This window comes from Hevea brasiliensis, chromosome 5 (assembly GCF_030052815.1).
Source record: "Hevea brasiliensis isolate MT/VB/25A 57/8 chromosome 5, ASM3005281v1, whole genome shotgun sequence".
Lineage (NCBI taxonomy): Eukaryota > Viridiplantae > Streptophyta > Magnoliopsida > Malpighiales > Euphorbiaceae > Hevea > Hevea brasiliensis.
The window spans coordinates 76,274,817-76,418,995 of NC_079497.1; positions in this window are offsets into that span (position 1 = coordinate 76,274,817).

The window sequence follows — 144,179 nt, forward strand, 5'->3', positions numbered from 1 at the left end:
TTGGACTTTGCTTATGTAATGGTAAATGAACATTTTAATGGTCAATTAGTGACCATTTGAGGGAAGTTGACCACAACTTGAAGTGAATTATGGCATTGCAAACTGATTTGGTATGCTTCCTAGTGTAACCAGCAGGGTGGCTGTGAGTCCAGCCTGCTTGGACAGCCATAACTTTGGCTGTGTAGGTTCAATTGGTATTTGGCCAATTGGACATGAAAATAGACACATAATGGCACAATTTTGGTGAAGAAACCATGCCCAAAAGACCAAAGCAAGTGGACCAAAAACTGGCCCCAATCCGGATGTCCTGTAACCAGATTCTGCAGAATGACCAAATGAACAGTAATTGTTCATTTGGCCATAACTCATTGTAGAATGGCCCAATTGACCTGAAATTTTTACAGAAACAAGTTAAGATATAGACCAACTACTTGCATGAAGAAACCTACCCCAAATTATGACCAGAACCTATCCAACAAGGCAGTTGCAGTCACTGTTCACTGCACTGTAGATATGGTCAGTTCTGCAATTTTTCAATCCGGCCAGCTGTGGTTTTTGGACCATAACTGGAGCTACAAAACTCCAAATGAAGTGATTCAAAAAACGAAATTCAACTAGACAAAATAAGGAACAACTTTCATGTTTATCACTTTCTCAAATTCCCATTGCAACAGTAACTAATGGAACAGTAAAGTTAGGGTACAAAAACTAAAAATTTTGCTCCCTTAGTTTTAAGCTTAGAAATGGTATTGGTGATTAATTCCAACAAGTTTTGAATGCAAAATGTGGTACATTGGGAGTGTTAAAACTAATGTACCTATTTTCTATGCAAAAGTCAACATTTTTGTTGACTAGTGAAGTGAATAGTGACACCAAAACTTGAAATTCAAAAATTGAAGAATTCAAAAGTATCGAATGCCCTAGTATACCTAACAAGATTGGTTTGGATAGTTTGGCATGCCAATAGGGTTCAGTTAGCAGTACTGCACATGGCATTATGCCATTCTGTGATTTCATGGCTTTTAGCCATTCTGTCATTGTGTTGATATTTGGCCTTGTGCCTATTGTCAGTACAGTTTATTAGCTGTTCTGTTCCACACCGGGAGATGCATATGTGACCGATGGTGTGACGGCCCGAGGAACTAGATACCCAGTGCCAGTTTACCCGTTTATCCAGTCCAGTCGTCTAGTATAGGTTACTTGGGCAATCAAAAAAAAAATGAAAGTGGATAAATTTAATGAAATAATGAATATAACAAGTACAAAACAAGTAAGACATCGATACATTCAATACATATTTATTTTCTGTTATTTCCTTTTATTTTATTATTACACCACTAAGCATTATTGCTTAGCGCGTAGCTTTTGCCACGCGTAGGTTCTGGAGATACTGACCGAGAGCCCAGTAGACCACAGGCTAGGTGAGACCTCCTGCAGTTCTGCATAGTGTCCGTGTCACCTCATCATCCACAGTGCATTGGTAGGACACTAGGTTTCATTTTGGTATTTTGTAATTAACTTTTATTTCCTTTTGTATAATTGAAACTTATGTAATGTATTTTGATGTTCATGTAAATAATGAAAATTGTAGTTATGAATGGAAAATTTGAGTATTTATTTATTGTTTGTATATGAGTACCATGAGAAATGAATGTTTGAGTAATGGAAATGTTGTTGAAAATCATATTGAGCCTTTATTGATGAAATGGAGTTGGGATTGTTTGGAAATGATTTTGGAAGTGTTTTTCACAGGTTCCGAAGAACTGTTTTCTCCATTTTTAGCCGGTACTCTGCCAGATTTTTTATAAAATTTTCGGAACCTCAAATAAATTATAATTTCAATAAATGACTTAAATGAATTATATTTCACAAGTTATATTCAAAACTATGATAAAAATTAATTAAGAAAAAATAGAGTGTTCCGGTACATCGTGTGACATAACTTACTCGGATATACTGTAAATGGGTAAAGGGTGTCACATTTAGTGGTATCAGAGCACGATTTAGGCGTTTCTGGGCCTAGATTGAGTCCATACCATGCATTGCATTTGTAAGAGTCGAGGTGACACTAATGCAGATCTGTTTGTCTTTCTTATTTTGAATAGGATATGGACCCTACATCTCAGAGGGCAGTTGAGGAGGAAGTAGAGAGTCATGCCCCACCTGCAGCAGCTAAGACTGGGGGTATGGGAGAACCTGCTCCGCCAGCTCAAGCAGAGCCTACTCAGCCTCCACAAGCCATGTTCCAGCAAATGGCCGAGTTCTTCAAACAAATGGCCGGGGTAATGCCAACACCACCACCACCACCACCACAACCAAAATCACATCTAGAAAAATTGAGAAAGTTTAGAGCAGTGGACTTCTTTGGCAAGAGAGAAGATGATTCTTTTTGCAGCTGAGAATTGGTTGAACAGAATAGGCAGAGTTTTAAAACAACTCCACTGCACCCCAGAGCAAAATTTAGAGGCTGCTGTATTTCTATTGCAAGATGATGCATATGAATGGTGGGACATGGTATCCAGTGAAGTGCAGCCAAAAGTTATAACTTGGGACTTCTTCCTCTCCAAATTTAAGAAGAAATATGTGGGTAGTGTATACCTAGAAGAGAGAAGAAGAGAGTTCATTAATCTGAGGCAGAGACAGCTGTCAGTGGCCGAGTATGAGAAGAAATTCGTCAGATTGAGCCGCTATGGAAAGGAGATAGTCCCTAATGAGGCCGAAAGGTGTAAGAGATTTGAAGAAGGATTAAATGACAATATAAAGATCATGATCACTGCCTTGGGAATCACATACTTCACCAAGTTAGTGGAAGCTGCAATAAAGGTTAAAAAGGTTAGAATAAGTGAGCAGACCAGAAGAGAGAGACAGCAGAAGAGGGGCCCAGGTCAGTCTAGTTCATCTCCTGCATTTGGGAAGAAGTTCAAGGGTCCACCTGCACAGAGTTTAGGTCAACCACAAGGTCAGGGTCAGTCTCAGGGGCCCAGGCCATAGTTTACCCCTAGGAGACGTCAGTCCACACCATCAGTGGGCAGCTCTCCAGGGATGGGGTTCAGGGGACCAGCCCTAGCATCTTCTGCATGTCCACATTGTTTGAAATGGCATAAGGGAGAGTGTTAGAGAGTGACTGGTGCCTGCTTAAGGTGTGGGTCAACAGAGCATCAGTTGAAGAACTGTCCACGCAGAACTACTACAGCTGCTCCAACACAAGCAGACAGACCTGCTCCTGCACCACAAAGGGGTAGGAAATCTGGCAAATCTGACGCAGTGGGACCATCACAGAGGCCTGCATCTGAGCCAGCAGAGAGGCCTGATAACAGACCACCTGCCAGAGCTTATGCCATGAGAGCTCAGGAGGAGCAAGATGCCCCGGACGTCATAAGGGGTACGTTCTCCCTCTACAATACATCTGTGCATGCATTAGTGGATCCAGGATCCACTCATTCATACATCTGCATGAACCTACCCGTAGAAAGGGGGATACTAGTAGGGGAGAGTGACCAAGACATTCTGGTCACTAATCCATTGGGCCACAGTGTAGTGGTGAACAAAGTATACAAGGGTTGCCCGTTAAGGATTCAGGGGTATGAATTTTTGGCAGACCTGATTGAGTTGCCCTTCCACGAGTTTGACGTGATTTTGGGAATGGACTGGTTGTCATGTCATCTGGCAATAGTTGATTGCAAATTGAAGAGAATTTCTCTGAAAACTTCTGAGGGTAATGAGATCACTGTTGTGGGTGAAAGGACAGATTTCCTGTCCAATGTTATCTCAGCTACAGTTGTAAGAAGAATGATGAGAAAAGGCTGTGAAGCCTACCTAGCACATGTGGTGGATACTAGGCAGGCTAAGCCAAACCTGAGTGATATACCCACAGTAAGAGACTTCCTAGAGGTATTTCCTGAAGAGTTGCCCGGTTTGCCACCAGAAAGGGAAGTTGAATTTGCTGTTGAGACACTGCCGGGTACAGCATCCATTTTCATTACTCCTTATAGGATGGCACCCACGGAATTGAGGGATTTGAAAACTCAGTTGCAAGAGTTACTTGATAAGGGGTTTATACGCCCCAGTGTGTCACCATGGGGAGCTCCAGTGCTGTTTGTAACGAAAAAGGATGGGACTTTGAGGCTATGTATCAATTACCGGCAGTTGAATAAAGTGACTGTGAAGAACAAATATCCGTTGCCTAGAATTGATGATCTGTTTGATCAGTTGAAGGGAGCAGGAGTATTTTCTAAGATTGATCTCAGATCAGGGTATCATCAGTTGAGGGTGAAGGATGTAGATGTGCCAAAGACTGCATTCAGGACCCGGTATGGGCATTATGAGTTTCTGGTGATGCCCTTTGGCCTAACAAATGCACCAGCGGCATTTATGGACCTTATGAACCGTATCTTTCATCCATACCTAGATCGGTTCGTAGTGGTCTTTATTGATGATATTCTGGTGTATTCCAAGACCAGGGAAGAACATGATGAGCATTTGAGGATTATTTTGTAAACCCTGAGAGAAAAGAAGCTGTATGCTAAGTTGTCCAAGTGTGACTTCTGGTTGAATGAGATTGCATTCCTTGGACACATAGTGTCAGCTGATGGGATTAGGGTGGATCCCAAGAAAATAGAAGCAGTGATGGAATGGAAGCCTCCCAGAAATACAACTGAGGTCAGAAGCTTCTTGGGGCTAGCTAGGTATTACAGGAGATTTGTGAAGGGGTTTTCCTTAATAGCTGCTCTAATGACCAAGTTGTTACACAAGAATGTCAGATTTAACTGGAATGACAAGTGTCAGGCTAGTTTTGAGAAGTTGAAGGCTATGTTGACAGAGGCACCAGTGTTAACACAGCCAATGTCAGGAAAGGACTTTGTGGTCTACAGTGATGCCTCTCATAATGGGTTAGGGTGTGTATTGATGCAAGAGGGGAAGGTGGTCGCTTATGCTTCCAGACAGCTAAGGCCACATGAACAGAATTACCCTACCCATGATCTAGAGCTTGCAGCAATTATCTTCACACTGAAGATATGGAGGCATTACTTATATGGTGAAAAGTGCTACATTTACACGGACCACAAAAGCCTAAAATACTTGCCAACCCAGAAGGAGCTCAACCTTAGACAGAGACGATGGATTGAGTTCCTGAAGGACTATGATTGTGTAATTGACTACCATCCTGGGAAGGCAAATGTAGTTGCTGATGCTTTGAGCAGAAAGTCCATCACAGCTTTGAGATCATTGAATGCCCGTCTATCTTTAGTTCGAGATGGATCTATTTTGGCTGAGTTGCAAGTAAGGCCAAACTTGCTACAGCAGATTTTAGGTGGGCAAAAGGTAGATGAAAAGTTAATGGCTATTATGAGCAAAATCTCAGAGGGAAAAGCAACTGACTATGAGGTGAAAGCAGATGGGTGTCTGTACTACAAAGGAAGACTGTGTGTACCAGATGATGGGGAATTGAAGTCCAGTATTCTAAAAGAGGCACACACTAGTGTATATGCTATGCACCCAGGAAGTACAAAGATGTATCATGATCTGAAGCTTCAGTATTGGTGGCCTGGTATGAAGAAGGACATAGCTGACTATGTGACTAAATGCTTGACATGTCAGCAAGTCAAGGCAGAACATCAAGTTCCATCGGGTTTGCTACAGCCTATACGCATACCTGAATGGAAATGGGATCGGGTCACCATGGATTTTGTAAGTGGTCTACCTCTCACCCAGAAGAAACATGATGCAGTATGGGTGATAGTGGATAGATTGACAAAGTCAGCACACTTTCTGCTAGTTAGGACTGACTACTCACTGGAGAAGTTAGCAGAATTGTATATCAGTGAGATAGTGAGACTGCATGGAATTCCACTTTCCATCATATCTGATCGAGACCCAAGGTTTATATCGAGATTTTGGAAGAAGTTGCATGAATCCTTGGGTACACAACTCCACTTCAGCACAGCTTTCCATCCTCAGACGGATGGGCAATCAGAAAGAGTAATCCAGGTAAACAATCGAAACCAATGGAATTAATACAATTATTGAACTAAAATGATAATAATAACACGAAATATATGTCAGGTCCTTGAGGATATGCTGAGGAGTTGCGTCATTGAGTTGGAGGGAAGTTGGGATAGATACCTCCCACTGGCAGAATTTGCATACAATAATAGCTACCAAGCTAGCATTCAAATGGCACCGTATGAAGCACTGTATGGGAGAAAATGTTGAACTCCAGTGTGCTGGACTGAATTGAGCGAAGATAAACTAGTAGGGCCAGACCTGGTGAAACAGACTGAGGAGAAAGTAAAACTAATCAAAGCCAATCTGAAGGTTGCCTCGCATGCATGTAAATCTTATGCCGACCTGAAGAGAAAAGAAATAGAATATGCGGTTGGCGACAAAGTGTTCCTCAAGGTGTCACCGTGGAAGAAGGTACTGAGGTTTGGAAGAAAAGGAAAGTTAAGCCCTAGGTTCATTGGCCCATATGAAGTCATTGAACGTGTGGGTCCAGTGGCCTATAGGCTAGCTTTACCACCAGAGCTGGACAAGATCCACATGTGTTCCAAGTGTCTATGCTAAGAAGATACCGCTCAGATCCTTCACATGTCATCTCCATGGAAGAAATTGAAGTACAACCGGATTTGACATATGAAGAAGAACCCATACGGATTCTGGCTCGGGAAGTGAAAGAATTGAGGAATAAGCAGATTCCACTGGTGAAAGTGCTTTGGAGGCAGCACAACACCGAGGAGGCAACTTGGGAAAGTGAAGAGACGATGAGGCAACAGTTCCCTCAACTGTTTGCATCAGGTAAATTTCGAGGACGAAATTTAAATTAGAGGGGAAGAGTTGTAACACCCTCCCGGTAGCAACTCCGTACATTCTACTGTTCCGGTGGCCGGTGTCGGTCCGGACAGCTAGAACGTTCGGAAAAATATTTAAACAAAAGTGGGAAACCATAATTAACTCAAATATTAATAAGAAAAATTTAGTAAAAATTTTAGAAATAAAATACAACCAAGTTAAATGAGCCGGTGCCCAAGCGATGGGTGACCCAGAAGGAAGTTGCGGTTCTCGCAACTAGGAGCCCTAAACCCGGGGAAAAATTCATAAAATAATTTTTGGGACTCCAGAGAAGGGTCATTGAGGTTCCTATGGTATTGGAATGCCAGGAAAATATTTAGAAAAATTTTTCAATTGGTACAGACAATTTTGACCCGTTAAGCCAAACGGAGGGCATTTTGGTCATTTCGCCTTCAGAGACGATTTTTGGCCGACTTGTCCAGTTAAGTAAATAATTATCATGATCTAAAATATGAATAAATATTATTGAAAATTGAATTGGAAATGAGTAGAAAAGAAAAGAAAAGAAAAATGAAAGAAATTAAGAATAATGACATCACATGATGTCATTAACATACCCCCAACCAATCAAAATTTAAGAAGCCTTCTTAAATCACTTAAAAGAGTCAAAATGGATCAAAAAAATTCTGGTCTTCTTCTTCTTCTTCAGCCAGCCGAAAATCCCCTCCCTTTTCCTCCATAGCTTTTATTCTCTTATACCTTAAAACCTTTGATTTCTTACCCCAAAACCCTTAGGTCCCTTCACTAAAATTGGTCACCCAACCTTGCTAAAGTGTTTGGCAGCCTAGAAAAGGAAAGAAAGTGAAGTTTAAGCTTCAGAAAATTCTGCCCCATTCAAGGTTAGTGCTTATTTATGTATATATCTCTCTTATTCCATGTTAGGGACTTAAAATGAGTATGAAAGTGTAACTTAAATGAAGTAAAACTTAGGTATATGTACCCCATGGAATTTGGCAGCCTAGTGAGGGTCATGATTTTGATTATTTTGATGGGCTTAGAGTGGACTAGAGAGGGTGTTTAAAGTGTATATATATATATATATATATATATATATATGTAATGAATGAAAGTGTTTAACTAAGGTGTGTGGTGTGAAATGAAATGGGAAATTAGGGTTTTGGGAGAGAAACTTGGACTTTACTTATGTAATGGTAAATGAATATTTTAGTGGTGAATTAGTGACCATTTGAGGGAAGTTGACCACAACTTGAAGTGAATTATGGCATTGCAAACTGATTTGGTATGCTGCCTAGTGTAACCAGCAGGGTGGCTGTGAGTCCAGCCTGCTTGGACAGCCATAACTTTGGCTGTGTAGGTTCAATTAGTGTTTGGCCAACTGGACATGAAACTAGACACATAATGGCACAATTTTGGTGAAGAAACCATGCCTAAAAGACCAAAGCAAGTGGACCAAAAACTGGCCCCAATCCGGATGTCCTGCAACCAGATTTTGCAGAATGACCAAATGAATAGTAATAGTTCATTTGGCCATAACTCATTTTAGAATAGCCCAATTGACCTGAAATTTTTACAGCAACAAGTTAAGATATATACCAACAACTTTCATGAACAAACCTACCCCAAATTATGACCAGAACCTATCCAACAAGGCAGTTGCAGTCACTGTTCACTGCACTGTAGATATGGTCAGTTCTGCAATTTTTCAATCTGTCCAGCTGTGGTTTTTGGACCATAACTGGAGCTAAAAAACTCCAAATGAAGTGATTCAAAAAAGAAATTCAACTAGACAAAATAAGGAACAACTTTCATGTTTATCACTTTCTCAAATTCCCATTGCAACAGTATCTAATGGAACAGTAAATTTATGGTACAAAAATTAAAAATTCTGCTCCCTTAGTTTTAAGCTTAGAAATGGTATTGGTGATTAATTCCAACAAGTTTTGAATGCAAAATGTGGTACATTGGGAGTGTTAAAACCAATGTACCTATTTTCTATGCAAAAGTCAACATTTTTGTTGACTAGTGAAGTGAATAGTGACACCAAAACTTGAAATTCAAAAATTGAAGAATTCAAAAGTATCAAATGCCCTAGTATACCTAAAAAGATTGGTTTGGATAGTTTGGCATGCCAATAGGGTTCAGTTAGCGATCGCACATGGCATTATGCCATTCTGTGATTTCATGGCTTTTAGCCATTCTGACATTGTGTTGATATTTGGCCTTGTGCCTATTGTCATTACAGTTTATTAGCTGTTCTGTTGCACACCGGGAGATGCATATGTGACCGATGGTGTGACGGCCCGAGGTACTAGATGCCCAGTGCCAGTTTACCCATTTATCCAATCCAGTATAGGTTACTTGGGCAACCAAAAAAAAAAATGAAAGTGGATAAATTTAATGAAATAATGAATATAACAAGTACAAAACAAGTAAGACATCGATACATTCAATACATATTTATTTTCTGTTATTTCCTTTTATTTTATTATTGCACCACTAAGCATTATTGCTTAGCGCGTTGCTTTTGCCACGCGTAGGTTCTGGAGATACTGACCGAGAGCCCAGTAGACCACAGGCTGGGTGAGACCTCCTACAGTTCTGTATAGTGTCCGTGTCACCTCACCATCCACAGTGCATTGGTAGGACACTAGGTTTCATTTTGGTATTTTGTAATTTACTTTTATTTCCTTTTGTATAATTGAAACTTATGTAATGTATTTTGATGTTCATGTAAATAATGAAAATTGTGGTTATGAATGGAAAATTTGAGTATTTATTTATTGTTTGTATATGAGTACCATGAGAAATGAATGTTTGAGTAATGGAAAAGTTGTTGAAAATCATATTGAGCCTTTGTTGATGAAATGGAGTTGGGATTGTTTGGAAATGATTTTGGAAGTGCTTTTCACAGGTTCCGAAGAACTGTTTTCTCCATTTTTAGCCGGTACTTTGCCAGATTTTCTATAAAATTTTTGGAACCTCAAAGAAATTATAATTTCAATAAATGACTTAAATGAATTATATTTCACAAGTTATATTCAAAACTATGATAAAAATTAATTAAGAAAAAATAGTGTTCCGGTACACCGTGTGACATAACTTACTTGGATATACTGTAGACGGGTAAGGGGTGTCACATAGCAGTTCTGTGCGGACAATCTCGGATTAGGTGGTCTATAGACCTACACTGTAAACAAGCACCTATCATCCTCCAACATTTTCCCTTATGCCAATTTTGGCAATTTGGGCAAGCAACAGATACTGTTGGGGCTAGTCCCTTGAACCCTATCCCTGGAAAGCTAGCCACTAAAGGGTGGACTGGCCTCTCCTCAGTGCAAACTGAGATTTGGGCCTCTGTGACTAACCCTGACTTGGTGCTCTACTGAAACTCTGAGTAGGTGAACCTCTGAATTTCTTACTAGGGGCAGAAGATGTACTAGTCTGACCTTGACCTCTTTTATGCTGTCTGTCCCTTCTGTTATACTCATTTATTCTAACTTTTTCAACCTTCAGTGTGGCTTCCACTAACTTGTCAAACTCTGTAATACCCAAGGCTGTAATCATTACTTTAATGTTATCATTGAGACCTTCCTCAAATCTCTTGCATATCTCGGCCTCATTAGGGACTATTTCCTGCCCATAGCAGCTTAGTCTGATAAATTCTCTTTTATATTCAGCCATTGTCAGCTGTCTCTGGTGTAGGGTAATGAATTCCCTTCTATTCTCTTCTAGGTATATATTGCCCACATACTTCTTTCTGAACTTAGTGAAAAAGAAATCCCAGGTTATTTGTTATGGTGGCACCTCACTAGTTACTGTATCCCACCATTGGTATGCATAATCTTGTACTAGTGATACAGCATCTTCCAAATTCTGCTCTGGAGTACAGTGAAGTTGTTTCAAGACTCTTCCAGTTCTATCCAACCAGTTTTCAGCTGTGACTGAATCATCTTCCCTTTTGCCCATAAAATCCACTACTCCGAACTTCCTGAGTTTCTCCATATGAGATTTTTGATGTGCAGGTGGTGGTGGTGGCATAACTCCTGCCATCTGTCTAAAGAATTCAGCCATTTGTTAACATGTGGCTGTTGCATCTAGTTTGGGTGGAGTAGGTTCCCTCCTGTCTCCTAGTTCCATCATAGATGGAGCATGACTCTCCACTTCCTCATCGACTGCTCTATGCAATGTGGAGTCCATATTCTGATCAAAATAACAAATCAAAAGATCTGCATTAGAGTCATCTAAACACTTACAATTTAATGCATGATATGCAATCTATCTAGGTCCAGAAACACCTAAACCTGGCTCTGATACCACTAAATGTAACACCCCTCACCCGTCTATAGTGTAGCCGAGCAAGGCGTGCTACACGGCGTGCCAGAACACCTAGTCTGTGATTATCTCATTTTCTAAACTCAATTTTGATTTACAAAAGTCTTTTATGAAAAGTTCATATCATACTGGTTTTATTTTCATACTTTAATAAAATCAGTGTTTTAAAATTAGTAATAAAAATCCAGCAAGGTGTTGTCTGTATTTCGAACAAACTGTCCTTCGAAACCTGTTAAAAATAATTCAATATGATAATCTCAACCTTCCAAATCATTTTTCAGTTTCAAAATTTCATAGTTTCAAAATACAATCCATCATAATTTACATTCATCTAAACACTCTCCATAGGAGTTTAATATGTACAAGTTATTACAAACCTTAAAGTTTTAGAATATACAAAATTACATAACAAAATGTCAAAATACAACTGATTGTCATTACACAAGATCCTAAATCCTACCATGTATGCAGTGTAGTGCAGATGACTCTGGACTCCTATGCAAATCTGATGTCTCACCTGATCGTAGGTCTGCTGGGCTCTCCAGCTGTGTCTCCAATACCTACGCATAGCAAAAGCAATGCGCTAAGCAATTCTGCTTAGTGGTGCCAAATATAAAGAAATATACACTAAAATAAAATAAATGAATTATTTATGAATTTATGACATTAATATTCTTTGCAGTTGCTGTTTATATTTTTATTTGCTAACATTTCCATTTTTGCTAATTTTGGGGGTGCTATATGTCAGTAGACTGGATTTAGCTATTTGAATTTAATAGTGCTTAAATTATTTACTTGTGTAGCCTATACACTGACCAGACTGGATAAATGGATATACTGGCACTGGGTACCTAGTACCTCGGGCATTCACACCATCGGTTACAAAGTGTCTCCCAGTGTGCAAACAGTGTGGCTAAAAAGCCATATAATCAATCCGGTGATAAACCAAGTATAATAACACAATACATATAGCCGTAGGCTATTAAAGTCACAGTGCGGCATAATAAGCCGTAAAAACATAGTATGGCATAAAGCAATTTACAAAATAGCTGTCAGAATCCTATTGGCATGCCAACCTATCCAAACTAGTCAACTAGGCAAACTAGGGCACATTACAAATCAATTGTTTAATTCTTCATTTTTTTGAGTTTGCTAGTTATCATGTAATTCACAAGTCAATGTAAATGTTGACCTATTAGGTAATATGGATAAGTTAATTCTAACATCAACATGTTACATTTTGTAATTCAATATGCTGCCAATATAATGCAATTTACCCTTTTCACAAGTTGGCATTCATTGCCAATTTACTTCAAGCTTCATTGTAGGTAAATGTCAAATTTTCAGTTTTAGTATGCTATATTAGTCTAGCTTAATGTCCTGTTTCTCTTGGTTTTTAGCTTCTGATCAAAAAAGCAAAATTGTAGCTCTATCTCTTATTGAACTTTTGGCACAAATTTCAGGTCATTCTGAGTTGTATAGACCAAGATATGGTCAATTTACTAAAGATGGATAGATTGCATCTTTAGTGCAAAATTTGGTCAATTTTAGGTCACATTCAGTTCTGGCAGTTTTGGTACCCAAATTTGGGCAAGTAATTTTACTTTGTTCTGGTCATTTCTAGGCTTTGGTGTCTTCATAATAATTGTAGCTCTATGTCTGATCTTTCCATGATAAAAATTTCAGGTCATTTGGACCTGTTTTGAGTGAGTTATGGTTATCTTAGTGACTACTGTTCATATGGTCAAAAATCTTGTTTTGCAAGGTTGCAATTCCAGATTTGGTCATTTTTAAGATCACTTTCTAAGCAGAATTTTGGCAACATTTCTACATGAAAGTTGGCCTATTTTGTGTCTAGTTTCACTTATCATTGGCCTCATACCAATTGGGTTCACAATTTTGCACTTATAACCTAATTTAGGTACTGCCAATAACACACAACGTGCACATGAAAATAACACTTCCAATTTGACAATCCTCCTCCTTCCAATACTTCAATATTCATTCATGGAACTTCTATACATATTCAACACAATTCCAATAAAGCATTTTGGGCAGAACACTCAAGTGTCCAATGCACACAATGCACCATTAACGTTCAACATTTACTTTAACCCAAATTCAATATACATCAACACCTATATTACACATACACTTCCATGGCAATTACACAAACTGCCCACAATTCAACACCATCATATTTCATCAATAAATTTCATTAGCTCACACACAATTTCATGAGATTAAAGGCTACCAAACATGGCAGTTTACTAAAGTATCAAAGTCCCATTTTTAAACCCTTAATTCAAGCACTAACATACACATACTTGGGCATTAACCTACTATAACTTTCATTTGAGTTAATCAACCTTAATTCCCATCCATTAGAGGTAAGAAAAACTCAAACACATCAAGCTTTCATGGCTTTCAAAACTTGCACACATCAATAACCCATTAAAACCTTCCAATTTCTTCACCATTCAACTCATCTCAACCTTAGCATAAAGTTTAATCAAGTGAGGTAAGGAAAACTAGCACTAACCTTATTTTGGAGCTTGCTAAACCTTGATATATTCTCTCCTTTTTGCTACCTATGTATTTCCCATGAAGTGTAGACCAAGTTTAATGAAGAAACTTGCAAGAAATCATGGCTTGATCATGCACCAATGGAGCTTTTGCATGGGCGGCAATGGTGGAAATGGGAGGATCAATTTCGGCAAGTGAGAGTGAGGTTGAAGGTGAAGTTGTTAGTGGGAAAGAAAATCTGTCCTTAAGTTGTTATATGGTCCCATTAATCCTCCACTAAGTTCCACTAAGTATAGTTTAATAATTTAATAAATAAACTTAGTAATATTTCAATTAATCCCCCCAAACTTCCTTTAATTACATGGTGTGTATAATTTCTTATTTTCATGGCATTTCCAAAGTATAATACCATTTTTTTTTAATGGACATTGAGGTCAAAAGGCAACTCTAGTTCTCAAATGACCAAAATGCCCCGCTTCGGGTTGTATTCCCGATTTGGCCATAACTTGGTCTAGACAGGTCAAAATGACCTGATTTTTGTGGAATTGGAAAGGTATGACATAGCACTGCAACTTTCATGAAGAAAACCAACCCAAATTCTGCCCGTGACCAAGTCATTATGCCACCCGTAATTATTTGTCCAAAACTGCTAGAACCTAAACATGCCCAGAATTCTGGGTTAAAAACCAATCCGTCCAGTCTTAGTCAAATGGCCATATCTTGGGCTAAAAAACTCCAAATGGAGTTATCAAAAAGGAAAATAAAGATAAGACAATAAGGAACAACTTTGATGAATGACACTTAGCCAAATTATCACAGTAACCAGACCAATGGAACAGTGCAAAATATGGCGCAAAAACAGAAAATTTGAAATTGTCATTAAGAGACCTAAAAAATTGAAGGGGCAACCAAAACCAACAAATTAGGCACCCAAAATGTAGTATGTGGGTGTAATTGGAATTCACATACTTATTAAGCATGAGAAAGTCAACATTTTGACTTGAATAGTACCATGAATAGTAACTCGAAATGCAAATTTTTAAGAACATGATTTTAAGCATATTAAGATTAGAATTAAGTAGACATGAATTTATTTATTGGATTTATTATAAGTTGTGATACTGAAACACTGCAAATTGTGTGTTTTAGTTGAGAAGAATATGGAGAAAGGAAAGGAAACATCGAGTCAAAGCCTCGAGGCGACTTGCACAAGGTTTATGCACAACATAAAAATTTCTATAAATTTTCTTCTGTAAATTGTTTTGAATGAATTGTGATATTAAATTGTGACTTATTTGTATTAAAATTATTATTGAAAAGAACAATATGCTTTTGATCTAATCTATTGGAAAAAAAATAAATTGTGTGTGTTTGGATTACAAAGTAATGTTGAGAAAATTTTTAAGATAGTTTTGATTAGATTAAATTTTTAAGATAGGGTATATTAGGGTTTCATTGATTAGATTGAATTATAGTTGTACATGGCTACCATTGAACATGAATTTGATGTCTTAATTCATTGATTACATGTACATGGAGAATTGAAGTTGTTGGAGTTAGGGTTTGGGACACCAAATTTGGGATTTTGCTCATGTATTGGTGAAAGGAAGTTCTAATGGTCAATTAGTGACCATTTCGTTATGTTTGATTAGGAAATGAAGTGATTTGTGCCATGGGAATTGAGGTTAGATGTGCTGCCTTGAGTGACCTATAGGGCTGGATGTGAGTCTAGTAAGTTTGGGCTGCTATAACTAGAGTTGTGTAGGTTCAATTGGTGCAAGGCCAATTAAAAATGAAATTAGATACATAATGGCACAACTTTGATGAAGGAACCCTACCCAGAAAACCACAATAGACTGACCTAAAAATTTACCAAATCTGGGTAATACACAATCTGCTTAGGCAAAAGACAAAATAAACAGTGTTCATTCATTTGGTCATAACTCAGTGTAGAAAGGTCCAATTGACCTGAAATTTTTATAAATGAAAAGCTTAGACAATTTGGAACAACTTTTATGTAGAACACAAACTCTAATTCTAGACTTAACTGAATGAAATTGTTGGCCAAAATTGAGCTACCAAATCTAGCAGAATGGGATTCTGCCCAGAAATTCTGGGCAGATACTAATCCGGCCAGCCTTTTTCAAATCGACATATCTTGAGCTAGAAAACTACAAATGGAGTGATTCAAAAAGGGAATTAAAGAAGACACAATAAAGAACAACTTTGATTAAGAACATTTGGCCAAATTCTCACTGTAGAATTGCCTAATGGAATATTAAACTCTAGTACCTAAAACTAAAATTTTTTATTTATTTCCTATTGGTTTGAAGCATTGATTGGCAACTAATGACAACACTTTTGGGAACCAAAATGTGGTAATTTCATGTGATTAGAACTCATGTAACTATTATATATGAGAAAGTCAATATTTTGACTTAAATGGTAAAATGAATAGTAATCTTACATTTAAACAAAAAAAATTAATCAAGAATTTTGTAATATGCCCTAGTAAACCCAGTAAGATTGGGTTGGATAGGTTGGCATGCCAATAGGGTTTAGATAGCAGTATTGCATATGAAATCACGTCATTCTGTGATTTATGGCTTAAGTGGCCTTCGGTGATTTTATGGCTTTTAGCCATTTTGATATTGTTTTGATATTGGCATTGTGCCTAATATTTATTACAGCTCATTAGTTGTTCTGTTGCACACCGGGAGACACCTTGTGACCAATGGTGTGATGGCCCGAGGTACTTGCTACCCAGTGTCAGTTTACCCATTTATCAAGTCCAGTCATCCAGTATAGATTACGTGGGCAACCAAAAATGGAAGTTGATAAATTTATTTTAATAATTGATATGAACAGTAAAAAATTAATAATACTACAATTAAGTACCAGAAATTGTCCGTATATAAAAACCTGCATACACTCTACATGCTTGTTCTATTTTAGTTCTTTTTATTTTATTATTGGCACCACTAAGTAGTATTGCTTAGCACATTGCTTTTGCCACGCGTAGGTTCTGGAGAGACTGATAGAGAGCCCAGTAGACCACAGACTTGGTGAGGCCACAGATCTGCATAGAGTCAGAGTCACCTCTCAGGCTACAGCATTGGTAGGACACTAGGTCCCATTTTGTATTTTGTAATTTTCGTTAAACTTTGTAATTAAACTTTTATTTTATTATGTATATTTAAAACTTATGTAATGTAATTTTGTATTAATGTGATTATCTGTAAATTTGTGTTTATAGATAAAATTTGAGCATTTATTCAAAATCTGAGTATGATTTTGATATGAAATGAATGAATGACAAATTGAGGAATTATTGAGAATTTGATGAGAAATTTATTGAGAAATGATGATTAATTGGAGTTGTGGGTTGAGAAAATTATTGGAAGTGTTTTCTATAGGTTCAGGGGTGTCACACATAGATTGAGTTAGCTAGCTTTGGTATTCCTCATAAGCCTCTGGCTATTGAGATGAACAATATATTAATGGCATGATATGACTGTGTGTTTTTATATAAAATTTATTTTATGACTTTTGAAGTGAAAAATTATTTAACTAAAATTTTAAATTGTGTTTTGCATCTGTATACATTTTTAGTACCCTATTTGGATAAGTGTGATTTAATTTATGGATAAATTTGTATTTCTAGTATGTTGTGCACCACTGAGTCATTGTACTCAGCGATGGCTTTTTATTGCTATCGCAGGTAGAGAGACTAGTAGAGCAGCCGAGTGAGCTACTGAGGACTACAGCATTGCCTTTGAGATTTATCGGGTATAACATTATATCCTTATTATACATATTTATTTTAATGTTTATGACTGTATGTACATGTTGTAAATTAGTCTTGAGCAGTTGTACAGAACTTGTAATAATATTATTTTAGATTTTTTTATGTAAATTTAGACTGATGAATATAAATCAAATTTTCTTTAATGGAATGTAAATGAAATTATTCAATATTATTTTTGAAAATATTTGAGTTGAGAATTATGAATTGTGGAAATTTGCATTGAACTGTGGAGATGGAGTAAATTTGTGCTGAATTGAGTTGTATTGGTGGTTGTTTTTGATGAAGTCAAATATTTTGAAGTGTTTTCTACAGGTAAAAATTTTTGGTTTTATTAAATGCAGTCTGCACTCTGTTGAAATTTGGACAAAAATTTAACTTAATTTTTGAACTTCAATTAAATATTTTTAATACTTGTTAGAAATGCTCACCACTTTTAAAAAGCAAGAAAATTGTTTTAAAATCCCTTATAGTGTATTTAATGGATTATCGGTAGACGGAGTCGATAATTCATTAGGTATATTACGGGATCATGTTATGCCTTACAGAGGGGTAAGGTGTGACATTTTACTCCAAAGTTCTCCTCTCCACTGAAAATACACAATTTCAAAAGTTTCAATAGTCATTATAACTTCCACTAATAGCTAATCAATTAAATTGCTATTGAATTTCTAAGATAGCTACACATTCTAACTATTCTCAACTGCAGGCCAGCAATTGAACATGTCTCTAGAACTCAATTTCAACCTAGTTTCAATCATAATTTGTTAAAGTGATCTTCATGAAAGTTATTTATCTATGTCTTAGCTTTAATTATCATTTTGAATCACTTAATTTGGAAGTTTAGATCATCAGTTATGGTTAAAATACTAGGTACTGCTCCTGGGTGTCTTACCTTGCAATTCACAAGTTTTTCAGATTTTCACCAGAATTTGCACTCACAATTTAAGTACTTTACTCATAGAATTTATACCAGGTCTCTAAAACAAAGTTTTAGACCTTTGTCTTAAGTTTCCATATCATTTTTTAGTACCTCAATTGGAGATTTACAAAGAAAGTTATGCTCTATTTACTACCCGGAGGTCACAGGGTAGAATTACTGAGTTGCAGGAAATTCCAATTTTGATGTTCTAAATTTCTCTAACATTTCAACCAATTTACCCTCACATTTGGGTCTAGGTCAAAATAAGAAAGTTATAGTTCTATGTCTTATGGTAATTTTAGCTTTGGAATCATACAATTTGCATTTGTTTAACTTACATTAAGGTCATTTTGCCAAAACTGTTCATGTGATAATTTCTCAAGTTTCTAGGGCTATTCCAGAATCCAGATAGATTTCTAGACTTACTTTGTCTAGCAAATTTGGGTAGGTTCTAGTCATAATTTGGCTTCATGGTCTTTATATGAATTATTCCCCTACGTCTCAGGATTATACAGGTTCAAGAATTACTCAATTTGGAGTTTGTAGAGTGAGTTATGCTCAATTAAGTACATACTATTTACTTCGTCAATTTTCCAAATTCTAGGTTTGCATTGCCGGATTCTAGCCCTAATTAAGTTATCTTCTGGCCATTTTCAAGGTAAGTGTTCTACATAAAAGTTTTAGCATTTTGTCTTAGGTTTTCTTTCCCATTAATTTCACCTCAATTGGAGTTATGTAGCTCAAGTTATGAGCATTTAATCCCACTGGACTCAAGCTGTCCAAATTCAGTACTTAGGGTATCACATCAATTCACTTACTTTCTTTTCTAATTCATTATTGTTTCTCACCAAGTGCACATCCAATAGTTATAATATAACCATATTAATATTAATTAAGCTCCATACCACAAAAACCCTAATTGCATAAAAGAAACCCTAACTTCCATCTTCCAATTCAGTCAATTTAAATTAATAATCATATTTACTACTTCATATCAACCCTAAGAATCAACTTGATTACATTAAAATACAAAACTCTTAACTCCATAACCCTTGGCCAACATTCCTTTCTTCAAATCATACATATTTTCCATCAGTTTCCATGATAATTTCTACAATAAAACTTAAATTTCACAAATTTATTACTAATTAAACTTAAATCTTCACTTACATCAATTGGTCAACTTTCTATCTTCACAAATCTCCCAAATCACTTTGATTTCTTGTTAGCTTTCTTCAATTTAACGCTTGATTTTGGGTTTTCTCGATTTCTTATGGTAATTGTGGGAAAAATGAAGGGTTTGGAAGCTTGACTTGAAGCAAAAATGGTAGTCTTAGAGAGAGAGTGAGGGGCGGCACATAAGGAGGAAGAAGAAGATGAGAGTGATGTAATAAAATGAATTTTTATCTTTTATAAGTAAATTTTTGTCATATTATAAAATATCTCAATATTATAATTATAATTTTAATTGTTATTATCACAATTTTAAATATGTCATTTATGTCCCTCATTAATTTTTATACTTCTTTCACTTAATTAAATTCCATTCTAATGCATTAATCTCACTTACTTTAATTGATATTTAGATTAAAAGTCAACTCTTCAAGTGAATTGACCAAAATGCCATTCATCAGGTTATAATCCATCTTTTTCAATAATACCGATTTTTATTCTGCTTATACCTTCGAAGCATGGACACATGAAATACATTATGGATCTTATCCAACTATGGAGGCAAGGCAAGTCTATATGTCAATGGACCCACTCTTTCTAGAATCTCATATGGTCCTATGAAGCAAGGACTGAATTTCCCTTTTCTCCCAAACTTGATGATCTTTTTACATGGAAAAACCTTCAAAAACACCTTATCACCAACATTATATTCAATGTCTCGTGTCTTTAAATCCACATACAACTTCTGTCGGTCATATGCAGCTTTTAGTCTGTCCCGAATGATTCTGATTTTCTCCTCAATCAACTTTTTTTTCATCCACTTCATCCCAATGCTTGATTGGTAGCTATTATTATAAACAAATTCAATCAAAGGCAAGTGTATATCCCAACTTCCTTCAAATTCAATAACACAAGGCCAAACCAGTGACACTTTTGATAAGCACGTGGAGTTTACTCTTGTTAATGCATTGTCATATATCATATTAGTGCATATAATCTTTAAAACTGAGATAACACAGTTATCTTGTATATAAGCGGTTTGAGTTTGATACTGCTTTCATACTAATACTGTGTGTGGGTATATGGGCATGTGTTGGCTCCTACTAGTTATATATAGAGATAGGTGTTGATCAAAATGGGATCTGTTACCCTAAGTAAATAGGGATAAGATCGTATGTTCATTTAATTGTTCTTGATGATTCAAGTTCCTAGACAGGACATATAGACTTAGTCGGAAAATAGTTTCTGCTAAGAAAGTCTGATTAATCAAGAATTAGAATTAAAAGAGAACATAATATTCATAGCATATGGAGTTTGACATTAACCATAACTCCAGCTAGAATTGGGATTTTGTTGTTAATAGTATGCCCTAGAGCATATCATTTAGTATATATCTTGTACATGTTTTTATTAATAAAAGGCATTTCCACTTTTCCTTTTTCATAAGATATTTATGTGTAATAGAAAAGGTCCATTGATATTTTATTAGAAATTCTATTCTTAAGTTGTTAAGAATATGAGTGATAGTATTTCTAGTACAAAGTATCATAAACAGGTTCACAATCGAGGATGCTTCATAATAAGGACATGACTTATCCAGAAAGACTATATTCATGTTTGTTCCCAAGTTATTTATATGAGATATAAATAAGATAGAATGGTGAGTCTCATGCCATATGACAAACATGATAGGCACTTATAAATGATAAGTAAGCCGAACCAGTGACACTTATGACAAGCACATGGAGTTTACTCTTGTCAATGTTTTATCATAAATCATATCAGTGCATATAATCTTTAGACCTGAGATAGCACAGTTATCTTGTATATAGGTAGTTTGAGTTTGATAATGCTTTTCATACTTGTACTGTGTATGGGTATATGGGCATGTGTTGGCTCCTACTAGTTATATATGGAGGTAGGTGTTGATCAAGATGGAATCTGTTCCTCTAAGTAAATAGAGATAAAATCCTATGTTCATTTAATTATTCTTGATGTTTCAAGTTCCTAGCCAGGATAGATAGATTTAATCAGAAAAGAGTTTCTGATGAAAAAAATTTTTTAATCAAGAACTGGAATTAAAAGAGAACATAATATTCATAGCAAATAGAGTTTGACATAAACCATGACTCCAGCTTGAGTTGGGATTTTATAACAGAGAGATTCTAGTGCATGGTAACATATGATTATAGGTTCATTTAAGGTAAACCTTATTACTAATTGGGTGGCCATGGCATGCTATGCTAGGTGTTAACCATGGTCTATGAGGTGCATAAAATGATTTAGAGAAATCATTTATGGTAAGAAAGAGTTCTGATGATATTAAGAGTTGATATCATATCTCATTGCTAATTAGTGATGAGCCTAGTAAGTCACACACATACACAAGTTATCATCTAATTAAATATGATTTAATTAATTAATTAAAGAGTTTAATTGATTAATTAAATAGGTTTAGTTTGCAATTAGATTGCAAAGTCCCTAGCATGACTTGAAACCAAATATAGATTATTGGATGTATAGTATAAGTTAAATTTATATTTAAACTATTTAAATATGAATTTAATTAATGAGAAATTAATTAATAGAGATTAATTAATTAATTTATGTTTGAAATAAATTGATTAGAAGAAGAGAAATAATTATTTTGGGTTAAGAACTCAAAATTAAGACACAGGGGCATTTTGGTCATTTCACAGGGTGACATGTGGCACCATGAGATGGTGACACATGACATTACACATATGCTTGCCAAATGTCTTTTAATCATGTAAGATGATTAAAATTAATATTAAATATAAGTTTGAAGCTTGGCACAATGTGATTGGGTCAATTAAATCTAGAACCAATCAGAGGGTGACATGTGGCAAGGGTTTAATGTGTTAACCTAACTATATAAGTGTTGTTATGAAAAGAAAATAACATAACCAGCAGCCTCTTTGTTTGGTGCCATTACCCAAGAAGATTTCTCTCTTCTTCATCTTCTTCTCTCGTCTTTCCAAGAGATTAACAAATAATCTCTTGAATTAAAAATATTAGAAATTGTTTTTAGTGTCCTGTTTAAATCTTTAATCTCTTAAAAGGCAGAACTTGATTTTCTAAATAATATAAAAAAGCTTTAGAAGCTGTTCAAGGGCTGCCATAGGTGTTCTTGGAGTGGACAAGCTATAGGGACAACATCTGGTGTCCTGAAGACGCATCTCAAAGGCGCAATTACACTGTAGTGCATCAAGAGGTTAGTGTGTTTGTTCTTGATTTAATCTAGGCTTATAAAATTAATCTGATTAATTTTAAAATTTTAAATGGCATATATAGATCCAAAAACATATTAAAAGAGTTTTAATATGTTATTTATCATTGAAATCAAATAGATAAAAATAAATCTTACATGATGCATGTGACCCTAGGTGAAAATTTTTAAATTCAATGGTATAAACTTGTGTTTTTTATGCTTCCGTTCCTCCAATTGGTATCAGAGCCTGGTTATTTGCAATTTAGATTGTTGATTATATGATTTAAATGTGTGTTTTGATCATGAGATGATTTATCCATTGCTGGTTGTAATGGATGTGTGGCGGCATGCAAGAGAACACCTTCATGGTGCGCAAGGTTTGTGGCTTCATGGGTGGCTCAAGGTTTGCCTTTTTTAATTTGCAATTGTTATATGATCTAAAAGCTCATCCTATGTCTAATTAAATTTTTTAATTAGAATTTCAATCACACAATTAAATTTTGATTCAAATCAAAATTTTAAAAAATTGTTTGAATGTGATTCAAATCTGAATTTTAAAAGTTGTTTGAATGTGATTCAAATCTGAATTTTTAAAGTTGTTTGAATCATATTTAAATCTTATTTTTTAAAGTTGTTTGAATAATATTCAGATTTAAATTTTTAAAAATTGTTTGAATGTGATTCAAATCTGATTTTTTAAAAATTATTTGAATGTGATTCAAATATGAATTTTTAAGGTTGTTTGAATGTGATTCAAATCTGAATTTTTAAATTTGTTTCAATGATATTCAAATCTTAACTCAACTCAACTAAGCCTTTATCCCAAAAATTTGGGGTCGGCTATATAGATTCGCTTTTTTCACTCTGAACGATTTTGGGTTAAATCCTCAGAAATGTGTAAATCTGGATATTCAAATCTGAATTTTTAAATTTATTTGAATCATATTCAAATATGGATTTTTAAGTTGAATATGAGGTATTCAATTTAATTTAAGTATGTATGTTTATTTAATTGTTAAATAGTGATATGCATGATGGATGATCATGGACTATAAAAGACCAATGTGATTGGATTTATTTCTTTTTTGTTTCTTTGGGATTATAAATTAATTAATTTATTTTAATTTATTTTGGGCATGTATTATTAAGTTTATAATGATTTTTGGGTTGTAATTTCATTTATTTAAGTTCTTGTAAATTCGCCTTGGTATGCCAAGGATTACTGTGTAATATTGGATTGCAAGAAGTTCAAGGAGGTCAAAAGCATTAGTGGGACCAGTGAGAGGAATTTAAGATCAAGCGTTGATTATGTACTCCTTCAGCAACTCTTATAAAATGAATGAATGAAATGCACCTAGGAATGCCATGATTCAATTCTTGGTGGCCCAGAATTGAATCCCTTAGAAAGTCCATGATCATACCATATTTACTGCTTATCCATGAATGCATGAGATGTAAAGGAATGTATGTAATTATATGATATATGCATGCTAAATGGATAATATGCAAAGTGAGACCTTAATAGTAATTAGGATGACCATAAAATCTTCCAAACAAATGATTAAGTTGGAAATGCTATAATTAAAGTAATTATAACATGGGCCCTCCATTGGGGCAATTATTTTAAAAAATTTTAAGTAGTTGCATAAGATGCAATTAATTTAAGAGATTTTCTTAAGAATAATTGTTAAGCATGAGATGTTGTAAATATGTAAATGGTTTGGTGACCAATATTGGATGTACCTGAGGACATTAAAATTATATGCATAATTACTAGCTCAATGAGATAAACTTAACTAATGCAAGATAAGTCAATAATGGATGTACCTGAGATTTTGAGCATTAGGGGCTAGGTAAAGGATTGAACCTTACATGAGATGTGATGGGCAAGGAGTTGCTCACTTATAGTTTATTGTAATTCCAATAACGGATGTACTTGAGGATGATCAATAGAATTATAAGAATTCAATCACGCACTAGAAATCCATCCAACTAGGATTTTCGTTTTCTAATTTGGAAGTGTAGGATTCGCTAAGTTAGTGGGAGGACCAATTTGATTAAAAGACCATAATCATTTTGGTTAATTACTTAATACATTTACTAATTAATCTAGTTATTTTCTGCAGTTAATTTTCTGATAATAATGAGCACAGAACAACCACCACCATCCAATATCCTTGCAGGCATACTTATCGCAATAGGTTGACATGACCTAATCTCTCTAATTGGCTAAGCATTTTGAAACTTGTCTTGAACCTTGAACATATAGGATATATTCTAGATTCAAATGTTCTTAGTCCCTTACCTCCAGAGGCCACTCCAGAGGAACATGAAACTTTGGACAAGTGGAAGGAGCATGATATGAGAGCTAAGCGTTACATGCTTGCTTTCATGAGTAATGAGTTATAGAAGCAGCATGAGAACATGCAGAGTGCGAATGAGATCCTCCTTCACCTACAAGATTTGTATGGTGAGCATAGTAGGAATGCTAGGTATGAGATATCTAGGCAACTGATCCGCATGAGGATGTCTGAGGGACAGAATGTTGGGGATCATGTCCACAAGATGATTCGACTGATTGAGCAGTTGGAACATCTTGACTTCAACATGGATTTCCAACTACAGATGGATTTGATCCTTTAGTCCCTTCCTGAGTCTTTTGGAATTTTGTGACAAATTTCCATATGACTAAACAGGAATGCACCTTAGCTGGTTTACTCAACATGCTGGTTATTGCCCAAAAGAATATGCCGGGCAATAAAGGAAAAGAGGTAGCTTTGATTGCATCTTCTTCTACTGGAAAGTCTAACAAGAAGAAGGGCAATAAGAAAAAGAAGCCTTAGATTCCTAATCCTTCTAAGAAAATAGCTAAACAGAAAGGGAAGACTAAAGCTGATGGAGGCAAAGGAAAGTGTTTCCACTGCCAGAAGGATGGGCACTAGAAAAGGAACTGCCCATAGTATCTTGCTTCTCTGAAGGTCAAGAAGGATACACCTTAAGAAGGTATGTCCATATCTTGTTTTTTAGATTTTGATGATACTCATAGTTCATCTATAGCTTGGGTTTTAGATATTGGTGCCAGTTCTCACATTTCTAATGATATGCAGGAACTAGCAAATAGTAGCAGCTTGCGTTCTCAAGATGTTAGAGTCCGGATTGGCCATGGTTCAACTGTTGAAGCTTTAGCCATAGGATCGAAATCTTTTTACATGTTTAGACATGTTTTGTGTTTGGATAATATTTTATCTGTACCTGATGCTTTTAAGAACATCATTTCTATATCTAGTTTGACTAGAAATGGCTATGAATTTTAATTCACAGATCATGTTTGCAATATTTATTTTAGAAATAAATATGTTTGTTTGGGTTATATGAATGAAGGTCTTTATTATTTAGATAATAATAACAAACACAAAATGAATGCAAGTGATCTAAATGAATGCAATGCCATGGTGAAAACTAACTCAAGTTCAAAACATATTTGGCACCTAAGGTTATGTCATACTGCAGAAGATAGGATTGCAAAACTGGAGAAAATGGGGATTCTATCCTCATTGAGCTCTAAGCCTAGTCCAACTTGTGAATCTTGCCTTTAGGGCAAAATGACTAGATCACCCTTTGTTGGACAAGGGCTAAGGGCTGAAAATATTTTGGAGCTAATACATAGTGATGTATGTGGTCCATTTAAGGAAATGGCTAGAGGCGGTTTTCATTACTTTATTACCTTTACTAATGATAAAACAAGGTTTGGGTATTTGTATTTGATGAAATACAAACATGAATTCTTTGAAAAGTTTAAAGAATTTAGATCTGAAGTAGAAAATCAAACAGGAAAGAGTATTAAAGCTCTTCGATTAGATCGTGGAGGTGAATATTTGAGTACTGAATTTGATGAATACTTGAGAAAGCATGGCATTGTTTCCTAGCTGACTCCTCCAGGAACGACACAGCTGAATGGTGTATCTGAAAGGAGAAATCGTACCCTATTGGATATGGTACGTAGTATGATGGGCTATACTAATATGCCAATCTCCTTTTGGGGATTTGCATTATAATCAGCTTTGTATATTCTGAATAGGATTCTATCAAAATCAGTTTCTTCCACACCTTATGAGATATGGCATGGAAGAAAACCAAGTCTTAAGCATGTTAAGATTTAGGGTTGTCCAGCTTATATCAAAAAGCTAAACACTGATTGGAAACCAGATCAGAAAAGGGTCGATTTGTTGGATATCCAAAAGATAGTTTTGGATATTATTTTTGTTTGCCTACATCACAAAAGGTTGTGGTGAGTAGAGATGACACATTTTTGAACAATAGTTTGTTCAAGAAGAGGCAAAGGAAGGCAAATAGAGTTGGAATTGGAGAATTCTGGCCAACCAACAGATCAGATGGATATAGATCCATCTAGTCAACCTACACCCGTTGATGAAACATCTACAGCTGTTCCTCGTAGAACAACCAGGGTATCTCACCCACTAGTGAGATATGGTTTCCTTCAAGAAGAAGAACAAGAGTTGTCTACTCATGAAGAAGTAGATCATGGAGATGATCTACTTACCTATAAAGAAGCTATATCAGATATAGACTCTTCAAAATGGATTGATGCTTTGAAATCTAAAATTGATTCCATGTATAAGAATCAAGTTTGGGATCTTGTTGACCCACCTGAAGGTATTGTACCTATAGGGAACAAATGGGTTTTCAAGAAGAAAATTGGTTCTGATGGAAAGGTAGAGACCTATAAGGCAAGGCTAGTAGCGAAAGAGTTTCGCCAAAGGCAAGGAATCGACTATGAGGAGACTTTCTCGCTTAATTGCCATGCTTAAATCAATTAGGATTCTATTAGCAATAACTGCATACTATGATTATGAGATTTGGCATATGGATGTCAAGACAGCTTTTCTCAATGGATACATTGAAGAAAACATTTTCATGGAACAACCTAGGGGTTTTGAATCCCAAGATGGTTCCAAGGTGTGCAAGCTAAAGCGATCCATTTATGGGTTGAAGCAAGCTTCGAGGAGTTGGAACATCCGTTTTGATGAAGCCATTAAATCCTTTGGTTTTATAAAAAATGAGGATGAGCCATGTATATATAAGAAGGTCAGTGACAGTGCTATCACTTTCCTTATCTTATATGTGGATGACATACTATTAATGGGTAATGACACAGGTATGTTAACAACTGTAAAGGTATGGTTGTCAAATACATTCTCCATGAAAGACTTAGGGGAGGTAAACTATATTCTTAGGATTCGCATCTATACATTCTCCAATCCCATCTATGTTAACAATTCTTAACATTCTCCAATCGCATCTATGTTAACAATTCTTAGGAGAGGATTGTTACCAGTGAGACATGGTATCCACCTTTCTAAAGAGATGCCTCCAATGACACTTGAAGAAAGAGATAAGATGGCCAGGATTCCATATGCTTCAGCTATTGGAAGTTTAATATATGCAGTGTTGTGTACTAGGCCGGATATCGCATATGCTGTTAGTTTGACTAGCAGGTATCAATCCAATCCGGGTTTGGAACACTGGATAGCTATCAAGAATATCCTTAAGTACTTAAGAAGAACTAAGGATTTATTCTGTGACACCCCTTACCCGACTACAGTGCAGCCGAGCAAGTTATGCCACTCAGTGTGCCGGAGCACTCTATTTTATCTTAATTCATTTTTATCGTAGTTTTGAATATAACTTGTGAAATATAATTCATTTATTGAAATTATAATTTATTTGAGGTTCCGAAAATTTTAAAGAAAATCCGGCGGAGTACCGGCTAAAAATGGAGAAAACCGTTCTTCGGAACCTGTGAAAAACACATCCTATATTCATATTCAATCATCTCAACTCCATTTATCAAAATCTCAACAATTATCAATTTCAGTTCTCAATCATCATCTCATTTATTAATCATGTACAAGTCATAAATAGACATCCACTCTTCCATTCACAAATACAATTTTCATTATTTACATGAATATCGAAATTTATTACATAAGTTCAAATACATATGAGAAAATAGAAATTAGTTACAAAATATCAAAATGAAATCTAGTGTCCTACCAATGCACTGTGGAAAGTGAGGTGACACGGACACTATGCAGAACTGTGAATGGTCTTACCCAATCTGTGGTCTACCGGGCCCTCTGTCCAACTCTTCAGTACCTATGCGTTGCAAAAGCGACGCCCTAAGCATAAAGCTTACTGGTGCCAATAATATAAGAAAATATAATATGCAAATAAAAATAATAATTTCCTTGCTACTGTGTTCATAAGAATTGACTAATTACTAACTTATTGTTTAGTCGAAGGCTAATCATGTTTTATGATATTAACTTCTTCATGCATTTCGTTAATTATTTTCTTCATGATCTTGAGCTTCTTTGTATTTTTTTAATCATTCCTGATACTTAATTTTCGTATTTTCTTTAATAATCAGTGCAACCACAGTTATACTTTTCCATGCCCAAGTAACCTATACTGGATGACTGGACTGGATAACGGGTCGTTGGCACTGGACACCATGGTGCCTCGGGCCGTCATACCATGGGACGCAGAACGTCTACCACGTATGCAGTCAGTATCGCTAAAAAGCCTTGATATCACATAATCGGGCATAAAAGCCATGAATACGGGCATAAAAGAATACGAGCATAAAGCCATGAATACAGGCATAAAGTCTTTCGCAGTACTGCTAAAACAATACCCTATTGGCATGCTAAACTATCCAAACCAATCTTGTTAGGTATACTTGGGCATTTGATACTTTAAAATTCTTCAATCTTTGAATTTCAACTTTTGGTGTCACTATTCATTTCATTGGTCAACAAAAAAGTTGACTTTTGCATAGAAAGTAGGTACATCGACTTTGGCACTTCAAACATACCACATTTTACATTTAAAACTTGTTGGAATAAGTCACCAAATCCATTTCCAAGCTTAGCACTAAGGGGCAGAAATTTCAGAATTTGTACCATAACTTTACTATTCTATTAGGGACTGTTACAGTGGAAATTTGAAGAAATGGTAAACATGAAAGTTGTTCCTTATTTTGTCTCGTTGAAATTCTTTTTTTGAATCACTCCATTTGGAGTTTTTTAGCTCAAGTTATGGCCAAAATAAGTTTACTGTTCACGTGCACTGTTCATGTTGAGATTTTGGGTTCTGGCAGATTTTGATCCAACTTTGGTCAGTAATTTGATCAAGTTAAGTTCATAATTTGGTCTAACTTTCTTCATATGAAATGTTCTACCATGCCTTAGGTTTCCATCGGTTCAAGAATTGTCTAAATCCGAGTTTTCTAGAGAGAGTTATAGCCATCCAAACATTACTGCTCAAGTGAAAGTCTGCAGAGTTGCAGGTTTGATAACTTAACTTTGCTCAATAATTTGAATGGGTTAATGGCATAATTTGGGGTGATGTTCTTCATGAAAGTTGTTTGTCTATATCTTATCTTGTTGCTGTAAAAATTTCAGGTCAATTTGACCATTCTAAAGTGAGTTATGGTCAAATGAACAGTTACTGTTCATTTGGTCATTTCTGCAGGTGCTGGTTGCAGGGTATCCGGAATGGGGCCAACTTTTGGTCCACTTGCTTTGGTCTTTTGGGCATGGTTTCTTCAGAAAAAATGTGCCATTATAAGTCTAATTTCATTTCCAATTGGCCAAAAACCAATTGGACTTACACAGCCAAAGTTATGGCTGTTCAAGTGGGCTGGAATCACAGCCTCCCTCTTAGTTACCTAGGCGACCTACCAATTCAGTTTGCATCACTCTAAATCTCTTCAAATTATGGTGAACTTACCTCAAATGGTCACTAATTGACCTTTATAATGTTCACTTACCACTTCATAAGCCAAAACCAAATTTCACTCTCCAAAACCCTAGTTCAAATTCATGATTTTCACAATTTCTTTAGTTAACTCTTTCATTCTTTGTATATATATATGTATACACTTTAAACATAATCTCCAATTCACTCTAAGTCCATTAATACAATCAAACTCATTCCTTCCTAGGGCTGCCGAAAATTCAAGGGATGCATACACTTAACTTTTATTCATTTAATTTACAATTTCTCACTTATTTCAAGCTTCTAACATGGAATCAAAGAAGTATATATATAAGTAGGCACTAACCTCACTTTAACCTCTTGTAGGGCAGATTTCTCCAAGCTAAAACTTCACTTTCCTTCCTTTTCTAGGCTGCCAAACACTTCCCAAGAGGTAGAGACAAGTTTTTAGTGAAGGGACTTAGGAGAGTTTGTGGTGAAATAAGGATGAAAATGGAGCTTTGGTTGAGATACAATGGAGGAAGAGGGGAGGGGGTGTAAAACGTTTTTCTAAGGAGAAGAAGAGCTGCTGTTTGCTTTTTAATTCTTTGGTCTCTTTTGACTCTTTTTATTAGTTAATTTGATGGTTACTTAATTGTGATTGGTGGACAATTTTAAATGACCTCATAATATGTCATAATTGGCATTTTATTGTATTTTCTTTTCTTTTCTCTTCTACTAACTTCAAAATAATTTTTCATCAACATTAATTCATATTTTAGTTCATAATAATTATTTACTCGACTGGACAAGTCGGCCAAAAATCGTCTCTGAAGGCGAAATGACCAAAATGCCCTCCGTTTGGCTTAACGGGTCAAAATTGCCTGTACCGATTGAAAAATTTTTCTAGGTATTTTCATGGCATTCTAATGCCATAGGAACCTCAATGACCCTTCTCTGGAGTCCCAAAAATTATTTTATAATTTTTCCTGTCTAGGCTCCTCGTTATGAACCGCAACTTCCCTCTGGGTTACCCATCGCTTGGGCACCGGCTCATTTGACTTAACTGTATTTTATTTCTAAAATTTTTACTAAATTTTTCTCATTAATATTTGAGTTAATTATGGTTCCTCACTTTAGTTTAAATATTTTTCCGGACGTTCTAGCTGTCCGGACCGACACCGGTCACCGTAACAGTAGGATGTATGGAGTGGTTACCGGGATGGTGTTACATATTCTTTATCTATGGAGGTGGAGACTTGCAATTGGATGGTTATACTGATTCTGATTTCCAATCAGATATCGATGATAGAAAGTCTACCTCTGGATATGTGTTCATTTATAATGGAGGTGTAGTCAGTTGGAAGAGTTCCGAACAGAGCACGACTGCAGATTCCACTATCGAGGCTGAGTATATTACTGCATCAGATGCTACAAAGGAAGCTATTTGGATAAAGAAGTTCATGACAGAACTTACAGTAGTTCCTTCCATTGAGTCAACAGTTCCACTGCACTGTGATAACAATGGAGCAGTCATATAGGCTAAGGAACCAAGGTGTCTCCAGAAATCCAAACACATAGAAAGGCACTACCACATTATCAGAGAAATAGTTGGACGAGGTGATGTAGCCATGCAGAAAATAGCATCAGCTGAAAATCCAGCTAATCCATTCATTAAGCCTATGTCATAGACTCAGCTAGACCAACAACTTGAGAAGATGGGTTTAAGATATTGTAATGAATGGCTCTAGTGCTAGTGGGAGATTTTTAGTAGTATGGCCTAGAGTATATCATTTAGTATGTATCTTGTACATATTTTTATTAATAAAAGGCATTTCCACTTTTCCATTTACATTAGATATTTATGTGTAATAGAAAAGGTCGATTGATATTTCGTTAGAAATTCTATTCTTAAGTTGTTAAGAATATGAGTGACAGTATTTCTAGTACAAAGTATCATAAATAGGTTCACAATCGAGGATACTTCATAATAAGGACATGACTTATCCAGAAAGATTGTATTCATGTTCGTTCCCAAGTTATTTATATGAGATAAAAATAAGATGGAATGGTGAGTCTCATGCCATATGACAAACATGATAGGCACTTATAAATGATAAGTAGGCCGAACCAGTGATACTTATGAAAAGCACATTGAGTTTACTATTGTCAATGTTTTGTCATAAATCATATCAGTGCATATAATCTTTAGACCTGAGATAGCACAGTTATCTTGTATATAGGTAGTTTGAGTTTGATAATGCTTTTACACTTGTACTGTGTATGGGTATATGGGCATGTGTTGAATCCTACTAGTTATATATGGAGGTAGGTGTTGATCAAGATGGAATCTGTTCCTTTAAGTAAATAGAGATAAAATCCTATGTTCATTTAATTGTTCTTGATGTTTTAAGTTCCTGGCCAGGACCGATAGATTTAATCAGAAAAGAGTTTCTGATGAGAAAATCTTTTTTAATCAAGAGCTAGAATTAAAAGAGAACATAATATTCATAGCAAATGGAGTTTGACATAAACCATAACTCTAGCTTGAGTTGGGATTTTGTAATAGAGAGATTCTAGTGCATGGTAACATATGATTATAGGCTCATTTAAGGTAAACCTTATTACTAATTTAGTGGCCAGGCATGCTATGCTAGGTGTTAACCATGGTCTATGAGGTGCACAAAATGATTTAGAAAAATCATTTATGGTAAGAAAGAGTTCTGATGATATTAAGAGTTGATATCATATCTCATTGCCAATTAGTGATGAGCCTAGTAAGTCACACATAAACAGAAGTTATCACCTAATTAAATATGATTTAATTGATTAATTAAAAAGTTTAATTAATTAATTAATTAGGTTTGGTTTGCAATTAGATTGCAAAGTCCCTAAACATTACTTGAAACCAAATATAGATTATTGGATGTATAGTATAAACTAAATTTATATTTAAACTGTTTAAATATGAATTTTATTAATGAGAAATTAATTAATAAAGATTAATTAATTAATTGATATTTGATATAAATTGATTAGAAGAAGATAAATAATTATTTTGGGTTAAGAACTCAAAATTAAGACACAAGAACATTTTGGTCATTTCACAGGGTGACATGTGGCATCATGAGATGGTGACACATGGCATTACACATAAGCTTGCCAAATGTCTTTTAATCATGTAAGATGATTAAAATTAAGATTAAATATAGGTTTGACACTTGGCATAATGTGATTTGGTCAATTAAACCTAGAACCAATCAGAGGGTGACATGTGGCAAGGGTTTAATATGTTTACCTAACTATATAAGTGTTGTTATGAAAAGAAAATAACATAACCAGCAGCCTCTTTGTTTGGTGCCGTCGCCCAAGAAGGTTTCTCTCTTCTTCATCTTCTTCTTTCATCTTTCCAAGAGATTAACAAACAATCTCTAGAATTAAAAATACTAGAAATTGTTTCTAGTGTCCTGTTTACATCTTTAATCTCTTAAAAGGCAGAACTTGCTTTTCTAAATAATAGAAAAAAGCTTTAGAAGCTGTTCAAGGGCTGCCATAGGTGTTCTTAGTGTGGACAAGCTAGAGGGACAACATCTGGTATCCTAAAGATGCATCTCAAAGGCGCAATACACTGCAGTGCATCAAGAGGTTAGTGTGTTTATTCTTGATTTAATCTAGGGTTATAAAATTAATCTGATTAATTTTAAAATCTTAAATGGCAAATACAGATCCAAAACATATTAAAAGAGTTTTATCATTGAAATCAAATAGATAAAAATAAATCTTCCATGATGTATGTGACCCTAGGTGAAAATTTTTGAATTCAATGGTATAAACTTGTGTTTTTACGCTTCTGTTCCTTCATTTGTAGTAGAAAGATTTTTGTGCATGGTGACATATGATTAAAGGTTCATTTAAGGAATTCCTTATTACTGATTGAGTGGCCATGACATGCTATGCTAGGTGTCAACCATGGTCTATGAGATACCTAAAATAATTTAAAGAAATTATTTATGGTAAGAAATAGTTCTAATGATATTAAGAGTTAATATCATTTCTCATTGTCAATTAGTAATGAGCCTAGTAAGTCACACATATACACAAACAATTCACCAAGTGTATTATAATTGAATTAATTAATTAAAGAGATTAATTAATTAATTAAATAAATTTGGTTTGCAATAAGATTGTAAAGTCTCTAGCATGACTTGAAACCAAATCTAGGTTGTTGGATGTATAATATAAATTATATTTATATTTAAAGAGTTTAAATATAAATAAAATAGAAAATTAATTAATGGAGATTAATTAATTAATTAATTAATTGATTAATATTTGATATAAATTAATTTAAAGGATAAATTACAATTTTGGGTTGAGAACTCAAAATTACAAACAAGGGCAAAATAGTCCTTTCACATGGTGACACGTCGCACCTTTGTGAGTGTGCCATTTGTCTTTCCATAATGGAAGACTACCTTTTAGTGATATAATTAAAGCTTGACACTTGGCTTGATAAGATTAAGTCAAAGAAAAGCAAGATTAAATCTTATGGTGACACATGGCACTTCATTAAGTCTTTTTGTCTTATGTATATAAATGAGAAAGAAGAAGAAAAATCTAATCTTCTTCTTCTTGGTATGTTGGATGGCAAGGATGGCTTTCTCCCTCTTCTCATTTTCTTTTCATTAATTCAAAAGGAAAGTCTTGATTACCTTTGAATTAATTTTACTAGAAAGAGTTTCTAGTGCACCCACATCCATATACCTTCACCAAAGTATAAACCCTAAGCATTAGTGGTTGGTAATCTTCAAAAGAGAGGATTTGGGCAATCTTTGGTGAGTCTTGGTGAAGCTCTTAGTGGACAAGCTAGAGGGACAACATTTGGAGTCCTAGGAGCACCCTAAGGGAGTAAGATTGATTGATTATTTGCCTTGGAGGTTAGAAATTAATAATCCCTATGTTAGATAGGGTTTAATGAATTCAATTTCTAATATTCAATTCTTGATGGCAAATAAACCTCTAATGCATGATAAAATGTGTTTTGGTATGCTTTTGGGCATTACAAATTGGCTAGGCACATAACTTGTCACACCCTACCCCTCCGTAAGGCATAACATGATCCCGTAGTATAACTAATGAATTACCAACTTCGTCTACTGATAACCCATTAAATACACTACAAGGGATTTTAAAACTTTTCTGACTTCATTTTATAGTGGTGAGCACTATTGACAGGTGTTAAAAATTTTCTTTTACTGAAGTGAAATCAAATAACAAATTTAAAGTATTAATAATTTATGTGAAAATTTTGGCTGAGTGCCATCTATATTTTGAATAAAACAGTTCTTCAAAAACCTGTAAAAAGCACTTCAAATATACAATTCCTCAATCCCAAACTCCAATAATTTGTTTAACACAAATTTTTCAACATTATCAACTCAGTTCAACAATCAATTTTCTAGTGTTTTCAAAAAACCTGAGATAAGATAAATTTATCACAATACTTTTACAGGCCAAAATAGTTTACAATTTTAGTTTACAACTGCTCAAAACCAAGTACAATATATACATGCAGTGCACATACATTATAACAAAAACTACATAATATTGTATATCCGATATACCTGGCGAAATCTCAAAATGTAGCACAAGCAGCCTACTCTGCTACTTTGTCCGTCTGTCTACCTGCGACAGCAATGAAAAAGCTATCGCTGAGTAAAATTTACTCAGTGGTACACAATAACAATTTAAAATGCTGTATATAAAACTTTTATTGACAATTTACAATCCAAACAATTCATAATTTTTCAAAGCTCATATAGCACAAATTTGATCAAACAATTGAATAACACAGTGTTGCCAATCAATAACACAACTTAGGTCATGACATAAATTTTTTCGAACATGCCGTGTTGTACACCACGACAAGGCACACTCACCTCACTAATCAAAATCAATGAGGGAGGAAGCTAGCTAGATAATGAATACTAATCCACACTCACCTCAGACTGGCAAGTCAAAGAGGGAGGAATATAATCACACTCACCCCATAAATGGAGGAGGAACATAGTAATATTGTCATGCCAAGTGTGAATCAAAACAATTCCAAATCACAATATTTAAATATTTCATATAAACCACAAATCATATTTTATCTCAAAATCTCTATTTGCAAAGTAGGCAACACAATAATTTCCAAATAAAATTCCCAAAGCCAAAACAATAAAAAATTATTCATAACTCATTTCTCCAAATAAATTTTCTAGTAAAAGCAGTGAATATAAAAAGTATTGTGCACAAACACAATTTAAAACTATAATGTTCAATTAAATTTTTAAGTAGAAAATGAGAAATCAAAATTATTGTGAACAAACCTCTGATATATGCCTCTTGGCCCTGACTCAGTGTTCCTTATGCTTCTCAATATCCTTTTCAACTGAAACACACAATTTAAAGTGTTTTAGTACTCAATAAATTATTTCTAACAATAAAATCCTATATTTAAATTTTCTTGGTACTATTCCCTTAAACTCATTTCATTAGTGAATCTATAATGTTGACCCTTGATGCACTCTAAGTGAGTCAATTCTAATGTTACCAATATGTCACATTTTATAGCCCTTTAGTGTTGGTATATGTTACCAATTTCATTTCCAAGTGTATTGCATTTTATTGCAATTTATCAGATTTCAGTGTACTATTTTGACCTAGCCGGATGACCTAGTTCCCTCGGTTTTTGGGTTTTGGTGCAAACTACAAACTTGTAGGTCTATGTCTTATTACATGTGGGGCAATTTTAGGTCATTCTGAGTTGTGTAGATCAAGATATGGTCAATTTACAAATGCTGGACAGAATGCACTAAAATGGTATGCTTAGGTCATTTTTAGGTCACTTTTGGTTCGGCCAGTTTTGTTACCTGAACTTGTGAAAGCTATTTGGCTTGGTTCTAGCCATTTCTGGGCTTTGGTGTCTCCATAAGAATTGTATATCTATGTCTAAACTATTCATGGTAAAAATTTCAGGTCATTTGGACCTGTTTTGAGTAAGTTATGGTCAAAACACTAACTGCTGCCCAAATGGTCAATTTTCAGGCTTTCAAGTCACTAATCCGGATTTGGTCATTTTTCAAGTTACTTTCTGGATAGAATTTAGGTAGGATTTCTTCATGAAAGTTGGCACATTTTGTGCCTAATTTCACCTCCAATTTGCCTCATGCCAATTGGAGTCACACACTTAGGGTTATAGGTCCATTTGTACACTGCATTCTACATGCTTTCCAAACACCAAACCAACACACATTCACACATTCACCAACTACCTCCTCACTTCTCCATACCATTCTGCATTTGGCACTAACCAAAACCATTCAATTCTCTACATTATAGGCCAACTTGGGCAGAATATAACCACTTCTAAAATACACCAAATGCAGTCACAATTCACAAGTTCAATCCCAACAATATATACACATAAATACTTCTAATTATCACACAAACTTCCATCATCAAATTACATACCTATCACTACTATTCCACACACATATATGCTGCCATTCTTTTGTACAATATTTCAACAACATTTCATGAATTGGAACCTTACCAATTTCCATTTTGAGGCTGGCCAAAAATTACACATACACATCAATTTCCATTTTTTACTTTTCAAGCTTACAAATCAAACTTTATACATGAAAACCAACTCCAATACATTTAAACACTTAATTTAACATCTCAACAACAATTTACATGTAAAGACAAGCTGTACATGATGAAGTTCCATGGCTGCCAAAATGCTCCATCACCAACAATTCATCAAACCTCAAAAATTCTTCCATAATTCAATTACCCACAACCTTAGTTACACTTTTAATGAAACAAGAATTGAAAATAACCACTTACCTCTTTTGGATTTCTTCAAAACTCCACCAAAACTTATCTTTCTTGCTCCCTTATTGCTGCCCAAGGTGTGTAGGCAAAGATTAATGAAGGAAGTTCAAGAATTTAGCTTGAAATGAAGGTGATCTCAAGCTTGCATGGGTGGTTTCCATGGAGGAAAGTTGGGACACCATTTTCGGCCATGGGAGAGCTTGGTGAGGATGATGAAGTGAGTGGAAGATTCTGCCCTCATTTTGACTATTAATATATCCACTTAGTGCTCCACTAAACCTAGATTAATGATATTATAATCTAAGGTTTCAAAAGTTACAATTTTAACCTTAATTTCTCTTAATTTACATTTTATCTTTAATTCCATTTTTCATTTGCTTTTCCCAAATGTAATACCATTTATTTTTCATTGACATTTAGGTCAAAGGCCAACTCTAGGTGTCAAATAACCACAATGCCCCTACTCGGGTTGCATTCCCGATTTTTCGGTAATACCGAGTTTTCTCATTTTCTCGATTTCTCTTTTTTCTTTGTACTAATTAATTAATTTTTCTTTGATATTTCTAATGACATTTATACTTCAATAAGTCTTTAATTATGTCTTGAAACTAAATTCTGAGGGTTCCCTACAATCCTGGGGTCAGCTATTGCCTGTGCCGTAACTTCCCCGTGCGGTCACCCATCACTACAGTGCTGGCTTGTTTAACTTAGTTTCATTTCATTGCCATTATTTTTCCTTTGTTTTTCTTGTATTTTCCTTTCTTCTATTTCATTATTCTATGTCTCCTCACTAACATTTAAATGTAGTTCTAGGCATCCTAGCTGTCCGGACAAACACTAGTAACCAAAACAGTAGAACGCACTACTGAACATAGGGGTGTTACATAACTCATTTGGTATGGTGCATGTAACCCTAGAATAAATTTTAAAATTCAATACTCTAATGCCCTTAAATCCATGCTTCCATGCCTTCACAATCGTGCTAGCACTTAGTATTCTGTCTTCACTTGCTGATAAGTTAAGCATTTAGCTACAAATTTTGCAATGTCTTTCTCCATACCTCTCCACTAGTAATGTTATTTTTTAGTTTTATACATTTTAGTCCTACTAGGATGCATAGCAAATGGTGAATCATGTGATTCTTGTAAAATGATCTGCTTCAATCTCACATCATTAGGAATGCACATCCTACCCTGATATAGCAACATGCCTTCACCATTTAATGAAAATTCTGGTTTCTTGCCTTTTCAAGCCTCTTCCATTAACTTTAGATAGCTATCATCATTCTGAGCTACTACTCTAATCTGTTCAATTAACATTGGCTTCACTTGCAAAGTAGCAAAAATTTACCCATCAGTACCTATCACCAATTCTGCATGTAATGTTCTTTAGTCATGCATCATAGATAGGGGTGAAACTTTCAAGCTAGCTATGGTCTTCTGACTTAAGGCATCTACCACCACATTAGCTTTCCCTAGCTGATAATCAATCAAATAGTCATAATTTTTTATCAACTCTAGCCATCTCCTTTGCCTCAAATTTAGTTCCTTTTGAGCCCAAGTACTTCAAACTCTTATGATCTATGTAAATGTAACATCTCTCCCCATACAAGTAATGTCTCCAGATCTTAAGGGCAAAGACAACTGCTGTAAGCTCCAAATTATGGGTGGGATAATTCCTCTCATGTGGCTTAAGCTGGCGTGAAGCATAGGCAATGACATTTCTATCTTGTATCAATACACAGCCTAATCCATTATGAGATGCATTACTATAGATGGTATACTCTTTACCCAATGTAGGTAAAGTCAGGATTGGAGCTTCAGTCAATCACCTTTTCAGCTTATCAAAGCTCTCTAGCACTAGTCAGTCCACTAAAATTTCACATCTTTTCGCAGTAACTTCATCAATGGAGATGCCAGCATAGAAAATCCTTTCATAAATCTGTGATAATATCCAGCTAAACCAAGGAAACTGCAAACTTCTATAACATTCTTCGACAGTTTCCAATTAAGAATGGCTACCACCTTACTAGGATCCACTTTAATTCCCTCTGCTAACATAATATGCCCTAAAAAGGCAATCTCTTTCGATCAAAACTCACACTTGGACAATTTGGCATATAACTACTTCTCCCTCAAAATCTACAATACAATTCTCAAGTGTTTATCATGCTCCTCTACGTTCTTCGAATATGTTAGTAGTATGCCCTATAGCATATCATTTTGTATGTATCTTATAGATATTTTTTAATAAAAAGGCAATTTCACTTTTTCATTTACATAATTTATTTATGTGCAATTGAAAAGCTCCATTGATATTTTGTTAGAAATTCTATTCTTAAGTTATTAAGAATATGAGTGACAGTATTTCTAGAACAAAGTATCATAAATTGGTTCACAATCGAGGATACTTCACAAAGGACATTACTTATCCAGAAAGATTATAATCTTGTTTATTCCCAAGGTATTTATATGAGATATAAATAAGATAGAGTGGTGAGTCTCATGCCATATAATAAACATGATAGGCACTTATACATGATAAGTATGTAACACCCCTACATTAAGTACTGCGTTCTACTGTTCCGATGACCGGTGCTTATCTAGATAGTTAGAATGTCGCGAATTATACTTAAATGATACTGAGAAGACATAAAATGATCAAATATAAGGTAAGAAAATACAAGAAAAATTAAGAGAAAATAAAAGAGATGAAGTGCAATTAGGTTAAACAAGCCAGAAACCGTAGCAATGGGTGACTGCACCGGGAAGTTACAGTGGGGACCGTTAACTAGCCCTGGACCACGGCGAACAGTGGAAAATATTTTTGGACCTAATTAAACATCTGTTGAGGTGTAATTGACATTTAAAATATCAAAAAAAAAATAGTAAATCAGTATAAATGAAAATGAAAATTTAAGAAATTGGGGGGACAAGGATTAAATCGGTGTTACCAAAAAATTCGAAATGCAACCTAAAAAGGGGCATTTTGGTCATTTTACACCTAGAGTGGACTTTTGACATAAATTTCCATTAAAAATAATTGGTATTAAATTTTGAAAATGCCATGAAAATAATAAATTGGGTATATATTATAAAAACTCCGCCTGAGTAGTTTGCGCTTAGTCGGTCCCAAGCCCAGATAAAGGAGGAGGGTTGCGGTAGGTGACAACCAGCGTAAAAATTCCATCACACCTTTATGATATGGATTCAAATGATATAAATGTTGGGGCATCCTCTACTAATGACGCACTACATCGAAGCCCGGGTGTAGTGAGAAATATGCAAGGGTGTAAGGCGTTCACCGAAAGTGACGTGCCATGCCGGCACCCGGGTGTGGTGTTAAGTGAGCAAGGGTTCCCACATCATGGGCGGGTGTGGGTAAAAAAGTTAGTCCATAGGACAGATAGTAGAACAGATAGTGGAACAGAACATAAGATAGACATAGAAAACAATAGAATATATCATAGAAGGAGACCAATTAAGAAGGAGCAGGATAAGAGGAGGATCAGGGTTGGTACTTGGAATGTTGGATCACTTACAGGAAAATTAATGGAGCTTGTGGATACCTTGGAAAGGAGAAGGGTGAATATTGCTTGCATTCAGGAGACTAAATGGGTAGGAGAGAAAAGTAAGGAAGTAGGTAATTCAGGGTACAAATTGTGGTTTACCGGAAAGGAGAGAAACAAGAACGGAGTGGGCATAATCATAGACAGGACATTGAAAGACGCAGTAATAGCTGTGAAAAGAGTAGGAGATAGAATTATACTAGTAAAGCTAGTACTAGAACGAGAAACAATAAATATAATTAGTGCTTACGCTCCACAAATAGGATTAGACAGTGAGAGTAAATAAAGGTTTTGGGAAGATATGGATGATTTAATGCAAAGCATACTGAACGAAGAGAATGTTTTCATTAGTGGAGATTTGAATGAACATGTAGGAAGGGATAGACAAGGGTATGAGAATGTTCATGGCTGTTTTGGTTTTGGCAGTCGAAATGAGGAGGGAAAAAGCATCCTGGATTTTGCTATGGCATACTACCTAATACTAACAAATACCTACTTTATCAAAAGAGAGTCACATTTAGTGACTTTCAAAAGTGGGCAACATAGAAGCCAAATCGACTTTCTCTTAACGAGGAAGACAAATAGAGCTCTATGCAAGGATTGCAAGGTCATTCCAAGAGAGGCTTTTGTTAGTAGTATGCCCTAGAGCATATCATTTAGTATGTATCTTATACATATTTTTATTAATAAAAGGCATTTCCACTTTTTCATTTATATAATATATTTATGTGTAATAGAAAAGGTCCATTGATATTTTGTTAGAAATATTATTCTTAAGTTGTTAAGAATATGAGTGACAATATTTCTAGCACAAAGTATCATAAATAGGTTCACAATCGAGGATACTTCATAATAAGGACATGACTTATCCAGAAAGATTGTATTCATATTTGTTCCCAAGTTATTTATATGAGATATAAAAAAGATGGAATGGTGAGTCTCATGCCATATAACAAATATGATAGGCACTTATAAATGATAAGTAGGCCGAACCAGTGACACTTATGACATGTACATGGACTTTACTCTTGTCAATGTTTTGTCATAAATCATATCAGTGCATATAATCTTTAGACCTGAGATAGTACAGTTATCTTGTATATAGGTAGTTTGAGTTTGATACTGCTTTCATACTTGTACTATGTATGGGTATATGGGCATGCGTTGGCTCCTACTAGTTATATATGGAGGTAGGTGTTGATCAAGATGGAATCTGTTCCTCTAAGTAAATAGAGATAAAATCCTATGTTCATTTAATTGTTCTTGATGTTTCAAGTTCCTGGCCAGGACAGATAGATTTATTCAGAAAAGAGCTTCTGATGAGAAAATCTTTTAACCAAGAACTGGAATTAAAAGAGAACATAATATTCATAGCAAATGGAGTTTGACATAAACCATGACTCCAGCTTGAGTTGGGATTTTGTAACAGAGAGATTCTAGTGCATGGTAACATATGATTATAGGTTCATTTAAGGTAAACCTTATTACAAATTGGGTGGCCATGGCATGCTATGCTAGGTGTTAACCATGGTCTATGAGGTTCATAAAATGATTTAGAGAAATCATTTCTGGTAAGGAAGAGTTCTGATGATATTAAGAGTTGATATCATGTCTCATTGCCAATTAGTGATGAGCCTAGTAAGTCACACACATACACAAGTTATCACCTATTTAAATATGATTTAATTAATTAATTAAAGAGTTTAATTGATTAATTATATAGGTTTGGTTTGCAATTAAATTGCAAAGTCCCTAGCATGACTTAAAACCAAATATAGATTATTGGATGTATAATATAAGTTAAATTTATATTTAAAGTATTTAAATATGAATTTAATTAATGAGAAATTAATTAATAGAGATTAATTAATTAATTTATATTTGATATAAATTAATTAGAAGAAGAAAAATAATTATTTTGGGTTAAGAACTCAAAATTAAGACACAGGGGCATTTTGGTCAATTCACAGTGTGACACGTGGCACCATGAGATGGTGACACGTGGGATTACACATAAGCTTGCCAAATTTTTTTTTAATCACGTAAGATGATTAAAATCAAGATTAAATATAGGTTTGACACTTGGCACAATATGATTGGGTCACTTAAACCTAGAGCTAATCAAAGGGTGACATGTGGCAAGGGTTTAGTGTGTTAACCTAGCTATTTAAGTGTGGTTATGAAAAGGAAAAATAACCAGTAGCCACTCCTCTCCTTTGTCACGCCACTTTGAGGCTTTTCATCTATTCTTCTTCATCTCTCATCAATTCAAAGAGATTAGCCATCAATCTCTTAAATTAAGAACACTAGAAATTGTTTCTAGTGTCCTGTTATATCTCTAATCTCTTAAAAGGTAGAACTTGAATTTCTAATTAATAGAAAAAGCTTTAGGAGCTGTTCAAGGGCTGCCATAGGTGTTCTTGGTGTGTACAAGCTAGAGGGACAACATCTAGTGTCCTGAAGACGAATCTCAAAGGCGCAGACACGCTGTAGTGCATCAAGAGGTTAGTGTAATCGTTCTTGATTTAATCTAGGGTTCTAAAATTAATTTGATTAATTTTAAAATCTTAAATGGCAAATACAGATCCAAAAACATATTAAAAGAGTTTTAATATGTTGTTTATCATTGAAATCAAATAGATAAAAATAAATCTTACATGATGCATGTGACCCTAGGTGAAAATTTTTGAATTCAATGGTATAAACTTGTGTTTTTCATGCTTCCGTTCCTTCAGCTTTAACAAGTCAACATCGGTTAGTGGTCTTGGATGTCAAGTTTAGGAACAATTCAAGTAAGGTTAGAAGAAATAGTGTAGCTCGAACAAAGTGGTGGGAGTTTAAAGGAGTAAAGCAAGTGTAGTTCAAAAATGAGCTTCTCGAGTCTGAATTATGGAAGCTGGATATGGAGGCCAATGATATGTGGATACAGATGGCATCAAAGATTGGAGAAGTAGCTAGAAAAGTACTTGGAGAGTCTAAAGGACAGGGACCACCCTCAAAAGAGAGATGGTGGTGGAATGAGGAAGTACAAAAGGCAGTGAAGAGAAAAAGGGAATGGTATAAGAAATTACCTAAATGTGATAATAATGAGACATATGAACAGTATAAAATAGCAAAGAAAGAGGCAAAAAAGGCAATTAGTCAAGCAAGAGCACAGGCCTTTGAAAAGTTATATGAGAAACTTAGAACTAAAAAAGGGGAGAAAGATATTTATATATTAGCAAGGATGAGAGAAAGGAAATGTCAAGATCTCAATCAAGTTAGGTGCATTAAGGATAAAGAAGGAAAAGTGTTGGTGAAAGATGAGGATATTAAAGAAAGATGGAGAAATTTTTTTAATGATCTCTTTAATAATAGTCAAAATGGTAATAGCGTGAATATAGATTATAGAACAATAGAAAAGAATGTGAATTATACTATAAGGATTAGATCTTTAGAAGTAAAAGAAGCACTTAAGAGAATGAAAGTGGGTAAAGCTTGTGGACCCGATGAAATAGCAATTGAAGTGTGAAAGTGTTTGGGAGATATGGGAGTGGCATGGTTAACTAAATTATTTAATAAGATTCTAAACTCAAAGAAAATGCCTCATGAATGGACAAAGAGCATTTTAGTACCTATTTTTCAAAATAAGGGAGACATATAGAGTTGCTCAAACTATAGAGGAATTAAACTCATAAGCCATACTATGAAGTTGTGGAAGAGAGTTGTGGAGCATCGACTACGTCATGATACTTCTACCTCTCTCAATCAATTTGGTTTCATGCCCAGTCGTTCAACTATGGAAGCAATTTTTCTCAGTAGAACCTTGATGGAGAAATATAGAGATGTTAAGAAAGATTTACACATGGTTTTTATTGATTTGGAGAAGGCTTATGATAGTGTTCCAATAGATGTCTTATGGAATGTGTTAGAACAAAAGAGGGTATTTATTAGGTACATACAAGTATTGAAAGATATGTATGAAGGAGCAACTACTATTGTGCGCACAGTGGGAGGGGACACTAGAGATTTTCCGATCTCAATTGGATTACAAAAAGGATCAGCCATAAGCCCTTACCTTTTTACATTAGTTTTAGATGAATTGATGAAACATATACAAGAGAGTATTCCTTGGTGCATGATGTTTGTGGATGATATTGTTCTGATAGATGAGACACGAGAAGGAGTCAATAAAAAGCTAGAACTTTGGAGAAGTACTCTAGAGTCAAAGGGTTTTAAGTTAAGTAGAACAAAGACAGAATACATGCATTGTAAGTTCAGTGAAGGCCAAACTGGTGATAGGGAAGGAGTTAGTTTAAATGGAGTGGTACTATCCCAAAGTAATCACTTTAAATATCTAGACTCAGTCCTTCAAGTAGATGGGGGATGTGAGGAGGATGTTAGTCATAGGATTAAATCCATATGGTTGAAGTGGAGACGTGCCACGGGAGTTTTATGTGATCGTAAGATTCCCAATAAGTTGAAAGGAAAATTTTACCATACAGCCATACGACCGGCTATGTTATATGGTAGTGAGTGTTGGGCACTAAAAGAGTCATATGCGTCTAAGATAAGAGTTGCAGAGATTAGAATGTTATGGTGGATGAGTGGCCATACTAGACTAGATAAAGTCCATAATGAGAGTATTAGAGAAAAGGTAGGAGTGGTGCCAATTGAAGATAAGTTGAGAGAAGAGAGATTGAGGTGGTTTGGACATGTGAAGCGTAGACATACGGAGGCTCCAGTTAGATAAGTAGAGCACGTTAGATTAGAGGATAGAAAGAAAAAAAGGGGTAGACCTAAATTGACTTGGACGAGAGTAGTACAACATGACCTAGAAACATTATACATTTCTGCGGATTTAACCCAAAATCATTTAGAGTGGAGAAAGCGAATCCATATAGCTGACCCCAAATTTTTGGGATAAAGGCTTAGGTGAGTTGAGTTGAGTTGAGTTGGGTATATATTATAAATAGTGAAAGATGAGGGTATAATTACAATTAAAGGGACTTGGATTAATTTAATCCTTTAATTAAGATTAGTGCTCCACTAAGTGAGGTTAGTGGACATATAAATACAGCATTTTGGGATAGAATGCACTTCATCTTCAACCTTCCATAACCAACTGAAATCAATTCCACCATTTTCCTTCATTGCTGTCCCATAACCCAAGCTCCATGCCTCCATGATCAAGCCATGACTCTTCAAACTCCCTTTACTAAAGTTGTTCTCCACACCATGGGAAGCATGTAGGAAGCAAGAAAAAGGAGTTTTGGTGAAGATTTGCACAAACTTCAAAAGAGGTAAGTGCAATTTTTTCTTACTTGCTTCATTAAAGTTGTAATTTAAGTTATGGTGAGTTGATTTATGGAAGAAATTGAAGGAATTGTTGAGTGTTGACAAGGTCTCAAATTCAGCAGCCATGGATATTGAAGAAGGTTGAGTTGTTTTTACATGAATTTGATGGGTAATGAAGTTGATTAGAGTACTCAAATGTATGAGAGTTAATTAGCATATGTGTGTTTGAATTTGGTATGTGAAGTGAGATTATGAATTGAAAATGGTAAGTTTGAAGTATATGTGTAAATTTGGCAGCCTTGATGTGCTTAGGAAAACCTTAATTTTATGTATATTTAATGTTGATTTAAGAACAATGGGATGTATGTTATTGATCTTGGTTAGTTGGATTAGGTTTGAGCAATTGAATTGTTATTAGACATGGATTTGATCAATTGAGTGTGATGGAGAATTACTTGAGTTGAATTTGTATTTGGACATTGATTAAATTTCTGGATATTTGAACCCATATATTGTGGCTGGATATTTGTTGTATTAGATTGATATTGGACAGTTGACCTAAGTATAAAGTGCATAATGTCCATTAGAATTGCTAAAATTTGCAATGCAAAGTGTGTTAGTAAAAACAGTGTATATTTTAGGTTCTAAAAGGAAATTTGTGATCCCAATTAGTATGACGCCAATTGGAGGTGAAATATGACTTATAGTAGACCAATTTTCATGTGTAGGTCATGCCTAAATTTTGCCTGGAAGTGACATAAAAAATGACCAAATCCAGAATTGCCTAACATGTGAACCCAGATTTTTGACCATATGAACAGTAGTCTCTAAAATGACCATAACTCACTCAAAACAGGTCTAAATGACCTGTAATTTATATCAATGGAAAGCATGGACATAGGGCTACAACTTTGGTTAAGACCACTAAGCCCAAAAATGCCATTAAGCAAGTCAAAATGATTGCCCAAGTTGGGTTATAAAAACTAGCCGAATTGACTTTGAACTAAAAATGACCTAATTGTGCAATGTAAGTGCAACTTGATGAGCCATAGTAAAATGATCATAATTTGGTCCATAGAACTCCAAATGACATGAGATCAGTGGCAAAATTTCAATAAGACATAGAGCTACTGTAATACCCCTATATGCATAGTCTTGTGGAAATTGCTGTTCCGGTGACCAGTGTCAGTCCGGACAATTAAGAGGATTAGAATCATATTTAAGTCACCTACAAAAGCCCTAAATAGAAATTAGTAGTGATTGTCAGAAGGTTAAATACATATTAGAAAAATAGAACATAAAAGGATAAATGAGCAGGGGTCACAGCGATGGGTGACCGCACCAGGAAGTGACTGGGAGATCAATCAAAACCCTAAATTCGTATGGGGCATTGTGACACTGCAGGCCTAAGAAAAATTGCGAAGCTAAGGCAATTGTGAAAATCACATGAAAAGGTAGAGAACCAGATCAAATAATTAGATCAGGGTTCCGGAAGAAACACAGTATTATTAGCAAATCGGATTAGACCGGTGAGGGGCAAATTGGTCAATTCACCCCTAGGGGTGACCCATGACCTAACTGTCTAATAAAATCTAAGAAATGAAAATTTTGAAATATAGAATTAAATTTAAGAAGTATGGAGAGAAAGAAAGGAAAAGAAAAAGAAAAGAAAATAGGATTATTACATCATGGTGTCATCACCTACATGACCTCAAAATTAATTTCCCATCTCATTAAAAATTTGACCAAGTCAATTTTAAGGATAAATACTCATGAAAAGGAAAAAAAAAACGAAAAGTTGTCTTCAACCTCCCTAGTCGTCCCTCTCTCCTCTCCTAATTCTCTCTCTAACTTTCTCCATGGAAGCTTATTACCAAGCTTTCTAAACCCAAATTAAGCCATAAATTCTTGGTGAAAAATAATAGAAACTTCAAATGGAACCTCAAGAGGGAGATTAGAAGGTTAAGAATTGAAAGAAATTGAAGAAAAGAGGGGATAAAATTCTGCTCAGAAGTAAGTTTTTCTTTCTACCTTGATTTATTAAATTATCTTTGAATTAAGGTAGTTAGTGAGGTTTAAAATAGTTAAATGGTGTAATTTAGAATGCATTTGAATGGTGAGAAATTAAGTCAAATTTGGATTGGTGAGGGGTCACTACTGGACAGCTTGACCTAGTTCCCTTTCAGGGATCAAAACTATAATTATGCCACTCAAATTGGTGTGAGGCTAATTAGAGATGAAAATAGACACATAATGACACATTTTTCATATAGAAACCATGCCTAGATAGTGAAACTAAGTTAGTGAACAATTAGGTCAAACCCGGAATTGGTACATCGGCACTGTACGAAAATGACCAAATGAACAGGCCATAACATGGTCTAGGAAGGTCCAAATGACCTGATTTTTATGGCATTGGAAAGATATGACATAACACTACAACTTTTATGAAGAACACCAGCCCAAATTCTGCCCATCACCAAGTTGAATTGTCCCAAAATTGGGTCACCAAAATTGCCAGAACCAAAAATTGCTCATAATTTTTGGGTTTGAACCAATCCGACCAGCCTTAGAAAAGTAGGCATAACTTGAGCTACAAAACTTCAAATGGAGTGATTCAAAAAGGGAATTAAAGCTAAGATAATAAGGAAAAACTTTATGGAGGACATTTAGCGAAATTTCCACAGTAACTAGACTAATGGAATAGTAGAAAAGATGACCCAAAGCTAAAAATTTACAATTTCTCTTAGGAGACTTAAAAATTGAATTGGCAATCAATGCCAATAAAATTAACACCTAAAATGTGATATATGAGTGCAATTAGAATTAATAAACCTATTAAGTATGGAAAAGTCAACATTTTGACTTGAATAGTGCCATGAATAGTATCACTATACACAAAAATGTGAAAAGACCCGAAATTATAAACCATAATAGGTAGGATAAGTGTGCAAAGAAATTTTTGGAGTTTAAGTATTAGAAATGGATACTGAAGCACTTTAAATTTATGTGTTTCGGTTAAAAAGGGAATCTTCGAAGGAGAAATAAAAGGTGGAGTAAATTGGTCAACAGAGAGGTTTGTGAACAATTAGTTTTACATTGTTAAAGTTTTGCATATTTTATTTGGTTAAAGGATTTTAGTTTCTTTATGTATTATATTTACCAATTATTGAATTTATTTCAATAATTATTGAAATGTGTTATGGTATAAATGAGTTTAGTTATGAGAAAATGATTAACTTATGATTTTATTTTTGATATGGATTGAATGAATCCAGTTTCAGAAATTTGTGATTGAAATGGGATTTACATGGAAAAAAAAATACAAGTTGATGTTTTGAATTGTTGTCACACCCTACCCCTCCGTAAGGCATAACATGATCCCGTAGTATACCTAATGAATTACCAACTTCGTCTATTGATAACCCATTAAATACACTACAAGAGATTTTAAACCTTTTCTTACTTCTTTTTACAGTGGTGAGCACTATTTACAGGTGTTAAAATTTTTTTAACTGAAGTGAAACCAGATAATACATTTGAAGAATTAATAATTTCTGTAAAAATTTTGGCAGAGTGCCATCTTTATTTTGAATAAAATAGTTCTTCAAAAACCTGTAAAAAGCACTTCAAATATATTTCTCAATCTCAAACTCCAACATCCAATCAACTCAATAAGTTTCTCAACATTTGTCTACTCAATCCACAATAATTTTTCAGTGTTTTCAAAAGCTAAGATAAAAGAAATATATCACAATATTTACAAGCCAAAATAATTTACAAATTTAGTTTACAACTTTAAGGTACAATTTTAATTACAACTGCTCCAAATGACCTGATTTTTGTGGCATTGAAAAGATATGACATAACACTACAACTTTTATGAAGAACACCAGCCCAAATTCTGCCCATAACCAAGTTGAATTGTCCCAAATTTGGGTCACCAAAATTGCCAGAACCAAAAATTGCTCATAATTTTTGGGTTTGAACCAATCCGACCAGCCTTAGAAAAGTAAGCATAACTTGAGCTACAAAACTTCAAATGGAGTGATTCAAAAAGGGAATTAAAGCTAAGATAATAAGGAAAAACTTTATGGAGGACATTTAGCGAAATTTCCACAGTAACTAGACTAATGGAATAGTAGAAAAGATGACCCAAAGCTAAAAATTTACAATTTCTCTTAAGAGACTTAAAAATTGAATTGGAAATCAATGCCAATAAAATTAACACCTAAAATGTGATATATGAGTGCAATTAGAATTAATAAACCTATTAAGTATGGAAAAGTCAACATTTTGACTTGAATAGTGCCATGAATAGTATCACTATACACAAAAATGTGAAAAGACCCGAAATTATAAACCATAATAGGTAGGATAAGTGTGCAAAGAAATTTTTGGAGTTTAAGTATTAGAAATGGATACTGAAGCACTTTAAATTTATGTGTTTCAGTTAAAAAGGGAATCTTCGAAGGAGAAATAAAAGGTGGAGTAAATTGGTCAACAGAGAGGTTTGTGCACAATTAGTTTTACATTGTTAAAGTTTTGCATATTTTATTTGGTTAAAGGATTTTAGTTTCTTTATGTATTATATTTACCAATTATTGAATTTATTTCAATAATTATTGAAATGTGTTATGGTATAAATGAGTTTAGTTATGAGAAAATGATTAACTTATGATTTTATTTTTGATATGGATTGAATGAATCCAGTTTCAGAAATTTGTGATTGAAATGGGATTTACATGGAAAAAAAAAAATACAAGTTGATGTTTTGAATTGTTGTCACACCCTACCCCTCCGTAAGGCATAACATGATCCCGTAGTATACCTAATGAATTACCAACTTCGTCTATTGATAACCCATTAAATACACTACAAGAGATTTTAAACCTTTTCTTACTTCTTTTTACAGTGGTGAGCACTATTTACAGGTGTTAAAAATTTTTTAACTGAAGTGAAACCAGATAATACATTTGAAGAATTAATAATTTCTGTAAAAATTTTGGCAGAGTGCCATCTTTATTTTGAATAAAATAGTTCTTCAAAAACCTGTAAAAAGCACTTCAAATATATTTCTCAATCTTAAACTCCAACATCCAATCAACTCAATAAGTTTCTCAACATTTGTCTACTCAATCCACAATAATTTTTCAGTGTTTTCAAAAGCTAAGATAAAAGAAATATATCACAATATTTACAAGCCAAAATAATTTACAAATTTAGTTTACAACTTTAAGGTACAATTTTAATTACAACTGCTCAAAACTAAGAACAATATATATATACAGTGAACATACAATACAATACAAAATGCAAAGTATGGTATACTCAATATACCCGATGAACTCTCAATGAAGCACTAGCAGCCTAGTCTGCTGCCCTGTCAGTCTGTCTACCTGCGACAACAATGAAAAGCTATCGCTAAGCCAATGTCTCAGTGGTGCACAACATTAACAAAATGCAACTTTAAATCATAAATCGTAAGTCGTATAAATAGTGAACACTTAAAACTACAGTTAAATTCAAAGACAGTGAATGTCATAAAGAATTTAAACTCCATTTCACAGTATCACAATAAATATCAATAAATAACACACACAGCTTAATCATGTTCCAAGGTCCAATTCATCCCAAGAGCCGATGGCTAATGAGGAATAACATAGCTAGCTAGCAATAATGAGTACTCATTCTATTCGTCCTCAACAGGCACACACCTCAACACTTCAGCCAGAGAGGGAATTCAAAGTCAATTCATCCCACTAGACAAGCTAGCAAGGAATTCAATCAATATACATGATAGTTATGGTTTCAAACCATTTACAATGTTTTTCAAGCAATAAGTATCCATCAAATATCATTCAAACCAATTTTCACAATTTAAGACAATAACATACAAAATTCTGATAATTTATTTCAATTGAAAAGTCAAAGAAATAACTATTATACACAAACCTCTGATAAATGTCTCTTGGCTCTGACTCAGTGTTTCCTTCCCCTTCCCTGAGTCTTTGCTAATTGAAACACACAATTTGAAGTGTTTCAGTACTCATTTAAACTGTCTCTAACAATAAGGCTTAATAATTAATTTATTGAATCCTATTATTTTCCTTAGTCACTCTAAAATGTTGACCCTCAATGCACTCTAGGTGAATTAGGTTTAATGTTACCAATATGTCATATTTTATAGCCTTTTAGTATTGGTACATGTTACCAAATTTATTTTCAAGTATATTGCATTTTATTGCAATTTGTTGGATTTCGTTATACTAATTTGACCTAGTCGGATGACCTAGTTCCCTCGGTTTTCGGGTTTCAACCAAAATTACAAACTTGTAGGCCTATGTCTTATTGCATGCAGGGCAAAATTTCAGGTCATTCTTAGTAGTGTAGATCAAGTTATGGTCAATTTACCAATGCTGGACAGAATGTACCAAAATGGTAACTTTAGGTCATTTTTAGGTCACTTTTGGTTCGGCCAGTTTTTGTACCTGAACTTATGAAAGCTATTTGGCTTGGTTCTAGCCATTTCTGGGCTTTGGTTTCTTCATAAGAATTGTAGATATATGTCTCAACTATTCATGGTAAAAATTTCAGGTCAATTGGACCTGTTTTGAGTAAGTTATGGTCAAAACACTAACTACAGCCCAAATGGTCAATTTTCAGGCTTTCAAGTCACTAATCCAGATTTGGTCATTTTTCAAGTCACCTTCTAGGCAGAATTTTGGTAAGCTTCCTTCATGAAAGTTGGCACATTTTGTGCCTAGTTTCACCTCCAATTGGTCTCATACCAATTGGAGTCACACACTTAAGGTTCTAAGCAAAAACATACACTGCCCTATTGCACATTGTTCATCCTTTACTAATTACCCATTCAACACTTACCAAGTTAACTCTTCCATGCCAATTCTGGTTGTACCATACCATTAACACATTTTACTTCACATTTTTTGTCATTTTGGCAGCTTTTAACCACTCTCAACATACAAACTATAATACAGAATTTTCCAAAGTCCCATTTACAACAATTCAACCACAGAACATACCTCATTTCCATGTCCAAATTCAAACAATTATTTATATACACATGCTGCCATCAATGACAACATAATTCAACAATATTTTATGAACTCAAACACTTCAATCTTTTTCATGAGGCTGCCACAAATTTACACATACCCATCAATTTCCATTTTCACTTTTCAAGCTTCCAAATCAAACCTTACACATGGAATTCAACTACAATACAATCAAACATTTAAATCATCATTCAAACCACTATTTACATGCAAGAACAAACTGTTCATAGTGAAGTTCCATGGCTGCCAAAATATACATCTCCATTAATATTAGTAGCATGCCCTAGAGCATACCATTTAGTATGTATCTTGTACATATTTTTATTAATAAAAGGCATTTCCACTTTTCCGTTTACATAATATATTTATGTGTAATAGAAAAGGTCCATTGATATTTTGTTAGAAATATTATTCTTAAGTTGTTAAGAATATGAGTGACAATATTTCTAGCACAAAGTATCATAAATAGGTTCACAATCGAGCATACTTCATAATAAGGACATGACTTATCTAGAAAGATTGTATTCATGTTTGTTCCCAAGTTATTTATATGATATATAAATAAGATGGAATGGTGAGTCTCATGCCATATAACAAACATGATAGGCACTTATAAATGATAAGTAGTCCGAACCAGTGACACTTATGACAAGTACATGGAGTTTACTCTTGTCAATGTTTTGTCATAAATCATATCAGTGCATAGATAGCACAATTATCTTGTATAGAGGTAGTTTGAGTTTGATACTGCTTTCATACTTGTATTGTGTATGGGTATATGGGCATGTGTTGGCTCCTACTAATTATATATGGAGGTAGGTGTTGATCAAGATGGAATCTATTCCTCTAAGTAAATAGAGATAAAATCCTATGTTCATTTAATTGTTCTTGATGTTTCAAGTTCCTGGCCAGGACAGATAGATTTATTCAGAAAAGAGTTTCTGATGAGAAAATCTTTTAATCAAGAACTAGAATTAAAAAAGAAAATAATATTCATAGCAAATGGAGTTTGACATAAACCATGACTCCAGCTTGAGCTGGGATTTTGTAACAGAGAGATTCTAGTGCATGGTAACATATGATTATAGGTTCATTTAAGGTAAACCTTATTACTAATTGGGTGGCCATGGCATGCTATGCTAGGTGTTAACCATGGTCTATGAGGTTCATAAAATGATTTAGAGAAATCATTTATGGTAAGAAAGAGTTCTGATGATATTAAGAGTTGATATCATGTCTCATTGCCAAATAGTGATGAGCCTAGTAAGTCACACACATACACAAGTTATCACCTATTTAAATATGATTTAATTAATTAATTAAAGAGTTTAATTAATTAATTAAATAGGTTTGGTTTGCAATTAAATTGCAAAGTCCCTAGCATAACTTGAAACCAAATCTAGATTATTGGACGTGCAGTATAAATTAAATTTATATTTAAAGTGTTTAAATATGAATTTAATTAATGAGAAATTAATTAATAGAGATTAATTAATTAATTTATATTTGATATAAATTAATTAGAAGAAGAAAAATAATTATTTTGGGTTAAGAACTCAAAATTAAGACACAGGGGCATTTTGGTCAATTCATAGTGTGACACGTGGCACCATAAGATGGTGACACATGGGATTACACATAAGCTTGCCAAATGTTTTTAATCATGTAAGATGACTAAAATCAAGATTAAATATAGGTTTGACACTTGGCACAATGTGATTGGGTCACTTAAACCTAGAGCTAATCCAAGGGTGACATGTGGCAAGGATTTAATGTGTTAACCTAGCTATTTAAGTGTGGTTATGAAAAGAAAAATAACCAGCAGCCACTCCTCTCCTTTTTCGTGCCACTTTGAGGCTTTTCATCTATTCTTCTTCATCTCTCATCAATTCAAAGAGATTAGCCATCAATCTCTTGAATTAAGAACACTAGAAATTGTTTCTAGTGTCCTGTTTACATCTCTAATCTCTTAAAAGGCAGAACTTGAATTTCTAATTAATAGAAAAAGCTTTAGAAGCTGTTAAAGGGCTGACATAGGTGCTCTTGGTGTGGAAAAGCTAGAGGAACAACATCTGGTGTCCTGAAGACGAATCTCAAAGGCGCAGACACGCTATAGTGCATCAAGAGGTTAGTGTAATCGTTCTTGATTTAATCTAGGGTTCTAAAATTAATCTGATTAATTTTAAAATCTTAAATGGCAAATACAGATCCAAAAACACATTAAAAGAGTTTTAATATGTCGTTTATTATTGAAATCAAATAGATAAAAATAAATCTTGCATGATGCATGTGACCCTAGGTGAAAATTTTTGAATTCAATGGTATAAACTTGTGTTTTTCACGCTTTCGTTCCTTCAATTGGTATCAGAGCCACTATATTTGCCATTTAGATTGTTGATTATATGATTTAATTGTTTGATTTTGATCATGAGATGATTGATCCATTGCTGGTTGCAATGGATGTGTGGCGGCACACATGGTGAAGCCACCATTGGTGGCGGCAACAAAGGGTCTTCAAGGTGGCGCAAGCTTTGCTTTTTAATTTACAATTGTTGTAAGATCTAAAAGCTCATCCTATGTCTAATTAAATTATTTAATTAGAATTTTAATCACACAATTAAATTATGATTCAAATCAGAATTTTTAAAGTTGTTGGAATGTGATTCAAATCTGAATTTTTAAAGTTGTTTTAATCATATTTAAATCTGATTTTTTTAAATTGATTGAATAAAATTCAGATCTGATTTTTTAAAAAATGTTTGAATGTGATTCAAATCTGATTTTTTAAAAAATGTTTGAATGTGATTCAAATCTGAATTTTTAAAGTTGTTTGAATGTGATTCAAATCTGAATTTTTAAATTTGTTTGAATAAGATTCAAATCTGAATTTTTAAATTTATTTGAATCATATTCAAATCTGGATTTTTAAGTTGAATATGAGATATTCAATTTAATTTAAGTATGTATGTTTTATTTAATTGTTAAATAGTGATATGCATGATGGATGATCATGGACTATAAAAGACCAATGTGATTGGATTTATTTCTTTTATGTTTTTTGGGATTGTAAATTTATTTTAATTTATTTTGGGCATGTATTATTAAGTTTGTAATAATTTTTGGGTTGTAATTTCATTTATTTAAGTTCTTGTAAATTCGCCTTGGTATGCCAAGGATTACCATGTAATATTGGATTGCAAGAAGTTCAAGGAGGTCAAGAGCATTGGTGGGACCAGTGGGAGGAATTCAAGATCAAGTGTTGATTATGTACTCCTTCAGCAACTCTTGTAAAATGAATGAATGAATGAAATGCACCTAGGAATGCCCTGATTCAATTTTTGGTGGCTCAGAATTGAATCCCTTAGAAAGTCCATGATCATACCATATTTATTGCTTCTCCATGAATGCATGAGATGTATGGGAATGTATGCTATTATATGATATATGCATGCTAATTGGATAATGTGCAAAGTGAGACCTTAATAGTAATTAGAATGACCATAAAATCTTCCAAACAAATGATTAAGTTGGAAATGCTATAATTAAAGTAATTATAACATAGGCTCTCCATTGAGGCAATTATTTTAAGAAATTTTAAATAGTTACATAAGATGCAATTAATTTAAGAGATTTTCTTAAGAATAATTGTTAAGCATGAGATGTTGTAAATATGTAAATGGTTTAGTGGCCAATATTGGATGTACCTGAGGACATTAAAATTATTTGCATAATTACTGGCTCAATGGGATCAAATGCAAGATAAGTCAATAATGGATGTACCTGAGATTTTGAGCATTAGGGGCTAGGTAAAGGATTGAACCTCACATGAGATGTGATGGGCAAGGAGTTGCTCACTTATAGTTTATTGTAATTCCAATAATGGATGTACCTAAGGATGCAAGGAGTTGCTCACTTATAGTTTATTGTAATTCCAATAATGGATGTACCTGAGGATGATCAATAGAATTATAAGAATTCAATCACCCACTAGAAATCCATCCAACTAGGATTTTCGTTTTCTACTTTGGAAGTGTAGGATTCGCTAAGTTAGTGGGAGTACCAATTTGATTAAAAGACCATAATCATTTTGGTTAATTACATGAAACATTTACTAATTAATCTGATTATTTTCTGCAGTTAATTTTCTGATAAAAATGAGCACAAAACAACCACCACCATCCAATATCCTTGCAAGCATACTTGATCACAATAGGTTGACAGGACCTAATCATGCGATTGGCTAAGAAATTTGAAACTTGTCCTGAACCTTGAACATATAGGATATGTTCTAGATTTAAATGTTCCTGGTCCCTTACCTCCAAAGGCCACACAAGAGGAACATGAAACTTTGGACAAGTGGAAGAAGCATGATATGAGAGCTAAGTGTTACATGCTTGCTTCCATGAGTAATGAGTTACAAAAGCAACATGAGAATATGCAAAGTGCGAGCGAGATCCTCCTTCACTTATAAGAGTTGTATGGTGAGCACAGCAGGAATGCTAGGTATGAGATATCTAGACAGCTATTTGTTAGTAGTATGCCCTAGAGCATATCATCTAGTATGTATCTTGTACATATTTTTATTAATTAAAAAGGCATTTCCACTTTTCCGTTTACATAATATATTTATGTGTAATAGAAAAGGTCCATTGATATTTTGTTAGAAATATTATTCTTAAGTTGTTAAGAATATGAGTGACAATATTTCTAGCATAAAGTATCATAAATAGGTTCACAATCGAGGATACTTCATAATAAGGACATGACTTTTCCAGAAAGATTGTATTCATGTTTGTTCCCAAGTTATTTATATGAGATATAAATAAGATGGAATGGTGAGTCTCATGCCATATAACAAACATGATAGGCACTTATAAATGATAAGTAGGCCGAACTAGTGACACTTATGACAAGCACATGGAGTTTACTCTTGTCAATGTTTTGTCATAAATCATATCAGTGCATATAATCTTTAGACCTAAGGTAGCACAGTTATCTTGTATATAGGTAGTTTGAGTTTGATACTGCTTTCATACTTGTACTATGTATGGGTATATGGGCATGTGTTGGCTCCTACTAGTTATATATGGAGGTAGGTGTTGATCAAGATGGAATCTGTTCCTCTAAGTAGGTAGAGATAAAATCCTATGTTCATTTAATTGTTCTTGATGTTTCAAGTTCCTGGCCAGGACAGATAGATTTATTCAGAAAAGAGTTTCTGATGAGAAAATCTTTTTAATCAAGAACTGGAATTAAAAGAGAACACAATATTCATAGCAAATGGAGTTTGACATAAACCATGACTCCAGCTTGAGTTGGGATTTTGTAACAGAGAGATTCTAGTGCATGGTAACATATGATTATAGGTTCATTTAAGGTAAACCTTATTACTAATTGGGTAGCCATGGCATGCTATGCTAGGTGTTAACCATGGTCTATGAGGTTCATAAAATGATTTAGAGAAATCATTTATGGTAAGAAAGAGTTCTGATGATATTAAGAGTTGATATCATGTCTCATTGCTAATTAGTGATGAGCCTAGTAAGTCAAACACATACACAAGTTATCACCTAATTAAATATGATTTAATTAATTAATTAAAGAGTTTAATTGATTAATTAAATAGGTTTGGTTTGCAATTAGTTTGCAAAGTCCCTAGCATGACTTGAAACCAAATCTAGATTATTGGATGTATAATATAATTTAAATTTATATTTAAAGTGTTTAAATATGAATTTAATTAATGAGAAATTAATTAATAGAGATTAATTAATTAATTTATATTTGATATAAATTAATTAGAAGAAGAAAAATAATTATTTTGGGTTGAGAACTCAAAATTAAGACACAGGGGCATTTTGGTCATTTTGCAGTGTGACACGTGGCACCATGAGATGGTGACACGTGGCACCCATGAGATGGTGACACATGGCATAACACATAAGCTTGCCAAATGTTTTTTTTAATGATGTAAGATGACTAAAATTAAGATTAAATATAGGTTTGATACTTGGCACAATGTGATTGGGTCACTTAAATCTAGAGCTAATCAAAGGGTGACATGTGGCAAGGGTTTAATGTGTTAACATAGCTATTTAAGTGTTGTTATGAGAAAATAAAATATAACCAGCAGTCACACTCCTTGGTCACGCCATTTTGCAGCCCTCCCTCTATTCTTCTTCATCTCTCATTAATTCAAAGAGATTAGCCATCAATCTCTTGAATTAAGAACACTAGAAATTGTTTCTAGTGTCCTGTTTACATCTCTATTTTTAATTAATAGAAAAGGCTTTAGAAGCTATTCAAGGGCTGCCATAGGTGTTCTTGGTGTGGACAAGCTAGAGGGACAACATCTGGTGTCCTGAAGATGAATCTCAAAGGCACAGACACGCTGCTTTGCATCAAGAGGTTAGTGTAATCGTTCTTGATTTAATCTAGGGTTCTAAAATTAATTTGATTAATTTTAAAATCTTAAATAGCAAATACAGATCCAAAAACATATTAAAAGAGTTTTAATATGTTGTTTATCATTGAAATCAAATAGATAAAAATAAATCTTGCATGATGCATGTGACCCTAGGTGAAAATTTTTGAATTCAATGGTATAAACTTGTGTTTTTCACGCTTCCGTTCCTTCAATTGGTATCAGAGCCACTATATTTTCCATTTAGATTGTTTATTATATGATTTGATCATGAGATGATTGATCCATTGCTAGTTGGATCAAGAGGTGAGGCGGCATGCTTGATGAACTCCAACATGGTGCACATGGTTGTTATTAAATTCTGCAATTGTTGCATGATGAAAGGTTCATCATATGACTAATTAAAATGTTTAATTAGGATTTTTAATCACACAATTAAATTATGATTCAAATCAGAATTTTAAAAATTGTTTGAATGTGATTCAAATCTGAATTTTAAAAGTTGTTTGAATGTGATTCAAATCTGAATTTTTAAAGTTGTTTGAATCATATTTAAATCTGATTTTTTAAAATTGATTGAATAAAATTCAGATCTGATTTTTTAAAAAAAGTTTGAATGTGATTCAAATATGATTTTAAAAAAAAAAATGTTTGAATGTGATTCAAATCTGAATTTTTGAAGTTGTTTGAATGTGATTCAAATATGAATTTTTAAATTTGTTTGAATGGGATTCAAATCTGAATTTTTAAATTTATTTGAATCATATTCAAATCTGGATTTTTAAGTTGAATATGAGATATTCAATTTAATTTAAGTATGTATGTTTTATTTAATTGTTAAATAGTGATATGCATGATGGATGATCATGGACTATAAAAGACTAATGTGATTGGATTTATTTCTTTTATGTTTCTTTGGGATTGTAAATTAATTAATTTATTTTAATTTATTTTGGGCTGTATTATTAAGTTTGTAATAATTTTTGGGTTGTAATTTCATTTATTTAAGTTCTTGTAACTTCGCCTTGGTATGCCAAGGATTACTATGTAATATTGGGTTGCAAGAAGTTCAAGGAGGTCAAGAGCATTGGTGGGACCAGTGGGAGGAATTCAAGATCAAGTGTTGATTATGTACTCCTTCAGCAACTCTTGTAAAATGAATGAATGAAATGCACCTAGGAATGCCCTGATTCAATTCTTGGTGGCTCAGAATTGAATCCTTAGAAAGTCCATGATCATACCATATTTACTGCTTATCCATGAATGCATGAGATATATGGAAATGTATGCAATTATATGATATATGCATGCGAATTGGATAATGTGCAAAGTGAGACCTTAATAGTAATTAGAATGACTATAAAATCTTCCAAACAAATGATTAAGTTGGATATGCTATAATTAAAGTAATTATAACATAGGCCCTCCATTGGGGCAATTATTTTAAGAAATTTTAAATAGTTGCATGAGTTGCAATTAATTTAAGAGATTTTCTTAAGAATAATTGTTAAGCATGAGATGTTGTAAATATGTAAATGGTTTGGTGGCCAATATTGGATGTACCTAAGGACATTAAAATTATTTACATAATTACTGGCTCAATGGGATCAACTTAACTAATGCAAGATAAGTCAATAATAGATGTACCTGAGATTTTGAGCATTAGGGGCTAAGTAAAGGATTGAACCTCACATGAGATGTGATGGGCAAGGAGTTGCTCACTTATAGTTTATTGTAATTCCAATAATGGATGTACCTGAGGATGATCAATAGAATTATAAGAATTCAATCACCCACTAGAAATCCATCCAACTAGGATTTCCGTTTCCTACTTTGGAAGTGTAGGATTCGCTAAGTTAGTGGGAGGACCAATTTGATTAAAAGACCATAATCATTTTGGTTAATTACATGATACATTTACTAATTAATCTGGTTATTTTCTGCATTTAATTTTCTGATAAAAATGAGCACAAAACAACCACCACCATCCAATATCCTTGCGAGCATACTTGATCACAATAGGTTGACAGGACCAAATATGTCTGATTGGCTAAGAAATTTAAATCTTGTCCTGAACCTTGAACATATAGGATATATTCTAGATTCAAATGTTCCTGGTCCCTTACCTCCAGAGGCCACACAAGAGGAACATGATACTTTGGACAAGTGGAAGGAGCATGATATGAGAGCTAAGTGTTACATGCTTGCTTCCATGAGTAATGAGTTACAGAAGCAACATGAGAACATGCAGAGTGCGATTGAGATCCTCCTTCACCTACAAGAGTTGTATGGTGAGCACAAAGAGAATGCTAGGTATGAGATATCTAGACAAATATTCCGTATGAGGATGTCCGAGGGATGTAATGTTGGGGATCATGTCCACAAGATGATTCGGCTGATTGAGCAGTTGGAACATCTTGACTTCAACATGGATTTCCAACTACAGACGAATTTGATCCTTCAGTCCTTTCCTGAGTCTTTTGGCAATTTTGTAACAAATTTCCATATGACTAAACAGGAATGCACCTTAGCTGGTTTACTCAACATGCTGGTTATTGCCCAAAAGAATATGCCAGGCAATAAAGGAAAAGAGGTAGCTTTGATTGCATCTTCTTCTGCTGGAAAGTCCAACAACAAGAAGGGCAATAAGAAAAAGAAACCTCAGATTCCTGGTCATTCCAAGAAAATAGCTAAACAGAAAAGGAAGACCAAAGCTGACAAAGGCAAAGGAAAGTGTTTCCACTGCCAACAGGAAAGTGTTTCCATTGAAAACAGGAAAGCGTTTCCATTGCTAGTAAGAAAATGTTTCCACTGGCCAGAGTATAGCAATCTAAATGAATGCAATGCCATGGTGAAAACCAACTCAAGTTCAAAATATATTTGGCACTTAAGGTTATGTCATGTCGCAGAAGATAGGATTACAAAATTGGAGAAAATAGGGATTTTATCCTCATTGGGCTCTGCGCCTACTCCAACTTGTGAATCTTGCCTTCAGGGTAAAATGACTAGATCACCCTTTGTTGGACAAAGGCTAAGAGCTGAAAATATTTTGGAGCTAATACATAGTGATGTATGTGGTCCATTTAAAGAAATGGCTAGAGGGGGTTTTCATTATTTTATTACCTTTACTGATGATAAATCAAGGTTTGGATATTTGTATTTGATGAAATACAAACATGAATCTTTTGAAAAGTTCAAAGAATTTAAATCTGAAGTAGAAAATCAAACAGGAAAGAGTATTAAAGCTCTTCGATCAGATCGTGGAGGTGAATATTTGAGTACTGAATTTGATGAATACTTGAGAGAGCATGGCATTGTTTCTCAGCTGACTCCTCCAGGAACACCACAGCTGAATGGTGTATCTGAAAGGAGAAATCGTACCCTATTGGATATGGTACGTAGTATGATGAGCTATACTGATATGCCAATCTTCTTTTGGGGATTTTGACTCTTCAAAATGGATTGATGCTATGAAATCCGAGATTGATTCCATGTATAAGAATCAAGTTTGGGATCTTGTTGACCCACCTGAAGGTATTACACCTATAGGGAACAAATGGGTTTTCAAGAAGAAAATTGGCTCTGATGGAAAGGTAGAGACCTATAAGGCAAGGCTAGTAGCGAAAGGGTTTCGCCAAAGGAAAGGAATCGACTATGAGGAGACTTTCTACTTTGTGCCATGCTTAAATCAATTAGGATTTTATTAACAATAGCTGCATACTATGATTATGAGATTTGGCAGATGGATGTCAAAACAGCTTTTCTCAATGGATACATTGAAGAAAACATTTTCATGGAACAACCTAGGGGATTTGAATCCCAAGATGGATCCAAGGTATGCAAGCTAAAGCGATCCATTTATGGGTTGAAACAAGCTTCGAGGAGTTGGAACATCCGTTTTGATGAAGCCATTAAATCCTTTGGTTTTATAAAAAATGAGGATGAGCCATGTGTATATAAGAAGGTTAGTGACAGTGCTATCACTTTCCTTGTCTTATATGTGGATGACATACTATTGATGGGTAATGACACAGGTATGTTGACGACTATAAAGGTACGGTTGTCAAATACATTCTCCATGAAAGACTTAAGGGAGGCAACCTATATTCTTGGGATTCGAATCTATAGAGATAGAGCGAAAAGAATAATTGGTTTATCCCAAAGTCTATACTTGGAAAAGGTGTTAAAGAGGTTTAACATGCTTGATTCCAAGAGAGGATTGTTACCAGTGAGACATGGTATCCATCTTTCTAAAGAGATGTCTCCAAAGACGCCTGAAGAAAGAGATAAGATGGCCAGGATTTCATATGCTTCGGCTATTGGAAGTTTAATGTATGCAATGTTGTGCACTAGGCCGGATATCGCATATGCTGTTAGTTTGACTAGCAGGTATCAATCTAGTCCAAGTTTGGAACACTGGATAGCTGTCAAGAATATTCTTAAGTACTTGAGAAGAACTAAGGATTTATTCTTGATTTATGGAGGTGGAGACTTGCAATTGGATGGTTATACTGATTCTGATTTCCAATCAGATATCGATGATAGAAAGTCTACCTCTGGATATGTGTTCATTTGTAATGGAGGTGCAGTCAAGTTGAAGAGTTCCAAACAGAGCACGACTGCAGATTCCACTACAGAGGATGAGTATATTGCTGCATCAGATGCTGCAAAGGAAGCTGTTTGGATAAAGAAGTTCATGACAGAACTTACAGTAGTTCCTTCCATTGATTCAGCAGTTCCATTACACTGTGACAACAATGGAGCAGTCATACAGGCTAAGGATGTAACACCCCAAAGTTCGGTAGTGCGTTCTGCTGCTCCGGTGACCAGTGTTGTCCGGATAGCTAGGATGCCTAGAACCGTACCTCAATATGAGTGAGGAGACATAAAATAATGAAATACAAGAAAAGAAAAACAAAGGAAAAATCATAGTAAAGAAATGTAACCGAGTAAGTGAGCCGGGAAACCTAGTGATGGGTGACCGCACCGGGAAGTCACGGCATGGACCGTTGACTAACCCTGGACTGCGGGGAACCCTGGAAAACATTTTTTGGACATAAATAGACCCTTATTGAAGTATAAATCTCATTAGAAAGATTAAAGAAAAATTAAATAATTAGTACAAAGAAAAGTGAGAAATCGAAAAACAGACAAAATACGATTATCTGAAATATCGGGAAAGCCACCCGAACAGGGGCATTATGGTCATTTGACATCCCGAAGTGTCTTTTGACCTAAATGTCCATTAAAAATAAATAGTATTACACTTAGAAAATGAAATGAAAAATTAATTTGATGGTACCTAAAATAAATAGTGGAAATAATGGGTTTAATGTGGGATTAAGTGAAAGTAACTTATAATATGAATTAATTAGAGTAAGTGGACCACTAAGGGAATAAAATAAACACATTATGGGGCTGATGTAAGTCCACTATGTCCAGCAGCCACTTCATCTTCTTCATTTACCATCCAAGCCGTGAATGAAGGGAGAGAAAACTCCATGGACATTTTCATGCAAGCTTGATCCCTCCTTCCATTTCAACTCCAAACACTTGAGTTCCTTCATTAAACTTTGTCTACACATCACAAGGAAGATATTGACACCCAACTTGAGAAGTTTGGTGAAGGTTTAGCAAGTTACAAATAAAGGTAAGTTTGCATTTTTGAGAAATCCTTTGTTAAAGTTTTTATGCATGTTATGGGTATTGGTTTGGTGAAGGAAAATTTTGAGTTTGAAGGGTTATTGTTGTTGCCATTTTGGACAGCCATGGGTCACGTTTTTGATGAGGTATTTGTGTATATAATTGATGAGAAATAATGTTAATCATGGTGATTTAGTAACCTAGTGATTTAATGCATGTATATATGGTGAATGATGCACTTTGATGGGAATTGGCATATGGTACGGCAATGTGATGTTGATGAATGAATTGTGGCAGCTTGTGGACACTTGAATAATGGTGTATATTGAAGGGAGTGTGGGCAGCATATTGACCTAGAAGGATTGATGATATGTATGTCAATTTACATTGTAAAGTGTATGTAAAGTTTGTAATGTTTAGGTATGTTTGTAATGGTACTTAGAAATTGTAATTGTGAATGATATTTGGTGTGTTGAGGGTGATTGGAATCTGCCCAAAATAATGCTAATGTTATGTAGAAAATGTTGTTGGTAATGTGCCAAAACAGTTTGGTAGGGTATGGAAGTAAACCTTGCAAAGGTAAGTGTGTGTTTGAAGTTGGGATGTGAATTGCATATTGAGGGCAGTGTATATTTTAGCCTATAACCTTGAATGTGTAACCTCAATTGGTATGAGACCAATTTGAGGTGAAACTAGGCACAAAATGTGCCAACTTTCATTGAGAAACCATGCCAAAATTCTGCTTGCAAGGTGACCTAAGAAAATGACCAATTCGGATTAGGTGCAATTAGGACCTGAAAAATGACCAATTGGGCAGCAGTGAGTGTTTAGGCCATAACTCACTCAAACCAGGTCCAATTGACCTGAAATTTTGACCAAGAATAGTTAAGACCCATACCTACAAGTCTTATGAAGACACCAAAGCCCAGAAATGACCATAAGCAAGTCAAACAACTTGCACAAGTTCGGGTCCAAAAACTGGCCGAACCAGAATTGACCAATTTGACCTAAAATTGACCTAAAATGGTACCACTTGACCAGCAATAGTGTAATGACCATAACTTGGTCTACTTAACTCGGATTGACCTGAAATTTTGCACCGCGTGCAATAAGACCTAGATCTACAAGTTTGTAGTTTCGACCGAGACCCGAAAACCGAGGAAACTAGATCGTCCGGTTAGGTCAAACCAGTGTTCCGGAATCCAGCAATTTGCATTAAAATGCACTAAGCGAGGAAATGACTTTGGTAAAACATACCAAACCTAAAACCCTATCGAATGTGACATATTAACGACACTAAAACCTAATTTACCTAAAACGCAACGAGGGTCGGTTTATTAGGTGATTAAGTGAATAATTGAGTTCAGTGCATTATTTACCAAACCCCATCGATAGAGACAGTTTAATTTGGTACTGAAACACTTCAAATTGTGTTTCTCAGTTAACAAGGACTCAGCCAAAGGGAAAGAAATACTGAGTCAAGACCAGGAGACAAATATCAGAGGTTTGTGCACAACAACTGTTTCTTTTGAACTATTTTCAATGGAAATAAATATTGATTATTTGTATATCATTATTTTAAATTGTGGAAATGTGTTTGATGAATATTTATCGATTGAAAAATATTGTGAATAGTTTGAAATCAGAAAAATGGTTTGAATGACATTGATGGATACTTATTGATTAAAAAGCATTAGAAATGGTTTGAAACCACAGCTATCATGTATATTGATTGTATTCCTCTCTAGCTTGTCTAGTGGGATGAATTGAATTCCCTCTCTGGCTGAAGTGTTGAGGTGTGTGCCTGTTGAGGACGAATAGAATGAGTACTCATATTTTTGCTAGCTAGCCATGTTATTCCTCATTAGTCATCGACTTTTGGGATGAATTGAATACCTCATTAGCCATCGGCTTTTGAGATGAATTGAATTATGGATCATGATTAAGCTTTGTGTGATTTATTGATGTGTATTGTGAGATTGTGAAATGGATTTAAACTCTCATTGACATATACTGTCTTTTGAATTCAAACCTGATCTGACTTATGGAAAATTATTGTGATATTGAGAAATGGAGTTTAAATTCTTGTTGACAATTATTGTCTTGAATTTAATTATGATTTTAAGTATCCACTATTTACATGACTTATGAATTGTGATTGATTTATTGATGTATATTGTGAGATTGTGAAATGGATTTAAACTCTCATTGACATATACTGTCTTTTGAATTCAAACCTGATCTGACTTATGGAAAATTATTGTGATATTGAGAAATGGAGTTTAAATTCTTGTTGACAATTATTGTCTTGAATTTAATTATGATTTTAAGTATCCACTATTTACATGACTTATGAATTGTGATTTAAATTGGATTTGGTTAATGTTGTGCACCACTGAGACATTGTCTCAAATGATAGCTTTTATTGCCGCGCAGTAGAGAGATAGACAGGGCAGCAGACTAGGCTGCATATACATCCAGCGAGGGATTACCTGGTATATTGAGTATACCGCTTTTGCTTTTTGTACTGTAATGTATGACACTGTATGTATATTTTCTTTTTGGTTTTGAGCAGTTGTAAATTAAATTGTACTTGAAGTTGTAAATTAATTATGAGTGTTTTGGATTGTAAAAGTTGTATTATATTTCCTTATCTCGGACTTTGAAAAATTCCTATGGAATTGTGTTGATAAATTGTTGTGTTGAGAAATGTATTGGAGTTGAGATTTGGAAAATTATTGAAGTGCTTTTTTTTACAGGTTTTCTGAAGAACTGTTTTATCCAAAATATAGATGGCACCTTGCCAAAATTTTTACAGAAATTCCAAATAAATCAAATGAGTTAGTTGTTTCACCTCAGTTCACCAAAGTTTTTAACACCTGTAAATAGTGCTCACCATCAGTAAAGAAGTAAGAAAAGTTTTTAAAATCCCTTGTAGTGTATTTAATGGGTTATCGAGACGGAGTTGGTAATTCATTAGGTATACTACGGATCATGTTATGCCTTACAGAGGGTAAGGTGTGACATGTTTTAGTGGTATCGAGCAAAGTTTTAAATTGCTTTCACCTGTTATTTGAATGTTCTTTCTGCATAGTACAACTGCTCAATATCATTGTTTGATACATACAGTACATTACAGTATAAATATGCACTAACGAGAGTGAATATTCTTGTGTCATTTGTTCAGGAAAGTTAAAATCCTCGCATTGAATATGGAAGAGGGTGATCGTTCAGTCGATCAGTCTATTGAGGCTGAGGTGCAAGGGGATGCCCCAGGCCTACAAAATGTTAGTGGTTCAAAGAAGACCTGCAGCATCTGCAGCTTCCTCGTCATTCAGCAGATGGCTGCAATATTCCAACAAATGGCTGGTAATGCACCTACTCAAGTCCCAATTCAGACACCCGTGGTACAACCACAGTCTCCTACAAGGCAGTATGATAAATTGATGAAGTATGGGGCTACAGAGTTTAAGGGGACAGTAGATCCTATAGAAGCTGAACAGTGGTTAGAGAGGATGGATAGGGTGTTCAAGAAACTTCATTGTACAGAGGAGCTCAGACTTGAATACTCAGTATCCTTACTACAGGGGGATGCTTATGACTGGTGGAAAACCATTCCCCACACCGTAGAACTGCAGTCTTGACTGAATGACTTCCTCGGGAATTCGCAGAAATACATCCCTGATGCTTATGTAGACCAGAAGCTACAAGAATTCTTAAGTTTGAAACAGAGGGGCAGATCAGTGGCTGAGTATGAAAGAGAATTTTCCCGCCTTAGCCATTATGCAATGAGTCTACTCTCTACCAGCAGGGAGAGATGCAAGAGGTTTGAAACTGGCTTGAAGCCCAGTATTAGAGTACAAGTGCTCGGCTTCAAACACACTAACTTCTCTGAACTTGTTTCTCAAGCCCTAGAGTTGGAAAGAGTTGAGTTTGAGACTGCTCCTGAGAAGAAGAGGTCAGAGAAGACAGAGAAAGAGGGAAAATCAGTAGATCAGAGTTCCAGTGGTCATACTGGAAAGAGGAAGAACTATGGGGGACATGGCAGAGGTGGCAAGAAATCTGGTAGGGGAAGACATTCAGGACAGAGACCTCCCCTATCTGGTCAGCAGAGTACCAGAGGTTCCTATCCTCCCCGCCAGTGTGAAACTTGTGGAAGATATCATGGTGGGATCTGCTACAAGGCTATTGGAGCCTGTTATAACTGTGGAGGCACAGGACACTTTGCCAAGGACTGCACCAGTAGTCGCAGAGTTGGACCACCTCCTACTACTGCAGAAGGGTCGATTGAGCCACACACTAGAAGCTCACAACCACCTAGCAGAGGTAGAGGCAGGGGTAGAGGTAACCCAAAGAGCAGCCAAGGCACAGAAAAGCAATAACAAGACAAAGGTGCTCGATCGAGTCTATGCCATGAGACAGAGAGAAGAGGCAGAGACATCTGATGTTGTGGCTGGTACCTTCTCAACTTTTAACCAGAATGTATTTGTGCTATTTGATCCGGGTTCTACCCATTCTTATGTGAGTGCTAGCATCATTGATTGCATTGCTGTTCCATGTACAAAAATGGACTTTGAGGTGCTAGTAACAAGTCCGCTAGGACAGGAGGTCAGGGTTAATAGGATGTATAGAGATTGCCCTTTGGTGATCCAAGGACACACTTTCCTGTCTGATCTCATTGAAATGCCCTTCAGAGATTATGATATCATCTTGGGCATGGATTGGTTAGCTAGGCATCATGCCATGATTGACTGTAGGCTGAAGACAGTCACTTTTGGTCTCCCTCAGTACATTAATGTGGTGATACAAGGGGAGAGGCAGCTATTGCCATCAAACATCATTTCGGCTGCACTAGCCAGAAAAATGATCAGAAAGGGGTGTGAAGCATACTTGGCACATGTGGTAGACACCCAAGTGGGGAGTCCAGCATTGAAGGACATCCCTACAGTACATGACTTTCCAGATGTGTTTCCTGATGAATTGCCAGGATTACCTCCGGAAAGAGAAGTGCAGTTTGAAATTAATGTTCTGCCTGGTGTGGATCCAATCTCCATAACGCCATACAGAATGGCACCAGCAGAGTTGAAGGAGTTGAAGATACAGTTACAAGAATTACTTGAAAAGGGCTTCATCCGCCCTAGTGTGTCACCTTGGGGAGCACCAGTGTTGTTTGTTAAGAAGAAGGATGGTACTCTCCGCTTATGCATTGACTACAGGCAGTTGAATAGGGTGACAATAAAGAACAGATATCCATTGCCTCGCATTGATAATCTGTTTGATCAATTGAAGGGTGCAACAGTATTCTCCAAAATTGATTTGCGATCTGGTTATCATCAGTTGAAGGTGCAAGAGCAGAGTATCCCAAAAGCGCTCGTAACTCGGTATGGCCACTATGAGTTTCTAGTAATGCCATTCGGGTTAACAAATGCTCCAGCTGCTTTTATGGATCTGATGAACACTATCTTCAGACCATATCTTGATCAATTTGTGGTGGTGTTTATTGATGACATTTTGATATACTCGAGGAGTGCAGAGGAGCATGATAGACATCTGCGGATTGTACTGCAGACTTTAAGGGAGAAACAGTTGTACGCCAAATTGTCGAAATGTGAATTTTGGCTGAAGGAAATCTCCTTTTTGGGACATGTTGTGTCAGCTGAAGGGATCAAGGTAGATTCCAGCAAGGTAGAAGCTATCCTTAATTGGAAGCCGCCCAGGAACATCACAGAAATTCGCAGTTTTCTGGGTTTAGCTGGATATTACCGTCGGTTTGTGAAGGGGTTTTCTATGTTATCTTCTCCACTGACCAAGCTGCTTCGGAAAGATGTAAAATTTCAGTGGACTGATAAATGTCAGCAGAGTTTTGATGAGTTGAAGAGGTGCTTAACTGAAGCTCCAGTTCTCACTTTACCTACTCCGGGTAAAGAATATACGGTTTATAGTGATGCTTCTCACAATGGGTTAGGCTGTGTACGGATGCAAGATCGGAATGTCATTGCTTATGCATCACGCCAGCTGAAACCGCATGAGAGGAACTACCCAACACATGATCTGGAGTTAGCAGCTATTGTTTTGCTCTGAAGATCTGGAGACACTATTTGTATGGGGAGAAATGCTACATTTACACAGATCACAAGAGCTTAAAGTACTTAGGCACCCAGAAGGAATTGAATTTGAGGCAGAGGAGATGGTTAGAACTCATCAAAGATTATGATTGCTTAATAGACTATCAGCCAGGAAAAGCAAATGTGGTGGCTGACGCCTTAAGTCGCAAGACTATGGCAAGTCTCAGAGTTTCTCCTTTGTCCATGGTATATGAATTGAAAGCACAAAGATGCCGCTTTAGAGATTGATGATGAGAGGGACAGATAGTTGCTTGGCATGTACAAACGGTGTTGATTGATCGATCGTAATGGCTGCACAGAGTGATGAAAATATCGAAGTCGCTAAAAGAAGTTCACAGGCAAGAAACCCGAATTCTCCGTGAGAGATGATGGTTTATTGCTACATCGAAGCAGTGTGCATTCCTAGTGATGTGGAATTGAGACAAACCAGTTTGAAGGAAGCAAATGAGTCTCCATTTGCTATGCACTGGGTGAACTAAAATGTACAGAGGGTCGAAAGAGCATTACTTGGTGGATGGGCATGAAAAGAGATATAGCCGAATTGCTTTCCAAATGCCTAACTTGTCGCCAAGTAAAGGCGAACATCAAGTTCTAGCTGGTTTATTACATCCTTTGTCAGTACCACAGTGGAAATGGGAACGGATAACTATGGATTTTGTTACAGGACTTCCAAGGACACAGAGTAGTCATGATGCAGTATGGGTTATAGTTGACAGATTGACTAAGTCTGCTCACTTTTGCCGATTCGGATGGACTATAGCACAGAAAGATTGGCCAGATTGTACATATATGAGATTGTAAACCGCATGGAGTGCCAGTATCAATTGTGTCAGAAACAGATCCTAGGTTCACATCTATATTCTCTGGTATTCTTCAGAGAGCCCTAGGAACTAGATTGAACTTCAAAGACAAAGATTCCACCCACGCATGCATGGCCAGTCGGAGAGGGTTATTCAGATATTGGAGGATATGCTATGGGCTTGTGTGATTGAATTTGAAGGTAGTTGGGATACACACTTGCCTTTGATTAAGTTTGCTTATAACAACAGCTACCAATCAAGCATAGGGATGCCTCCATATGAAGCTTTGTATGGCAGGAAGTGCAGAACTCCCTTATGTTGGGATGACGTAGGTGAAAGGAAGATGATTGGGCGTAAATTGTCCACAGACAGAGGAAAAGATCGATTGATCAGAGATAGGCTCAAGGCTACATCGCATCACAAAAGTCCTATGTTGATCTCAAGAGAAGAGATATTTGAGTATGCAAAGGTGATAAGGTATTCCTCAAAGTTTCTCCTTGGAAGAGGATTATGAGATTTGGCAGAAAGGGGAAACTGAGTCCTCGTTTCATCGGACCATATGAAGTTCTGGAAAGAGTGGGTCCCTTGGCATACCGGTTGGCATTACCTCCAGAGCTAGCAAGGATACACAGTGTCTTCCATGTGTCCATGTTAAGGAGGTACAGGTCAGACCCATCTCATGTACTAACAGTTGAAGAGATTGAAGTAAATCCAGACCTCTCATATGAGGAAGAACCCATAAAAATTCTGGCATATGAGGTGAAGCAGCTGAGGAACAAACAGATACACCTGGTTAAAGTGCTGTGGAACCATCATTCAGGCCAGGAAGCAACTTGGGAACGTGAAGAGGATATGAGGAGACAGCACCCACAGCTATTCAGAGACTAATGCCAGGTAAAATTTCGAGACGAAATTTATTTAAGGGGGGGAGAATTGTAACACCCCAAAGTTCGGTAGTGCGTTCTGCTGCTCCGGTGACCAGTGTTGTCCGGACAGCTAGGATGCCTAGAACCGTACCTCAATATGAGTGAGGAGACATAAAATAATGAAATACAAGAAAAGAAAAACAAAGGAAAAATCATAGTAAAGAAATGTAACCGAGTAAGTGAGTCGGGAAACCTAGTGATGGTGATCATGACTGGAAGTCACGCATGGACCGTTGACTAACTCGGATCATGGGAACCCTGGAAAACATTTTTTGGACATAAATAGACCCTTATTGAAGTATAAATCTCATTAGAAATATTAAAGAAAAATTAAATAATTAGTACAAAGAAAAGTGAGAAATCGAAAAACAGACAAAATACGGTGTTACCGAAAAATCAGTAAAGCCACCCGAACAGGTGCATTATGGTCATTTGACATCCCGAAGTGTCTTTTGACCTAAATGTCCATTAAAAATAAATAGTATTACACTTAGAAAATGAAATGAAAAATTAATTTGATGGTACCTAAAATAAATAGTGGAAATAATGGGTTTAATGTGGGATTAAGTGAAAGTAACTTATAATATGAATTAATTAGAGTAAGTGGACCACTAAGGGAATAAAATAAACACATTATGGGGCTGATGTAAGTCCACTATGTCCAGCAGCCACTTCATCTTCTTCATTTACCATCCAAGCCGTGAATGAAGGGAGAGAAAACTCCATGGACATTTTCATGCAAGCTTGATCCCTCCTTCCATTTCAACTCCAAACACTTGAGTTCCTTCATTAAACTTTGTCTACACATCACAAGGAAGATATTGACACCCAACTTGAGAAGTTTGGTGAAGGTTTAGCAAGTTACAAATAAAGGTAAGTTTGCATTTTTGAGAAATCCTTTGTTAAAGTTTTTATGCATGTTATGGGTATTGGTTTGGTGAAGGAAAATTTTGAGTTTGAAGGGTTATTGTTGTTGCCATTTTGGACAGCCATTGGTCACGTTTTTGATGAGGTATTTGTGTATATAATTGATGATAAATAATGTTAATCATGGTGATTTAGTAACCTAGTGATTTAATGCATGTATATATGGTGAATGATGCACTTTGATGGGAATTGGCATATGGTACGGCAATGTGATGTTGATGAATGAATTGTGGCAGCTTGTGGACACTTGAATAATGGTGTATATTGAAGGGAGTGTGGGCAGCATATTGACCTAGAAGGATTGATGATATGTATGTCAATTTACATTGTAAAGTGTATGTAAAGTTTGTAATGTTTAGGTATGTTTGTAATGGTACTTAGAAATTGTAATTGTGAATGATATTTGGTGTGTTGAGGGTGATTGGAATCTGCCCAAAATAATGCTAATGTTATGTAGAAAATGTTTTTGGTAATGTGCCAAAACAGTTTGGTAGGGTATGGAAGTAAACCTTGCAAAGGTAAGTGTGTGTTTGAAGTTGGGATGTGAATTGCATATTGAGGGCAGTGTATATTTTAGCCTATAACCTTGAATGTGTAACCTCAATTGGTATGAGACCAATTTGAGGTGAAACTAGGCACAAAATGTGCCAACTTTCATTGAGAAACCATGCCAAAATTCTGCTTGCAAGGTGACCTAAAAAAATGACCAATTCGGATTAGGTGCAATTAGGACCTGAAAAATGACCAATTGGGCAGCAGTGAGTGTTTAGGCCATAACTCACTCAAACCAGGTCCAATTGACCTGAAATTTTGACCAAGAATAGTTAAGACCCATACCTACAAGTCTTATGAAGACACCAAAGCCCAGAAATGACCATAAGCAAGTCAAACAACTTGCACAAGTTTGGGTCCAAAAACTGGCCGAACCAGAATTGACCAATTTGACCTAAAATTGACCTAAAATGGTACCACTTGACCAGCAATAGTGTAATGACCATAACTTGGTCTACTTAACTCGGATTGACCTGAAATTTTGCACCGCGTGCAATAAGACCTAGATCTACAAGTTTGTAGTTTCGACCGAGACCCGAAAACCGAGGGAACTAGATCGTCCGGTTAGGTCAAACCAGTGTTTCGGAATCCAGCAATTTGCATTAAAATGCACTAAGCGAGGAAATGACTTTGGTAAAACATACCAAACCTAAAACCCTATCGAATGTGACATATTAACGACACTAAAACCTAATTTACCTAAAACGCAATGAGGGTCGGTTTATTAGGTGATTAAGTGAATAATTGAGTTCAGTGCATTATTTACCAAACCCCATCGATAGAGACAGTTTAATTTGGTACTGAAACACTTCAAATTGTGTTTCTCAGTTAACAAGGACTCAGCCAAAGGGAAAGAAATACTGAGTCAAGACCAGGAGACAAATATCAGAGGTTTGTGCACAACAACTGTTTCTTTTGAACTATTTTCAATGGAAATAAATATTGATTATTTGTATATCATTATTTTAAATTGTGGAAATGTGTTTGATGAATATTTATCGATTGAAAAATATTGTGAATAGTTTGAAACTGTGAAAAATGGTTTGAATGACATTGATGGATACTTATTGATTAAAAAGCATTAGAAATGGTTTGAAACCACAGCTATCATGTATATTGATTGTATTCCTCTCTAGCTTGTCTAGTGGGATGAATTGAATTCCCTCTCTGGCTGAAGTGTTGAGGTGTGTGCCTGTTGAGGACGAATAGAATGAGTACTCATATTTTTGCTAGCTAGCCATGTTATTCCTCATTAGTCATCGACTTTTGGGATGAATTGAATACCTCATTAGCCATCGGCTTTTGGGATGAATTGAATTATGGATCATGATTAAGCTGTGTGTGATTTATTGATGTGTATTGTGAGATTGTGAAATGGATTTAAACTCTCATTGACATATACTGTCTTTTGAATTCAAACCTGATCTGACTTATGGAAAATTATTGTGATATTGAGAAATGGAGTTTAAATTCTTGTTGACAATTATTGTCTTGAATTTAATTATGATTTTAAGTATCCACTATTTACATGACTTATGAATTGTGATTGATTTATTGATGTGTATTGTGAGATTGTGAAATGGATTTAAACTCTCATTGACATATACTGTCTTTTGAATTCAAACCTGATCTGACTTATGGAAAATTATTGTGATATTGAGAAATGGAGTTTAAATTCTTGTTGACAATTATTGTCTTGAATTTAATTATGATTTTAAGTATCCACTATTTACATGACTTATGAATTGTGATTTAAATTGGATTTGGTTAATGTTGTGCACCACTGAGACATTGTCTCAGCGATAGCTTTTTATTGCTGTCGCAGGTAGAGAGATAGACAGGGCAGCAGACTAGGCTGCATATACATCCAGCGAGGGATTACCTGGTATATTGAGTATACCGCTTTTGCATTTTGTACTGTAATGTATGACACTGTATGTATATTTTCTTTTTGGTTTTGAGCAGTTGTAAATTAAATTGTACTTGAAGTTGTAAATTAATTATGAGTGTTTTGGATTGTAAAAGTTGTATTATATTTCCTTATCTCGGACTTTGAAAAATTCCTATGGAATTGTGTTGATAAATTGTTGTGTTGAGAAATGTATTGGAGTTGAGATTTGGAAAATTATTGAAGTGTTTTTTTTACAGGTTTTCTGAAGAACTGTTTTATCCAAAATATAGATGGCACCTTGCCAAAATTTTTACAGAAATTCCAAATAAATCAAATGAGTTAGTTGTTTCACCTCAGTTCACCAAAGTTTTTAACACCTGTAAATAGTGCTCACCACTGTAAAAGAAGTAAGAAAAGTTTTTAAAATCCCTTGTAGTGTATTTAATGGGTTATCAGTAGACGGAGTTGGTAATTCATTAGGTATACTACGGGATCATGTTATGCCTTACAGAGGGGTAAGGTGTGACAAAGGAACTAAGGTCTCACCCAAAATCCAAACACATAGAAAGGCACTACCACATTATCAGAGATATAGTTGAGCGAGGTGATGTAGCCATGCAGAAAATGGCATCAGCTGAAAATCCAGCTGATCCATTCACTAAGCCCATTCACTAATCTTTAGACCTGAGGTAGCACAGTTATCTTGTATATAGGTAGTTTGAGTTTGATACTGCTTTCATACTTGTACTATGTACGGGTATATGGGCATGTGTTGGCTCCTACTAGTTATATATGGAGGTAGGTGTTGATCAAGATGGAATCTGTTCCTCTAAGTAAATAGAGATAAAATCATATGTTCATTTAATTGTTCTTGATGTTTCAAGTTCTGCCGTAATGTATAGATTTATTCAGAAAAGAGTTTCTGATGAGAAAATCTTTTTAATCAATAACTGGAATTAAAAGAGAACATAATATTCATAGCAAATGGAGTTTGACATAAACCATGACTCCAGCCTGAGTTGGGATTTTGTAACAGAGAGATTCTAGTGCATGGTAACATATGATTATAGGTTCATTTAAGGTAAACCTTATTATTAATTGGGTGGCCATGGCATGCTATGCTAGGTGTTAACCATGGTCCATGAGGTTCATAAAACGATTTAGAGAAATCATTTATGGTAAGAAAGAGTTCTGATGATATTAAGAGTTGATATCATGTCTCATTGCCAATTAGTGATGAGCCTAGTAAGTCATACACATACACAAGTTATCGCCTAATTAAATATGATTTAATTAATTAATTAAAGAGTTTAATTGATTAATTAAATAGGTTTGGTTTGCAATTAGTTTGCAAAGTCCCTAGCATGACATGAAACCAAATCTAGATTATTGGATGTATAATATAAGTTAAATTTATATTTAAAGTGTTTAAATATAAATTTAATTAATGAGAAATTAATTAATAGAGATTAATTAATTAATTTATATTTGATATAAATTAATTAGAAGAAGAAAAATAATTATTTTGGGTTGAGAACTCAAAATTAAGACACAGGGGCATTTTGGTCATTTTGCAGTGTGACACGTGGCACCATGAGATGGTGACACATGGCATAACACATAAGCTTGCCAAATGTTTTTTTTAATCATGTAAGAAGATTAAAATCAAGATTAAATATAGGTTTGACACTTGGCACAATGCGATTGGGTCACTTAAACCTAGAGCTAATCAAAGGGTGACATGTGGCAAGGGTTTAATGTGTTAACCTAGCTATTTAAGTGTTGTTATGAGAAAATAAAATATAACCAGCAGCCACACTCCTTGGTCATGCCATTTTGCAGCCCTCCCTCTATTCTTCTTCATCTCTCATCAATTCAAAGAGATTAGCCATCAATCTCTTGAATTAAGAACACTAGAAATTGTTTCTAGTGTCCTGTTTACATCTCTAATATCTTAAAAGGCAGAACTTGAATTTCTAATTAATGGAAAAGGCTTTAGAAGTTGTTCAAGGGCTGCCATAGGTGTTCTTGGTGTGGACAAGTTAGAGGGACAACATCTGGTGTCCTGAAGACGAATCTCAAAGGCGCAGACACGCTGCAGTGCATCAAGAGGTTAGTGTAATCGTTCTTGATTTAATCTAGGGTTCTAAAATTAATCTGATTAATTTTAAAATCTTAAATGGAAAATACAGATCCAAAAACATATTAAAAGAGTTTTAATATGTTGTTTATCATTGAAATCAAATAGATAAAAATAAATCTTGCATGATGCATGTGACCCTAGGTGAAAAATTTTGAATTCAATGGTATAAACTTGTGTTTTTCACGCTTCCGTTCCTTCACTATTCCGTATGAGGATGTCTGAGGGTCAGAATGTTGGGGATCATGTCCACAAGATGATTCGGCTGATTGAGCAGTTGGAACATCTTGACTTCAACATGGATGTCCAACTACAACCGGATTTGATCCTTCAGTCCCTTCCTGAGTCTTTTGGGAATTTTGTGATAAATTTCTATATGACTAAACAGGAATGCACCTTAGCTGGTTTACTCAACATGCTGGTTATTGCCCAAAAGAATATGCCAGGCAATAAAGGAAAAAAGGTAGCTTTGGTTGCATCTTCTTCTGCTGGAAAGTCCAACAAGAAGAAGGGCAATAAGAAAAAGAAACCTCAAATTCCTGGTCCTTCTAAGAAAATAGCTAAACAGAAAAAGGAAGACCAAAGCTGACAAAGGCAAAGGAAAGTGTTTCCATTGCCAACAGGAAAGTGTTTCCATTGCCAGTAAGAAAGTGTTTCCACTGGCTAGAGTATAGTAATATAAAAGAATGCAATGCCATGGTGAAAACCAACTCAAGTTCAAAATATATTTGGCACTTAAGGTTATGTCATGTTGCAGAAGATAGGATTGCAAAACTGGAGAAAATGGGGATTCTATCCTCATTGGGCTCTGAGCCTACTCCAGCTTGTGAATCTTGCCTTCAGGGAAAAATGACTAGATCACCCTTTGTTGGACAAGGGCTAAGAGCTGAAAATATTTTAGAGCTAATACATAGTGATGTATGTGGTCCATTTAAAGAAATGGCTAGAGGGGGTTTCATTATTTTATTACCTTTACTGATCATAAATCAAGGTTTGGGTATTTGTATTTGATGAATACAAACATGAATCTTTTGAAAAGTTCAAAGAATTTAAATCTGAAGTAGAAAATCAAACAGGAAAGAGTATTAAAGCTCTTCGATCGGATCGTGGAGGTGAATATTTGAGTACTGAATTTGATGAATACTTGAGAGAGCATGGCATTGTTTCTCAGCTGACTCCTCCAGGAACGCCACAACTGAATGGTGTATCTGAAAGGAGAAATCGTACCCTATTGGATATGGTACGTAGTATGATGAGCTATACTGATATGCCAATCTTCTTTTGGGGATTTGCAGTATAGCTATACTGAGCTATACTGATATGCCAATCAAAGGATTCCATCAACACTTAGGATGCCTAAGTGTTGATGGTGACATGAGATGGTGACACATGGGATTACACATAAGCTTGCCAAATATTTTTAATCATGTAAGATGATTAAAATCAAGATTAAATATAGGTTTGACATTTGGCACAATGTGATCGGCTCACTTAAACCTAGAGCTAATCAAAGGGTGACATGTGCCAAGGGTTTAATATGTTAACCTAGCTATTTAAGTGTGGTTATGAAAAGAAAAATAACCAGCAGCCACTCCTCTCCTTTGTCACGCCACTTTGAGGCTTTTCATCTATTCTTCTTCATCTCTCATCAATTCAAAGAGATTAGCCATCAATCTCTTGAATTAAGAACACTAGAAATTGTTTCTAGTGTCCTGTTTACATCTCTAATCTCTTAAAAGGCAGAACTTGAATTTCTAATTAATACAAAAAACCTTTAGAAACTGTTCAAGGGCTGCCATAGGTGTTCTTGGTGTGGAAAAGCTGGAGGGACAACATCTGGTGTCCTGAAGACGAATCTCAAAGGAGCAGACACGCTGCAGTGCATCAAGAGGGTAGTGTAATCGTTCTTGATTTAATCTAGGGTTCTAAAATTAATCTGATTAATTTTAAAATCTTAAATGGCAAATACAGATCCAAAAACATATTAAAAGAGTTTTAATATGTTATTTATCATTGAAATCAAATAGATAAAAATAAATCTTGCATGATGCATGTGACCCTAGGTGAAAATTTTTGAATTTAATGGTATAAACTTGTGTTTTTCACGCTTCCGTTCCTTCAATTAAAACATCAAACTTCAAATATTCTTCTATAAATCAACTATCCACAACATCCACTCAAAGTTTAATGAAGTAAGATTGAAAAATACTCACTTACCTTTTATGGAATTTCCTTAAAACTCCACCAAAACTTCCCTTTCTTGCTCCCAAAAGCTTCCTTAAGTTGAGTGTGCAAGCTTTAATGAAGAAAGTATGGTGAAATGAGGCTTAAATGATGGGTGCATGGTGGTGTTTCCAAGCTTCGCCATGGAGTTTCCATGGAGATTCATTTTCGGCTGGTTATGAGGAGGTTGAAGATGATCTCAATTTTGTCCACTAAACCCTTATATAGGTCCTTTAAAATATAATTAGTGGAGCACTAACCTTAGTTTAGGATTAATTAATTCCCAAGTTTCACAATTTGTAATTTATGCCCCAAACTTCCGCTATTTGTATTACGTACCATATTTCTTATTTTTCATGATATTTTCCAAGTGTAATATGATTTATTTTTAATGGACGTTTAGCTCAAAAGACAACTTGGGGTGTCAAATGACTACAATGCCCCTGTTCTGGTTGCATTCCCGACTTTTCGGTAACACCAAGTTTTGTCATTTTCTCGATTTCTCGTTTTTCTTTATACTAATTAATTAATTTTTCTTTGATATTTCTAATGATATTTATACTTCAATAAGTCTTTAATTATTTCTTAAAAAATATTTTTCAGGGTTTCCCGCGGTCCAGGGCTAGTCAACGATTCACGCCGTAACTTCCCGGTGAGGTCACCCAACGCTAGGGTTCTCGGCTCATTTAAATTGGTTACATTTCATTGCTATTATTTTTCCTTGTTTTTCTTGAAATTTCTTTTCTTATATTTTATTATTTTATGTCTCCTCACCCATATCTAAGTGTAGTTCTAGGCATCCTAGCTGTCCGGACAACACTGGTTACCAGAACAGTAGAACACACTACCGAACATAGGGGTGTTAGAATTGTGATAGGCATAAAAATTATTGGATATTGGAATTGATATTGAATTGAATAGTGTTATGATTTATGGTCACAAAAAGGATAAAGAGATTCATTATATTCTCACCATAGATGCTTGACTAGGTTATTACCCGTCTCTTTCATTTGTTGAAAAAACAATGGAATTAGCATTGTTTTGATTACCATGGTACGTGCATAGGTTTAGATTCTCCTCTTATTAGAGGTTAGATCTAAGTTTTTCATTGGCCCTTTTGGAAGTTGCATTATTGTAGTATGTACTGTGCACGATGATTCGACCTCCCCAACCATAGGGAGTTAGAATCTCGATTTGATCTCCTCGACCATAGGGAGTTAGAATCACCCCGAAGATGGCCTTTATGGATTAGTCTTGCATAGTTAGTGAGATGAAGAATGGGTTTTGAATAGTAAGAATTATGATTTCAAATGGGAGTTATGCATAATTGATTTTCTCGAAGTTAAGATTTGTTTCCATAAATTACTGGAATCACTTTAAATGTTTAGTTATGTTTTGATAAATTGAAATTCTTGAGCAGAGTCTTTTTAACAAATGATTTATTTTATTGGCAACGAATATTTTAATTTTTGGAATTTTGATTGAATTTCAAGATTTCCAAATTCTTTGCTAAAATTTGGGCAAGGTATTATCTATTATATTTTAAATTATAGTTGTGCACTATTGAGTTCACCACTCAGCGATAGCTTTGTATGCTGTCGTAGGTGAAAGTAAAGATAGAGCAGTCGAGTAAGATTTCCAGTAGCTACACCTTGAAGACTCATTGGGATTAGTTTCGGGTATATTAGAGGTATACCCTTGTACATTATAGTTTGATGTATGCATGTAATTATATGTATATAAATTGTTTAAGCAGTTGTATAAAAGCTCTTGTAATATTATTTTGGTATGTAATGAAATCAAATTATTGTAATCTTAATTTGAGAATTTCTTTACTTGTATATTGTTGTAATATTAATTTTATTATCCTAATGAGTATGATATTCAAATTTCCTCTTGAGTTTTGAACCCATGTATGGCTTGAAAATTGAATTGAGTTGATTGTGTTGAATTGGGATATGGAAATGATTTTTATTGGAGTTGTGGTTGAAAAAACATGTTGGAAGTGTTTTCCTTTTAGGTTTGAAGAACTATTTTCTTAAAATACAGTCGGCACTCTGCTGAAATTTGGAAAAATTTTTGCAACACCAGATTTTAGTCGAGAATTTAATTTATGACTTAGTGTAAATTAAAGCTTTTTAATACTTGATAAAAATTACCCACCAATATAAAAATGAATGGAAATTGTTTTAAAATCCCTTGTAGTATATTTAATGGATTACCAGTAGGTGAAGTACGGTAATTCATTAAGTGTATTGCGGGATCATGTTATACCTTACGGAGGAGTAGCGTGTGACATGTTTAGTGGTATCAGAGCAATGGTTTTAAAGTAAAATTTGAACTGTGAATTTGAAATATTTTGTCGGTAAATACAACTACTCAAATGTTTGATACATATAGTACATTTACATCATAAATATGAACTAATAGAGAGAAATCTCCTTGTGTAGGTTGTCCCAGGAAAAGAAGATTTTGTGAATAGAAATAGAAGAGGGAGATAAAAAAGTTGAACAACCAATTACAGTTGAGGCACAAGGGGAGGCCTCAGCTCCTCAGAGTGTCAAAGACCTGACTGTACCAGTTCCACCAGTATAAATTACTGCGCAAATGGCCTAGCAGCTGGCCACTTTCTTTCAACAAATGGCTGATACTCTGTCAGCTCAAGCCCAAGTACAGACCCAACCCCCACAAGGGCAACATGAAATAGAGAAGAGGGAGAAACCTATGGGTCAGAGTTTGAGCAGTGGTGTAGGAAAGAGAAAAGTATTTGAGGAACCCCGAACTCATGGATATGATAGAGGCGGATCTTCAGGGCAGAAGCAATTGAAAACTAGTCGACAAAAAATCAGAAGTTCCTACCCTATCCGTGTCTTTGAGGTATGTGGCAAGTTACATGGGGATATTTGTCGTAAGGCCTCTGGAGTCTGCTACAATTGTGGAAAGCTTGGACATTTTGCTAAAGATTATACTAGAGTACATCGATCGGCTCTTCGAAGTTCACAAACAGTTAGTAGCCGAGATAAAAATAGAGTTGGTACTCCTCACAACTATAACACAGTGAATCAACCTGAATATAGTAGCGCATCAATAGAAGCATCCACTATGCTCTAAGGAGAAAGAGCAGAAACTTTGGATGTAGCTGCTAGTAAGTTCTTAATTTTTGGAAGAAATAATTAGTCATTATTTGATCCCAGCACTATTTATTTGTATGTTAGTGTTAGAATTATATGTTCTGTTGCTATTCCTTGGCATGGGAATAAATTTTGATGTATTAGTGACTAGTCCTTTAGGATATAAACTATGATAATAAGTATGCTTGACATTAGTTTTGGAAGAGTTTGTCAGCGAAGAGTATTTGTGTGACACCCCTTACCCGACTACAGTGTAGCTGAGCAAGTTATGCCACTCAGTGTGTCGAGCACTCTATGTTATCTTAATTCATTTTTATTCTTCCTTTTGAATATAACTTGTGAAATATAATTTATTTAAGCCATTTATCGAAATTATAATTTATTTCAGGTTCCGAAAATTTTTAAAGAAAATCCGGCAGAGTACCGGCTAAAAATGGAGAAAACCGTTCTTCGGAACCTGTGAAAAAAAACACTTCCTATATTCATATTCAATCATCTCAACTCCATTTATCAAAATCTCAACATTTTTCAACCATTCATTTCTCAATCATTCATCTCATGTGATAATCATATATAAATTACAGATAGACATTCACTTTTCCATTTCAAACACAATTCTCATTATTTACATGAACATCAAATTACATTTCATAAGTTCATTTACACATGAGAAAATAAAATCAATTACAAAATACCAAAATGACACCTAGTGTCCTACCAATGCACTGCAGACGGTGAGGTGACACAGACACTATGCAGAACTGTGAACGGCCTTACCCAATCTGTGGTCTACTGGGCCCTCTGTCCAAATCTTCAGTACCTATGCGTTGCAAAAGCGACGCGCTAAGCATAAAGCTTAGTGGTGCAATAATAAAATAAAAGAAAATAGCAGAAAATAAATGTGTATTTAATGTATATGCTTTATTTGTTTTGCATTTGTATATCCCTTTTTTTTATTTTTTTCTTTTCGTTAACTTTGTCCACTTTCATTCATTTGATTGCCCAAGTAACCTATATTGGATGACTGGACTGGATAACGGGTCCTTGGCACTAGACACCGCGGTGCCTCGGGCCGTCATACCATGGGACGCAGAACGTCAACCATGTATGCAGTCAGTATGGCTAAAAAGCCATGATATCACATAATCGGGCATAAAAGCCATGAATACGGGCATAAAAGCCATGAATACGGGCATAAAGCCATGAATACAGGCATAAAGCCATGAATACAGGCATAAAGCCTTTCGCAGTACTGCTAAAACAATACCCTATTGGCATGCCAACCTATCCAAACCAATCACATTAGGCCTACTAGGGCATTTTGCACTTTTAAGTTTCACAATTTTTGAATTTCAAGTTTTCATGTCACTATTCATTTCATTAGTCAACTAAAATGTTGACTTTTGCATAAACAATAGGTACATTGGTTTTAGTACTCCCAACATACCACATTTTGTATTCAAAACTTGTTGGTTTTGGTCACTTTCTCAAAGCTTAGGTCATTTTGGCAAAATTGCCAATTTTTGGTTTTGGTGTCACTATTCACCTCATAGGTCAACAAAAATGTTGACTTTTGGATAGAAAATAGGTGTATTTGTTTTAACACCCCAAACATACCACATTTTTTATTTAAAACTTGTTGGTATTGGTTGCCAATACCATTTCTAAGCTTAATGCTAATTGAACAAAATTTTCAGATTTGGTACTTCATCATTACTATTCCATTTGTATATTTTACAGTGGGAATTTGAGGAAATCGTAAACATGAAAGTTATTCCTTATTCTGTCTAGTTGAATTTCCTTTTTTGAATCACTCCATTTGGAGTTTTGTAGCACAAGTTATGACCAAAATAAGTTTACTGTTCACGTGCACTGTTCATGCTGCACTTTTGGGTTTTGGCAGATTTTGGTCCAACTTTGGTCAGTAATTTGATCAAGTTAAGTTCATAATTTGGCCTAACTTTCTTCATATGAAATGTTATACTATGCCTTAGGTTTTTATCGGTTCAAGAATCGCCTAAATCCGAGTTTTCTAGAGAGAGTTATAGTCATCCAAACATTACTGCTCAAATGAAAATTTTAGAAATCTCAGTACAGTAAACTTCACTTTGCTCAATGATTTGATTAGGTTAATGGCATAATTTAGATTGGTGTCCTTCATGAAAGTTGTTTGTCTATATCTTATCTTGTTGCTGTAAAAAGTTGAGGTCAATTGACCATATCTACAGTGAGTTATGGCCAAATGAACAGTTACTGTTCATTTGGTCATTTCTGCAGGTGCTGTTTGCAGGGTATCCGGATTGGTGCCAAGTTTTGGTCCTCTTGCTTTGGTGTTTTGAGCATGGTTTCTTCAGAAAAAATATGCCATTATAAGCCTAGTTTCATGTCCAATTGGCCAAACACCAATTGGACCAACACAGCTAAGGATATGGCAGTCCAAGTGGACTGAAATCTCAGCCACTATGCTGCTGTCCCTAGGCAGCCTACCATTCAACTTTGCCATGCCATATTTTAGTCCAATTTATGGTCAACTCACATAAAATGGTCACTAATTGACCATTAATATGTTCTCTAACAATTTCCTAAACCAAGTCAAATTTTCACTTCTCAAAACCCTAGTTTTCCCATATGATTCACACAGACACCTAATTAAGCACTTCCATTCATTATTTATGTGTATATACACCTTAAACATAATCTCTAATTCATTCTAAGTCAATCAAAACCATCAAAAACACTCCACCTTTGTTCCTTCCTTAGGGCAGTCGAAATTCATAGGGTCCATATACATAGATTCCATTCATTTAATTTACAAAACCTTACTCACTTTAAGTCTTTAACATGAATTAAAAGAGATTTAAGTGTAAATAGGCACTAACCTTTAGGTGGCAGATTTTTCAAGCTACCCAAACTCCTTCTTTCTTCTTCTTTTGGCTGCCAAGAGGTTGCTTAGGATGTGGGGACAAGTTTTAGTGAAGATAACTTAGGGTTTTGAGGTGAGAAAGGGTGTGGATTCAAGCTTTGTAAGCATGAAAATGGAGAAGGGAAAAGAGAAGCATGAAACGTTTTATTGGGGAAGAAGAGTAGCTGCAGAAAATTCTCTAAAATGGTCTTCTTTTTCTGCCCATTTATGTATTATAAATGTCTTCCTTTAATTTGATTGGCTAAGGGGTTCTAATTACATCAAGCTTATGTCATTAATGCCTTTTTATTTGATTTTTCTTTCTTCTCTCTTTAACTCATTTCTAATTAAATTTTTACTAATATTTATTCATATTTTAGATCATAATAATTATTTACTTAACTGGACAAGTCGGCCAAAAATCACCTCTGAAGGCAAAATGACCAAAATGCCCTCCGTTTGGCTCAACGGGCCAAAATTGTCTGTACCGATTGAAAAATTTTTCTAAATATTTTCTTGGCATTCTAATGCCATGGAAACCTCAATAACCCTTCTCTGGAGTCCCAAAAATTATTTTATAATTTTTTTCCCGGGTCTAGGGCTCCTCGTTGCGAGAACCGCAACTTCCCTCTGGGTTACCCCTCACTAGGGCACCGGCTCGTTTAACTTGGTTGTATTTTATTTCTAAAATTTTTACTAAATGTTTCTTATTAATATTTGAGTTAATTATGGTTCCTGACTTTAGTTTAAATATTTTTCCGAACGTTTCTATTGTCCGACCGACACCGTCACCGAATGAGAATGTACGGAGTTGCTACCGGGAGGATGTTACAACTCTTCCCCTCTTATTTAAATTTCGTCCTCGAAATTTACCTGACTTAAGTAATCGGGGAGTTACTACCTCCTTGTTTCTTCACTTCCTTGTATTGCCTCATCATTGTCTGGGTTTAGCTCTTCATGAGCTTCCATTGCATATACTTGTGGTGCCACCCAGAGTTCGGGCTTTTCAACGGTCTCAGAAACAATCTTCTGTGAAATATCAGCCGTTTCTGCTCTACCCGATCCTTTACCCCTTTGAACTATAGGGGAAGGTCTATGAACTTGTACAGGAGCTATTGAGCCACTCCTCTGAGGGCAATCTCTTATGAAATGATCCGTAGCCCCACACTTGAAACACTCTCCAGTTAACAGTCGACACTCCCCTCTGTGTTTTCTACCACAATGCATACATTCAGGCACTGGGGTTAATCCCCTTGTTATGGTGCCCGGGGAACTAGCTATAGATATTCCAATCTGGCCTCTGTGGCCCTGTGTCTGATCTTGTGAACTAGAACCCTTAAACTTCTTACTATCAGTTGGTATACTTGACTGTCCTGGTCCAAATTCCCTCTTACGCTGCCTATCTTTCCTATTTTGTTCATTTATTCTCACTTTCTCCACTTTTAATGCAGCTTCCACTAACTTGGTGAAGTCTGTGATCCCCAAGGCAGTGATCATAATCCTTATATTGTCATTCAGTCCCTTTTCGAATCTCTTGTACCTTTCAGCTTCATTAGGGACTATCTCCCTTCCATAGCGGCTCAATCTTACGAATTCCTTCTCATATTCGGCCACTAACAGCTGTCTCTGCCTCAGGTTAATAAACTCTCTTCTTCTCTCTTCCAGGTATACAGTACCCACATATTTCTTCTTGAATTCGGAGAGAAAGAAGTCCCAAGTTACAGCTTCTGGCTGCACTTCACTGGACACCGTGTCCCACCATTCGTAGGCATCATCTTGCAACAAAGATATGGCAGCTTCCATGTTTTGCTCTGGAGTGCAGTGGAGTTGTTTTAGAACTCTGCCTGTTCTGTTCAACCAATTCTACCGCAATGTAATCATCTTCTCTCTTGCCATAGAAATCCACTGCTCCAAACTTTCTTAGCCTTTCCAGATGTGATTTCTGCTGTGGAGCTGGTGGTGGTGGTGGTGGTGGTGCTGGCATTACCCCTGCCATTTGTCTAAAGAAATCGGCCATTTGCTGAAACATGGCCTGTGGAGGCTGAGGTGCTCGCTTGAGTCGGAGCAAATTCTCTCATGCCCCCAGTCTCAGCTGCTGCAGGTGGAGCATGACTCTCCACTTCCTCCTCGAATGCTCTCTGAGATGAAGGGTCCATATCCTATTCAAAATAAGAAAGATAAACAGATCTGCGTTAGTGTCACCTCGACTCTTACAAATTCAGTGCATGGTATGGACTCAATCTAGGCCCAGAAACGCCTAAACCGTGCTCTGATACCACTAAATGTGACACCCCTTACCCGACTACAGTGTAGCCGAGCAAGTTATGCCACTCAGTGTGCCGAGCACTCTATGTTATCTTAATTCATTTTTATTCTTCCTTTTGAATATAACTTGTGAAATATAATTTATTTAAGCCATTTATCGAAATTATAATTTATTTGAGGTTCCGAAAATTTTTAAAGAAAATCTGGCAGAGTACCGGCTAAAAATGGAGAAAACCGTTCTTTGGAACCTGTGAAAAAAAACACTTCCTATATTCATATTCAATCATCTCAACTCCATTTATCAAAATCTCAACATTTTTCAACCATTCATTTCTCAATCATTCATCTCATGTGATAATCATATATAAATTACAGATAAACATTCACTTTTCCATTTACAAACACAATTCTCATTATTTACATGAACATCAAATTACATTTCATAAGTTCATTTACACATGAGAAAATAAAATCAATTACAAAATACCAAAATGACACCTAGTGTCCTACCAATGCACTGCAGACGGTGAGGTGACATAGACACTATGCAGAACTGTGAACGGCCTCACCCAATCTGTGGTCTACTGGGCCCTTTGTCCAAATCTTCAGTACCTACGCGTTGCAAAAGCGACACGCTAAGCATAAAGCTTAGTGGTGCAATAATAAAATAAAAGAAAATAGCAGAAAATAAATGTGTATTTAACATATATGCTTTATTTGTTTTGCATTTGTATATCCCTTTTTTTCGTTTTTTTCTTTTCGTTAACTTTGTCCACTTTCATTCATTTGATTGCCCAAGTGACCTATACTGGATGACTGGACTGGATAACAGGTCGTTGGCACTGGACACCGCGGTGCCTCGGGCCATCATACCATCGGACGCAGAACGTCAACCATGTATGCAGTCAGTATGGCTAAAAAGCCATGATATCACATAATCGGGCATAAAAGCCATGAATACGGGCATAAAGCCATGAATACAGGCATAAAGCCATGAATACAGGCATAAAGCCTTTCGCAGTACTGCTAAAACAATACCCTATTGGCATGCCAACCTATCCAAACCAATCACATTAGGCCTACTAGGGCATTTTGCACTTTTAAGTTTCACAATTTTTGAATTTCAAGTTTTCATGTCACTATTCATTTCATTAGTCAACTAAAATGTTGACTTTTGCATAAACAATAGGTACATTGGTTTTAGTACTCCCAACATACCACATTTTGTATTCAAAACTTGTTGGTTTTGATCACTTTCTCAAAGCTTAGGTCATTTTGGCAAAATTGCCAATTTTTGGTTTTGGTGTCACTATTCACCTCATTGGTCAACAAAAATGTTGACTTTTGGATAGAAAATAGGTGTATTGGTTTTAACACCCCAAACATACCACATTTTGTATTTAAAACTTGTTGGTATTGGTTGCCAATACCATTTCTAAGCTTAATGCTAATTGAACAAAATTTTCAGATTTGGTGCTTCATCTTTACTGTTCCATTTGTATATTTTACAGTGGTAATTTGAGGAAATGGTAAACATGAAAGTTGTTCCTTATTCTGTCTAGTTGAATTTCCTTTTTTGAATCACTCCATTTGGAGTTTTGTAGCTCAAGTTATGGCCAAAATAAGTTTACTGTTCACGTGCACTATTCATGCTACACTTTTGGGTTTTGGCAGATTTTGGTCCAACTTTAGTCAGTAATTTGATCAAGTTAAGTTCATATTTTGGCCTAAATTTCTTCATATGAAATGTTCTACTATGCCTTAGGTTTTCATCGGTTCAAGAATCGCCTAAATCCGAGTTTTCTAGAGAGAGTTATAGTCATCCAAACATTACTGCTCAAATTAAAATTCTGGAAATCTCAGTACAGTAAACTTCACTTTGCTCAATGATTTGATTAGGTTAATGGCATAATTTAGATTGGTGTCCTTCATGAAAGTTGTTTGTCTATATCTTATCTTGTTGCTGTAAAAATTTCAGGTCAATTGACCATATCTATAGTGAGTTATGGCCAAATGAACAGTTACTATTCATTTGGTCATTTCTGCAGGTGCTGTTTGCAGGGTATCCGGATTGGTGCCAAGTTTTGGTCCTCTTGATTTGGTCTTTTGGGCATGGTTTCTTCAGCAAAAATGTGCCATTATAAGCCTAGTTTTATGTTCAATTGGCCAAACACCAATTGGACCAACACAGCCAAAGATATGGCAGTCCAAGTGGACTGAAATCTCAGCCACCATGCTGCTGTCCCTAGGCAGCCTACCATTCCACTTTTCCATGCCATATTTTAGTCCAATTTATGGTCAACTCACCTAAAATGGTCACTAATTGACCATTAAGATGTTCTCTAACAATTTCGTAAGCCAAGTCAACTTTTCACTTCTCAAAACCCTAGTTTTCCCTTATGATTCACACATACACCTAATTAAGCACTTCCATTCATTATTTATGTGTATATACACCTTAAACATAATCTCTAATTCATTCTAAGTCCATTAAAACCATCAAAAACACTCCACCTTTGTTCCTTCCTTAGGGCAGCCGAAATTCATAGGGTCCATATACATAGATTCCATTCATTTAATTTACAAAACCTTACTCACTTTAAGTCTTTAACATGAATTAAAAGAGATTTAAGTGTAAATAGGCACTAACCTTTAGGTGGCAGATTTTTCAAGCTACCCAAACTCCTTCTTTCTTCTTCTTTTGGCTGCCAAGAGGTTTCTTAGGATGTGGGGACAAGTTTTAGTAAAGATAACTTAGGGTTTTGAGGTGAGAAAGGGTGTGGATTCAAGCTTTGTAAGCATGAAAATGGAGAAGGGAAAAGAGAAGCATGAAACGTTTTATTGGGGAAGAAGAGTAGCTGCAGAAAATTCTCTAAAATAGTATTCTTTTTCTACCCATTTATGTATTATAAATGTCTTCCTTTAATTTGATTGGCTAAGGGGTTCTAATTACATCAAGCTTATGTCATTAATGCCTTTTTATTTGATTTTTCTTTCTTCTTTCTTTAACTCATTTCTAATTAAATTTTTACTAATATTTATTCATATTTTAGATCATAATAATTATTTACTTAACTGGACAAGTCGGCCAAAAATCACCTCTGAAGGCAAAATGATCAAAATGCCCTCTGTTTGGCTCAACGGGCCAAAATTGTCTGTACCGATTGAAAAATTTTTCTAAATATTTTCTTGGCATTCTAATTCCATGGAAACCTCAATAACCCTTCTCTGGAGTCCCAAAAATTATTTTATAAATTTTTTTCCGAGTCTAGGGCTCCTCGTTGCGAGAACTGCAACTTCCCTCTGGGTTACCCCTCGCTAGGGCACCGGCTCGTTTAACTTGGTTGTATTTTATTTCTAAAATTTTTACTAAATGTTTCTTATTAATATTTGAGTTAATTATGGTTCTTGACTTTAATTTAAATATTTTTCCGAAAGTTCTAGCTGTCCGGACCGACACCGGTCACCGGAACAGTAGAATGTACGGAGTTGCTACCGGGAGGATGTTACAATTTGCTAGCCTACAAGACATTATAAAGCTAATTAGTGAGCCTACCTAATATAAGGCAAGAGGACCTTAAAGTAAGCTATAGTAATATAATTGCTCAAGATGAGGGCAAAGATATTACTACTAATAATTGTTAATGGATATTGTAATCAAAATAAGTTTCGGATATTAGTGAATTCGAAAAGAGAAAAGTTTATAGGAAAGTTTGGTCTATTGGGATGTATCGTAGTAACTATGCAATGTTTTTAATGTTTGTATTGTAGGCTGCAGATTACAGTACTGACTTGAGATTATTGTGTAGATCTATGTACTACTTAATAGTACATTAAGATTAGAATAATTGCAAACAGCATCTGTTTTGGCAGAGTTCTGCCAGGACAGAATTTTATTATCGGAAATGAGTTTGAAATTCCTACATAGGGATTTAAAACTCTGAAGTTAGAATATCGAAAGGTTATAGTTATAAGATAGCTAGAGTCATTGACTCAGTTATCTAACCCGAACTATGATATGTCAGGAATTGTTATAAGACTAAAGATTTCGGTATAGTTATAAATTAAAGATAACATTAATAGAGCAAGGTCATCCGATCTCGTATATGGGGTTATAATTATTTTCGTATTGTTATGGGTTTTTCACTTAAAGTCTAGTATAAAATAAGCTATAGAATATCGATAGATAGAAGAAAGGTGTAAATGAAAATTGAAATAATTGGCTCAAATGTAATGAAGAAATATTACGAATATTAGTAAAAGTACTGACTAGAATTGTCAAAGGACCAAATCAAAGTAATATTGAAGTATAGTGGATTTATTAGGGATGATAAGAGGTGCTAAATCATGACTTGACAGTCAAGTTAAGGAAGGCGATAAGATTGAGGAACAAAATAATTAAGTTAAGTTGTGGAATGAAAAAAGAAACAAATAGAACAGTACGAAATGAGTTAAACAAAAGCAAAGAAGATGGTGTAAAATGGCACATAAACCAAGATTCAAAATAAAGTTGGCAAGATAACAGTTATGAATCTATAGCCGATGACTAGATAAGTAATTCTAATACGACCAATATGGTCATTCAATAAGGAAACATGAATAAAAATATTAAATAGAACAATAGTAAGAGAAGATTAATGTTATACACAAAAATTAGTAGATATTTAAAAGTCTTACATATACTCAAAGAAAAAAAGATTATAAGAGAAAAAAAAAAAACTGAGCTCTCACTTCATAGGATTATATGAGGTTTGAGAAAGAATGGATCCATTAGCATACAGATTTGCTTACTTATAGAATTGAAATTAATTTAAATTTAACTTATGACAGAAGCTCATAAGGAACTTGGCACTTGGCACACGAGGTGAGCAATCGATATGTAAATGTTATTGGCTAAAATGCTACGGACCATCATTCAGATTATGAGGCTACATGGAAATGTGAGAGAGACATGAGAAACGACACATACGGATGATTAAGGACTAACAGTAGGCAAAATTTCGAGGTCGAAATTTCTTTTAAGGGGGGCGGGGGAGGGGGGGGGGGAAGGGAATTGTAATACCCCTATATGCATAGTCCTGTGCAAATCACTGTTCTAGTGACCGGTGTCAGTCTGGATAATTAAGAGGATTAGAATCATATTTAAGTCACCTAGAAAAGCCCTGAACAGAAATTAGTTGTGATTATCAGAAGGTTAATTACAGATCAAAAAAATAGAACATAAAAGGTTAAATGAACAGGGGGTCACAGCGATGGGTGACCGCACTAGGAAGTAACTGCGAGATCAGTTAAAACCCTAAATTCATACGGGGCATTATGACATTGCAGGCCTAAGAAAAATTGCAAAGCTAAGGGAAATGTGAAAATCACAGGAAAAGGTAAAGAACTAGATCAAATAATTAGATCAGGGTTCCAAAAGAAACACAGTATTATTAGCAAATCGGATTAGACCGGTGAGGGGCAAATTGGTCAATTCATTCCTAGAGGTGACTCATGACCTAACTGTCCAATAAAATATGAGAAATGAAAATTTTGAAATATAGAATTAAATTTAAGAAGTATGGAGAAAAAGAAAGGAAAAGAAAAAGAAAAGAAAATAGGATTATTACATCATGGTGTCATCACCTACATGACCTCAAAATTAATTTCCCATTTGATTAAGAATTTGAACAAGTCAATTTTAAGGGTAAATACTCATGAAAAAAAAAAAATGAAAAGTTGTCTTCAACCTCCCTAGCCGTCCATCTCTCCTCTCCTAATTCTTTCTCTAATTTTCTCCATGGAAGCTTGTTACTAAGCTTTCTAAACCCAAATTAAGCCATAAATTCTTAGTGAAAAACAATAGAAACTTCAAATGGAACCTCATGAGGGAGATTAGAAGGTTAAGAATTGAAAGAAATTAAAGAAAAGGGGGGATAAAATTCTGCTCACAAGTGAGTTTTTCTTTCTACCTTGATTTATTAAATTATCTTTGAATTAAGGTAGTTAGTGAGGTTGAAAATGGTTAAATGGTGTAATTTAGAATGTGTTTGAATGGTGATAAGTTAAGTCAAATTCAGATTGGTGAATGGTCACTACTAGACAGCCTGACCTAGGTCCCTTTAAGGGACCAAAACTGTAATTCTGCCACTCCAATTGGTGTGAGGCCAATTGGAGATGAAAATAGACACATAATGACGTATTTTGCATTTAGAAACCATGCTCAGATAGTGACACTAAGTTAGTGAACAATTAGGTAAAACCCGAAATTGGTACACTGCCACTGTACAAAAAGACCAAATGAACAGGCATAACTTGGTCTAGGAAGGTCCAAATGACCTGATTTTTGTGGCATTGGAAAGATATGACATAACAATACAACTTTTGTGAATAACACCAATCCAAATTCTGCCCATAACCAAGTTGAATTGTCACCCACATTTGGTTCACCAAAACTGCCATAACCAGAAATTGCCCAAATTTCTGGGTTTGAATCAATCCAGCTAGCCTTAGAAAAATAGACATAACTTGAGTTACAAAACTCCAAATGAAGTGATTCAAAAAGGGAATTAAAGCTAAGATAACAAGGAACAACTTCAATACAGGACATTTAGCCAAATTTTCATAGTAACCAGACCAATGGAACAGTAGAACACAGTCACCCAAAACTGAAAATTTATAATTTCTCTTAGGAGACTTAAAAATTGAATTGGCAATCAATGCCAGTAAAATTAACACCCAAAATGTGGTATATGAGTGAATTAGAATTAATAAACCTATTAAGTATGAAAAAGTCAACATTTTGACTTGAATAGTGCCATGAATAGTACTACTATATATAAAAATGTGAAAGACCCGAAATTATAAATTGTAATAGGTAGGATAAGTCTGCAAAGAAATTGTTAGAATTTAAGTATTAGAAATGGATACTGAAGCACTTTAAATTTATGTGTTTCAATTAAAAAGGGAATCTTCGAAGGAGAAACGAAAGGTGGAGTAAATTAGTCAATTGAGAGGTTTGTGCACAACTAGTTTTACATTGTTAAAGTTTTGCATATTTTACTTGGTTAAAGGATTTTAGCTTCTTTATGTATTATGTTTACCAATTATTGAACTTTTTTCAATAATTATTGAAATGTGTTATGGTATAAATGAGTTTACTTGTGGGAAAATGATTAAGTTATGATTTTATTTTTGATATGGATTGAATGAATCCAGTTTCAGAAATTTGTGATTGAAATGTGATTTGCATGAAAAAAAAAATACAAATTTATGTTTTGAACTGTGATGCGCATAAAAATTATTAGATATTAGAATTGACATTGAATTGAATAGTGTTGTGATTTATGCTCACAAAAAAGACAAAGAGATTCATTATATTGCTTTATATCTCACTATAGATGCTTGACTAGGTTATTACCTGTCTCTTTTATTTGTTGAGGAGATAATAGAGTTAGGTTTGTTTTGATTACCATGGTATGTGCACAGGCTTAGATTCTCCTCTTATTAGAGGTTAGATTTAAGTTTTTCATTTGCCTTTCAGAAGTTGCATTATTGTGGTATGTATTGTGCATGATGAATCGACCTCCCAGACCATAGAGAGTTAGAATCCCGATTCGATCTCCCTGACCATAGGGAGTTAGATTCACCTCGAAGATGGCCTTTACGGATTAGTCTTACATAGTTAGTGAGATGAAGAATTTTGAATAGTAAGAATTATGATTTCAAATGGGAGTTATGCATAATTGATTTTCTCAAAATTAAGATTTGTTTCCATAAATTACTGGAATTACTTTAAATGTTTAGTTATGATTTGATAAATTGAAATTCTTGAGTAGAGTCTTTTTAACAAATGATTTATTTTATTGGCAATGAATATTTTGATTTTTGGAATTTTGATTGAATTTCAAGATTTCCAAATTCTTTGCTAAAATTTTGGCAAGGTATTGTATATTATATTTTAAATTATAGTTGTACACCACTGAGTTCATCACTCAGCGATAACTTTGTATGCTGTCACAAGTGAAAGTAAAGATAGAGTAGTCGAGTGATATTTCCAGTAGCTACGCCTTGAAGACTCACTGGGATTAGTTTCGGGTATATTAGAGGTATACCCTTGTACATTAGAGTTTGATGTATGCATGTAATTATATGTATATAAATTGTTTAAGCAGTTGTATAAAAACTCTTGTAATATTATTTTGGTATGTAATGAAATAAAATTATTGTAATTTTAATTTGAGAATTTTTTTACTTGTATATTGTTGTAATATTAATTTTATTGTGCTAATGAGTATGATATTCAAATTTCCTCTTGAGTTTTAAACCTATGTATGGCTTGAAAATTGAATTGAGTTGATTGTATTGAATTGGGATATGAAAATGATTTGTATTGGAGTTGTGGTTGAGAAAACATATTGGAAGTGTTTTCCTTTCAGTTTTGAAGAACTGTTTTCTCAAAATACAGTCGGCACTCTGCCGAAATTTGGAAAATTTTTTGTAATAATATTATTTTTGGATTTTATGTTTGTAAATTTAACTTGTGTATATAATTTAAGTATTTTAATGCAACAAGTACAAGTTTTTTTTAATTGTTTTGAAAAAAAAAGTGTTGTGATGAGAATTTTGAATTGAAATTGTGATTGATTGTGTTGATTTGAGTTGTATTGGAGGTTGGGAGTTGTGAAAATCATTTAGAAGTGCTTTTTACAGGGTTTTGAAGAACTGTTTTCTCAAAATACAGACGACACTCTGCTGAAATTTTTACAAAATATGCAGAAAAATAAAAGTTGTAAAAAATTCTATCTAATATTTAAACTTCAAATAAAAGTTTTTTATTTCCACTAGAAGTGCTTACCACCTTCAAAAAGAAATAAAATTGTTTTAAAATCCCTTGTAGTATATTTAATGGATTATCAGTAGGCGAAGTTCGGTAATTCATAGGGTATGCTACGGGATCATGTTATACCTTATAGAGGGGTAAGGTGTGACATGTTTTAGTGGTATCAGAGCATGGTTTTGAACTGAGTTTTGATTGTGAATTTGATTATTTCTTTTGAAAGTACAACTACTTAAGTGTCCTAAGTTGATACATATGACATATTTACATCATGAATGTGAACTAACGGAGGTCAACCTCCTTGTATTTGTTATCATGGAGTGAAAAATTATTGGAATCAGAATGGAAGAAGGAGATCATTCCATGGAATAGTCTATTGAGGCTGAGGTACAAGGGAAAGCCCTAGCACTCCAGAATGTTAGTGGGTCAGCCACTCCAACTCATCAAGTACCGCAGTTTCTTGCTCAATTTGTACAACAGATGGCTGCCTTGTTCCAACAAATGGCTGGGAATTTGCCAACACCAGCCTAAACTTAAGCACCAATAGCACAACCACAGTCCCCAGTAATACAGTATGAGAAATTAATGAAGTTAGGGGCTATAGAATTCAAGGGAACCATGGATCTATTGGAAGCAGAATAGTGGTTAGAAAGGATGGAGTGGGTGTTCAGGAAGTTACAGTGTGCTGAAGAACTAAAATTTGAATACTCTGTATCACTTCTGCAAGGGGATGCCTATGAATGGAGGAAGACCATCCCCTACAGCCTGGTAGAGCCTCCAATTCTTACCTGGTCAGATTTTCTGAGGGAGTTTCGACAGAAGTGGGTCCCTGATGCTTATGTGGATATGAAGTTACAAGAATTCCTGAGTTTGAAACAAGGGAACATAACCATACCAGAGTATGAGAGAGATTTCTCTTGATTGAGCCACTATGCTGGAAGCCTAATTTTCACCCCTAGAGATAGGTGTAAGTGGTTTGAGGTAGGGTTAAGGCCTAATCTGAGAATGCAAGTTGTGGGCTTTCGACAATAAAATTTCTCTGAGTTAATCTCACAAGCCCTGGAACTAGAAAGGATAGACCTAGAAGGGGCCATTAAGAAGGGTACACGAGAGAAAGAGAAGACTAAAAAGGCTACTGGTCAAGCACCTAAAAGTGGTTCAGGAAAGAGGAAGAATTTTGGGGTATCCAGCTCCCGTAAATCTGGCAGAGGCAGATTTTTTGGCCAGAGACCACCCTGATCTGGTTAGCAAACCCAGCAGACCCAGCAGACATCTAGAGGGGCCTTATCAATCCATCAATGTGAGACCTGTGCTAGAATACTTGGTGGAGAATGCTTCAAATCCACAAGCGCATGTTTTAATTGTGGAGGGACTAGACATTTTGTAAAAGATTGTACCAATCCACTCCATTCTGGAACATCTACCACATTAGAGGGATCAGCCCAAGCCTCTACATTGTGGGGTTCATAACCAGCTAGCAAAGGCAGAGGTAAAGGTAGTACCCCAGAAAGTTAGAGCACAGTAAATCAGCCTAAGCAAGCTCTAGCCAGAGTTTACACAATGAGACGGCGAGAGAAGGCTGAAACTTCATACATAGTTTCTGGAACCTTCTCAACTTTTAATCAAGAGGCGTTTGTGTTATTTGATCCGGGTTCTACCCACTCATATGTCAGTGGTAGCATTGCTAATTATTTGGCTATTCCTAGTGTAAAAATGGATTTTGAGGTGCTAGTAACTAGTCCATTAGGACAAGAGGTTAGGGTCAACATAGTGTATAGGGATTGTTCTTTGGTGATCCAAGGACATACCTTTCTATCCGATTTGATAGAAAAGCCCTTCAGAGATTATGATATCATCTTAGGCATGGATTGGTCAGCCAGGCATCACGCCATGATTGACTGTAGATTAAAGACAGTCACTTTTGGTCTCCCTCAGTACAGTGATGTGGTAATACATGGTGAGAGACAGTTATTCCCATCAAACATTATTCGGCTACACTAGCTAGGAAAATGATCAGAAATGGGTTTGAAGCTTCTCTAGCTCATGTGATAGACACCCAAGTAGGGAGTCCAGCATTGAGAGATATCCCTATAGTATGTGATTTTTCAGATGTGTTTCCTGATGAGTTGCTAGGATTACCTCCGGAAAGGGAGGTGCAGTTTGAAATAGATGTTATGCCTAGTGTGGATCCAATTTCCATTACTCCGTACAGAATGGCACCTGCTGAATTAAAGGAGTTGAAGGTGCAGTAGCAAGAGTTGCTAGAAAAGGGTTTCACCCGCCCTAGTGTGTCACTTTGGGGAACCCCAGTGTTGTTTGTTAAGAAGAAAGATGGCACTCTCCGTTTGTTTATTGACTATTGGCAGTTGAATAAGGTGACAATAAAGAATAGATACCCACTACCCCGCATAGATGACTTGTTTGACCAATTGAAAGGTGCAGCTGTGTTCTCCAAATTGGCTTGTGATCGGGGTATTGTCAGCTGAAGGGATTAAGGTAGATCCTAGCAAGGTAGAAGTTATCCTTAATTGGAAACCACCCAGAAATGTCATAGAAATTCACAGTTTTCTGGGTTTAGCTGGATACTACCATCAATTTATGAAAGGGTTCTCTATGTTGGCTTCTCCGCTAACCAAGCTGCTTCAGAAAGATGTGAAATCTCAGTGGACGGATAAATGCCAGCAGAGTTTTGATCAATTGAAGAGATGTTTGACTGAGGCTCCAATCCTTACCTTACCTACATCGGGTAAAGAATACACAATTTATAATGATGCTTCTCATAATGGGTTAGGTTGTGTATTGATGCCAGATTGAAATGTCATTGCATATGCATCATGCCAGCTGAAACCGCATGAGAGGAACTATTTGACACATGACTTAGAGCTTACTGCCATTGTATTTGCTCTTAAGATCTAGAGACACTACTTATATGGGGAGAAATGCTACATTTACACAAATCATAAGAGTTTGAAGTATCTGGGCATCCAGAAAGAGTTGAATTTGAGACACAGGAGATGGTTAGAAATGATTAAATACTATGATTGTTGATAGACTATCAGCCAGGGAAAGCCAATGTGGTGGCTGATGCCCTAAGTCGGAAGACTATGGCAAGTCTAGGAGTTTCTCCTTTGTCCATGGTACATGAGTTGAAAGCACTGCATGCCAGTTTAAAGGTTAATGATGAGGACAAACAGTAGTTGCATGGCATGTACAGTCAATGTTGATTGATCATATTAGAATGGCTGCTCAGAATGATGAAAAATATCATAAGCTACTGAAAGAAGTTTAGCAGGGCAAGAAATCTAAATTTCTGTAAGAGATGATGGTTTATTGCTACATCAGGGCTGAATATACGTTCCTATTGATGTTGACTTAAGATAAATCATATTGAAGGAAGCACATGAGTCTCCTTTTGCTCTGCACCCTAGTGGCACTAAGATGTATAGAGGATGAAAAAAGATTACTGGTGGATGGGTATGAAAAGGGATGTAGCTGATTTTGTCTCCAAATGCCTAACTTGTCAGCAAGTGAAGGCAGAACATTAAGTCCTAGCTGGTTTACTACATCCATTGCCAGTGGCTGAATGGAAATGGAAAAGGATAACTATAGATTTTGTAATGGGACTTCCGAGAACACAAAAGAGTCATGATGCAGTATGGGTCATAGTGGACAGATTGACCAAGTTTGCTCATTTTCTACCAGTTCGGATGAACTATAGCTTAGAGAGATTGGCCAAACTGTACCTTGATGAGATTGTGAGACTACATGGAGTGCCAGTATCGATTGTGTCAAATAGAGATCCTAGATTCACTTCTAGATTCTGAGGTAGTCTTCAGAGAGCCCTAGGAACTAGATTGAACTTTAACACGACATTCTACCCACAGACAAATGGCCAGTCTGAGAGGGTAATTCAGATATTGGAGGATATGCTATGGGCTTGTGTAATTGAGTTTGAGGTTAGTTGGGATACACACTTGCCTTTGATTGAATTTGCTTATAACAACAGCTACTAATCAAGCATTGGGATGCCTCCATATGAAGCTTTGCATGGCAGAAAGTGTAGAACTCCCCTGTGTTGGGATGAAGTGAGCGAAAGAAAGATGATTGGGCCAGAAATTGTTCAGCAAACAAAGGAGAAAATCAGACTAATCAGAGATCGCCTAAAGGCTACATCAGAAAGTCAAAAGTCCCACATTGATTTGAAGAGGCGAGATATTGAGTACACAGTGGGTGATAAGGTATTCCTCAAGGTTTCCCCTTGGAAAAAAATTATGAGATTTGGTAGAAAGGAGAAATTAAGTCCTCATTTCATTGGACCATATGAGGTTCTGGAAAGAGTGGGTCCTCTAGCATATTGATTGGCACTACCTCCAAAATTAGAGAACATACATAATGTCTTCCATGTGTCTATGTTAAGGAGGTATAGATCTGACCCATCTCATGTACTATCTGTTGAAGAGATTGAGGTAAATCCAGACCTCTCATATGAGGAAGACCCCATAGAGATTCTGGCATATGAGGTGAAGCAGCTAAGGAACAAGCAAATACCACTGGTGAAAGTGCTATGGAACAATCATTCAGGCCAGGAAGCTACTTGGTAACGAAAGGAGGATATGAGGAGCCAGCACCCACAGCTGTTCAAAGACTGATGCCAGGTAAAATTTCAAGATGAAATTTATTTTAAGGGGGAGAGAATTGTAACACCCTTGCATTAAGTAGTGCGTTCTACTATTTCGATGACTGGTGTCTGTCCGGACAGTTATGATATCAAGAATTATACTTAAATGATATTGAGAAGACATAAAATGATGAAATATAAGGTACAAAAATACAAGAAAAATTAAGAGTAAATAAAAGAGATGAAGTGCAATTAGGTTAATGATACACTGGAATTGTATAGATGTTTTTAAGCACATTTGTATACTATTTCATAGCATTTAGGCAAGTATTTTCATGCATAATAGTTAATTTCATTATTTTTTGTAATTTCTATTGTAAAGCCCTTAATTCCATTTTTTCTGCATCATTTTCAGGTGTTTGGCTGAAGCCCCAAAGTATAGGAGTGTAAAGGGAAGCTTGGAGAAGTCAAGAGATAGAGAATTGTTGCTGATACAAAGTACACGGGTCATGTAAACCAAGCCCCAAACCTGTGTAACTCTCTGCTAGAAGAAAGCCAAGAAAATTGATGAGAAACACAAGTACATGGGTCGTGTAAGTAGACCCATGTAATCTGCAGGGACCCGTGTAAGTATCTGCCTGACACAAGCTTGAAGCACCTTATGGGAACAAAAGTACACGGCCCGTGTAATTGGTGCAGACCCATGTAACTCTCTATGAAAAATGCAAGATTCCACAATTCTCCTCCAGCAATTTACACGGCCCTACATACGGGACCGTGTAGTGACACACGGGCCGTGTACTGTGCTGCAGCTAGTTTTATAGAATTTCCCTCCTATTTTCGGATAAAAACGAGACTCCTAAGGCCCTTTGGACTCAGAGCAACCTAACCCTAGAGCAACCAATATAAATAGAAAAGAAAATGTCAAAAGAAGGGTAGAAGGAAAAAAAAGAAAAGACGACTGTCATCGGGAGTGTTGCTGAAGGCTGCTGCTGTTGTGCTCTGCATCAGTACCAACAGAAGTTCTCCAGCTGAAGTTCCACAAGATCAAAGCTGCAAACTATCTTCGGTTTCTTCGTTTCATCTCCCTAGAAAGATTTCTATTGCTTAAATTCTTTACATGGTTTTTTTTTTTACTGTCTTTATTTTTTCTCATCATGTTTGTTGAACTCACCATGAGTGAGTAGTTTCCTTATTCTGGATTTAGGAGAGTAATGCTTGTAATTATTATTATGGATGAACATTAAGTTTTATTTACTGGATTTGAAATTTGTTTCTTAATTTAATTTCTTATGATCCTAATGTATGCTATGTGATGGTACCCACTTAGACATGATTGTAGATGTTGATTGAAGGACCGAAAGGTGAAGATTAACATTAGAAAATCAAGATCTTAAACCTAGGAATTCTGACCTAGACATAGGTTGATACGTTTATGGAACCTAAAAATTGGTCAAAGGTCTTTAAGGATTTTAATTAATTTGATCACCACGAAAGTAGGGTTTGAATTAATTAAAATACACCCTAGATGCCTTAAGATAGGATTTAGGATAACTTAGGGCTAATTTCCATCAAAGAAAATGAACCTCAATTCGGTAAATAAACGAGCTAACATCCCTAATAAGATTCAAGCGTGAAATCCTAACTCCAGGATTGTTCCAAAAAAATAGATTACTTCATTTTAAGTTTGCTATTCTAGTGTTTAAAGTTAACAAACTTCATTCCCTAAAAATTCGATAGCCTAGACAGTCAAAATTATTATGTAGATTAGTACTTACTAAACAAAGGTCCTCATGGGAACGATACTCTACCTATCACTTTATTGCTCGTTAGCGATCCATGCACTTGCGGGGTTGTAAAACCAGGCAAACAAGTTTTTAGCGCTGTTGCCGGGGACTCTTTGGCTATAGTGATATCAAGCGATAGGGAATTTAGCTGATTTAGGCAATTATATTTATTATGTAATTTTATTTTACTGGTTATATTTTTCTTCTTTTCTCTCAGGTTCTCAATCAGGTATATGACCAGAACAAGGCCAGAAGAAGAAATATTGGACTGTGATCCGGAGATAGACAGAACTTTGAAAGCCATTAGGAGGGAAAGGAAACATCAAGAGCATGGTCAAGGAGATCCTAAATTTCCAACCACGGGCGATAATAATGATAGATCGAGACTCTTTAAAGATTACGGAGCTCCATCTGTCCAAGGATTTCAGCCCAGTGTCACTAGACCCACAGTGGAAGCCAACAACTTTGAATTAAAACCAGCATATCTCTAAATGATTCAAAAAACCCAGTTTGCAGGTTCACCTACAGAAGACCCACACTATCACCTCCAGTGCTTTCTTGCCCTATGTTATACTTTTAAGATGAATGGAGTGTCTGATCAAGCAATTGAAGGAGCGGAAGCATGAAAAACATAAGTTTATATCACTGAATTCAAAAATTTTCACCTAGGGTCACATGCATCATACAAGATTTATTTTTATCTATTTGATTTCAATGATAAACAACATATTAAAACTCTTTTAATATGTTTTTTGAATCTGTATTTGCCATTTAAGCTTTTAGAATTAATCAGATTAATTTTAGAACCCTAGATTAGATCAAGAACAAGTGCACTAACCTCTTGATGCACTGTAGTGTGTTTGGCACCTTTGGGATGCATCTTTAGGACACTAGATGTTGTCTCTCTAGCTTGTCCACACCAAGATCACCTATGGCAGCCCTTAAACAGCTTCTAAAGCTTTTTCTATTGATTAGAAAATTAAGTTTTGCCTTTTAAGAGATTAAAGATATAAACAGGACACTAGAAATAATTTCTAGCATTTTTAATTCAAGAGATTGATTGCTAATCTCTTGGAATTGATGAGAGATGAAGCAGAAGAGAGAATGGAAGCCTCAAGGGTGGCGGCACAAAGGGAGGTAGTAGCTAGTGGTGTTTTGTTCTTTCATCCTTACACTTATATAGCTAGGTCACCACTTTAAACCCCTGCCACATGTCACCTTCTGATTGGCTCTAGGTTTAATTGAACCAATCACATTGTGCCAAGTGTCAAACCTATATTTAATTTTAATTTTAATCATCTTACATGATTAAAAGACATTTGGAAAGCTTATGTGTAATGCCATGTGTCACCATCTCATGGTGCCACATGTCACCCTGTGAAATGACTAAAATGCCCCTGTGTCTTAATTTTGAGTTCTCAACCCAAAATAATTATTTCTCTTCTTCTAATCAATTTATATCAAATATAAATCAATTAATTAATCTTTATTAAATAATTTATTATTAATTAAATTTAAATTTAAACACTTTAAATATAAATTTAACTTATATTATACATCCAATAATCTAGATTTGGTTTCAAGTCATGCTAGGGACTTTGCAATCGAATTGCAAACCAAACCTATTTAATTAATCAATTAAACTCTTTAATTAATTAATTAAATCATATTTAATTTGGTGATTACTTGTGTATGTGTGTGACTTACTAGGCTCATCACTAGTTGGCAATGAGATATGATATCAACTCTTAATATCATCAGAACTCTTTCTTACCTTAAATGATTTCTCTAAACCATTTTATGCACCTCATAGACCATGGTTAACACCTAGCATAGCATGGCATGGCCACCCAATCAGTAATAAGGTTTACCTTAAATGAACCTATAATCATAAGTTACCATCCACTAGAATCTCTTTGTTACAAAATCCCAACTCAAGCTGGAGTCATAGTTTATGTCAAGCCCCATTTGCTATGAATATTATGTTCTCTTTTAATTCTAGTTCTTGAATAACAGATTTTCTCATCAGAAACTCTTTTTTGATTAATTTATCTGTCGTGGCCAGGAACTTGAAACATCAAGAATAATTAAATAAACATAGGATTTTATTCCTATTTACTTAGAGGAACAGATTCTATCTTGATCAACACCTACCTCCATATATAACTAGTAGGAGCCAACACATGCCCATATACCCATACACAGTACAAGTATGAAAGCAGTATCAAACTCAAACCACCTAAATACAAGATAACTGTGCTATCTCAGGTCTAAAGATTATATGCACTAGTATGATTTATAACAATACATTAACAAGAATAAACTCCATGTGCTTGTTATAAGTGTCACTGGTTCGACCTACTTATCATGTATAAGTTCCTATCTTATTTGTCATATGGCATGAGACTCACCATTCCATCTTATTTATATCTCATATAAATAACTTGGGAACAAACATGAATATAATCTTTCTAGATAAGTCATGTCCTTATTGTGAAGTATCCTCGATTGTGAACCTATTTATGATACTTTGTACTAGAAATATTGTCACTCATATTCTTAACAACTTAAGAATAGAATTTCTAACAAAATATCAATGGACCTTTTCTATTACACATAAATATATTATGTAAACAGAAAAGTTAAAATTCCTTTTATTAATAAAAACATGTACAAGATACATACTAAATGATATGCTCTAGGGCATACTACTAATAATCTCCCACTAGCACTAGAGCCATTCATTACAATATCTTAGACCCATCTGCTCAAGATGTCGATCTAGCTGAGTTTGTGACATAGGCTTAGTGAATGGATCAGCTGGATTTTCAGCTGATGCTATTTTCTGCATGGCTACATCGCCTCGTCCAACTATTTCTCTGATAATGTGGTAGCGCCTTTCTATGTGTTTGGATTTCTGGTGAGACTGGGGTTTTCTTATATCCAAACAGCCTTTTTTGCAGTATCTGATCCAGTAATATACTCAACCTCTATAGTGGAATTTGTAGTCATACTCTGTTTGGAACTCTTCCAACTGACTGCACCTTCATTACAAATGAACACACACCCAAAGGTAGACTTTCTATCATCGATATCTGATTGGAAATCAGAAACAATATAACCATCCAATTGCAAGTCTCCACCTCCATAAATCAAGAATAAACCCTTAGTTCTTCTCAAGTACTTAAGTATATTCTTGATAGCTATCCAATGTTCCAAACCTGGATTGGATTGATACCTGCTAGTCAAACTAACAGCATATGCGATATCTGGCCTAGTACACAACATTGCATATATTAAACTTCCAATAGCGGAAGCATATGGAATCCTAGCCATTTTATCTCTTTCTTCAGGTGTCTTTGGAGCCATCTCTTTAGAAAGGTGGATACCATGTCTCACTGGTAACAATCCTCTCTTGGAATCAAGCATGTTAACCTCTTTAACACCTTTTCCAAGTATAGACTTTTAGGATAAACCAATTATTCTTTTCGCTCTATCTCTATAGATGCGAATCCCAAGAATATAGATTGCCTCTCCTATGTCTTTCATGGAGAATGTATTTGACAACCATACCTTTATAGTTGTCACCATACCTGTGTCATTACCTATCAATAGAATATAATCTACATATAAGACAAGAAAGTGATAGCACTGTCACTAACCTTTTTATATACACATGGCTCATCCTCATTTTTGATAAAACCAAATGACTTAATGGCTTCATCAAAACAAATGTTCCAACTCATCAAAGCTTGTTTTAACCCATAAATGGATCGCTTTAGCTTGCGCACTTTGGAACCATCTTGGGATTCAAAACCCCTAGGTTGTTCCATGAAAATGTTTTCTTCAAAGTATCCATTGAGAAAAGATGTTTTGACATCCATCTTCCAAATCTCATAATCATAGTATGTAGCTATTGCTAATAGAATCCTAATTGATTTAAGCATGGCAACAGGCGAGAAAGTCTCCTCATAGTCGATTCCTTGCCTTTGGCGAAACCCTTTTGCTACTAGCCTTGCCTTATAGGTCTCTAACTTTCCATCAGAACCAATTTTCTTCTTGAAAACTCATTTGTTCCCTATAGGCACAATACCTTCAGGTGGGTCAACAAGATTCCAAACTTGATTCTTATACATGGAATCAATTTCAGATTTCATAGCATCAATCTATTTTGAAGAGTCTATATCTGATATAGCTTATTCATAGGTAAGTGGATCATCTCCATGATCTACTTCTTCATGAGTAGACAACTCTTGTTCTTCTTCATGAAGGAAACGATATCTCACTGTTGAGTGAGATACCCTAGTTGTTCTACGAGGAACAGCTATAGATGTTTCATCAATAGGTGTAGGTTGACTAGATGGATCTATATCCATCTGATCTGTTGGTTGGTCAGAATTCTTTAATTCTAACTCTATTTGCCTTCCTTTGCCTCCTTCTTAAACAAACTGTTGTTCAAGAAATGTGGCATCTCTACTTACCACAACCTTTTGTGAAGTAGGCAAATAAAAATAATATCCAAAACTATCTTTTGGATATCCAACAAATCGACTCTTTTCTGATCTGGTTTCCAATTTATCAGTGTTTAGCTTTTTGATATAAGCTGGACAACCCCAAATCTTAACATGCTTAAGACTTAGTTTTCTTCTATGCCATATCTCATAAGGTGTGGAAGAAACTGATTTTGATGGAATCCTATTCATAATATACAAAGCTGATTCTAATGCAAATCCCTAAAAGGAGATTGGCATATCAGTATAGCTCATCGTACTACATACCATATCTAATAAGGTACGATTTCTCCTTTCAGATACACCATTCAGCTGTGGTGTTCCTGGAGGAGTCAGCTGGGAAACAATGCTATGCTCTCTCAAGTATTCATCAAATTCAGTACTCAAATATTCACCTCCACGATCTGATCGAAGAGCTTTAATACTCTTTCCTGTTTGATTTTCTACTTCATCAAATACAAATACCCAAATCTTGATTTATCATTAGTAAAGGTAATAAAGTAATGAAAACCTCCTCTAGCCATTTCCTTAAATGGACCACATACATTACTATGTATTAGCTCTAAAATATTTTCAGCTCTTAGTCTTTGTCCAACAAAGGGTGATTTAGTTATTTTGCCTCGAAGGCAGGATTCACAAGTTGGAGTAGGTCCAAAACCCAATGAGGATAAAATCCTCATTTTCCCCAGCTTTGCAATCCTATCTTCTGCAAGATGGCCTGACCTTAAGTGCTAAATATATTTTGAACTTGAGTTGATTTTCATCATGGCATTGCATTCTTTTTGATTGCTTGCATTAGATTTGTATTTAATATTATTATCTAGATAATAAAGTCCATCATGTATATAACCCAAACCAACATATTTATTTGCAAAATAAATATTGCAAACATCATTTTTGAACTGTAATTCATAACCATCTCTAGTCAAACTAGATATAAAAATGATATTCTTAAAAGGTATCAGGTATATGCAAAACCTTGTTTAAATACAAAACATGTCTATACATGTATAAAGATTTAGATTCTATGGCTAAAGCTTCAACAGTTGATCTTTTACCAACCTGGAGTTTAATATCTCGTTAGTGCAAGCTTCTATTATTGGCTATACTCTGAGTAGTTCCTATTTTTGTACCTATCATCATGGCAGTGGAAACACTTTCCTTTTGCCTTTGTCAACTTTGTTCTTCCCTATCTGCTTAGCTTGTCTTCTTGGAAGGATTAGGAATCTGAGGTTTCTTTTTCTCATTGCCCTTCTTCTTGTTGGACTTTATAGCAGAAGAAGATGCAATCAAAACTGCCTCTTTTTTCCTTTACTGCCCAACATATTCTTTTGGGCAATAACCAGCATGTTGAGTAAACCAGCCAAGGTGCATTCTTGCTTAGTCATATGGAAATTTATCACAAAATTCCCAAACGACTCAGGAAGGGACTGAAGGGTCAAATATGCCTGCAGTTTGAAATCCATGTTAAAGTCAAGATGTTCCAACTACTCTATTAGTCGAATCATCTTGTGGACATGATCCCCAACATTCTGTCCCTCATACATCCTCATGCGGAATAGCTGCCTAGATATCTCATACCTAGCATTCCTACTGTGCTCATCATACAACTCTTGTAGGTGAAGAAAGGTCTCACTCGCACTCTGCATGTTCTCATGCTGCTTTTGTAACTCATTACTCATGGAAGCAAGCATGTAACATTTAGCTCTCATATCATGCTCCTTCCACTTGTCCAAAGTTTCATGTTCCTCTTAGGTGGCCTCTGGAGGTAAGGGACTAAGAATATTTTGAATCTAGAGCTTATCCTATATGTTCAAGATTAAGGACAAGTTTCAAATTTCTTAGCCAATCTGTAACACCCTCCCTGTAGCAACTCTGTACATTCTACTGTTCCGGTGACCAGTGTCGGTCTGGACAGCTAGAACGTCCAGAAAAATATTTAAACTAAAGAGAGGAGCCATAATTAACTCAAATATTAATAAGAAAAATTTAGGAAAAAGTTTAGAAATAAAATACAACCAAGTTAAATGAGCCGGCACCCAAGCGATGGGTAACCTAGTAGGAAGTTCCGGTTCTCGCAACTAGGAGCCCTAGACCTGGGGGAAAATTCATAAAATAATTTTTGGTACACCAGAGAAGGGTCATTGAGGTTTTTATGGCATTAGAATGCCAAGAAAATGTTTAGAAAAAAATTTTGGGACAATTTTAGTCTGTTAAGCCAAACGGAGGGCATTTTGGTCATTTCGCCTTCAGAGGTGATTTTTGGCCGACTTGTCCAGTTTAGTGAATAATTATTATGACATAAAATGTGAATCAATATTGCTAAAAATTAAATTGAAAATGAGTAGAGAAGAAAAGGAAAGAAAATGAGATTAAATGACAATTTTGACATCACATGAGGTCATCAACCCTTTCCCCACGAATCACAATTAACCTAACCTATTAAAAAGGGATAATTGAGACAAAAATAATCAAAAGCAATCAGATTCATCTCCTTCACCCAAACAAACCATTTCCTCTCCTCCATACCCAACCACCATTGAAAGCTTATCAAAGCTTCAATTCCCACCTTAAACCACCTCAAAACCCTAACTTGCCTTCATTAAAAATTATGCCTACCACTAGAGCAAGCTTTGGGCAACAATTTGAAAGGAAGAAAGTGAAGTTTTTAAGCCTTGGAAAGTGCCTAAGTCAAGGTTAGTGCCAATTTATTCTAAAAATTTTGTGTATGGCTGCCATTGAACATGATGTTGGTGTTGTAAACTATGGATTGTATGTGTATGAAAATTTTAGTTGTTGGAGTTAGGGTTTGAGGCATAAAACTTAAATTTTGTTTATGTGTTGGTGAATGAAAGTTTAAATGGTCAATTAGTGACCATTTGGCTGTGTATGATGAGGAAATGAAGAGAGTTGTGGCTTGGTATTTGAGATTGGTAAGCTGCCTTGGCTGACCTGCAGGACTGACCATGAGTCTAGCAGGTTTAGGCAGCCATAAATGGAGTCGTATAGGTTCAATTAGTATAAGGCCAATTGGGCATGAAACTAAACACATAATGGCACAACTTTGGTGAAGAAACCCTGCCCAGAAAACCAAACGAAGTTGGCCTAAAAATTGCCCTAATTCGGGTGACTTGCATTCTACTTGGGCAAAATGACCAAATGAATAGTGTTTATTCATTTGGTCATAACTCAGTGTAGAAAGGTCCAATTGACCTGAAATTTTACCAACAGAAAGATGAGACATATACCTACAACTTTCATGTAGAACACAAATCCAAATTCTTATCATAACCTAGTCATATTTCCAACCAAACTTAGGTTACCAAATCTAGCAGAACTAGTTTTGCCCAGAATTTTGGATTCTGTCCAATCCGGCCAGTTATGGTGTTTAGTCCATAACTTGAGTTACAAAACTCCAAATGGAGTGATTCAAAAAAGGAAATGTAACTAGACAAAATAAGGAACAACTTTCATGAAGACAATTTTGCCAAATTCCTACTGTATGAATGACCAATGGAATAGTAAATACGAGGCTTGAAATTTGAAAAATTTTGAATAACTAACACTAAGCTTAGAAATGGTATTTGCAACTAATACCAACAAATTTAGAATGCAAAATGTGGTATGTTGGGAGTATTAGAACCAATGTACCTATTGCCTATGCAAAAGTCAACATTTTAGTTGACTAATAAAATAAATAGTAACACCTAAACTTAAATTTCAAGAATTGTACAATTTAAAAGTGTAACATGCCCTAGTACACCTAGCAAGATTGGTTTGGATAGGTTGGCATGCCAATTGGGTTCAGTTAGCAGTACTGCATATGGCATTATGCCATTCTATGGTTTTATGGCTTTTAGCCATTTTGACATTGTGTTGAGACTTGGCCTTGTGCCTAATGTTTTTACAGATTATTAGCTGTTCTGTTGCACACTGGGAGACACATATGTGACCGATAGTGTGACGGCCCAAGGTACTTGATACCCAGTGCCAGTTTACCCGTTTATCCAGTCTAGTCATCCAGTATAGGTTACTTGGGAACAAAAAATGAAAGTGGATAAATTTAATGAAATAATGAATAAACAAGTACAAAATAAGTAAGACTATAAATACTCATTGAAAATTTGTTTACAATGAGACATCAATACATTCACTGAATATTTATTTTTTGTTATTTCTTTTTATTTTATTATTGGCACCACTAATCATTATTGCTTAGCGCGTTGCTTTTGCCATGTGTAGGTTCTGGAGAGACCGACCGAGAGCCCAGTAGACCACAACTGGGTGAGACCTTCTGCAGCTCTGCATAGTATCTGTGTCACCTCACCGACGTCAGTGCATTGGTGGGACACTAGGTTTCATTTTGGGTATTTTGTAATTAACTTTTATTTTCTCATATGTAATTAAAACTTATGTAATGTATTTTTATATTAATGTAAATAGTGGAAATTGTGTTTATGAATGAAAAAGTGAATATTTATTTATGACTTTTACATGATTATCATATGAGATGAATGATTGAGAAATGGAAATGTTGTTGAAAAAAATATTGAGATTTTGTTGATGAAATGGAGTTTGGGATTGATTGAAAATATTAGAAGTGTTTTTCACAGGTTCCGAAGAACTGTTTTTTCCATTTTTAGCCGGTACTCTGCTGGATTTCCTATAAAATTTGCGGAACCTCAAATAAATTTATGATTTCAATAAATGACTGAAATGAATTATATTTCACAAATCGTACTCCATAACTATGAAAAAAAATAATAAATTAGGAAGAATAAAAATGATTGAATTAAAATAGGGTGTTCTGGTATACTGTGTGGCATATCTTGCTCGGCTACACTGTGGATGAGTACGGGGTGTCTCACGTGGTATCAGAGCATGGTTTAGGCATTTATGGGCCTAGATAGAGCCCATACCATGCATTGCATTTGTAAGAGTCGAGGTGACACTAATACAGATCTGTTTCTCTTCGTTATTTTGATTAGGATATGGACCCCACATCTCAGAGGGCAGTTGAGGAGAAAGTGGAGAGTCATGCTCCACCTACAGCAGCTGAGACTAGGGGTAGGGGAGAACCTGCTCTACCAGCTCCAGCAGAGCCTGCTTAGCCTCCATAGGCTATGTTTCAGCAAATGGCTAAATTCTTCAGACAAATGGCTAGGTTAATGCCACCACCACCACCACCTCCCTAACATAAATCACACCTGGAAAGACTGAGAAAATTTAGAGCAGTGGATTTCTTTGGCAAGAGAGAAGATGATTCTGTTGCAGCCAAAAATTAGTTGAACAGAACAGGAAGGGTTTTAAAACAACTCCACTGCACTTCAGAACAAAATCTAGAAGCTACTGTATCTCTGTTGCAAGATGATGCGTATGAATGGTGGGATATGGTGTCCAGTGAAGTACAGCTAGAAGTAATAACTTGGGACTTCTTTCTCTCAGAATTCGAGAAACAGTATGTGGGTAATGTATACCTGGAAGAGAGAAGAAGAGAATTCATTAACACAGTCGAGGCGAGTATGAAAAGGAATTTATCGATCGAGCATTGTGGAAGGGAGAAAGTCCCTAATGAAGCCGAAAGGTGTAAGAGATTTGAAGAAGGATTAAATGACAACATAAAGATCATGATCACTGTTTTGGGAATCACAGACTTCAACAAGTTAGTAGAAGCTACAATAAAAGTTGAAAAGGTTAGAATAAGTGAGCATAATAAAAGAGAGAGACAGCAGAAGAGGGCTCGGGTCAGTTTAGTTCATCTCCTGCACCTGGAAAGAAGTTTAAGGGTCCACCTGCACAGAGTTCAGGTCAACCACAAAGTCAGGGTCAGACCCAAGGGCCTAGGCCACAATTCACCCTTAGGAGAGTTCAGTCCACACCATCAGTGGGTAGCTCTCCAGGGACGGGGTTCAAGGGACCAGCCTCAGCATCTTCTGCATGTCCACATTGCCTGAAGTGGCATAAGGGGGAGTGTTGGAGAGTGACTGGTGCCTACTTAAGGTGTGGGTCGATAGAGCATCAGCTGAGAAACTGTCCACACAGAACTACTATAACTGCTCTAACACAAGCAGACAGACCTACTCCTACACCACAAAGTGGTAGGAAATCTGGCAATTCTGAGGCAGTGCGACCATCACAGAGGCCTGCATATGAGCCAGCAGAGAGGCCTGAGGGCAGACCACCTGCCGGAGCCTACGCCATGAGAGCTCAGGAGGAGCAAGATGCCCCAGACGTCATCAGGGGTACGTTCTCCCTCTATAATACATCTGTGCATGCATTAGTGGATCCAGGATCCACTCATTCATACATCTGCATCAACCTACCTGTAGAAAGGGGGATACTAGTAAGGAAGAGTGACCAAGACATCTTGGTCACTAATCCATTGGGCCACGGTGTAGTGGTGAACAAAGTGTATAAGGGTTGCCCGTTAAGAATTCAAGGGTATGAATTCTTAGCAGACCTGATTGAGTTACCTTTCCATGAGTTTGACGTGATTTTGGAAATGGAATAGTTGTCACGTCATCAGGCAATGGTTGATTGTAAATTGAAGAGAATTTCTTTGAAAACTCCTGAGGCTAATGAGATCACAGTTGTGGGGGAAAGTACAGATTTCTTGTTTAATGTCATCTCAGCCACAGTTGCAAGAAAACTAATGAGAAAAGGTTGTGAAGCCTACCTAGCGCATGTGGTGGATACTAGGCAGGCTAAGCCAGATCTGTGTGACATACCCACAGTAAAAGACTTCCCAGATGTGTTCCCTGAAGAATTTCTTGGATTGCCACTAGCAAGGGAAGTCGAATTTGCTATTGAAATACTGCCGGGTACAGCACCAATCTCTATTGCTCCTTATAGGATAGCACCAATAGAATTGAAGGAACTGAAAATCTTGTTATAGGAGTTACTGGATAAGGGGTTCATACGCCCCAGTGTGTCACCATGGGGATCTCCAGTGCTGTTTGTGAAAAAAAAGGATAGGACTTTGAGGTTGTGCATCGATTACCGGCAGTTGAATAAAGTGACAGTAAAGAACAAATATTCGTTGCCTAGAATTGACAATCTGTTTGATCAGTTGAAGGGAGCAGCAGTATTTTTCAAAATTGATGTCAGATCAGGGTATCTTCAGTTGAGGGTGAAGGATGCAGATGTGCTAAAGACTACATTCAGGACCTGGTATTGGCATTATGAGTTTCTAGTGATGCCTTTTTGCCTAATAAATGCACCAGCAGCATTCATGGACCTTATGAACTGTATCTTCCATCCATACCTATATCGGTTCGCAGTGGTCTTTATTGATGATATTTTGGTATATTCCAAAACCAATGAAGAACATGATGAGCATTTGAGGATTGTTCTGCAAACCCTGAGAGAAAAAAAGTTTTATGCTAAGTTGTCCAAGTGTAACTTTTGGTTGAATGAGATTGCATTCCTTGGACACATAGTGTCAGCTGATGGGATTAGAGTGGATCCCAAGAAAATAGAAGCGGTGATGGAATGGAAGCCTCCCAGGAATACAACTGAGGTAAGAAGTTTCTTGAGGCTAGCTGGGTATTATAGAAGATTTGTGAAGGGATTTTCGTTAATAGCTGCTCTAATGACCAAGTTGTTACATAAGAATGTCAGATTTAATTGGAATGACAAGTTTCAGGCCAGTTTTGCGAAGTTGAAGGCTATGTTGACAGAGGCACTAGTGTTAACATAGCCAGTGTCAGGAAAGGACTTTGTGGTCTACAGTAATGCCTCGCATAATGGGTTAGGGTGTGTATTGATGCAAGAGGGGAAGGTGGTCGCTTATGCTTCCAGACAGCTAAGGCCACATGAACAGAATTACCCTACCCATGATCTAGAACTTACAGCAATTATCTTCGAATTGAAGATATGGAGGCATTACTTGTATGGTAAAAAGTGCTACATTTACACAAACCACAAAAGTCTGAAATACTTGCCAACCCAGAAGGAGCTCAACCTTAGACAAAGGCGATGGATTGAGTTCCTGAAGGACTATGATTGTGTGATTGACTGCCATCCTGGGAAGGTAAATATAGTTGCTGATGCTTTGAGCAGAAAATCCATCACAGCTTTGAGATCACTGAATTCCCGTTTATCTTTGGCTCGAGATGGAGCTATTTTGGCTGAGTTGTAAGTGAGGCCAAACCTACTAAAACAGATTTTAGATGGGCAGAAGGTAGATGAGAAGTTAAAGGCTATTATGAGCAAAATCCAAGAAGGGAAAGAAACTGACTATGAAGTGAAAACAGATGGGTGTCTATACTACAAAGGAAGAGTATGTGTACCAGATGATGGGGAACTGAAAGCCAATATTTTGAAAGAGGCACACACCAGTGTTTATGCTATGCACCCAGGAAGTACAAAAATGTATCATGATCTAAAACTTCAGTATCGGTGGCCTGGTATGAAGAAGGACATAGCTGACTATGTGACTAAATGCTTGACATGTCAATAAGTCAAGGTAGAACATCAAGTTCCATCGAGTTTGTTACAGCCTATACGCATACCTGAATGGAAATGGGATCGGGTCACCATGGATTTTGTAAGTGGTCTACCTCTCACCCAGAAGAAGCATGATGCAGTATGGGTGATAGTAGATAGATTGATGAAGTCAGCACATTTTATGCCAGTTAGGACTGACTACTCACTGGATATTGCATGTCAGTGAGATAGTTAGACTGCATGGAATTCCACTTTCCATCATATCTGATCGAGACCCAAGGTTTACATCGAGATTTTGGAAGAAGTTGAATGAATCCTTGGGTACACAACTCCACTTCAGCACAGCTTTCCATCCTCAGACGGATGGGCAATCAGAAAGAGTAATCCAGGTAAATAATTGAAACCAATTGAACTAATACAAATATTGAACTGAAATGATAATAATAACATGAAATATATGTCAGGTCCTTGAGGATATGCTGAGGAGTTGTGTCATTGAGTTTGAGGGAAGTTGGGATAAATACCTCCCACTGGCAGAATTTGCATACAACAATAGCTACCAAGCTAGTATCCAAATGGTCTCGTATGAAGCACTATATGGGAGGAAATGTAGAACTCCAGTGTGTTGGACTGAATTGGGTGAAGATAAACTGGTAGGGCCAAACCTGGTGAAACAAACTAAGGATAAGGTAAAGATAATCAAAGGCAATCTGAAGGTTGCCTCAGACAGACAAAAATCCTATGTTGATCTGAAGAGAAAAGAAATAGAATACATAGTTGGCAACAAAGTGTTCCTCAAGGTGTCACCGTGTAAGAAGGTATTGAGGTTTGGAAGAAGAGGTAAGTTAAGCCCTAGGTTCATTAGCCCATATAAAGTCATTGAACGTGTGGGTCCAGTGGCCTATAGGCTAGCTTTACCTCCAGAGCTAGACAAGATCCACAATGTGTTCCACGTATTTATGCTAAGAAGATACAGCTTAGATCCTTCACATGTCATCTCCATGGAAGAAATTGAAGTACAACTGGATTTGACATGTAACATCCCCATTGCAGATGTTCTGTACGTTCAATTGCTCCAGTAGTCAAATAACAGTCCAGGCAAGTCAGTATGTCTAGAACTACACTTCGGTGATATTGAACAGACATATAATGATGAAATAAATAAAAAGAAAATACAAGAAAAATCAAACAAAAATGAAAGAGAGAAAATGATGCTAAGTTAAACGAGCCGGCACCACAGCGATGGGTGACCGCACCGGGAAGGCCATTGCCGACCCTAGGACCGCGGGGAACCCTCTGAATATAATTTTGAGACATCAATAAAAATTTATTGAAATGTAATTGACACTAGAAATATCAAAGAAAAATTAATAAATTAGTACAAAGAAAAATGAAAAATCGAGAAACAGACAAAAATCGGTGTTACCGAAAAATCAGGAATATAAACCGAAGTGGGGTATTTTGGTCATTTGACACATAGTGTTGCCTTTTGAACTCAATCTCCATTAAAAATAAATGATATTACACTTAGAAAATGTCATGAAAAAATTAAATTGTGATACATTATAAGAATAGTGAAAGAAATGGGGGATAAAATCCAATTTATGAAACTTTGAATAATTAACATTAAATTCCAAGTTAGTGCTCCACTAACTTGGATATTGGGACCCTTATCACAGCCTTGGGACAGCAAATAGCACTCACCATCATCTTCTTCATCAGCCCATTTTATTTTGCCGTAATGAATCCCACCATGGAAATCACCATGGCCACCCCACATGCAATCTCCATGGGTGCATGATCAAGCCATCCTTTCCACTTCTTTCCTTCATTAAAGCTTGCCTACTTACCTTGGGGAAGATATTAGCAACAAGAAAAACCAGATTTGGTGAAGTTTTGATAAGCATCAAAAGTTGTAAGTGTCCAAAATCCCTCCCTTGCTTTGGTAAAGCTTGTGTTTAGGTTGAGGTGAGTGTTTTGGTGAAGAGAAATAAAAGAAATAGTGAGAAATGGACTTGTCCATTTTTGGCAGCCATGAACCCTTGTTGAGCTTGAGTTATTTTTACTTCTAATGAATGAAAATGAAGGTTGATTGATTAAAATGAAAGTTAGAGTATGTTTGTGCATAAATATGTACATGTAGTGTTTAGATTTAAGGTGTGAAATGGAACCTTGAAGCCTTGAGCAAACTGCCATGTTTGGCAGCCCCTAATAGCATGAATTTGTGTGTAAATATATGGTTATTAATGATATATGTTAATGTCAATTTGTGGGCAGCAAGTGTAAATGATATTGAAGTATGAATATATTAAAGTATATGTGTAATATTAACATTGAAGTATGTTGAATTTGGGTGGATGTAAATATTGAAGTTTAATGGTGTATTGTGTGCCTTCTGGACTTGAGTATTCTGCCCAGAATTTTTTCTGGAATTGTGTACAATATATGTATAGAAGTGTTGTTGATTGAATATTGTAGTAATGAGGAGGAGGAGGAACATTAAATTGGAAGTGTATGAGCTTTGTGCAGGTTGTGTATTGAAGGCAGCACCTAAATGAGGCCATAAGAGCCAAACTATGAACCCAATTGGTATGAGGCCAATATGGGGTGAAACTAGACACCAAATAGGCCAACTTTCATGCAGAAAGGTTGCCAAAATTCTGCCTAGAAACTGACCTTAAAAAGTGACCAAATCCGGATTAGTGCATTTGAGGCCTGAAAACTGACCATTTGGGCAGCAGTTAGTGTTTAAGCCATAACTCACTCAAAACAGGTCCAATTGACCTGAAATTTTGACCATGAATAGTTAAGCCCTATATCTACAAGTCTTATGAAGACACCAAATCCCAGAAATGACCAGAACCAAGTCAAATGGCTTGCACAAGTTCGGGCACAAAAACTGCCGAACCAAAAGTGACCTAAAAATTGACCAAATTGTGCACCAAAAGTGCAATCTGTCCAGCTTTAGCAAATTGACCATATCATGGTTTACACCACTCGGAATGACCTGAAATTTTGCCCCGCGTGCAATAAGACATAGAGCTACAATATTGCTTCTTTGACCCGAAGCTAAAAACCAAGGTAAATAGGACTTTAACCTAGACCAATCTAGCACACAAAAATAGAGAATGTGACATTTTGCATACAATGATGCTTGAAGCATTTTGGCAATGAATGCCAACTTGTAAAAATAGTAAATTGCACTATATTAGCAGCATATTGAGATTTAAAATGTGACATATTGATGCTAGAAACAACATATCCATATTACCTAAAAAGGTCAACACATGCATTGACTTGTGAATTATATAATAGTTAGTAAACTCCAAAGATTGAAGAAGTAAACAATTAATTTATAATGTGCCCTAGTTTGCCTAGTTGACTAGTATGGATAGGTTGGCATGCCAATAGGATTCTGACAGCTGTTCTGTAAATGGCTTTATGCCATACTGTGTTTTTACGGCCTATTATGCCGCACTATGACTTTAATAGCCTACGATTATACATATTGTGTATTTATTTTTGGCTTATCGCCAGATTGACTATATGGCTTTTTAGCCACGCTATTTGCACACCGGGAGACACTTTGTGACCGATGGTGTGACAGCCCGAGGTACTAGGTACCCAGTGCCAGTATATCCGTTTATCCAGTCTGGTCAGTATATAGGCTACACGGGCAGTAATTCAAGTACTATTAAATTTAAATACCTAAATCCAATCTACTAACATACAGCACTACCAAAAATTTGTAAACACATTATTTACCTTATTTTAGTGTATATTTTTTTACATTTGGCACCACTAAGCAAAATTGCTTAGCGCGTTGCTTTTGTAACGCGTATGTAACACCCTAAAGTTTGGTAGTGCGTTCTACTGTTCCGGTGACCAGTGTTGTCCGGACAGCTAGGATGCCTAGAACTACACTTTGACATGAGGGAGGAGACATAAAATAATGAAATACAAGAAAAGAAAATACAAGAAAAATAAAGGAAAAATAATAGCAAAGAAAGGTAACCAAGTTAAGCGAGCCGAGAACCCTAGCGATGGGTGACCGCACCGGGAAGTCACGGCGTGGACCGTTGACTAGCCCTGGACTGCGGGGAAGCCTGGAAAACATTTTTAGGACTGAAATAGACCCTTATTGAAGAATAAATATCATTAGAAAGATCAAAGAAAAATTAAATAATTAGTACAAAGAAAAGTGAGAAATCGAAAAACAGACAAAACCGGTGTTACAGAAAAATCGGGAATGCAACCCGAACAAGGGCATTATGGTCATTTGACATCCCGAATTGTCTTTTGACCTAAATGTCCATTAAAAATAAATAGTATTACACTTAGAAAATGAAATGAAAAATTAATTTGGTGGTACCTAAAGTAAATAGCTAAAATCATGGGTTAATGTGGGATAAATGAACAATTAACATATTATATGATTTAATCTTAGTTAGTGGACCACTAGGGATTTAATTAAACATAAAAATACTGATGTAAGTTCACTATACCCATCAGAATGTTCATCTTCTTCATTTGCATTCAAACTTGCCGAATTGAAGGAAATGAGAAAACCTCCATGGGCGTGTTCATGCAACCTTCATCCACTCCCTCATTTCACCTCTAAACACTTAGGTTCCTTCATGAAAAATGGTCTACACATCACAAGGAAGAGTTTGATACCAAATTTGAGAAGTTTAAGCAAGGTTTAACAAGCTCCAACTATAAGGTAAGTTAGCATTTTTGAAGTTAGCTTTGTTAAACTTTGTGTTCATGTTATGGGTGTTGGTTTTGTGAAGAAAATTTTTAAGTTTGAAGAGTTATTGAGATATCCATTTTTGGGCAGCCATGTAGTCATGTATTTGATGAGATAATTGTGCATATATTTGATGGGAAATGATGTTAGTTATGGTGATTTAATAACTTAGTGAATTACTTCATATGTATATGGTGATTTTGCATTTAGAATGGAAATTGATGAATTGTAGGACACTTTGGTGTTGAGGGACATTTTCGGCAGCCTTGGAACTCTTGGATAAGTATATGTGTTCATGAAGATATGGGCAGAATTGTGGCATTAAGGATAGATGGATATGTATATGAAATTGTTGTGTAAAGTGTATGTAAAAACTAGTAATAGTATAATGACCATAACTCGGTCTACTTAACTCGGAATGACCTAAAATTTTGCACCACGGTCCATAAGACATAGATCTACAAGTTTGTAGTTTTGACCGAAACCCGAAAACTGAGGGAAATAGGTCGTCCGGCTAGGTTAAACTAGTATCCCGAAATTCAGCAATTTGCAATGAAATGCAAGAAAACGCAATATACATAGAATTGAGTTTGGTAACACGTACCAATCCTAAAACATTATCGAATGTGACATATTAAGGACACCAAAACCTAATTTACCTAAAACGCATCGAGGGTCGGTATATTAGGTGATTAAGCAAATAAAGATATTCAGTGAATTGTTTATCGAACATTATCGTTAGAGGCAAATTAATTTAGCACTAAAACACTTCAAATTGTGTTTCTCAGTTAACGAGGACTCAGCAAAAGGGAAAGAAATACTGAGTCAAGACTAGGAGACAAATATCAGAGGTTTGTGCACAACAACTATTTCTTTTGAATTATTTTCAATTGAAATAAATATTGACTATTTGTATATTATTGTTTTAAATTATGGAAATGTATTTGAATGAATATTTATTGCTTGAAAAGCATTATAAATGATCTGAAACTGTGAGAAATTGTTTGAATGACATTGATGGATACTTATTGAAATAAAAGCATTGGAAATGGTTTGAAACCACAGCTATCATGTATATTGATTGTATTCCTCATTAGCTTGTCTAGTGGGACGAATTGAATTCCCTCTCTGGATGAAGTGTTGAGGTGTGTGCCTGTTGAGGACGAATTGGATGAGTACTCATATTTTGCTAGCTAGCTATGTTATTCCTCATTAGTCATCGACTTTTGGGACGAATTGAATACCTCATTAGCCATTGGCTTTTGGGACGAATTGAACTATGGATCATGATTAAGCTGTGTGTGATTTATTGATATGCATTGTGAGATTGTGAAATGGATTTAAGCTCTCATTGACATATACTGTCTTTTGAATTCAAACATGATCTAACTTATGAAAATTATTGTGATATTAACAAATGGAGTTTAAATTCTTATGGGCAATTACTGTCTTGAAATTGACTATGGTTTTAAGTATCCACTATTTACATGACTTATGAATTGTGATTTAAATTGTATTTGATTAATGTTGTGCACCACTGAGACATTGTCTCAGCGATAGCTTTATTCTTTGTCGCAGTAGAGAGACCGCAGAGCGTGAGACTAGGCTGCATATACCTCCAGCAAGAGATTTTCAGGTATAACGAGTATACCACTTTTTGCATTTTGTACTGTAATGTATGACCACTGTATGTACATATTGTTTTTTTTTTTTGGTTTTGAGCAGTTGTAAATTCAAATTGTACCTTGAAGTTGTAAATTAATTATGAGTTATTTGACTTGTAAAAATTGTATTATATTTCCTTATCTCAGACTTTGAAAAATTTCTATGGAATTGAGTTGATAAATTGTTGTGTTGAGAAATGTATTGGAGTTGAGATTTGGAAAATTATTGAAGTGTCTTTTTCTGAGTTTTACAAGAACTATTTTATCCAAAATACAGATGGCACTCTGCCAAAATTTTTACAGAAATTCCAAATAAATCAAATGAGTTAATTGTTTCACTTCAGTTCACCAAAATTTTTAATACCTGTAAATAGTGCTCACCACTGTAAAATAAGTAAGAAAAGTTTTTAAAATCCCTTGTAGTGTATTTAATGGGTTATCAGTAGACGGAGTTGGTAATTCATTAGGTATACTACGGGATTATGTTATGCCTTACAGAGGGGTAGGGTGTGACATGTTTTGGTGGTATCAGAGCAAAGTTTTTAAATTCTGTTTTCACCTGTTATTTGAATATTCTTTCTTTATAGTACAACTGCTCAATATCATTGTGTGATACATACAGTACATTACAGTATAAATATGCACTAACGAGAGTAAATATCCTTGTGTTATTTGTTCAGGAGATCTAAAATCCTTGCATTGAATATGGAAGAGGGTGATCGTTCAGTCGATTAGTCTATTGAGGCTGAGGTGCAAGGGGATGCCCCAGGCCTACATAATGTTAGTGGTTCAAAGAAGACCACCTGCAGATCGCAGATTTCTGCTCGATTCGTTCAGATGGCTGCAATGTTCCAATAAATGGCTGGTAATGTACCTACTCAAGTCCCAATACAGACACCAGTGGTACAACCACAGTCTCCTATTAGGCAGTATGATAAATTGATGAAATATGGGGCTACAGAGTTCAAAGGGACAATAGATCCTCTAGAAGCTGAACAGTGGTTAGAGAGGATGGATAGGGTATTCAAGAAACTACATTGCACAAAGGAGCTTAGATTTGAATACTCAGTGTCTTTGCTACAGGGGGATGCTTATGACTGGTGGAAAACCATTCCCCACAGTCTGGTAGAACCAGCAGTATTAACATGGAATGACTTTCTCAGGGAATTGAGCAAATATGTCACGATGCTTATGTGGACCAGAAGCTGCAAGAGTTCCTAGGTCTGAAACAGGGGAACAGATCAGTGGCTGAGTATGAAAGAGAATTTTCCCGCCTTAGCCATTATGCAGTAAGTTTGCTTGCTACCAGCAGGGAGAGATGCAAGAGGTTTGAAACTGGCTTGAAGCCCAGTATCAGAGTACAAGTGGTTGGATTCAAACACACTAACTTCTCTGAACTTGTTTCTCAAGCCCTAGAGTTGGAAAGAATTGAGTTTGAGACTGCTCCTGAGAAAAAGAGATCAGAGAAGACAGAGAAAGAGGGAAAATCAGTAGAACAGAGTTCCAGTGGTCATACTGGGAAGAGGAAGAACTATGGGGGACATGGCAGAGGTGGCAAGAAATCTGGTAGGGGAAGATATTCAGGACAGAGACCTCCCCTATCCGGTCGTGAGTACCGAGAGGTTCCTATCCTCCCTGCCAATGTGAAACTTGTGAAAAAAATCATGGTGGGATATGCTATAAGGCTATTGGAGCCTGTTATAACTGTGGAGGCACAGGACACTTTGCCAAGGACTGCACCAGTAGTCGCAGAGTTTGACCACCTCCTACTACTGCAGAAGGGTCGATTGAGCCACTGTCACGAGTTCACAACCACCCAGCAGAGGTAGAGGCAGGGGTAGAGGTAGTCCAGCAGGCAGCCAAGGCACAGTGAAACAATCAGAGCAAGACAGTGCTCCAATCAGAATGTATGCAATGAGACAGAGGGAGGAGGCCGAGACATCTGATGTTGTGGCTGGTACCTTCTCAACTTTTAACCAAAATGTGTTTGTGCTATTTGATCTGGGCTCTACCCATTCTTATGTGAGTGCTAGCATCATTGATTGCATTGTTGTTCCATGTACAAAAATGGACTTTGAGGTGCTAGTAACAAGTCCGTTAGGACAGGAAGTCAGGGTTAATAGAATGTATAGAGATTGTCCTTTGGTGATCCAAGGAGACACTTTTCTGTCCGATCTCATTGAAATGCCCTTCAGAGATTATGATATCATCTTGGGCATGGATTGGTTAGCTAGGCATCATGCCATGATTGATCAGTAGGTGAAGACGATCACTTTTGGCCTTCCTCGATCTGATGATGTGGTGATACAAGGGAGAGCGATTATTGCCATCAAACATCATTTAATTTGCACTAGCGGAAAAATGATCAGACAGGGGTGTGAAGCCTACTTGGCACATGTTATAGACACCCAAGTTGGGAGTCCAGTGTTGAAGGACATCCCTACAGTACATGACTTTCCAGATGTGTTTCCTGATGAATTGCGTGATTACCTCGGAAGAGAAGTGCGATTTGAAATTAATGTTATGCAGTGTGGATCCAATCTCCATAACGCCATACGAGAATGGCACCAGCAGAGTTGAAGGAGTTGAAGATACAATTGCAAGAATTACTTGAAAAGGGCTTCAACCGCCTAGTGTGTCACCTTGGGAGCACCGGTGTTGTTTGTTAAGAAGAAGGATGGTACTCTCGCTTATGCATTGACTAAGCGGTTGAATAAGGTGACAATAAAGAACAGATATCCATTGCCTTGCATTGATGATCTGTTCGATCAGTTGAAGGGTGCAACTGTATTCTCCAAAATTGATTTGCGATCTGGTTATTATCAGTTGAAGGTGCAAGAGCAGAGTATTCCAAAAATTGCTTTCAGAACTCGATATGGCCACTATGAGTTTCTAGTAATGCCATTCGGGTTAACAAATGCTCCAGCTGCTTTCATGGATCTGATGAACACTATCTTCAGACCATATCTCGATCAATTTGTGGTGGTGTTTATTGATGACATTTTGATATACTCGAGGAATGCAGAGGAGCATGACAGACATCTGCGGATTGTAGTGCAGACTTTAAGGGAGAAACAGCTATACGCCAAATTGTCGAAGTGTGAATTTTGGCTGAAAGAAATCTCCTTTTTGGGACATGTTGTGTCAGCTGAAGGGATCAAGGTAGATTCCAGCAAGGTAGAAGCTATCCTTAATTGGAAACCGCCCAGGAATATCACAGAAATTCGCAGTTTTCTGGGTTTAGCTGGATATTACCGTCGGTTTGTGAAGGGATTTTCTATGTTATCTTCTCCACTGACTAAGCTGCTTCGGAAAGATGTAAAATTTCAGTGGACAGATAAATGTCAACAAAGTTTTAATGAGTTGAAGAGGTGTTTGACTGAAGCTCCAGTTCTCACTTTACCTACTCCGGGTAAAGAATACACAGTTTATAGTGATGCTTCTCACAATGGGTTAGGCTGTGTACTGATGCAAGATCGGAATGTCATTGCTTATGCATCACGCCAGCTGAAACCGTATGAGAGGAATTACCCAACACATGACCTGGAGTTAGCAGCTATTGTTTTTGCTCTGAAGATCTGGAGACACTATTTGTATGGGGAGAAATGCTACATTTACATGGATCACAAGAGCTTGAAGTACTTAGGCACCCAGAAGGAATTGAATTTGAGGCAGAGGAGATGGTTAGAACTCATTAAAGACTATGATTGCTTAATAGACTATCAGCCAGGGAAAGCAAATGTGGTGGCTGACGCCTTAAGTCGCAAGACTATGGCAAATCTCAGAGTTTCTCCCGTGTCCATGGTATATGAGTTGAAAGCACAACATACTAGTGTAAAGATTGATGATGAGGGACAGGCAGTAGTTGCTTGGCATGTACAGCCAGTGTTGATTGATCAGATTAGAATGGCTGCTCAGAGTGATGAAAAGTATCAGAAGCTACTGAAAGAAGTCCAGCAGGGCAAGAAACCTGAATTCTCTGTGAGAGAGGATGGTTTATTGCTACATCAGGGCAGAATGTGCGTTCCTAGTGATGTGGAATTGAGACAAATCATTATGAAGGAAGCACATGAGTCTCCATTTGCTATGCACCCTGGTGGAACTAAAATGTACAGAGGGCTGAAATAGCATTACTGGTGGATGGGTATGAAAAGAGATTTAGCTAAATTTGTTTCCAAATGCCTAACTTGTCAGCAAGTAAAGGCAAAACATCAAGTTCCAGCTGGTTTGTTACATCCTTTGTCAGTACCATAGTGGAAATGGGAACGAATAACTATGGATTTTGTTACAGGACTTCTAAGGACACAGAGTAGTCATGATGCAGTATGGGTTATAGTTGACAGATTGACCAAGTCTGCTCACTTTTTACCAGTTCGGATGGACTATAGCCTGGAAAGATTGGCCAGATTGTACATATATGAGATTGTAAAACTGCATGGAGTGCTAGTATCAATTGTATCTGACAGAGATCCTAGGTTCACTTCTAGATTCTGGGGTAGCCTTCAGAGAGCCCTAGGAACTAGATTGAACTTCAGCACAACATTCCACCCACAGACAGATGGCCAGCCTGAAAGGGTTATTCAGATATTGGAGGATATGCTACGGGCTTGTGTGATTGAATTTGAAGGTAGTTGGGATACACACTTGCCTTTGATTGAGTTTTCTTATAACAACAGCTACCAATCAAGCATTGGGATGCCTCCACATGAAGCTTTGTACGGTAGAAAGTGCAGAACTCCCCTATGTTGGGATGAGGTAGGTGAAAGGAAGATGATTGGGCCAGAAATTGTTCAGCAGACAGAGGAAAATATCATATTGATTAGAGATAGACTCAAGGCTGCATCAGACCGTCAGAAGTCCTATGTTGATATGAAAAGAAGAGATATTGAGTACGCAGTGGGTGATAAGGTATTCCTCAAAGTTTCTCCTTGGAAGAGGATTATAAGATTTGGTAGAAAGGGGAAACTGAGTCCTCGTTTCATCGGACCTTATGAAGTTCTGGAAAGAGTGGGTCCTTTGGCATATCGGTTGGCATTACCTCCAGAGCTAGCAAGGATACACAGTGTCTTCCATGTGTCCATGTTAAGGAGGTACAGATCTGACCCATCTCATGTACTATTAGTTGAAGAGATTGAGGTAAATCTAGACCTCTCATATGAGGAAGAACCCATAAAAATTCTGGCATATGAGGTGAAGCAGCTGAGGAACAATCAGATACACCTGGTTAAAGTGCTGTGGAACCATCATTCAGGCCAGGAAGCTACTTGGGAACATGAAGAGGATATGAGGAGACAGCACCCACAGCTGTTTAGAGACTAATGCCAGGTAAAATTTCGAGACGAAATTTATTTTAAGGGGGAGAGAATTGTAACACCCCAAAGTTCAGTAGTGCGTTCTACTGTTCCGGTGACCAGTGTTGTCCGGACAGCTAGGATGCCTAGAACTACACTTTGACATGAGGGTGGAGACATAAAATAATGAAATACAAGAGAAGAAAATACAAGAAAAATAAAGGAAAAATAATAGCAAAGAAAGGTAACCAAGTTAAGCGAGCCGAGAACCCTAGCGATGGGTGACCGCACTGGGAAGTCACGGCGTGGACCGTTGACTAGCCCTGGACTGCGGGGAAGCCTGGAAAACATTTTTAGGACTGAAATAGACCCTTATTGAAGAATAAATATCATTAGAAAGATCAAAGAAAAATTAAATAATTAGTACAAAGAAAAGTGAGAAATCGAAAAACAGACAAAACCGGTGTTACCGAAAAATCGGGAATGCAACCCGAACAAGGGCATTATGGTCATTTGACATCCCGAATTGTCTTTTGACCTAAATGTCCATTAAAAATAAATACTATTACACTTAGAAAATGAAATGAAAAATTAATTTGGTGGTACCTAAAGTAAATAGCTAAAATCATGGGTTAATGTGGGATAAATAAACAATTAACATATTATATGATTTAATCTTAGTTAGTGGACCACTGGGGATTTAATTAAACATAAAAATACTGATGTAAGTCCACTATACCCATCAGAATGTTCATCTTCTTCATTTGCATTCAAACTTGCCGAATTGAAGGAAAGGAGAAAACCTACATGGGCGTGTTCATGCAACCTTCATCCACTCCCTCATTTCACCTCTAAACACTTAGGTTCCTTCATGAAAAATGGTCTACACATCACAAGGAAGAGTTTGATACCAAATTTGAGAAGTTTAAGCAAGGTTTAACAAGCTCCAACTATAAGGTAAGTTAGCATTTTTGAAGTTAGCTTTGTTAAACTTTGTGTTCATGTTATGGGTGTTGGTTTTGTGAAGAAAATTTTTAAGTTTGAAGAGTTATTGAGATATCCATATTTGGGCAGCCATGTAGTCATGTATTTGATGAGATAATTGTGCATATATTTGATGGGAAATGATGTTGGTTATGGTGATTTAATAACTTAGTGAATTACTTCATATGTATAAGGTGATTTTGCATTTAGAATGGAAATTGATGAATTGTAGGACACTTTGGTGTTGAGGGACATTTTCGGCAGCCTTGGAACTCTTGGATAAGTATATGTGTTGATGAAGATATGGGCAGAATTGTGGCATTAAGGATAGATGGATATGTATATGAAATTGTTGTGTAAAGTGTATGTGTAATTGTATTTGGACTTTGGAAATTAGAATTATATTTGGTGTGTTGAGGATAATTGTAATCTGCCCAAAGTGATGTTAATGTAAAGTGGAATATGTTTTTGGTAATGTACCAAAACAGATTTGGTAGGGAAGTAAACAAATTGCAAGGTAAGTGTGTGATTGATGTGTGTTTAAGCAAGGTAACTAAGGGCAGTGTACATTTTAGCCAATAAGTTTAAATGTGTAATCTCAATTGGTATGATACCAATTGCAGGTGGAACTAGGCACAAAATGTGCCAACTTTCATTGAGAAAGCATACCAAATTTCTGCTTGCAAGGTGACCTAAGAAAATGACCAATTCGGATTAGGTACAATTAGGACCTGAAAAATGACCAATTGGGCAGCAGTGAGTGTTTAGGTCATAACTCACTCAAAACAGGTCCAATTGACCTGAAATTTTAACCATGGATAGTTAAGACCCATACCTACAAGTCTTATGAAGACACCAAAACCCAGAAATGACCATAAGCAAGTAAAAAAGCTTGCACAAGTTCGGGTCCAAAAACTGGCCGAACCAGAGTTGACCAAATTGACCTAAAATTGACCTAATTTGATACCATTTGACTAGCAATAGTATAATGACCATAACTCGGTCTACTTAACTCGGAATGACCTAAAATTTTGCATCACGGTCCATAAGACATAGATCTACAAGTTTGTAGTTTTGACCGAAACCCGAAAACTGAGGGAAATAGGTCGTCCGGCTAGGTTAAACTAGTATCCCGAAATCCAGCAATTTGCAATGAAATGCAAGAAAACGCAATATACATAGAATTGAGTTTGGTAACACGTACCAATCCTAAAACATTATCGAATGTGACATATTAAGGACACCAAAACCTAATTTACCTAAAACGCATCGAGGGTCGGTATATTAGGTGATTAAGCAAATAAAGATATTCAGTGAATTGTTTATCGAACATTATCGTTAGAGGCAAATTAATTTAGCACTGAAACACTTCAAATTGTGTTTCTCAGTTAACGAGGACTCAGCAAAAGGGAAAGAAATACTGAGTCAAGACCAGGAGACAAATATCAGAGGTTTGTGCACAACAACTATTTCTTTTGAATTATTTTCAATTGAAATAAATATTGACTATTTGTATATTATTGTTTTAAATTGTGGAAATGTATTTGAATGAATATTTATTGCTTGAAAAGCATTGTAAATGATTTGAAACTGTGAGAAATTGTTTAAATAACATTGATGGATACTTATTGATTTAAAAGCATTGGAAATGGATTGAAACCACAGCTATCATGTATATTGATTGTATTCCTCATTAGCTTGTCTAGTGGGACGAATTGAATTCCCTCTCTGGATGAAGTGTTGAGGTGTGTGCCTGTTGAGGACGAATTGGATGAGTACTCATATTTTGCTAGCTAGCTATGTTATTCCTCATTAGTCATCGACTTTTGGGATGAATTGAATACCTCATTAGCCATTGGCTTTTGGGACGAATTGAACTATGGATCATGATTAAGCTGTGTGTGATTTATTGATATGCATTGTGAGATTGTGAAATGGATTTAAACTCTCATTGACATATACTGTCTTTTGAATTCAAACATGATCTAACTTATGAAAATTATTATGATATTGACAAATGGAGTTTAAATTCTTATGGACAATTACTGTCTTGAAATTGACTATGGTTTTAAGTATCCACTATTTACATGACTTATGAATTGTGATTTAAATTGTATTTGGTTAATGTTGTGCACCACTGAGACATTGTCTCAAATGATAGCTTTATTCTTTGTCGCAGTAGAGAGACAAAGCAGGCGTGAGACTAGGCTGCATATACCTCCAGCAAGAGATTTTCTGGTATAACGAGTATACCACTTTTTGCATTTTGTACTGTAATGTATGACCACTGTATGTAGATATTATTTTTTTTTTGGTTTTGAGCAGTTGTAAATTCAAATTGTACCTTGAAGTTGTAAATTAATTATGAGTTATTGGACTTGTAAAAATTGTATTATATTTCCTTATCTCAGACTTCGGAAAATTTCTATGGAATTGAGTTGATAAATTGTTGTGTTGAGAAATGTATTGGAGTTGAGATTTGGAAAATTATTGAAGTGTCTTTTTACAGGTTTTCTGAAGAACTGTTTTATCCAAAATACAGATGGCACTCTGCCAAAATTTTTACAGAAATTCCAAATAAATCAAATGAGTTAATTGTTTCACTTCAGTTCACCAAAATTTTTAATACCTGTAAATAGTGCTCACCACTGTAAAATAAGTAAGAAAAGTTTTTAAAATCCCTTGTAGTGTATTTAATGGGTTATCAGTAGACGGAGTTGGTAATTCATTAGGTATACTACGGGATCATGTTATGCCTTACAGAGGGGTAGGGTGTGACAGCGTAGGTATTGGAGACACAGCTTGGGAGCCCAGCAGACCTACTACCGGGTGAGACATCAGATCTACACAGGAGTCCAGAGTCATCTGCACTGCATTGCATACATGGTAGGACTTAGGATATCTTGTATTTTGTACTTTTGTTGTATATTTGAAATTTGGCCTTGTATAATATTTTGTACATATTAAATAATATGGAGATTTTCTGTATATATTTAAATTATTATGGACTGTATTATGGAACTGTTTAATAACTGTAAAAGTCTATTGACTTTACTGAGAAATAGGGACTATGAAATATTTGAGATTTTGATATCATAATATTAAACTGTTTTCAACAGGTTTGGAAGGACAGTTAGTCCTAAATATAAATGGCACCTTGCCAAATTTTTATTACTAGTCTTGGAACACTGATTTTAACAAAGTATGACAATAGTATCAACATGATATGAATATTTCATAAATGACTTCTTAAAATCAAATTGAGTTCAAGAAATGAGATAATCATAGACTAGGTGTTCCGGCACGCCGTGTAGCATGCCTCGCTCGGCTATACTGTAGACGGGTGAGGGGTGTTACATTTAGTGGTATCAGAGCACGGTTTAGGCGTTTCTGGACCTAGATAGATTGCACATCATGCATTGCATTGTAAGTGTTAAGATGACTCTAATGCAGATCTTTTGATTTGTTTTGTTATTTTGATCAGAATATGGACTCCACATCGCAGAGATCGGTCGATGAGGAAGTGGAAAGTCATGCTCCATCTATGACTGAACCAGGAGACAGGAGGGAACCTGTTCCCCCAGTACCAAATGCATCAGCCACATTTCAGCAAATGGCTGAGATCTTTAGACAGATGGTAGGAGTTATGCCACCACCACCACCTCCACATCAAAAATCTCATATGGAGAGACTCAGGAAGTTTGGAGCAGTGGACTTTCTAGGCAAAAGAGAAGATGATTCTCACATCACTGTGGCGGTTGAAACAGAACTAGAAGAGTATTGAAACAACTTCATTGTACTCGGGCAGAATTTGAAAGTTCTTTGTATCACTCTGCAGGATGATGCATACCGGTGGTGGGATCTGAGAACTAGTGAGGTGCCACCAGAACAGATAACTTGGGATTTCTTTCTCACTGAGTTCAGAAAGAAGTATGTGGATAGTGTATACTTGGAAGAGAAGAGAAGGGAGTTTATTACCCTACGCCAGAGACAGCTGAGAGTGGCTGAATATGAAAGAGAATTTGTCAGACTGAGCCGCTATGGGCGGGAAATAGTCCCTAATGAGGCAGAGAGATGCAAGAGATTTGAGGAAGGACTCAATGATAACATTAAAGTAATGATTACAGCCTTGGGGATTACAGAGTTTGCCAAGTTAGTGGAAGCTGCACTGAAGGTTGAAAAAGTTAGAATGAATGAGCAGAACAGAAGGGACAGACAGCAGAAAAGAGGTCAGGGTCAGACCGGTACATCTTCTGCCCCTAGTAAGAAATTCAGAGGTTCGCCTACTTAGAGTTTTAGTAGAGCACGAAGTCAGGGTCAGTCACAGAGGCCCAAATCTCAGTTTGTACCAAGGAGAGGCCAGCCCACCCCTTCAGTGGCTAGCTCTCCAGGGACTGGGTACAGGGTACCAGCCCCAATGGTATCTGTTGCTTGCCCACATTGCCAAAAATGGCATAAGGGTGAGTGTTGGAGGATGACAGGTGCTTGTTTACAGTGCGGATCTACAGACCACCTAGTCCGAAATTGTCCACGCAGAACTGCTACATCCACTATGGTATCAACTGATAGGCCTGCCCCTCCAGCTCCAAGGGGTAGAAGGCCGGGTAAGGCTGAGCCAGCCGGTACTTCACAGAAACTTGTGTCAGAGTCTGTGGAGAGAGCGGAAGGCAGAAAACCAGCCAAAGCCTATGCTATAAGGGCACAGGAGGAATAGGATGCTCCAGATGTTATCAAGGGTACGTTCCTCCTTTATAATACTTATGTGCATGCATTAGTAGATCCTGGATCTACTCATTCATATATTTGTATCAAGTTGTCCGTAGAAAAGGGAATACCAGTGGAGGAAAGTGACCAAGACATCCTGGTCACAAATCCGCTAGGCCACAGTGTGGTAGTAAACAAGGTGTATAAGGGCTGTCCATTGAAGATTCAAGGGAAAGAGTTCTTAGCAGACTTAATTGAACTGCCTTTCCATGAGTTTGTTGTGATTTTGGGAATGGACTGGTTATCCCATTATCAGGCAATAGTAGATTGTAAATTGTAGAGAATCTCTCTGAAAACTGCTGAGAACGAAGAAATAATAATTGTGGGTGAAAGGACAGATTTCTTGTCTAATGTCATCTCAGCTACAGTTGCAAGGAGATGGTTGAGAAAAGGGTGTGAAGCCTATCTGGCACACGTGGTTAACACTAGGCAGGGTAAACTTAACTTATCTGACATACCCATAGTAAGGGATTTCTCTGAGGTGTTTCCAGAGGAATTGCCTAGTTTTCCACCAGAAAGGGAAGTTGAATTTGCTATTGAGATTATGCCGAATACAGCTCCAATTTCAATTGCTCCATATAGGATGGCACCTGCTGAATTGAAAGAGTTAAAAATCCAGCTACAAGAATTACTAGACAAGGGGTTCATACGCCCCAGTGTGTCACCGTGGGGAGCTCCGGTACTGTTTGTAAAGAAGAAAGATGGGACACTGAGGTTATGTGTTGACTACCGACAGTTAAACAGAGTAACAGTGAAGAACAAGTATCCGTTGCCTAGAATTGATGATCTGTTTGATCAGTTGAAGGGAGCCGGTGTGTTTTCTAAGATTGATCTCAGATCAGGGTATCATCAGCTAAGGGTTAAGGATGCAGATGTGCCTAAGACTGCATTTAGAACCCGATATGGGCATTATAAATTCCTGGTGATGCCATTTGGGTTAACGCGCTCAGAAAGATTCATGGACCTTATGAACCGTATCTTCCATCCATACTTAGATCGATTCGTAGTGGCCTTCATTGATGAAATCCTGGTGTATTCCAAGGATAAAGCAGAACATGATGAGCATTTGAGAATTGTTCTGCAGACTCTAAAAGAGAAGAAATTGTATGCTAAATTGTCCAAGTGTGAGTTCTGGTTGAATGAGATTGCATTCCTTGGACATGTAGTATCAGTTGAAGGGATTAGAGTAGATCCCAAGAAGATTGAAGCAGTGATGGAATGGAAGCCTCCCAGAAATACAACTGAGATCAGAAGTTTCTTGGGGTTAGCTGGATACTATAGAAGATTTGTAAAGGGATTTTCCCTGATAGCTGCTCCAATGACCAAATTACTGCACAATAATATGAAATTTGACTGGAATGACAAGTGTCAAGCCAGTTTTGAGAGGCTGAAGGCTATGTTGACAGAGGCACCAGTGTTAACACGGCCAATGTTTGGAGAAGACTTTGTAGACTACAGTGATGCCTCACATAATGGGTTAGGGTGCGTACTGGTGCAAGAAGGGAAAGTGGTCGCATATGCTTTCAGGCAATTAAGGCCACATGAAAAGAATTACCCTACTCATGATTTAGAATTAGCAGCAATTATCTTCGCATTGAAGATATGGAGGCATTACTTGTATGGAGAAAAATGCTACATATACACAGACCATAAGAGTCTGAAGTATCTGCCAACCCAGAAGGAACTTAATTTGAGACAGAGGCGATGGATTGAATTCCTGAAAGATTATGATTGTGTGATTGACTACCACCCTGGGAAGGCAAATGTAATCGCTGATGCTTTAAGCAGAAAATCTATTGTAGCATTAAGATCTCTGAATCCCAACTATCCTTAACTCATGATGGAGTTATTTTGGCTGAGTTGCTAGTGAAGCCGAATATGTTACAACAGATACAGGATGGGCAAAAGACAGATGAGAAATTAATGGCTGTTATGGGCAAAATCACTGAGTGGAAGGAAACTGAATATGAAGTGAAAGAAAATGGGTGCCTGTACTATAAAGAAAGAGTGTGTGTTCCAGATGATAAAGAGTTGAAAACCAGTATTCTGAAAGAAGCACATAATAGTGTGTATGCTATGCACCCAGGAAGCACAAAAATGTACCATGACCTGAAACTCCGATACTGGTGGCCAGGTATGAAGAAGGACATAGTTGACTATGTAACTAGATGCTTGACATGTCAGCAAGTCAAAGCAGAACATCAAGTTCCATCAGGTTTACAGCCCATAAACATACTTGAATGGAAGTGGGACCGAGTCACTATGGACTTTGTCAGTGGTCTACCTCTCACTCAGAAGAAGCATGATGCAGTATGGGTGATTGTGGATAGGTTAACCAAATCAGCACATTTTCTGCCAGTTAGAACTGACTACTCACTGGAAAAGCTAGCAGAATTGTACATCAGTGAGATAGTTAGACTACATGGAATTCCACTTTCCATTATATCTGATAGAGACCCGAGGTTTACATCTAGATTTTGGAAGAAATTACAAGAATCCTTGGGCACACAACTCCATTTTAGTACGGCTTTTCATCCTCAGACGGATGGACAGTCAAAAAGAATAATCCAGGTAAATTTTGAAACTCACTGAGTTATTGCAAACAATAAACTGATAATAATGATAGTAATAACTAAATATGTGTGATAGGTCCTCGAGGATATGCTGAGAAGTTGTGTTATTGAGTTTGAGGGAAGTTGGGAGAGATACCTTCCACTGGCAGAATTTGCATATAATAATAGCTATCAAGCTAGCATACAAATGGCACCCTATGAAGCACTGTATGGGAGAAAATGCAGAACACCTGTATGTTGGACTGAATTGGGTGAAGATAAGCTAGTGGGGCCAGACCTGATAAAACAGACAAAGGAAAAGGTGAAATTGATAAAGGCCAATTTGAAAGTTGCCTCAGACCGACAGAAATCTTATGCTGACTTGAGGAGAAAAGGCATTGAGTATGAAGTTGGCGAGAAGGTATTTCTCAAAGTATCACCGTGGAAGAAAGTGTTGAGATTCGGGAAAAAGGGAAAATTAAGCCCTAGGTTTATTGGCCCATATGAAGTTATTGAACGTGTGGGACCAGTAGCCTACTGATTAGCCTTACCACCTGAGCTGGACAAGATACATAATGTGTTCCATGTCTCGATGCTTAGAAGATACAAATCAGATCCTTCACATGTCATCTCAGCAGAAGAAATTATGGCACAACCTGACCTGACATATGAAGAAGAACCAATTAAAATCTTGGAACGAGAGGTAAAAGAGCTCAGAAATAAGACAATTCCACTAGTGAAAATCCTATGGAGACACCACAACACGGAAGAGGCAACATGGGAGAGCGAGGAGACAATGAGACAACAGTTCCCTCAGCTTTTCACATCAGGTAAATTTCGAGGATGAAATTTTCATTTTGAGGGGAAGAGTTGTAACATCCCCATTGCACGTGTTCTGTACATTCAATTGCTCCAGTAGTCAAATAACAGTCCAGGCAAGTCAGTATGTCTGGAACTACACTTCGGTAATAGTGAACAGACATATAATGATGAAATAAATAAAAAGAAAATACAAGAAAAATAAAACAAAAATGAAAGAGAGAAAATGATGCTAAGTTAAACGAGCCGGCACCACAGCGATGGGTGGCTGCACCGGGAAGGCCATTGCCGACCCTAGGACCGCGGGGAACCCTCTGAATATAATTTTGAGACATAAATAAAGATTTATTGAAATGTAATTGATACTAGAAATATCAAAGAAAAATTAATAAATTAGTACAAAGAAAAATAAAAAATCGAGAAACAGACAAAAATCGGTGTTATCGAAAAATCAGGAATATAAACCGAAGTGGGGTATTTTGGTCATTTGACACATAGTGTTGCCTTTTGAACTCAATCTCCATTAAAAATAAATGATATTACACTTAGAAAATGTCATGAAAAAATTAAATTGTGATACATTATAAGAATAGTGAAAGAAATGGGGGATAAAATCCAATTTATGAAACTTTGAATAATTAACATTAAAATCCAAGTTAGTGCTCCACTAACTTGGATATTGGGACCCTTATCACAGCCTTGGGACAACAGATAGCACTCACCATCATCTTCTTCATCAGCCCATTTTACTTTTCCATAATGAATTCCACCATGGAAATCACCATGGCCACCCCACATGCAATCTCCATGGGTGCATGATCAAGCCATCCTTTCCACTTCTTTCCTTCATTAAAGCTTGCCTACTTACCTTGGGGAAGATATTGGCAATAAGAAAAACCAGATTTGGTGAAGTTTTGATAAGCATCAAAAGTTGTAAGTGTCCAAAATCCCTCCCTTGCTTTGGTAAAGCTTGTGTTTAGGTTGAGGTGAGTGTTTTGGTGAAGAGAAATAAAAGAAATAGGGAGAAATGGACTTGTCCATTTTTGGCAGCCATGAGCCCTTGTTGAGCTTGAGTTATTTTTACTTCTAATGAATGAAAATGAAGGTTGATTGATTAAGACGAAAGTTAGAGTAAGTTTGTGCATAAATATGTACATGTAGTGTTTAGATTTAAGGTGTGAAATGGAACCTTGAAGCCTTGAGCAAACTGCCATGTTTGGCAGCCCCTAATAGCATGAATTTGTGTGTGAATATATGGTTATTAATAATATATGTTAATGTCAATTTGTGGGTAGCAAGTGTAAATGATATTGAAGTATGAATATGTTGAAGTATATGTGTAATATTAACATTGAAGTATGTTGAATTTGGGTGGATGTAAATATTGAAGTTTAATGGTGTATTGTGTGCCTTCTGGACTTGAGTATTCCGCCCAGAATTTTTGCTGGAATTGTGTACAACATATGTATAGAAGTGTTGTTGATTGAATATTGTAGTAATGAGGAGGAGGAGGAACATTAAATTGGAAGTGTATGAGCTTTGTGCAGGTTGTGTATTGAAGGCAGCACCTAAATGAGGCCATAAGTGCCAAACTATGAACCCAATTGGTATGAGGCCAATATGGGGTGAAACTAGACACCAAATAGGCCAACTTTCATGTAGAAAGGTTGCCAAAATTCTGCCTAGAAACTGACCTTAAAAAGTGACCAAATCCGGATTAGTGCATTTGAGGCCTGAAAACTGACCATTTGGGCAGTAGTTAGTGTTTAGGCCATAACTCACTCAAAACAGGTCCAATTGACCTGAAATTTTGACCATGATTAGTTAAGACCTATATCTACAAGTCTTATGAAGACACCAAATCCCAGCAATGACCAGAACCAAGTCAAATGGCTTGCACAAGTTCAGGCACAAAAAGTGACCTAAAAATTGACCAAATTGTGCACCAAAAGTGCAATCTGTCCAGCTTTAGCAAATTGACCATATCTTGGTCTACACCACTAGGAATGACCTGAAATTTTGCCCCGCGTGCAATAAGAAATAGAGCTACAATTTTGCTTCTTTGACCCGAAGCTAAAAACCAAGGTAAATAAGACTTTAACCTAGACCAATCTAGCACACAAAAATAGAGAATGTGACATTTTGCATACAATGATGCTTGAAGCATTTTGGCAATGAATGCCAACTTCTAAAAATGGTAAATTGCACTATATTGGCAGCATATTGAGATTTAAATTGTGACATATTGATGCTAGAAACAACTTATCTATATTACCTAAAAAGGTCAACGCATGCATTGACTTGTGAATTATATAATAGTTAGTAAACTCCAAAGATTGAAGAAGTAAACAATTAATTTATAAAGTGCCCTAGTTTGCCTAGTTGACTAGTATGGATAGGTTGGCATGCCAATAGGATTCTGACAGCTGTTCTGTAAATGGCTTTATGCCATACTGTGTTTTTACAGCTTATTATGCCACACTGTGACTTTAATAGCCTACGGCTATACATATTGTGTATTTATTTTTGGCTTATCGCCAGATTGACTATATGGCTTTTTAGCCACGCTATTTGCACATCGGGAGACACTTTGTGACCGATGGTGTGACGGCCCGAGGTACTAGGTACCCAGTGCCAGTATATCCGTTTATCCATGCCGTCGATATAGGCTACAGGCGATAATTCAAGTACTATTAAATTCAAATACCTAAATCTAATCTACTGACATACAGCACCATCAAAAATTTGTAAACAGTTTATTTACCTTATTTTAGTGTATATTTCTTTACATTTGGCACCACTAAGCAAAATTGCTTAGCGCGTTGCTTTTGTAACGCGTAGGTATTGGAGACACAGCTGGGGAGCCCAGCAGACCTACTACCGGGTAGACATCAGATCTACACAGGAGTCCAGAGTCATCTGCACTGCATTGCATACATGGTAGGATTTAGGATATCTTGTATTTTGTACTTTTGTTGTATATTTGAAATTTGGCCTTGTATTTTGTAATATTATGAAAGCTTTAAAGTTTGTAATATTTTATACATATTAAATAATATGGAGATTTTCTGTATATATTTAAATTATTATGGATCAGATATGGAATCATGACAATCAGAAAAGTCTATTGACTTTACTGAGAAATAGGGACTGTGAAATATTTGAGATTTTGATATCATAATATTAAACTGTTTTCAACAGGTTTGGAAGGACAGTTAGTCCTAAATATAAATGGCACCTTGCCAAATTTTTATTACCAGTCTTGAAACACTGATTTTAACAAAGTATGACAATAGTATCAACATGATATGAATATTTCATAAATGACTTCTTAAAATCAAATTGAGTTCAAGAAATGAGATAATCACAGACTAGGTGTTCCGGCACGCTGTGTAGCATGCCTCGCTCGGCTATACTGTAGACGAGTGAGGGGTGTTACATGACATATGAAGAAAAACCCATACGGATCCTAGCTCGGGAAGTAAAAGAGTTAAGAAATAAGCAGATTCCACCGGTGAAAGTGCTTTGGAGGGACCACAACACCAAGGAGGCAACTTGGGAAAGTGAAGAGACGATGATGCAACAGTTCCCTCAACTGGTTGCATCAGGTAAATTTCGAGGACGAAATTTAAATTAGAGGGGAAGAGTTGTAACACCCTTCCTGTAGCAACTCCGTACATTCTACTATTCCGGTGACCAGTGTCAGTCCGGATAGCTAGAACGTCCGAAAAAATATTTAAACTAAAGAGAGGAGCCATAATTAACTCAAATATTAATAAGAAAAATTTAGGAAAAATTTTAGAAATAAAATACAACCAAGTTAAATGAGCCGGTGCCCAAGCGATGGGTAACCTAGTAGGAAGTTGCGGTTCTCGCAACTAGGAGCCCTAGACTTAGGGGAAAATTCATAAAATAATTTTTGAGACTCCAGAGAAGGGTCATTGAGGTTCCTATGACATTAGAATGCCAAGAAAATGCTTAGAAAAAAATTTCAATCGGTACAGACAATTTTAGTCTGTTAAGCCAAACGGAGGGCATTGTGGTCATTTCACCTTCAGAGGTGATTTTTGACCGACTTTTCCAGTTAAGTAAATAATTTTTATGATATAAAATGTGAATAAATATTGCTAAAAATTAAATTGAAAATGAGTAGAGAAGAAAAGGAAAGAAAATGAGATTAAATGACAATTTTGACATCACATGATGTCATCAACTCTTTCTCCACCAATCACAATTAAGCTAACCTATTAAAAAGGGATAATTGAGACAAAAATAATCAAAAGCAATCAGATTCATCTCCTTCACTCAAACCAATCATTTCCTCTCCTCCATACCCAACCACCATTGAAAGCTTATCAAAGCTTCAATTCCCACCTTAAACCACCTCAAAACCCTAACTTGCCTTCATTAAAAATTATCCCTACCACTAGAGCAAGCTTTGGGCAGCAACTTGAAAGGAAGAAAGTGAAGTTTTTAAGCCTTGGAAAGTGCCTAAGTCAAGGTTAGTGCCAATTTATTCTAAAAATTTTGTGTATGGCTGCCATTGAACATGATGTTGCTGTTGTAAACTATGGATTGTATGTGTATGAAAATTTTAGTTGTTGGAGTTAGGGTTTGAGGCATAAAACTTAAATTTCATTCATGTGTTGGTGAATGAAAGCTTAAATGGTCAATTAGTGACCATTTGGCTATGTATGATGAGGAAATGAAGAGAGTTGTGTCTTGGTATTTGAGATTGCTAAGCTGCCTTGGCTGACCTGTAGGACTAACCATGAGTCCAGCAAGTTTGGGCAGCCATAAATGGAGTCGTATAGGTTCAATTGGTACAAGG